Here is a 107497-nt window from a genome sequence, read left to right as displayed (position 1 = left end):
TAAGAACGTGTGTGTACATATGGGAAAACACTCAAATGTGTTTGAACAGCATTAATCCCATTTAGTAAAATAAGATATATTTAAATGAAGTTTTTCTTTGACAGAGTTGGTCCTTCTAAAGGCTCCATCAAAGGATGTCATTTACATACCATTGTAACCTGACCTTGATGTATTCGACATTACAAACGTGAAATGTTGAAGAGAGAACCGATGGGTACTGCTGTAAATGCACAATGAAACCGTTTAGAATGTGTTGGTTTTTTCTCATGATCAACCCGCACGGATTAATTTCACATGTTACTGCTACCTTAACGCATATGGAAGCATTTCTGTCGCATAGATAAAAATAACAGTCGATGCCGGAAATGCTTTTCCGTTTTCAAAATGAAGCTGCGTTTGTTGAATCAAAAATAAAATGATAAAGAAAATGGTATTTGGCATTTCATTTTCAAAAGGTTCTCTGGTAAATACGTAGGACAGTTTAATTAGAAATATCTAATTTGACAATCAAAATGGATTAACAGAAATGCTTTTTCATTTTCAGAATTTAACTTCATCAAACAGACTTAAAAAAAAAAAGTAAATCCGCTAAAATGCTTTTTCATTCTCCACTTCAACACCGCTCATTCTGTGACATAATTGAAGCGATTGACATCAGTGCTCAGCTGTTCAGGGAGGCTGCAGCTGTCTCCAAACAGCTGTTTGGCTGATTGATTTTTCCTTTCATTTGTGAGTCAACAAACGCAGCTTAATTTTGAAAATGAAAAAAAAATCACAATTTTAATCATGAGACAGAAACGCTTCCATACACGCATTGTGTTTGTTGATGTGTTGCTACGTTTACACATACTGAGGAGGTGATGTAGTATCATTTTACTGTCTGCTGAGACATTTGACAAATAAGAAATTAGTACTCACTGCATTGTTGACAATAAAAAACCTTTAAAGAAAAATTGAGTTCCTAGTGCCATCTGGTGGTTGAGCTTAAACCTGCAGACAGCTCAGATTTCTTGTTCAGTATTTTTTTATAGATTTATTGAATAAAACAATTTTTTTTTTAAGTGAAACAAGTTTTATTCAAAGTCTTTTATACTGCAGATCATTTATAAATTGGAGACTAGAACACTTTAATGGTATCATCACTCGTCCAGATTATTTGGCATGATTTTTTCTTCCACTTTTGTGAATTGCTGTAAAGTTTCAGACACAGCTGAGGGGGAATGCATGTCCTCATGAATCCTTGCCATAGTTAAATTGTCTTTCTTTCATTATGAAAACTTTTACAAATAAATGGGTAGACATAATTGGTAAAATGGGACAAAATAAGTTGTAGTCACAATGTGAAATCACAAGGTAAAAAATAAAGAAAATTGCTACACTTTTTCAATAACATTTGGAATGAATTACTCATCTTCAATATTTTCCATATTTTTATTTAAAGATTGTTTATTCTAGGACTAATCTTTATATATATATATATATTTAATACATCAATATTACTTTAGCACTTCATTTTTTGGGGGTTAATTTTATGATAGTAAATTATGCATTGTAAAAACGAGAGACAATATTGTTGCACTGTTGTGTGTACTCAAGAGATGGTAGCATCTGGAAAGATACATTTTAGAAATGCAAGAATACTAAACATTGAATACAGTATGGCTACAAATAAACAAAAAAGAAAGGATACTAAAAGTAGGTTAGAAAAAAATCGATCTGCGTTGTTTACTTAGTCTGTTTATAGCAGCAGCTTCCAAACAGGGGGGTTCCCAGAAAAATCAAACACACAACCCAGAGCTTCGTGTTGCGTTCAATTTGTGGTCATTTATTGGAAAGAATATAGTTATTTTCGACAAAACAAGGTTTTGTATTAATCCTTTACTATAGTGAGTACAGTAACGAATATATAATTTAGTTACATAATCCATGTTACCTGAATAGGCGATAAAACAAATCCGTCTTTTTCTACAGCGATACAAAATGTTTATAAATCGAGTGTATGACATGCAAAATCGTCTAAACCCCAATTTGTTAGGGGGTCATGAACGCACCACAGATCAAGGGGGAAAAAAAAGGAAAAAGACCAACTGGGCGGGCATGCGCATGCGCACTCTCAGTGTTTGCATTCCTCCCTCCCTCCTGGGAAACTGACGTCCCGTTAGTGCCGCGGCTGCTCACCGGCAGTGATACAGCAATACGCGGCCGCGCTTCACCATGGAATTAACGAGCACTCTTTCCCAGCCCAAACACAAACATTATTCGGACGCTACAGTCTTTTCTCCTTAGGTGACGTGTTTTGTTTTTGTCGCCGTGGGTTCTTTGTATCGACAGTACTGTTTCTGGAGGTTCGTCGTTCAGAAGAGGAATTGTTGCGACGGCTGGTTTCCTGCGACATAGACAGAGAGGTCAGCAAAGAGGCTTTAACAGATTTTTTTTAATTGCACCAAAATAATGAAGGAGGTTTGTCATTTATTTTTTGTTTACTGTCAGCTATAACCAAAGAAAGAGCTAAAGTTCTGCGTTATAGTCGCTTCTGCCGACCTAGCTAAAAACCTAGCTACATTTTTGCAGTCTGGTTATTTAATTTCGCGACATTAAACATAGTTGTATCAGCTTTCCGGTCATGAATTAATATTGTCGTCGTGAAGTGGAGTGCCACCTGTAAGCTCGTGTTCAGACTCAAAGCGTTGTCTTTTCTGTTGTTTTTTTTTTTTCGTTTAAAAAGGACATAAATCATATGACTTGCCAGCTGACCCAGCTAACTAGCCTCTAAGTTAGCTGGTTGCAGATAATCGTTTGCAGCTTTGTCATCTTGAAAACCCGACCGAGATGCACCACCAGGACTTATCTGGGGAGTCGTCGGGCTCAGGGAGCCGCAAAACGTCGTTCCACTTCAGAAGGGGAAGCAGCGGCGCGCCCGCCTCTCCTGCGGCAGCCGCTGGAGGTGGAGGGACCCCGGCTGAGGACAGCCCAGCTCAGGCCGGATCGTCCTCTCCGGCTCTCCATCACCAGAGTCAAGGACCTGGGACCCAGATGAAGAAGAAGAGCGGCTTCCAGATTACAAGCGTCACCTCAGCACAGATCAGCGTGAGCGGGAACAACAGTTTGGCCGATGACACCGAAAGCTATGATGACATGGACGAGTCCCACACCGAGGACCTGTCCTCATCTGACTTGCTGGATGTGTCCGTGTCAAAGGCCACAGACAAAGGCGTGCCGGAGAGAAGTTCCTCGGATGAGACCTTGAACAGTCTCCATGGGGTTGACACGCCAGGGCTTGTGTCACCCAACGAGCCTCTTCAGCCTCACAGCATCCTTCAGGGGGCTCAGCATCACTCATCTTTGGTGAACGGTGCGGTGCACCACCCGTATTATCCTCAAACCAGCCACCACCAGCGCTCCGACAGCTTAGGTGGAGCCGAACCATCATTGCCAACTCTGCCAGTTCAACCGCTTGCTAGCTCCAGCCCATCTTTGCTTTCTAAAGCTGGGCCCAGCCCGACCCAGAGGCCGGTGGCATTGGATAACTCCAAAGTCGTGGCAGGTCAACAACTAACCCCTCTCGTTGGGACTTTTGCTGAAACGAACATAAAAGGGGGTGTGTGCATTCCAGGTTCATCTGCCGGCCCTGCTGCCCCCTCGACACTTTCAGGTTTGGAACCCGGGCAACCGGCTTCGTCTGCTGCTGCTGCCGCTCCGGGCCCTGCCCACGGCACTCAGACGCAGCACATCCACACGCAGACGGCCACCGGCTCCCGCTTTCGGGTGGTCAAGCTGGACACAAACTCGGAGCCGATTCGGAAAGGAAGATGGACGTGCACGGAATATTACGAGAAGGAGATTCCTCATGCGGCGCCATCTGAGGGACCAAAAGCGGCAGAGACTGCTGCCGAGCCCGAAGTGGGGAATGCTGGGATAAGCCCGGCGATTCCTGCCGTCCAGCCGCTCCACAATCTGCAGCCCTATCAGCCTCAGGGTCAGGACTTCACCAGCCCACAAGCCATGCAGAGCCCCCCGCAGGCTCCCCAAACGGCTCCTTTGAGTTATATTTCACCCCAGGAGGTTGTTGGGAGCGTTCACCTCCAGAAACCAGTTTCTATTGCTGCTGTTCCTGCAGCTGCACCAAAGACAGATGGGAGTCTGACTCCTTTGCTAATACCCCAGCAGTTCCCCTACGCTGTTGATCCACAGCAGGTTCAACCCCAGGGAGGGTACCCCCCACCTCAGCTGCATGCCGGTGGGGTAGTGGCACCAGGAAATATCAGGCAGCCGGACTTTATCCAGCCAACCGCTCCTTTCCAGACACAAGTGCAGCCTCCACTTCCGCATTCAACGGCGGGAATCCCCGTAACCCCAGGGGTGGCGGTCCCGCCTCAGCAGCCAGTGAGCATCACGCAGCAGCTGTCACTTCACGGTCAACCACCCCAACCGGCTCCGGCGGCATTCGCTGCTGGTCAACTGCAACCACAAATCCGCCCCCCGTCTGCCGGTGCAGTCCCCGTAGCCCCGTCCCACGGGAGCCCCTACATGACTGCCCTGCAAGCTGACCTCAAACCCCTCCTGGCATCAGGGGTGAGCATTCCCCATGTGCCTGCAGGAGGGAGCTCTGTCAAAAGCTCTCAGCTGGAGGATGCCCAGAGGCTGCTCCTCCAGCACCAGGGCCTGCTGGGCCTGCCCAGGCTGGGCGCGGTGGTGGCCGCCGTCGGAGATGGGGCCGCAGAGGGGGTTGGATCTCTGGCCCACATGGGGATGTCGGCGGAGGCCAGCGCCTTCATGGTTGCTGCAGGCCTCCGGAGCCAGCATGCCGAGGGAGAGGATGACAGGTGAGAAGGAATATCCTTTTCGTCCTATAGATAGAAGGAATTGAAGAAAAACATGCAACAAAACTTCATTTTTGTTGTCTGTTATTTGTTCTTGTGTCGATTTCTCTGTCGCGTCAAAAACACTCGATATCTGACTTTGAAACAAACTGCTTAGTCATTGAGAGGGCCTGTGAGTCAGCAGATAGTCTCTTCTTCTGACCTCTAGCCATTGGCGGCGTGTTTTGTTTCTCTCATCCTTATCAGACTTTTTTTTTTTTGTTGGGGGGGGTTAGTTAATAAGCAAACTCAAAATCAGTGTTTTAGAAGTAGGCGAGCTAAAAATGGAACTGGGTCGATTCCTGGTAGACAAAAAAAACCCCAAAACTTTCCATGACTTTGCAAGTTTGTACAGGATCACAAGTTGTGTTGCATAAATCAAAATGGAGCGCGCTCCTTTGTTATTGACGAGGAGAAACGTCGATCTTTATTTAGTTCTTGGCTGCTAATGCAGCTCGCTGCTACAACTGTCAACAGAGACAAAAGTCTTCGTCTTCAGTCGGCAGCGCTGCGTCTGATTGGTGCCATAACTCACGGGGGTCCTCTTGGTGCCGACAGCGCAGGGCTGTGTCTGCAGTGCGTCCCTGTCTGTCGACATCCAGTGTGTCAGCCCGGTTCGCAGCCATGAATCAGCGTCTGTCCTGCAGCGAGCGTCTCCCATGTCACTGTTGCGATCTGTCTGTCATTCCTGCTCTCTTCCGTTGGATTCAGAATGTTCCGCATCATCCCTGAATCTTCTGATAATACCTCTGACCCCCGCGCTCTGCTATTTTATCAATAACTGAAGAAAAAACAAAACAAAAGGTAGTTTAAAAAATAACCGGTGTGTTTGTTATATATGCATTAGATCTAGGGTGCATGGTGGCGCAGTGGTTAGCGCTCTTGCCTCACAGCAAGAAGGCCCCCGGCTGGGGGACCTGAAACAGAACATCAATGGGGGGCCTTTCTGTGTGGAGTTAGCATGTTCTCCCCGTGCATGCGTAGGTTCTCTCTGGGATCTCCGGCTTCCTCCCACCGTCCAAAAACATGCTTCATCGGTCAATTAGCAACTCTAAATTGAGCATAGGTGTGAATGGGTGTGTGATTGTGACCCTGCGACAGACCTGCGACCTGTCCAGGGTGTCCCCCGCCTTCGCCCACGGCAACCCCGTGACGCCGAAAGGGAACAAATGGAAGAAGATGAATGAATGATTAGATCTAGGGCCAAAAAAGATTAGGAACTGATCGTAACTTAGAAAAGCTATTGAGCTAAAAAAAAAAAAATCTGTTTTATAAGGGAATTTTTAAAAGCAATGAAACGGCTTTTTTTTTAGTTTTATTATAAAAATGATAGCAAATATTCTACTTTTCGGTTTAACATTTATTGTGGTCCACTATTTTACTAATAACTGAAACAAAAAGCAGTGAAGTAAAAGTCCATCGTGTTTTATTATAGATTAGATCTGGCTATAACAAAAAGAAATTGGAATTGATTGTTACTCAAAAAACCAATTAAAAAGAAAAACGGCCTTTCTTATCACAAAAGTTGCATCAAAAACTGCACTTTTGTTCAGTTCAAAATAACTGGTTTTGTGGTTTTTTTTCATCCAAACAAAACTAGTTTTAGAATAGAACAGAATCATGACATTTTTTTCACAGCTCCATAAAAAACAGCAGCAAATTGTAAATTAAACGGATTTGTAAACCTATAATCAAAGTCAATGAGGTTTAACATGTTTACATTGATATGGAGCCTAATGAAGGCAATGATTTACAATGATGGAGAACGCTGCAGGTTTTATGTGTGAGAAGTTTTTTCTATATAAAAATAGGTTTTTTGCTTTCTGTTGTTTCGTTTTTGGACGGCAAACGGACTAAAAGTTAATGTCATACAACAATAAAGGACATGTTTATTATACGTAGGTTGAGAATATTCCTAGACACTTTAGTAACTCATTAAATAAATGCAAAAATAATTATGAAATTTACAAAGGGGTTGTCACAGCTGGTTTTATACATAACCAATAAGTTTTAAGAATGAGAATACCAGTAATATCAAATTAAATTTGCCCTTACAGGGGCAATAAATCAAATCCATTTGTGCCAAATTTGGTCAAATTTGAATTTGTTGAATTCTTAATTGGTAGATGAAGTTTTCCATCCTGAATATTTCTAAGACAAAATACCAAATCAATCATCCAAAGTTTTCCTTGCCACCAAGAGCGACTGCGCTTATTTGATCTCAGTCTTACGAGACGTTTTTACGTCCCAGAAGTTATTAAAAAATTGTTTTTGTTTTGTTTTTTCTATTTGACTGCATGCATTTTAAAATATATTTCTTTTTCCTCATTTACAACAAGCACGTTAAGTGGAAGTTAAGGAAGAATCAGTTCTCATAAGCTGCTTCTTTGATTGGAAATACTGAATTGTCGGGAGTCAAACATTTTTCTTGGACTTCTGACAGAAAAGACTTCGATACTTGAATGTATTTTGCCTTTTTTTTTAATAGATCAAAGCAACAAAACAATAAAAAAGAAGGCAATATTCGGATAGTTTTTGCCTATAAAATCCGTAATCAGAACCTCAATTTATGCCTGAACTCTGCGTTTGTTTCAGCCTTTCTGCCTTTTTTTTGCAGCTGCAGACGAAGGAATCTGTCTTAAACAGGTTCTTATACCTTCCAGGCTTATGATCTTAACCTGCAGATTTTCTCAACCCCTCGTTTGATTTTTGGATGAAAGCCACCTTTGACTGTCCTTTCGTTGAGAGAAAAGCGCTGCAGAGAAAAATCACTTTTTCCTTTTTGTTCTGTTTATTTGCAGACAGACAGACGTTTTAGTCATTGAAATGTAGGTTGTATATTCTTAATACCGTGTTAATAGTCTTTCTGTGTGCAAGATAAAACGCTTTAGAAGAGTATTTTGCAACTATAAACCTTCTGGCCCATTAATGGGATCAGTTCTCTCTGACTTCATCCTCTGGAGCTGGAAAACACAGTCGGCTCATTGTTTGCCCATAAACTGCTCTAACAACGTTCCTCCTAAAACCAGACCAGCAGTTGCGCTTTTCTTTCTTTCTTTGGCGTCTTGTGACCTGCTTTTCTTCCTTTTTTTTTTTTTGTGTGTCAAATTGAATCCCAACAGGTTGGCAGCGCTTTAGTCCGTCCACATCGGACAAACGTTGCGGTTTGGACACAAAGCGAAACGTTAATGAATGAGTCAGGCAGGTAGTTTGTAAGGAATCAGGTCGTTTTATTTATTTTTTAATGCCAAACAAAAGCAAGTCTGGATGCACAAACTATTGCAATGTCTTGTGCGTGATCACACAAATGTGCCGTTTACCAGTAATGCTTTGCTGGCGCTGATTGATTTATACATCTATACTTTCTTCTGTTATTAGTGTTACAAAACTTTTGTTTGTTCAGTTGTTTTTTAATCTAGTGCTTTGTCAAACCCTTTTTTTAATTTATTCCTATACTAATCAATAAAAAAACCCAATTTATTTGCTGGGTTGGATCTTTATTTTTCCTAAAAACTAATATGATTTCAAAAGAAATAACTTCTTACTAATCCAGATCCTAAAAGAAATCATAAAAATTAAAAGTAATTTTTCGACCTGATGCAATTTATAATTCTTTAAATGAATATGTATTCGTTTTGTAACATGTTTTGAAATGTAATGAATAATATCTGAGTTTTATGAAGTCTTTTTATTGGTTGACTAAATCCAAATCTAAACCGCCCACGAGTGAAATATTTTCTTTTCAAACTGGTTTCTTGTTTTTTAATCATGCTCTCATTATTAGCTTGTCATTTTTAGGGTGGTGTCTCCTACCTGTCAAGCATAATAAATCACCTCGAACAGATTTCTGCCTCAGCAGACACGCTGCCTCTAGGTCAGGTATTGATTTGTCCACAAGGGGGCAGCAGAGGGCCACGAAACCTCCAAGCTAAAATAACTGTTGTTTATGTAACTCTTAAAAATGCTTTGCAGGCGAGTGTGGAAGTGTCCTTTATGCACGGAATGACTGCATCTATAGATAATAAAAGAGCTTTAAATTTAATTTAGTAATTTGAATGAAATATAGGCTTTTATATGGTATCAATGCATGAATATTTTTTCCTCCTTTTTTTTTAGTTTTGCATTGCAATATGTAACATGATGACACTCTATTCCATGTGCATTTGTAGATTGGTTTAAGAAGCAACATTTGTGGATTATTCTGCTACTAGGGAGTGTGGGTTTGCCCTGTGTCACATTGACTTGCCTTGTGCTCCTTCGCAGCGCTGCAGGATCCTGCAGAGAGGCCGGTGTAATGCATGTGCATGCATTCAGAACATTTATGACTGCAGCTGCCGGGTGGGGGGCGGGCTTTACAGCGTGGGAAATACTTTGTGCTTACAGTCAGGGAGTTGCTTCCATCTTTCAGCCTGAGGGAAGACATTGTTTTTCATGCCTTAAGTGGTTTTGTCCGGTTTACCCTGCTGGCAGCGCTCAGGTTTTTTGAACTACTGAGGAAATCTTGGTTAGGTTCCACTGAGTAATCTGCTCACCAGCGAGTCGTCTGGTCTGATCAGAGGTTGAACACACACAGAAATACAAAAGTCATCCTCCATGGAACAAAAAAGATAGGTGGTCCTGCTGAAAAAAGTGGAAATAGTCCACTTTTCAAAAGTCAAAAGCCACTTTAGATAGGTTACAAGATCAGCCTTAATGTTCACTGTTGAGAGTAAACTCACTCAGATCTTCCTAAAATGTTTTCAAAAAGTTCCCCTTTATTAGCTTGCTTGTGAAAAGACACATTCTTGTTTTTCCCCGCTGTTGTAGCACAGCAGTAAACAGGCATCTCGACAAACCCAACGTGGCGTCCAACTTTGCGTACGCAACAAGCTAGCTTAGCGACTCTAGCCTGTATAACTCATTGTGACGTGGATAAGTGAGGAAGGGCTCCTTCCAGGAAGAGTCCGCGCTGCCAGATCTGCCCCCAGGCTAAACCCTTTCAATTTAAACGCACAGAATGCAAGTCCATCTTTGCCGGATGTTTGTTTGTTTTTGTGGGCGAAACGATGCCGACGTCGACTCTAGGATGATGTCATTAAGTGGGCGGCACCCACAAGGAGGGAAAGGCGGTGGCTTAGAGATCGAGTCGTCTTACCTCCAGGTTGGAAACTGAACCACGAGAAAAACTTATAAAAATCATTTTTAGTGTGCCAAAGGTAGTATATTATCATATATATGGATTTAGTTGATTATAAAAGGGTTAAGAGCATGATATGGGCGGCGGAAAGGCAGATTCCACTTAAGTTGCGCTGTTGTTGTTGCCTTCTTGGCTGGTCATAGATAAACCCCAGTCTCTCTGAAAATCAAGCGATGTAGCCTTTTTCAGGTCCAGTAAGGTCATTCCAGGGCTAAAGATTAGGCACAGTGCCTGTCAATCAAAAGGTCACGCCCCTCTTTAAGAGCAATTTTGATCCTGTAAAAAAGAAAAAAAAGTGATTAGGTTCACTAACAAGTAGAGCTTCCGTGGAACAAACTGGTAAAGTGACCTGACTCCAGTTAGTTGTGCTGTCAAACAGGAAGTGCAGACGTGCCCATTGGTAGCAATGACAGAATCTACTTTACTGGTAATCCTTTGAATAGTTAAGTCAACTGTAAGATAAAAGTGAAAGTATATAGTTGTTGAACTGAGTTTAAAGACCCACTCAAAAGAAAATGATGTTAATGGTGTTTTTAACGCGCTCTTGTGACATTTTTTCCTGATCATAGGGGGCATATTTAAAGAAAATTAAGATTAAGAGTGAATGACGTTTGAAAAAGATCTTAGTTCTTACGTAGAATATACACTGGGCGGGCTACAAGCTTCCTGCTCCGCTCCATTCTGATGCATCCACTTGCAGACGACTAGATCCACAAACGTCTTTGTTTTCCTTGTCTGGACGTCTGGATAGCGCCTATATTGCTCGCCGTCTTTGTTGCACAGGTTGGTGGTGTAAGCAGCTGTCAGCTACCGAGAGTGCGCAAACCGAGAGCTCTCAGTTATGGGTGACGGGAAAGGGGGGGCAGGGTTGCTCTGCACCAACAGTCCTGCCCACAACTCTGAGGCGAATTTTTAATGAACTCCTGCCGCTCTGCAGAAACTTTGTCGTAGAAAGCGACATAGGTTTTTGGATTTTGGCAGAAAAAACGGCATAGTTTTTATTCAAAGAGCACTGGAAAGGCTTTGAAAATGGATCAAAAGTCTTCCTGTGTTTCTTATACTTGCACCCACTCCCCTCTAAGAGAAATCCCAGCCTTCCCAGCAAAGACTAAAGATAAGTGGTCTTTGTACGGCCAGTTGTGCGATTCTTGACCTTCTCCCACTGTTCAAACACAATCGGCGCCCCACGTGAAGCTGCGCTCCGCACACAGCCTCAAGCAGAGTTTCTTCAGCGCCGCTGTGAGGATACTCGCCACGGACGCACTCAGCTTTTCCGCCTGGTATTTTGATCGCCAGAGAGCTTCAAATAAAGCGCCGCAGGCCAACAGTTGTGTCATATTTAGTCACACAAGACGATTGTGGGTGACCTTTGCCGTGGCTTCTCAAAGTCAGAATAATAATGAATGCTGTTCGGCGGGGAATGAGGCGTCCGTCTTTTTTTGACGGAGATGCTGGCGCTCCTTCACTCCGTCTCCTCCGTGTTTCCTGCCTCATATGCCACAGAGGCTGGTTATGTAAGGCGTTGCGTGCATGGCAGAGCCGTCCACTCACGCTCCACAGAGCTTCAGCTATGGGCGTCTGCAATATTCCATGACCTGTTTTGAGTTTTGAGGCGTTCTTCCTCTAAATTTGCTTGTCTGAAAGAAAGAGGGGGGGGATCATCCTCAACTATGCAGAAGGTCATTTCTGCCTATTTTTGGAGATGTGTTTTTTAAATGTCTGCTTGTGTGTCATTTAGAAGATGATGTTTACAGAATCTTGGCAGAGGCCTTATACGTTGAGAAGCAAAAAAAAAAAAAAAAAAAAACTCCTTTCCTTTGCTCGTGTGTTTGTGTGTAATCCGCCTTGATCCTTCGCCGGCCCGAGTCAGAAGCTTCCCAAACCGGATCCCGCCAGTTTTCCCAAGCAGCGCCAGACCCACACAAGTACATCAGCTGACACAAGAACACACAAACGGACTCATTCCAGCACACGGCATGAGAAGAGGCGATGCGTACAGAGATGAACAAATCACAGCCTGCACATGGATGGATGGATGGAGGACAGAAAAAGATGGTTTACGGCGAATTCGACAAAGATTTCTCTAGATCTCACCAATCATATCTTCCATTCTCCAATGAACTCTCATTAGTCAAAGCCAACCAAGGTGTTTAGAGAATAGATCCGACATCAAAGTCTCGTTTTATGACGTCTTTTTGTTTCATACATTCAGCATTTTGGAAAATGAAAAGCTGGCATTACTGAGGTAGAAAGCCTAGAATCCAAACAAAAATAAGTAAGCGGATCAATTTGTCTAATTTTTAAAGGAAAAACATCCTTAAGGTAACTATAGAAATTAGGGTTGGGCGATGTCCCTTAAATTGGCAGTTGACGATGTTTGCTGTCAACCATCGGGATGGACGATGATATCGTCGTGTGTGTGTGCGTGTGAGGGGGGGGACTATTTTTAATTTTTCGGTCTTATATAATTGCTATTGGTTATTTTACTTTATTTATTTTATTTGCCAACTAATAACACATCCGAGAAGATCCAGTATAAACTGAGGGAAGTGACTTTAACAAAAAAAGTATCAAACAAAATAGAAAGTAGTAGTCCGCTCCCGCACTTCACTAGTGAAGTGGACCGGTGGAGCGCGGACTTACAGTTTTGTGTTTGAGGGGGGAGGGGGGGGGTGCTTTGTTACATGAGCGGTATGTGTGGGAGATTTAGGACTGCGATCCGTCCCGCAGCTCTAGGGGAACGAGCTACCGAACTCAGAACGGGGTCTAAAAGTGTGTGTCTGAGCAGAGCTCGGACCGTCAACACACACAGTGACTTTGTGGCGGTGTGTGAGCTTTAAAGCAGAAATGTCGCTCAGTCCTTAGAAACTGTTCAAACAATCACGTGGATTTGTGTTTCGGGTCGTGTCCCGACTAAATAAAGGCTGATGTTATTCTTAACATGTTTACGTGCAGCCAGGATGCAGATTGCAGCGCCACCCAAAGCTAATGTTGTTAGCCCGGGTTAGCATACTGCTAATCCTGGCTTCTTTCCGGCTCCGTTCTTCAACAGACACAAAGCACTGACCACACGGATTAAAATTTAAATGATGAGCGAACAGGCGCTTCATAATAATCGTATCATTAATAAAAGCACATTTAGAAGATCATCTTGTATATTACCGAGCTGACATATCTATGGATGTAGCCGCTCGGCGGAACTCATGATTTATTTTGACCGAAAGTGTGCCCCATCACGATGGACGATGGTATCGTCCATCGGCACAACCCTAGTAGAAATCGTTCTAGAGGTTGCTTAAAGACAGACTCTGAGGAAAATGCTGTTTTTAATATATTTTTGTAGCATTTTTTTTTTGGATGATGGAGGACATACAGTGAGGTCAATAAGTATTTGATCACCCTGTGATTTAGCAAGTTCTCCCACTAAGAAAACATGGAGGGGTCTAGAATTTTCATCATAGGTGCATTTCCACAGGGAGAGACAGAATCTGAAGAAACATTCAGAAATCACGTTGTACGATTTTTTTTAAACAATTTATTTGTATATTACTGTGACAAATAAGTATTTGATCATTTGATTATCAGATAGATTTCCGACCAGCAAAGACCTGCTGTTCTGCTTTTAAATAGTCCAACTCCACTCTGCTCATGATTCTAAATTAGTGGCACCTGTTTGAGGCCGTTAGCTTGCATAAAGCCACCTGTGCACCCCACAATCACTCAGAAGTCCAACTACCAACATGGGCAAAACCAAAGAGCTGTCAAAAGACACAAGAGACAAAATTGTAGACCTTCACAAAGCTGGAAGTGGCTACGGGGGAATTGCCCAGTAGCTTGGTGAGTAAAGAACAACTGTTGGAGCAATTATCAGAAAATGGAAGAGGCTAATGATGACTGTCAATGTCCCTCGGTCTGGGGCCCCTCGCAAGATCTATGATGCTAAGGAAGGTGAAGAATCAGCCCAGGACTACACGGGAGGAGCTGGTCAATGACCTGATAAGAGCTGGGACCACCGTTTCCAAGGCTACTATAAGTAATGCATTAACACGTCATGGTTTAAAATCATGTATCGCACGGATGGTTCCCCAGCTGAAGTCAGCCCATGTCAAGGCCCGTCTGAAGTTTGCCAATGACCATCTTGATGATCCAGAGGAGTCATGGGAGAAAGTCTTGTGGTCAGATGAGACCAAAATAGAACTTTTTGGTCTTAACTCCATTCGGCGTGTTAGGAGGAGGAAGAAGGAGGAGCATCATCCCAAGAACACCATACCTACAGTGAAGCACGGGGGTGGAAGCATCATGCTCTGCACAGGGGACAGGACGACTGCACTGTATTAAGGAGAGGATGAACAGGGCTCTGTATTGTGAGATATTGGGCAAAAACCTCCTAACTTCACTCAGGGCGTTGAGGATGGGTCGTGGCTGGGTCTTTCAGCATGACAATGACCCGAAGCACACAGCCAAGAAAACCAAGGAGTGGCACCGTAAGAAGCATATCAAGGTTCTGGAGTGGCCTAGCCAGTCTCCAGACCTAAATCCAATAGAGAATCTTTGGAGGGAGCTGAAACTCCATGTTGCTCAGCGACAGCCCCGAACCCTGACAGATCTAGAGAAGATCTGTATGGAGGATTGGGCCAAAATCCCTGCTGCAGTGTGTAGAAACCTTGTGAAGAACTACAGGAACCTTTTGACCTCTGTAATGGTTAACAAAGGCTTCTGTACCAAATATTAAAGTTGATTGACTCAAGTGATCAAATACTTATGTCACAGTAATATACAAATAAATTGTGTTTAAAAATCGTACAACGTGATTTCTGAATGTTTCTTCAGATTCTGTCTCTCACTGTGGAAATGCACCTCTGATGAAAATTCTAGACCCCTCCATGTTTTCTAAGTGAGAGAACTTGCTAAATCCCAAAGTGATCAAATACATATTGACCTCACTGTACATACAGAAGATTAAGCTTCAAATGCATTTCTGAGGATTTCTTTGTGCAGATTGTTGTGAATCAGGAGCAGACGAAGAAACGCAGCTGGGAAATTAGGATATTTGTGACATAGAAAAAGTACTGGGCGGAGCCACAAGCTCCCGGCTCCACTATATTTCAGTGTGAGGTTGCGGGTTTGAGGGGCTGTCAGCTAGCGGCAGAGCCTGTAAACCGAGAGCTCTCAGCGATGAAAAGGGGGCGGTCCCACAACTCTGGGAAGAATTTCCGATGAACAACTTCGCTCTGACGAAACTCTGTTCTTGAGAAGGACCCAGGTTTTTGGATTTTGGCAACAACGGCGTAATTGTAATTAAAAGACGACTGAGAACGCTTTAAATAAAGTTTAAAAGATGGTTTAAGTGGGTCTTTAAACAGGTTAGCTTACCGGGATCTACGTTTCAAGTAGCGTTTGGGACCTCTGTGCTATATTTAAGGACTAGAACCCCAAATTTAAGGTTTAAATGCAGCTTTTTACTGTCTCTGTTGTTTTGAGTTGAAACTTTATCGTTTTTAATGCCATCTGGTCTTTTCTTGCCGTTGGCTGCTTCCTCTCTGTTGCTCTTTTGGGTGTGGCGAATACAAACTCTGCCTTCATCCAGACGGCTGCAAGAGTCCACATTTTTTTGAGGGAGGAAGATGATGGATTATAAAGTCCTTCTTTTGTTTTGCTGTAGCGTTATTTTCTCATGTAAAGATTCAGGTCAACCCTTCGTACGGAGAGAAGTTCTAATTGGCAGAACGAAAGCCGCTCGGTGGGAAAAAAAAACAAACTCTCAAACGTCGCAGGGCTGATTCCGTCTGACGACTTTCGAGTCCTTTGTTTTAACGGGGTGGGCCCGCGCAAAACCCGCTAGAGCGAAGTGTTCGGACGTTTCCGATGCTTTTAGGAGATGGTTTGAGCGCGGCGTGGACGAAATTGGTCCCAGCAGTTGCTCATTATCAGCCAACGCTCGAGTGCTCTCATCTATGACCGCCCGCTGTTTTAGAGGCTAATGAAACCCGATTCACCGAGCGTCTTGGTGGGCTCCCTTTTGGAGCAAGTTTTGGCTCGTCGCCCCCCTCCCATTTTTGCTGGCTGCTGGTAATTTTCGCTCCACATGAGCTCTTTATCTAATCTGCCATCCTGTTTGGATCTCCTTTGTTTAGACTGTGGGGTGAGAGGACGTTTTTTTTTTAGTGACGTTCAGAGAACCTTTGGGGTTGTTTCAGAAGAGGAGGTGTTTGCGTATTTATCCTTGAGTGGAGGTGGCAGGAGCACGCCGATGGGGTGTGTGGTCAACCGTGGCTCACCCCATTGGACGAATCCCCTCTAATCCCCGCTCCGAGTTTACATAACAACAGAAGGGAAGGTGACGTGATTCTCCGCGCGGTGACATCACCGCCAGCCCTCCTATGTCTCCTCTCCGCGCGCCCAATCCTCTCACAATCTATATGTGATTCCGGCTTAGGAAGGAGGCAGCCAGGACAGGCTTAACGCACAAGCGCACTCCTTCTGTACACACTCCCCGTCACACTCCGTCCCGGGCTCCTTTGTTGCCCATGAAGCCCCATCATTTTGCAAAGCTGGGGCCAAAGGGCGCCACGGAGTTTGTTTTGGAGAGTTTTTTCTTTTTGGTCTATGGTGGTAGTGATTGTGTGTTTGTAGCCTGAACTGTGTCAATGAGAGACAGAGGGCTGGAAGGGGCAACAGCACGGGCCCAGGACAACATGGCCCTAAAGCTGTTCTTCTGGGAGCTGGAGGAGCATCTGAAGAGGTAACCGTGGTAACTGTGCTGTCGTCACGTTCGGTGGGAGTCAAAGGACTTTGTTGTTGTTTTCGTTTTTAATGTTGTGGCATTATTATGTTGGCAAGAACGGACCTGTTGTTGGAGCAAAAGCGTGCAGAAATACTTCAAAATTCCAGATCGGCACGTCTCCTGCCCACAAGAGAACATGATGTTCTGGGTTTGCACATGTATGCATGTTTCATTGAACAGTTTGAAAGCCTTTAGAACGTTAAAAAAAACTCAATCTCTCCTGCTATTAGCTGCACCCCCCCCCCCTCCCTCAAATTCCACTACCCCTCACAGACCCCAGTGTCATAAAAACCAACAGTTTTCCTATCAATAAAAGCAATCCTTAGCTTGTGCACTGTTTGGAAGCAAGCACAACATTTACCGAAAGAGGCGGTCAAAACAATATTTCAATTCAAGTTGGTCAAAGCTACGCCAACTCAAGTCTGGGATTAAGATGAAGCAGGTTAAATATATAAGTACACCTCTGACGGAAGGGATAAGTCAAGTGTTTACAGTACAATAAGGGGATCAGAGCGGTTCCTGAATGTTCTCCTGTGGGACGTCCCGTCAGAAAACACGTCTGATTGTGTGGATGAAAGTTTGAGTTTCTACCCCCCCCCCCCCCTTTTTTTTATCTCTACGCCAGCTGTGTAAACAAAGCACACTTCCTTTGCTTTTGTGTGTTTGTCCAAACAGTTTCATGGCAACGTCGGTCCACACCTTCACACACTCTGTGGGATTCTGTTTGCACGAGGGATGCATCGATTCCCTTTTTACCACGATTTGGTTCAAACCTCCATTTGAAGATGACGAAAACAACAACAAATGTCGAAAAAGTATTTGTCGAACTTGCTAATAAGTGATTAACAATAAAGAGAAAGCCTTCAGTTGGCTTATTCTAAGGCTGGTGTAATGTAATAAACCAATAAATACTAAATCCTTTTTTAAATGTATTACCATTGTCTGACCCTTTAAATATACTGGCACACAGTCGGAATGTAACAAACCACTTTCCCCACCATTCAGATTAATGGTGGCATCCCTAATTTGTCATTGTTTTTATGATCAACAAGTGTGTCACTAATTAAACCAGATTATTGGAGCTCTAGAAGAAAACCGGGATGAATATATGTAGACTTAGAACATCCAGATAATTGCAAACAAGTGTAATAATTTATTATCAAAACACCTTTTTGCCTTTTATTGCTATTTTCTAAATTAATTGTGGCCTTTAAAACGTCAATCAGATTATTTGACCTTAAAGTTGACTGTTTTTTAATTGTTTGCACTACTAATTATGACCGATAGGGGGAGACATTGTTTTTTCTAAATATTTATGATCACCTGGCTGCTGCATAACAAAACACACTTGATGGATGGACGTTTAGGACAACAAAACACTTTTTATTTTTATTTTAAAAGAAACTAAATTTCGGCTTGAAGAAGTGGAAGTAGCTCCCTCTGTATTTCTAGCAAACACATTTACCCAGAATTACCTTCCAGGTAGTGGGGACACATGCAAATAAACAAGCCCGCTCTCGTCCAATCAGCGTCGCCCCAGAATTAATCCACCCCATAAATTATGCTAATGAGCCCCCCATTTCCAGCCAATCAGAGCGCGGCTCCCTTTGGCACGAGCGAGGCAGCCGATGTGTTGGAGCCGCAGCCCGCCGCTCTCGTCTTTTGTGTGCAGGCGGTCCTCCAGATGAGCGGAGCGGCACCGCGCAGCTCCACAATGCGCCATTTTTCTACTTTTCTACCAGTTTGTACTGCCAGCGAGCCGCCGTCGGGGGTTTTCATGGGCGGGGTAGCATGAATTCCCGGTGTTGCACTGCTGTGGCGATGGACCTTGGCGTTTGTCAACTGAGGAATTTCTCCATATCGTTTCTGTCCTCGGTGCTCGCGAAGGAGTGCGCGTCTGTCAGGGTCGATAATAGGTAACCACGGTTTTTTTCACGCAAATATTGCGGCGCATTTCTTCTGAATTGATGCTTAAAAGTGAAGCATATATATAGCAAAGCCGCAATGTTGCATCAGCCATTCTCCCCCAAAATCCTTTGTAAAAATTGTTTTTTTTTCTCCTCTTCTGTTTTGCAGCTCTTCAGGCATTGGTGTGGTTGCCATTGACAACAAGATTGAACAAGCGATGGTAAGCGCTCGCGCTCGTTTTGGACCTGTTTGTAAATACACGCTCATGTATTTGCTGCTGCCTCCAGTGTTATGTAACCACAACACTGACGAGAGGCGGCCCCCTCCTTTATAGTAAAAAAAAAACCTTTTACTTCCTGTTTTCTTTTTATATTTGAGCCTTTTTTCAAATATTATTTTATATGATTTAACAGGAGCTTCTTGGCGCTGTCCTGTACCTTGATGTGAGACAGGCGAAAGGTTCTCACGCCAGCCTCCTTTTTGGGTTCTCATGCTCCGGTCGATGCGTGTTGCTAGGCAAGCGGCAGCCTCCCCTCGCGCAGTATAAATAACTCGGCCGCTGATTGGCCCCTCCCACTCCGGCGCAGGAACATTTTGTTCCCTGGATGGGCCTGGAGAGAGGAGGAGTTCCCCCCCTCCTCCATCCCCGAATGGGCTGACCCTGCTACTGCATCATCGCGAGAATCATCTGGAAAGCCTGTTTTTATAGAAATAGACATGAGAGTAGGACAAAAGACTGCGTTATATTAGCAATGTTTTTATTTGGATTGATAAAGAATTTTCATTTTTCTCTAGTTTTAATGCTCCAAAGTCTAGATTATGTTTTTCATTTTGTTTGCTCTCCCCTCAATCTATTCTGTTTAATTTACTAGTTTGTCCCCGAAACCACAATAAAAGTATTGGATCAAGATTTATTTCAGAAAGCAATTCTCATCTTCTTTTATGAGGAGATACAACAGTTGCCCCCCAAAAAAATCATACTTAAAGACCCACTCAGATTAAAATGTTTTTTTTTCTTACATGTTCTTGTAGCATTTTTTATGAGAATGGCAGACATATATAAAGAAAATTAAGCTTTAAATAGCATTTCTGCTGATTTCTTTATTCGAATCATTGTGAATCAGGAAAAAACCCAGTTTGAAAAAGATCGTATTTGTGACTTAGAGAACACGCTGGGCGGGACACGAGCTCCAAATCTGATCCATCTTCTTGTTGACGCCTAGATCCGTACCTTTGTTTTCCTCGTCCGAGCTGCGTTGTACGGCTGGATAGTTTCGATATGGCTCACCATTGTTGTTGCACCGCTAGCGTTAAGTTTGGGATCCTGTAAACGGAGATCTCTCAGCAGGAGGAAAATGGAAGGAAGGGGGTTGCTCCACACCAATTCCTAACAAACTGCAGCCGATCTGCAGAAATTGTCCTAGAAGACGACCGATTCGGGCTAAAAACGGAGTAACAGACCTCTGGGAACGCTTTGACGATAGATCGGAGAGGATTTGTAAAGTCTGATTGAGGTTGTGCGGCACTTTTTAACCCCTTGCTGACTGTGTGGTCCTTCTGTCCTCAGGACCTGGTGAAGAGCCATCTGATGTACGCCGTGCGCGAGGAGGTGGAGGTCCTCAAGGAGCAGATCAAGGAGCTGATCGAGCGCAACACTCAGCTGGAGCAGGAGAACAACCTCCTGAAAACCCTGGCCAGCCCGGAGCAGATGGCTCAGTTCCAGGCGCAGGTACAAACCGACGGCTCTCCGAGCAGCGCCGGCCAGCCGCCAGTCCCCCCGGGAAACTCGCAGGTCCTCCCGTCCACACAGAACTCTGGCACATCGGCGTAACGCGAAAGCTGTACACTGGAAAAGCCCACTAAGAGTAGGAGTTGACTCGAACATCAGCAAGACCGACTATGCCGACATCAGGAGGAGCACTAACCAGAAAGAACCTTTTGTTTTGTTGCACATTTAATTTAACTGACGGAAATGGAGTTGCACCTGTGTGAATGTGTACATGAGTGAGTGAGTGTGTGTGTGTCCGTCTTCATTTCGTCTGCAACTTCTGCTACCTGCTTCAGACAATCCTCGTTGTCATGCTGGTTGTAGTCTCTCGGCGAGGGGCAAGACGGAGCGATCAGAGAGGTTCGCCGTTTCCCTTCCCTTGTCCAATGAGTTTCTCGTGGAGAACGCCCCCTCCCCACCTTTCTCTTCTGTTTGTCCCTTTGCACTTCTTTTGCAAGCGACGTCGAAAGACTTTTAACGGACGAATCGGGAGCTCCGCGTCCTCACTGCACACGTCCCCATCACGGCTCCACATCCCCGTCCTTGGATCAGCCACAGCTTCCTAGTTGTTTTCATGGATGGATCATTCGTACAGGGATTTATTGTTATTCTGAAACGCAGTAGCAGCTGGAGCAAAGTTTGCTGTTATTGTTTTAAATAATGTCCAAAATGACCTGATAAAGGAAATGCGAATTTCTCGGACATGACTGTTTGTAGGTAGTATGTTTTGTACAGATGAAAAGTTTTCATTTTTAACTCTGCCAAGTGCCTGGTTTCTAACCATAGATACATATATGAAGCTTCTTTTTTATTTGTGTTATCCGTTTGTGTATATAAAAATATATATATCTATGGTTTTGCCAGGTTTTGACCTACTCGTAGTGTCATAACTCAAGGGGGGGGGCAACAGAAGAGGACCTTTTTACCTCAACACTAAGATGCTGTCTCTCCTGCAGTGACTCACAATTTTGTACTGTATTCCAACAATCCTTTGCCGTCGCTTCAGACTCACTTGCTCAAATGATCTGGACTCTTTATATTTTGGGATGTGTGTAGCTTTTTTTAATTTTTATTTTAAGTATATGACAGTGGAGTTTTATTTTTGTTTTGGTTTTTTGTGTCTGTTTTTGTACAGCCAAGTGTGTGAATTGCTCGTAGTGCAACCGGAGCTCTGAACACAAAAAAAAGAGACTGTTGGTATAAAGAAAGGAAAATGCCCTGCGTCAGGTTTCCTGTGCATGTTCCTTCAGCCCATCACAAATGTGACGTTTCAAATTGCACTAGACAGTTGCACCTCAAATAAAAAAGTGGAGAAAAAAAAAGCAGGTTTCTGTGTTTTAATAAATTTTTATTATATTCCATATTTTCCGAGGTTTTCACGACAACAAATGTTTTTTATTAAAGAAAATGTTTAAATAATGTTCAATATTTAGTATCAATTTGGTAATTAGAAACTTACCACTATTTGTTTAACCCAGTGATAAATATTTATAACAATGATGAAGTTAATAGTGCAGGGTAACATTTTGTCATCAACCTTTTTTTTATTTTTTTGCCAAAACAGGTACTATTTAAATCGATTTAAGAACAGTAAGTGAGCTCTTAGTATGTTCCTGACTTTAAACTTTATTATAAAAGTTAAAGGGAATCCCAAATGTACATGTTTATGCCGACATTCCTTTCCAGTAGCTCAAATGGTATGACGCGCATGCGCTCTCCTCTGTCGATGGTGCTGATATGAGAGCCTCTTATTGGTTTCTGAAGGGCAAGCCTTCCTGTCGCTTTTTGCAGCTCCACCCACAACCATTCCGGTAGTGAAAGCGACAAAGTAAGCCTTTTCTATCGCTCTCTGACACAAGATGGACAAAAAGTTTGTTGTATTTCGTTAAAGCTTCTCAAATTTGTCATATTGATACATTTGAAACGAGGAATAAAGGAGAAAAAAAATACTACTGGCTAGATGGGGAGTCAAACACTGATATCCCGCGTGTGCGCCAGAATCTCTAGCCATCTAGCCATATTGTATACAGCACCAAACAGTTGAAAAATCATATAAAATTAAAAAAACATCTACCTTAGCTCGTAAATGTATGACGTAATCACGCCAGTTTATAGCGACCCGTGTTGCATTCAAGTCCAAATCGGTCAAAATGCATTAGAAAATTAGCTTATAAGGACCGAGCGTAAACATTTTAACACGAACCCCTTTAGGTACAAATTAAAAGAAAAGAAAAAAAAAAAAAAAAAACGCACGTTGCAAAACCACGTGTGGCTTAAGGATGCAAGATTGCATTTTTGAAATATTTCCGACGTTAGCCAGGAAATACACACCAACCTATGAGGTCATCTACACACTAATAGCGCTGCATATTTGTCGTACATTCTTTTTCTTACCTACTACTACAATAGTACAAATCAGGACTGCAAGTTCCCTGTTTAATATCATTATCTGAATTGGATTTTAAATGTATTTTATACAATTTTTTCGTTTATTTTTTGTCTTTGTTTATATTGATTTTCCATCACAGACCAATGAAGCATCTCAAGTTTGTTCCAAAATCTTCAGTTCCGGCACAAAATAAGGCGCAGCAAGTTTTTATTTCTATCATTATTTTTTTCCTGTGTGTGCTCTGGAGATTAAATAATTTGTGTCACATTTTAATGAGATAAACGGAAAAAATGTCACTGTTTTTATCATTGTATAGCTTTATTTGAGAGCTGTAACGCAAAGTGAAACTGGAACGATCTTCCTCCTTGGATCTGATTAGACCCAGAGAGGCGTTTTCTGCCCTCCTCTGTCTTGATCTAAGGTCGTGACCTCGTAGCGTCTGGCTGGCATTTCCTGCTCTCGTGTCCAGATGGCACTTTCGCAAATCCCATTTCATTGACAAAAGGTGTTTTTCTCAAGCGGGCCGGCGTGGGGACGGGATGTCCTGAGAGGCCGAGGGGATCACACATGGATTATCAGGATCTAATTGTGTCGCGGCTGATATTTGGGAGTCCTGTTTATATTAATACCTTTAGGGAGCAAATTTAGTGCCAGAAACATCAGTTCTTATATTTGGAACCAATATTTCCAGACATGAAGTGACTAATCTGCTCTTAAGTCACCTGGAAAAATTCCGTCTACCCCCATAAGCAGACCCCCTGCAGTGCTGTTCCTGCATTCCTTGTTGCTGAGAAAGCAGGTGGCCTGCTGGTTTAAGCCTGAATGCCCAGACTACCCATAAGGATGCCGAGGACCCCAAGCGGGGATGAGCTCATCTAGTGTCCGGGGAATTAAAATGGACTGTTTGTACACAACCAGCGAGCAAAGCTGCACATAAAACCCCAAATAAAGTCAGACTGAACCCAGATTTCGTTCTCAACGCGTGAAAGAAATCCACAACTTTGGCAGATTGATGTGGTAGAGTCAACCTTGGCTGCTGTGCGCCAAACTAAGACATCATTTTAGACTTTTATTTTAATCTAATGTTCTTGATGTTTGGAGAAGCCCCTCTGATTCTCTCTGCACAAATCTAATAAGTCAAAAACGGCCGTGCTCTCAATCACTCACTCACAATCCAAGTCAGACGCGCGGCCAGTTCCACGGCATCACGTGAAACCCCGTGTTCCTGAGCAAGAAGCAGCTTCTGGGGGTTTTTACTGCATGAGAGTCACGTGTTGAAAACAGGAACATCGAGGCTCTAAAGCCCTAAAAATGTCATTTGTGTCCAAACATGTGAAAAAGTCTTAACTTTAGACTAAATTCTATTTTTGATTTTATTTTACTTAACATAAATAAGGTTAAATCCCATCTGTGGTCTACCACACCTGAGGATCTGGGAGTTTCTGCATTTGTGGACTTTTTAAATTGTAAATTACCGACCCGCTCCAATCATCTTTTGATCTATTGTAAACTTGTTGTTTATTATCATTAATATATATATTATATATATTAATATATATTTTTATCTAAAATTTAAAACCCTGTGTTGTTTTATAGAACATGTCTCTTATTTGCCTTTGAGTTGTAGGTGTTGAGGCAGAGCAAGCCCGCCCCCCTTCCCCTCCCATTCCTGAGAGCTCTCTGTTTACACCTTTTGAACTTATTTACTGGCTTTTAAGTATTTTTCGGCTTTCATGGTCGACCATTTGTACATTTATGACACTTTCTAACTATTAGCCACAGCATTTCTGACCATCTTATGTTTGCCTTTTGATTGTTGCCATCAGTGTGTGTGTGTGTGTGTTTGTGTGTGCGTGGGTGTGTGTGTGTGTGTGTGTGTGTGTGTGTGTGTGTGCCATGGGTGAATGGGACTGTGACGGTAAAGCTGTAAGTAGATAGTAAAGTGCTATATAGATAAATGACTTTTACTGTTTACAAATAAAGTGGTTGAGTAATAAAAAGATGGAAAAGAATCTGATTTCCAAAGTAATTTTGCCACACAAATATTTTAAGGCAGGTTTTACATTAAAAAAGTTTTTTTTTTTAAATCCTGTTTAAGTTTTTTCATTTTATTTTTGGTTAAGTTCTGCCCTTTTTTTTAGAAGACTATAATTGTATGTTTTTAGTTTATTTTTTCCCTTCTTTCTTGGCAGCCCTTCCTGTCTCATTATTAACTTTGCCCATTTTTTATTTTAGAATCTTACAAATTTTATTGTTTATTAATTTTTATATTATTAAATATTGACAGGGAGCTTATGGCCCACCCAGTGTATTTTCTATGTCTCAAATACACTCATTTATGTTGCACTGGTAATGTTAGCTTGCGGGTGTGAGGGGCTGTAAACTAGTGGGAGAGCATGTAAACAAAGAGCTCTCAGCAGCAGGGTTGCTGTGCACTAATGGTCTTCTTACAACTCAGAGGTGAATTTCTAATGAAATCTGCAGCAAATATGTCCTAGAAAATGACAGGTTTGGGGGATTTTGGCTAAAAACGCTTTAATCCTAATTAAAAGAGCCTTTTGAAATCAATCAAAACATGATCGAAGAAGTAGGACTTTAAGAAATGTCTTCCTATTTTTTCCACCCTAAAAAGTGGACATTTCCATCCTTCTCCATGTCCTAAATGCTCCTCCCATACTTCCTGTTTGATACTCCAGGTGAAAACGCTCCATCTGCCTCCTGCTGCATCTGAGAAGATGGAAGGTCGCCATCCTTTCAGGGAAAACCTGCAGCTCACATGCTGCCGGTCTTCTGTCTATGAGGTGTTTGAGTAACCACTTCCTGAATTCTGTTGCTGCATGCTGATGTCCAAAAACAAAATAATAATAATAAATTGTTCTGGGTCAATATTGCAACGCACTCCCCCAACAAACCCAGCGCAATCCATCCCCACTTCCTGCCTGCTTTTTTCTGGGATTATTGCTGAGCGTTGTCCCAGTTTATCCTCCGCGCAGAGTCACATTTCTCAGATGCACGTGACCTCCCATCGGTGGGGGAGAGCCTTCTGAAATTTCAAAATAAAGCACAGACAGCTCTCCAAGAGAGAGGAGGATGATGTCCCTCTGTTATCTTCTACTTTTCCTCCCCTCAGCACCTTCCTGAACTCTTTTACTCAAGTCGTTCAAGCTGAAACGCTTCTGGCTGCCCTCTCAACATGTCAGGCAGAGGTTTGCAGCGCCACCTTTGTTTTCCTCACGTTTGTCTGGACGGACGGGTTTTTCTTTGGACATAATCAGACAGCATTCCTGTCTCAGATAGTTGCTAAACACGCATTAGGAGGCATGACTGAGATTGTGAAATGTTCCTTTCCATTTCCATAATAACATTACTGTGAGGTAGAAACATGTCGTTTCTACCTATAGCTTTAAATAGCATTTTGAAACTGACAAACAAAGTCTAATGGCCCATGTCAAAGGAGATTAGCAAAAGAATGACACCAACAGAGACGTGCTGACCACAGGTGACGCATTTAAAGTCCACCACAACACATCGTCTGTGCTGCTGACGTCATTTATGCTGAAAAAAATAAAAACCCGAAAACCTATAAACTAGAATTCACACTTAACTCTGTCAAGCCCCACTGTTTTAAAGTACGACGGAGTTTTAGTGCCAGTTTTTTTTCTAAGTACGACTTTAAAGTCATAGTCTACGAGAAAAACGTGACAACTGTTAAATTACGAGAATAAAGTTGTACGTTTGCAACTTTACAAAACTTACGGTAAATTTATGGGGAAAAAAGTCATAAACTTACGAGAAAAAAGTCGTAAATTAACGAGAAAAAAAACACCAAAGTTGTCTGTTTATCAGAGCCTAGCTTGAAGATGAAAGATGTGGAGCCTTTTGTGAAGCTTTATTTATGGATGGGTTTCAAAAACAAAGTAATTCTGAACCTTTCGGCGACTCAAAATCAGATTATTTTTCAGTGTAGCCGTCTTTCCGGGGTTCGGTGTCGGTGAAGCGGAGTTTCATATGTATAATAAGGAGCTCAGAGACACGTTTGAGTGAAGAGGACTGCTACTTTATTTTGCTTTTCATTCACATACCCAGAAGTACATTTGTATCATTACGCCAAGTAACTGTTGGCACAGAACACCAAAGCAGAAGGAAAACAGTGTTCCATCCGTCCTCTCCTCCAGATGAAACGTCCCGTTTCAAGATAAAAGAATAAAGAGGAATGAAAATAGTCTGTTATATTAGCATTAGATCGTTGAAAATGCCAAAAAGTGCTCCTCCTTAAACAGAAGCATCACACAAACGTAGAGATCTTGTCTTTGGTGGAGGAAGAAAGGATTGAAGTGGACATCTGCAGGGACACCGATGTCTTCATCAACGGCTGCAGAGATCCTGCAAACCAACCATCAATGAATAAAACATTAATAAATCATAAATCAAACAAATGAGCTTCCAAACATTTGGAACGTTATCAATGAACATTCAGCTCACCTGTTCAACTACGTTTAGTCGCTCTTCTCTGCTGCTGGGCGGCGTTCTCCGGCTGCACGTCGACTTTAAATCTTGTACATTTACAACTTTAAATCTCCTAATATTCATTTATTTATTTATTTTATGTGGCCCTAAAACTCCGTCGTATTAAAGAATTGAGAGAAAAGAAAAAAACATTTTTGGAGTTAAGAGGTTTTTTAAACCCTTGGAGAAAATCCACAAAATAAAATTTCCAATACAAATTTTTTATGAGATATAGATATCATGAATGAATTTCTATTGCAAATACTCATTAAAAAAATTAGAATTTCCATTCTAAAAATGTCAAAGCCTTAGAGGACTAAGCAAAACCATATTTCATGTTTTTTTGTATACATTTTCTGTTAATAGAATACATTTACAGTAAACTTGGACTGTGAGAAATCCAGGTTTCCCACCATGCTGAAACCTGTGCTCCTTATAGCAGCTCAGCCTTGATCCCTGTTGGATTTGAAGATGTTTGTACTCCAGGATTTTCATCTCAACGTCACCCGAGATAAAAATAACCTGCAGGACACATCGGGGAGTGTTGATCTTCTGCTCAGCAGTCCTAAAATAATGTTTTTTTTCTTTTTGTTTATACCTTCTACAGGGTTTGATCGCAGCGATGACGCCAAGAAACACATATGTGGAGATTAGATAACAACCACTTTGGTCTGAGTACACACAGTTTATTTATTTGGAACTTTGAATGCAACCATTTTTTTTAAGATTCCAAAATTCTTATGAGAAAGTCCAACTTAAAAATGCTTTATTTGCAGTCAAATGAAAACACACAAATACATTTATTAAGGTACAAAAAAAATGAGACAGAAAACTCTCCAAGAAATAAATATAAAGATAACTAGAAAGAGTTACTTTTCCGGAAGAAAATGCAGAGCTGGATGCTATATTGCTGAATGAAAATTGAACTTAAAGGGTAATAATTGGCACATAAAAAATTTAATTAAAAAATGATCAAAGTTGACCGTAAATAGAGTGAAAACAGCACAATAACAAAACAGATATTTTTGTGAAAAATGCGAGCGGCGGGTATCGAACCAGCGAGCTTCTGGACCACAGAAAGAAGCAAAGGTTTTCAAGGAATCCCCGTTTATTTAAATGGAGGCAAAAAGCCTTGAAATCCTGGAATATCTTGAATTGTTCAAGGATTTGAAGGACCAAAGGTCGTAGCTGGAAAAAGAAGAAAGAGCTGAAGAGTAAGAATAGCTGAAAAATTGTAAATGGAGATACCATACTAAAGAAATAAATAAAGAGAAACAGGACAACAAAGCATTCAACCCATTAAACAAGAAAAACCTAAAATGCATTTAAAAATAAAAGCAAAGCTTCCAAGAATGAACACATACATGCATTTGTGACAAAAAAAATGTTAAAAACATAATCCTTTGAACACAGGCAGTGGATCCTAATATTTAGCCAGATAGAACGATACAAACTGCAAAAAGCACAAGGTTTTTTTTTTTATGGATCAATAAAGATTTAAAACAGTTATAAAATCTTCAGCATTTCATTTCTTCATGCTTTCCCACTCACTGCACTCATCCACATTCGTGCAGATGGTCAGACCTCCTTTCTGCTGAGCAGCAGCCTGGCTGTCGCAACCATTCGGTTTGTCCTTCCGCTGCCTTCACACGGACACATTTACTCAGCACTTAAAAAAAAAACCAGAAGTCTCGACCTTGCGTGACAGAATGAGACCTAAAGCCTCAGCAGAAAATCCCCTCAGCTGGTCGCCGTGGTCTTTGATTCGTCAGATTCCGAGCCAATGGTTCTTATTTATTTGGACAGGTGTGCAGCAAATGCCAGGCGGGGAACACAGATCGGAACGGAACCGAGATGCTGGAGTGTGCTGAAAGCATCATCTGGCTGACATCTGTCCATCGTGAGGTCGCTTTAGCAGGAATGTGTAAAACGTCTGGCAGGAACTCACAAATCCAACTGTCTGTTTGTGAAGCTGCAGCTTGAGTGTGCACATCTCACCCAAAAAAAAAACCAACAACAGCAACCCCACATCTCTGAAGAGATCTGCCGGATAATGAACTGGTGCATCAGCTGATCTGAGTCATTGTTTACTTTCAGCTCCTTTCGTTGACATCCTGCGTGTTTCTTCAAGCCTCCGTTACAAACAAAAGCTCTGAGGTCAGTCTTTATCTCTGTACTGCTTCCTGTTTGCGTTGAGGACAGGAAAACGGCGCTCGCTGTCTCCCACTCTTCCCTGAGCTTATCCCAGAGGACCACTTTCCTTTTTCTTTGCAATCATTTCTCCTAAATTGAGAAAGAGAAAATTCCTCCCTCCTTCAATCTAGGTCACATCTTCAGCCGGCGACACGTGAGGCCGACATCAGTAGGAGGAAACGCCGAGCGGGAGCAGGAAAGGAGGGGACTGGGCATGCTGGATGACATTAAAATTCATATTTATTGCCGTCTTTGCATACCGTCCATCTGCTGTGTCACTCTGCAGGGACGCGTGAAGTGGTTACCCGTCAACTATGTTGGTTTTTGGATGTAGTCAAGTCTTGGCTTCAGTTACTTTTGTTTCTAAAAAGGCTTCGATTTGGAAGTACACTCTTAGTATGAAAACACAAGATTCTATAATAACTATTGAAAAAGTAAAAATAAATAAATCTCATTATTAAATAATTATTCTATGCCTTGCTAAAATATGCATGTTAATGTACAGATCCCCCCAAAAACTCAAAATAGTTATTAGTGTTTTCAAAATATATTTAAAATCATTGAAACTGTTTAAGGAGCCAAAAAAAACAACATTTTCTTTTCCTCTTACCACTTGACTTTAAATCTTTGAATTAGCTGTTTTTTTCTTTATTATGTAATTCTTTTATTAATTTTGGTCTCCCTGATTGTAATTATTCAAAGATGTTTGTTCAAATGTTTATATTGAGCCATGTTTGGCAATATTGCAATTGCTAAATTTAAAAAAGTTTTGTTGAAAAGGAAGCAGACCATTCTTCATGCTGCGATTGGCTTTGAACGTCAGGAAGCTCCGCCCTAATCAGGAAGTGAGTGTTAAACTGACGTAGTAGTAATTTAGAATGTGCTTTAAAATGACAAAATATGTATCAGAGTTTTACGTAGTAACACTTAAAAAAAATCTTTCTAAAAGAACAACATTCTCTTTTGTAGTGCTCTTTTCACCGTGGTTTACTTGTTCGTTCATGTTAAGGTGATTTCGCCTCTCAGCCAATCACGGCACAACAAATTATCTACCTTCTGTTTCAGCTAAACCTTTCCTTACTTATATACTTGTCTTACGTACACGTATACTTATTTTACCGATAGTGAGAATCTATTTATATGAGTGAGTATAGTTATGTGTGTGTGAGGGTGAGAATATATGTATGTGTAGCTCATATTGAAATATTTCTTGTACGGCCCTTCATACACAGTCGCACCTTTTGGAGAAATTCAAAGAACACCTGCAATCTAAAAAAAAAAAAACTAAAATAACCCAGGTGCCACTGCAAAAGACCTTAAACATTGTACTTTTGCGTTATTAGGTTGTAGCGAAAAGCGTGAAACCTCTATCTGGTGTTATCTTGGTTGTTAAGAGCCTTATAACAGGACAGAATCTGTACCAAACCCTGCAAAGACTCACTCCAGTTAAAAACTGTGTGTAAACAAAGAGCTCTCAGTAACAGGGAGGGACAGGGGGCGGGGTTTCTCCGAAGGCAAATTTCTAATCAAGTACTGGCTTTATATCCATCTGCATGCCTCTGAACAGGTGGCTCCCTTGTGTCATCTACACATGGACTCCTGGAGATTGACTACTTTGTCGCCACGTTCTCATCTTTTTGTCCTCAATTTGAATCTGAACGCATCCTGGACTCATAGCCTAGCACATATTTTAACGCATCTTTCTGTTATTGTCTAAGAGTTACGGTAGGTCAAGCAGCGTGTTAAAGGGTTAATCAAGGTAGAATGGTTCCTAAAACTAGCATATAGGGGGAAAAAAATCCATTGTGAAGGACCTTTATTATGGTAGGATGAAAGTTGAGCCTCTAAAAGCAATAGTTCTTTTTTTTTTTTTTTGGCAAAAAAATCTGTTTCTGAGGTTTGATTCAAAATAAAAGTACATTGCTTGACTAAGTCGTAATTTAAACTGTCTCATTTATCAAATCAATCATGAAGACGGGGCTGCAGCTGCGCTTGTCTGCGGCTGAGGAAAGCAGTGGCAGAACACTCAGCTGTCTGCGCAGCTGCAGCCGCAGTCCGATCAACACACGACGGGGGGTGCGGGCGGGAGCAACTGTAGCTGCTGTGTGACACTGGGCTAACAGGAAGCACACAAACACCACCTCTGGATGCAGCCTTGCACTGCTGGAGCATTTCAAAACAAAAGCGCGACAGCTGGATCAGCAGTTTTTTTTCCTCTCGCTTTACAGTCCCGAGGCTCCACTATGAGAATTCAGTGAACACTTTAGCCAATTCACTGATTGTTTATTAAGGTGGTATGTTTTGTTAATCAGGGTTATGCGGCATCTAAACCTGCAAAATCCAATCTTTTCAAACTGGAACTGCCCCATAAAGTCTTATTTTTAACAACAAATTAAGTGTTTTTGTACAAGACGACTAAAGGGAGACATTTAACAATTGAGTTATTGTATAAATGTTTGGACTAAAACTAAGAAAACATGGATTTCTGTTGTTTAGGCGCACAGATTTAAAGGGAACGGACTCAAAGTACAGTGCAGTAATATTTAGGTCATCCCCACTGCGGGGCAGCTCAGCGTGGGGACCCCTACCATCATCATCCCTCCTCCCTTTTTGACTGTTTTTTTGGCTCAGAAAAGCACAGCTTGTTCCAGCACAGTTTGGTTGCAATCTGGCATGTATGCACGCACAAAGTGCATGCGTGAAGAATTTAGGACTCGCAAAGAGCTGACATTTTTAATTTCTGCTGTTGATTCCCACATGTGGGATCCGGTGGACCACTATGCTTTGAAAGAACAGGTGCAGGAGCGCATCAAGTGTGGGTCATCTGAATCTAAGTATTTGTTTGGAATATTTATGACCTTATTCCTTCTTGAAATCCCCCAAATACTTCCAAAATGTAGTAATTTTAAATCTTTTTTAATTTCAGGCTAAAGGGCAATAAAACAACTATTTTTATTACAAAAAACTCTGAAGCACATAATCTGTAATGGCAAAGCAAACCCTCACAACTTGTTTCTAAATGTGTAATGTGTAGTTCCTTAGGGAACCTCTGGGGGCTGGTTTCAAAGTGTAGCAAGTCCCCATTAACTCTCATGTTCAAGAGGCCAACTTTACACCTACAGCCAATAGACTGCACAACTGGTGACTAGGTCATCAAAGATTATTCATTTAAAAACTTTTTTTTGTTTGTTTGTGATTTGTATTCTTTTTTTCCCTTTGAGTTGGTATGATGGATGAATTCCTCTGTGCAAGATGAATAAAGTTCAATTCAATTGAACAAGCAATTTAAAAAAAAAGCTGTTTTGGCATTCTAAAATAAGATTCTAATTACTTCTAGTAGAAAATAAAAAATACTTGATTTTACTAAGTGTAACAAAAACCTGGCAACCCGTCTTGCAATCTAAAAGAGCATCATGTGAGGTATGCTTGAGACAAACCGAAAACCAAAACCAAAACTGATTTTTGATCAGAAGTCACAGATCGTCAACTTTAAAATCTATAGGAAACTAGATAAAGAAATGCCCAGTTTTACTTAAAAAAACCTTTTTGCAAATAAATTCAGTTTTCTTTTCTCTATTAAATAGTTTATTTACATCAAGTTTGCAGACGATACTACAGTGGTGGGTCTCATCAGCAACGGTGATGAGACAAACTACAGACATACACACGTCATCTACCTCATCAGCACTAACTGCACCTTCACCAGTCCTCCAGGAACTAAACTACAGTCACTTAATGTTTTTCTACTATTTATAGTTTATTTATTTGTTTTATTGTGAAATTTGAAGATGTTTCACCGTTTAGACTAGAGTTGAAGAGAAACGGAATTTCAATTTCTATGTATGTGGAAACATTGCAGAGATTGACAATAAAATTTCTTTGACTTTGACTTTATTCCTAAACTGTGAAAAAAAGGACAAAATCTGTATTTGCTCTGCATTCTTCAGATCAGGCCTCACATCAAGACCACACTAAAAGCACGTTCATCATGTGCTGTTCACACTGGACAAGCAGGGAGGGGCTTCTTCTTCTGTCTCTACCGTTTACTAAAGCATGTACCTACAGTTGGAAGAGGCTTGGTGTGAATCTCAAAGCGGTGCTAACCTTGTTCCAGGCTTTTCCTTTCACAGCTCTATTCCGATAAATGAAAGACTTGCTGTCGCATAAATCCATCTGAGCACAAACCGGAATTGGTTATTTGTCCTCCATGATTAATTGTTTGTACCTCCGCGAATAAAAAGAACGCCATCCATATGTGGCTACCAAATCCGAGTCCCTCTATGGTTAAAGTTCGACCTGGTTTACCTTGCATTACGTATTCAATGGTGTTTCAGCTCGAAAACGGTTGTAGAAACCTATATAGCAACACATTTTGAACGCGGAATCCCGAAACGCACGTTTACATTGACTTTCTTTTGGAAGTGGGCTCTTGAAGTCACGTTGCCGAGGGCGATGTGATCGTAGCTTGACTGATATAAGCAGGTAAAACTGATCCCTTTGCATTCAAGAATAAACACTTTTGCTTGGGTACATCTCTTGGCACTTCCCCCAAAAATGCAGTCAAACCACTTCTAAAATGTCGTTTCTCCCTTCAAAATGTTTGCAGAGAAGATCCCATTTCTGAGTTCCATCCAACACATACTTTATGTTTTGTAACTTTAGAAATGTGGGATTTAAAAAGGCGGCGCAGCTCGCTTTCCACTCGGGGCCGATAAACACACAAAGAGGAAGAGAGAGGAGGAAAGAAAAAAGACCGTAAAGAGACGGTGAGTGAAAGCAGAGGACGGGCCCGTTTGCCTTTAAAGTCACGAAACAGCAGAGCGTGGGCAGACAATCTCAGCTGTGGCAAAAAACAAAAAAAAAAGGTGGTGTTTGTAAGTCTTCAGCTGTGTCACTTTACAACAGAATGTGTCAAATTGAGAGTAATTTTATCCGGCAAACAAAGAAGCCCCTGAAGCCTGTAACATCACCACGTTTGAAGGTTTTTCTTCTGTTTCTGCACACCATCTTTCAGAAAAACAAAAATAATGGGACTTAGTGGAAATAAATAGAGCAGATTCTCTAACATAAACACCTGCAATTTTCTTTAAATTGTTAGTTTCCTTAAGTGGCTTATTTTAACAAAATGGATATAAAGTTATCTTTAATGGCACATGTAGCTATTTATGCTGCGTTTTTTCTGAGGGATGAAACAAGGTGAATAAATAATTTAAAATCTTTTTCAAACCTATATAAAATATACTTTTTGTGTCTGGAATTAAAAGTGTTTTTGGTCCTTGGTTTCTTAGAAATAAGAGATTTGTGTTTGAAGAAAACAAAATGTTATTAAAGCAAAATTGAATTTCAACCTCTTTGACAAGACAAAATTCTCTGTTTTTTTTTTTTTTGGAAGTGTGGTCCCATGGACATATGAACTAAAAAAAAAAAATTATATAACATAGCAATAATGTATAACTACATAATATAAGTTTTCGGTTTGGTCTTTGATGCCTAAAATAAAAAATAAAAAACTTTTGCTTTTGGAATTTTGCAACCTGGAATATTGGTTTTGCTTGTTATCGGTTAGTTTATACCAGAAATTAGCAAAATATATCTTATCACGAAAACCTAAGCCATGTTTTCTTATACTAAAGTTTTTTTTAGTATAAGAAAAGTTTTGCAAAACACTATTTTTCTTTAAACAATGTCTTTTTTTTTATCTTCTTAAGATTCAGTTTTTGCAATGAAGGATTTATTTCAGATTGTTTTCATCAAACTATTTAATTTAGCACATATGGGGAAAACAGTTTGTGCAGAAAAGGAGAGTTTCTGCATGAATCTAAGGTAGAAAAGAAGCTGTGGAGCACAAAGACTGCTCCCTTCTTGGTTTCATTCATAATTTACTGCCCCACTGCAGCAATTAAACTGCAGAGACAAGCTAAGGCAGGCCTCCCTTTTCCAGCTTGCAAGCATACTTGCTCTTGTAATGTAATGGACGACCTGGGACTCCCCCCCCTTCCACCACCAAAGCTGTCCTACTTTCTGCCTCCGGAGAGGCAAAAAGCAGCTTCTTTATCTCTTGCTTTGCAGTTTGACTATGGCCGCTCCTGTTTGCATGTCATACGAAGCATCTGCTGTCCACGTTGCTATTTACCGACTGAGCCACATTTAGGTAGCATGCCGAATGTGGACTGATACCTCGTGAGGTATATTTGACTTTACAATGTAGAATGAAAATGCAAACAGCAGACTGATATCATGTCCTCAAATTTAGCTCCGTCAGCATCAGGCCTCTTTGTAGTTTGGTTCACTCTATCTATCTATCTGTCTGTCTGTCTGTCTGTCTCTAACTATCTATCTATCTATCTATCTATCTATCTATCTATCTATCTATCTATCTATCTATCTATCTATCTATCTATCTATCTATCTATCTATCTATCTATCTATCTATCTATCTATCTATCTATCTATCTATCTATCTCTATCTATCTATCTATCTATCTATCTATCTATCTATCTATCTATCTATCTATCTATCTATCTATCTATCTATCTATCTATCTATCTATCTATCTATCTATCTATCTCTATATCTATCTATCTATCTATCTATCTATCTATCTATCTATCTATCTATCTATCTCTATCTATCTCTATCTACTGTTGACTTTTAAAATAATTCTTATAATTCACCTTTATGAAAGATAAATTAAACATTTCACAGGTATGACTCCAGATCTTCATACTGACCTCTCCAGAAAAGATTTGCCCTCTGTCGGCAAGTCTATGTTTAGTCTTTTTGAGTCAAATTCTGAAGTTTCTTTGATTAATAATAACCGAAAACATTTTTAACATTTTGCCATGTGGACATATTGTTAACTGGACCAATCATGTCTAAGTCGTTCATAGGATGCAGAACTGCTAAAAAAAAGGATGGAAGTTACAATTCAATTAAAGATGGATAAAAAAAAGGTTTTGTTGGATCCCCTTATGTGTCCAACCTTGGAAATAAAAAAAAGAGTTACGCAAAAGTTTGAAAAAATAACAAACAAAAGAAGTCCTAAAGGAGAAGTAAAGCAAAAATACCTGGTGTAAAGTTGGATTCAACATGCAAGTCAATGGGGACTTGCTCTCTTTAGAAATTAGCCCCCAGAGGTTCTTTCAAGAACTGCAACATCTGGTACTCCTGGTTGTCAACAGATTCAGAAACACACTGTTGTTTTCCCATTACAGAGTGTGTGCAAGCGCATAATAATGTATGTCAAAGCAATGAAAGTTAAGCTGCGGCAGAGGACAGGGACGTTATTCTATCACATCAACAGTTTTGTTTTCCGAAACTGGAGTCCGTTTTTCAGGCAACTGTCTCAAACAAAACTTTTAATTTTCATGTAAAGCGCTTCAAGACCCACCCCGATTATCTTTTGAACTATTTTCAAAGCATTCCCAGTGGTCTTAATTATTATTATCCAGTTTTTAGCAAAAATCGAAAAAACTGTTTTGTTTTCTCTGACAGTTTCTGCAGAGCGGCAGGAGTTCACCAGAAATTCACCTCAGAGTTGTGGGCGGGACCCTTGGCATGGAGCAACCCCACCCCCTTTCCCTTCCTGCTGCTGAGAGCTCTCCGTTTACATGCTCTCCTGCTAGCTTTCAGCCCCAGCAAAACTTTACCGGTGCAACAAAAATGGTTAGTTTGTGGTCCTCCCAGCGTATTTTCTACATCACGAATAGTTTATTTTTTAAATGGCATTTTTTTCATCTGCTCACAAAGAAGTACTCAGAAAGGCAATTTTAAGCTTACTTTTCTTTTCTCCTTCATTATCAGAAAAATGCCGCAAGAACATGTTATAAACACCCAAAACACAATTTTCATCAGAGTTAATCTTTAAACGACATATAACATGCTTTTCTTAACCCTTTCAGAGTAAACTATTTACATATATATGATAATATATTACCTTTGGCACACTAAAGAACGATTTTTAAAAAATGAAATATGAGTTATTTTCACAGCTTTTCCTACTCGGTAGTAAGACGACTCGATCTCTGATGCACCCACTTTCTCTCCGTGTGGGTGTCGCCCATTTCATGATGTCATCCTACAGTCGGCCTCGGCAGCGTTTCTGCCCACTAAAACAAACAACATCTGAACTTTTTTCAAAGATAGATGTACATATTGTGCATATAAAAGGAAAGTGTTTTTCCTATCCCCGCTAGCTCCGTGGAGAAAGTGGGTATGTGTGTGTTAGTCTGGGGGCGGTGCTGGCAGCGCAGACTCTTCCTGGAAGGGGCAGTTCCTCACATCACATCAAAATGCGGAAACCCACTTGTTTTCCTAGAGAGGGGCTGGTTCAGACCGCAGGTTTTTAGATGAATGCTCAGAAATGCGTGAAAATACCGCTTTGGGGTTGTTGTTTTGCGATGAATGAACATTATAATACATGTAAAGCTCAAAAGTTGTATTAGCATGATACAGGCGCTTTAAGCACTTCAGAGGTCAGAAAACATTATTGAAGAAAGTTCAATCAAGTTAACCATTCAGTTTTCCGCTTCGATAATTATTTGGAATCTGTGTTTTTAGGCAACTTTCTCAAACTAAAAAGCTAATTTTCATGTGAAGTGCTTAAGCTGATTTAAAAGCTGTTCACCTTTGTCAGCGTTTTCATCCTGTATCGATAACACGACGATAAAGGTAAAGTGCCTTAAAAGTAGGGAAATGCTGAGCTTGGTGGGAGTCTTTTGTAAATATTTAAATGGCAAGCTTGAGTGCATTTGTGTGACATTTAAAGGGTAAACCTGTAAATAAGTACCTCTTTCAGTCGCGGTCAAATAACGCTGCGGGACCACAGATGGTGATAATGTGGGGCAGCAAAGCTGACTCACTTGTTAGGTGGGTGTGAAGCACACACCGCATGCCTCCAGATTTACATCTGAAGTGGACACCGGATACACAATATGTCACACCGGCAAAGTATGTTTAACCCATAAGAACCCATGGTGACATCCGTGGAACAGAAAAATATCAGAAGTGGATTCTGTGGTCCAACTGGTTTGTGGTAAAGTACCGAACACATAATTTTATTTGTAAGAAAAATAGGTCCGGCTCCCTATGGGTTAATTCATGGCCCAGCTATATAAATCATCCTCTGAATGTTTAAAACTGTGTTGTCCTTGAGAAAACACCTCATCCAGCTGCGTTTATGATCCAGGCTTGGATTACCGAGGGTGTTGTTTTACCGAAAGTGACGATGAGGAAATGAAAGTCTGAGCGTTTACTCCGAAACAGAACAGGGTGGGGTCACATTGTCTCTTAATTACTTTCACTTTTGGCTTCACCTTTGGAAACCGCTCACCTTGCATTCCCACACAGTCAGTCTGCAGCGGTCTGTAATTGTGCTGTGTCATGATGCAATCCAAACCACAGCACTCAGGGAACACTCACAAAGACTCCAATCAAACACTGTTGAGACTCGTCTAGAGGATTTGTTTAGGATTACCCCTGTCTGAAGGCAGAAAAAATAGTCAAGGCCCTTGAAAAGTGGGTCTAAAAGTCAGCTGTTGTTGGAAAAGTCTTTTGAAAAGTTGTTTAGTCTAACAACGACCAACGGGAACAATTAGAAGCCGCCTTGGCCGCTGAGGTTTTCCCCCTAGAGAGCTCCCTCCTCTTAGGAATTTCCCTTTGCACTCTTTTTAATTTGTTCACCCAGGTACAAGAGCTACACCTTCATCTGTGGCAAAGGCTTGCTCCATCAATCTGGATCACTGCTTTGTGACAATGGCTTTTATAAGACTAAAGAAACAGTAATCATTTAAGCAAACAAAAGAAAGCAAACAAACTCTCTGATCTCTAGTCTTGAAGCCAAACTCAAGGTGTTGCCAAGATGCCTGAACGTCCTCAAAGCTACAGCAAGCAACTCTCTTTAAAGTATGGCACCAGTAATTCCGGGAAGTCATTTAGTCGAAAGCAAGTCATCATACCAAGAAAGAGCCCACAGTCCTGTTGCCACTCCAGAGGATGGATGTGCAGATGAGAGGGAGGATTGTTGTCTGGGTGATTTCTCAAAACTTTGTTTCTGGTTTTAGGAACTAAAAGGCGTTGTGGGGCGAGTTCTTTCTGTCGTGAGTCCCTTTACTTTTTGCAGGTCTGTGTGAGAAGTGTTTTTTTATAGCTGTGTCACACAGCCACTACATACATTTTGCGCATATTGCATGGAGAAAAATTGGTTGTATGTGAATATACGTGGAAAAAGTGAGAAAAGTTGAGGTTTATGTGAAATTTTCACAGATGTATCACAAATGAAACACGTTAAGACCATAGAAGAAGTATGATTAAACCACGCAAAGAACACGTAAATCAACAGAGTGCTGTTTATATGCAGTTCATTAGTGATTTGTGCATCGATTACATAATTTGAACGTGATATGTGCGCCGTATACGCTATATAAAAGTTATACATCTGTGGTACATGCTTGAAAGGTCCGTTTTACATACATGGACATACAGGGAAAGGACGTAAAAAGGCCACAAATTTGCGTAAATCAAACAGTTGTATAAGATTTAAATAATATTTGCACAAAAACTACATAAAATACACGTAAACTGCACAATTCTCAACCGACCGATTTTCAAACAAAATTCACGTAAAGCCCTGTTGGCGAAAAACCTTCGACAGACATCTGCGCACATCGACGACTGACAAACGCATAAACACTGATGAATTACATATTACATGCATGTAACATGGAAGACCGAAATTTAATACGTGGAGAACACGCAAAATATACGTAGTAACACGGCCTTTAGAAAAACAAGCTTTTTTTTGCGCCAAATTCCAAAACTCTACTTTTTTTGTTTTTAAGGAGGAAAAATGTAGGTATATTTTTGTTAGGCCGAGCAGGATTGTAGAAAATTGTTTTAAGGTTTACCCTTTAACAACGGAGATGTCACCAGCGACAACTAAATAACGCTCGCTCTTCAGAATAAAACCGTTTACGCGCAAATCAGCTGATTCTGACGCAGAGAAAAGTATTTGCGCAAACACTTCGCTACTGTAAAGTGATGTGTGTCCACGCAAAGCTTTTTTCCACTTTTCCCCACTTCAGAATTCTGGAATTATATTAATCGCGTAAACAGTTGAAGAGTTACGATGGTCGAAAGAATGTAAACAATGGAGCTAAAAGGTCCGGTGTTAAAGGGTTGAACAGAAAACTGGATATCTTGAAGGTATAATGTTAGGTTTAAGCTTTCGAAATCTTTCGTTAGGTTCAGGAAAGAATCTTAGATTTCTATCTTCTTCCATAACTGTACAACAATACAGTATTAACCTTTAACAAACCGAGCTTTAGCTCCAGCATTGACCTTCTCTTGACTATCGTAACTCTTTAACCGTTTACGCAGATAACGTAATTCCAGCGGATTCTGAAGCAGAGAAAAGCAGTCTTGCTTTGATATGCAACACTTAGTGAAATGTTAACGCAATCAACGTAAATCAGCTGATTCCGTCGCAGAGAAAATCAACTTTTTCTTTCGGTTTTCTTTGTGCCATTATACGTAAAGTGTTTCATATCGTTGCAAAGCCGAATTGAAAAGTCGCTTTTCTTTTCTCTGCGTCAAAATCAGTTGATTCACATTGATTGCGTTAACAGCCAAAGAGTTGTGATGTGTCAATGCGTTATTTCAATGTCGCTGGCGACATCTCCGGTATTAAAGGATGTCTTTTGAGATAAGTTTCTAGAAAAGATTGAAAACAACAAAATTACGCAATTTCTGAGTAAGGCAATCCCTTCGAAGAATAGAGTTACTCGGATTGTTTTCGTTGATTCAATCCAGGAATTTAATGTCAATTTCTTGGAAAACTCATGAGGGACTATGCAGTGCTGTGATGAGCGGTCTGAGCATGTGAGCACGAGTCTTCAATGTTGAAAAGCAGAAGGATAAAAAAAGCTAAACTAGCACATCTGCAGATGAGTGACAGCACCTGAAGAGGGTTTCGTGTTTTTCTCTGAAGGTGATTCTCTGAAGTCTTGACTTGAAGGTCGTTTACTTTCCAGGGAGTGTGCACCTGCAGACTTGGTGTGCTCACAAAAAACTCTTCACTGTAATGACAGGAAGTCACTAAGTCCTAAGGGATGCAGGTCCGCATTTTGGTGGACTTTGATCTTCTATAGGACTGTTTGGAACAAACCTATGGGGTATGTGTTTTACCAGGCGGTTTTCCAGTTTTGCAGCCTGATCACATGACTCAAGCTTTTTGCAACAGTTCTGTTAAAGATATTGACTATTGGTTTAACCAAAATGATAAAGTCCAACCTAAAGGAACAGCAGTTTTAGCCCATTAGATGTGGTTGCAAACGCTCCAACATTTTGGAAAATCCTCATCATTGATCTACCGCATAGCTTTTATTCCAAAATCATTTAATAGAAAAAAAATTTCGCTGTGAGATTTAGGTGTTGGTAATGTATTTTCCAATTTGAAAAACTGCTTTATGTTGCTTCCTTTACAGTCTTTACATTAAACAGTACTTAATAACAGTGATGCTAATCAAAAAATTGAGTTTTAGGATTTTTCTTTTCAACAGGTTGCATTAAAGAGCTCCATAAAAACTAAAAACTCGTTTCAAGCTGTTCAAGAAAAAATACAAAATGTTTTGGTTAAGTTATAAAACTTGAACGGTTTATGGCACATTTAAAGCCGCCGTCCTATCAAAAAAATAAACAAAATGCAAATAGATATTAAAAAACTGCTAAACAAACCCAACCCATATGGTTAAAATCACAGTAAAATATCGAAAAACTGCAAAAAAAAAAAAGGTAAACTGAACTAAAATCTATACCATACTCTGGCGGTTCCTCTTCACCAAACTCTCTGGATGACCGAGCTAACCACTGACCCTGCAGAAGAAAACCCATTTTGGCCACTAGCATTCGGGACTGCATTCTTTCGGAGCTCATGACCAAATGAGGGTATTGGAACAAAGATCAACTGCTAAAAAAGGGTCTTGCCTTCAAGTCTATCTTTACTTACTTAACTTAACAGCCAAGCGACCACATAAAAGCGAACGCCACACCAATCAGCCTGTTGATTTCACACTCCAATCTTCCATCACTCATGAACTAGATTCCAAAATACTTGAACTCCTCTACCTGGGGCAGGAGCACTCCACCCATCCGGTGAGGACAAACCACCTTTCTTGAGGCAAAAACCATTACCTCAGACTTGGAGGTCTTCACCCTCATCCCAGCCGCTTTACACTCAACGCACACAGGAAGTAGTCTGAATAATCCAACAGGATAACATCATCTGCAAAGAGCAGAAAGGGAATCCTGTTGTCCCCAAACTAGACCCCCTCCGGCCTCTGGCTGTGCCCAGAGATTCTGCCCGTAAAAACTTTGAACAGAACTGGTAATGAAGGGCAACCTTGATGGAGTCCAACACGCACTGGGAACAGGTCCGACTTCCTATGCGAACCAAGCTCTTGCTGTGGTCATACGGAGACCGGGCAGCCCTCGGTAAAGACCCCCGGACCCCATACTCACAGAGCACCCTCCACTGGATGCCAGGAAAACACATACAAATCTATAAAACTCGAGTGGACTGGAGAGTGGTCCGCTGTTCGTGACCAGGATGGAAACTGCACTGTTGTTTTTTTATCTGAGCTCAGTCAGGATATCAAAACTAGTTGGTCGGCCTTTTTGGACTTGTTTTAGAATTTGAGCACCTCAAATGGGAAATGGAAGGCTGTACATGTGTGGGGGTCTGCCACCTAGAGGACTCTGCCTTCTTGTTTCAAGTATGGTGTAACAACCCTTGTGCTATCCTAGGCACTTCAACATTGGACGTTGGGTCATCTAGACCCACTACACAGTGCGCTGAACCTTTTTTCTTCAATGATTTGTGAACCTCACTGGTGTCCATGGATTACATGAAATCTTTCCACCTTTATCCACCTTTGTCATGGTAGGGAGAACACATCAATGTAAGGGTGGGGTCAACTAAGATAGCACAAGGGTTAAGGTGCTGTCAGACAGAGCTGGCTAGACATCTAGCCAAAGATACCCAAAACATTCAAACACAAACAAATTAAACCTGAAGCTTAAACCTGAAAAGTGTGCATCTTTCTTTCTCCCTCTGTTTTTCTCCAACTTAACCCTAGAGCACAATCGCTGGGTGATTTTCACCCGAGCAAAACTATTTACATGAATTTCAATATGTGGCATGTGAAATAGTCTGTGCCTTCCCCAGGGAAGTCTCACATGTACCAGAAATGGGTGGACCAAAGACCAAGTTTCTAGTTTAATTTTCTTATTTTTTGTTCTCAAATTCCTAATTCTTCAGTAATTTTTGAGCATGTTTTTAGGAACTTACTATGTTTTCCTTTGTCATTTTGTAACACATACTGCAGTTGAAAATTAAAAGAAAACCACTCTAATTTATCATGTGTTTGATGTTTTGATCTATTTTTTATGACAAGTACTTTTTGTGGGGTATATTATGTCGTAAAAATTACCCGACAAAAGTGATGGTGTAACTTTTTATAGTGAAAGCGTTCTACGGTTAATAACACAGTCGGATTGTCATTTATACAAATGCAACACCAAAGTACCATAGTGTTATCTAAATTTCCAATCGACTACTAGATGTTCGACTGGCTAAAACTGTATTTAATTGAAAGAGAAGAATGCGAACAGTTTCACTCATACAAGCCACTAAATGGGACTAGAAACATGTGGGTGGAACTGTGTGTGCGCCGAGAAAAATGTATCTACTGTACCTCCATCACTATCTGTTTGGACAGTTGTGCTTTATTCCAGAGGAGCGTGCACTTTGCTTAATAACACTGTGGCGCAAAGTGATAAATGAACTCTGCGGTTGACGGGAAAGCTTGTCAGGCGCGTTTTCTAAAGGGCACGGCCATTAATCTAAAAGCCAAAGAAAGGGAAACAGGTCAAGGAGATCTGTTTGTTGGTATTGTAGTAATGGACAAACAATGGTTTCTGACTGTGGTCTTGGTGTCAATGTATGTAAAGTAAAAATAGAAGTCTTTTTTTAGCTTGTATAGACTCTAGGTCTTACAAAACAAAACTCCCATTTAACAGAAATAAAGGAAACATATCTGTCTCTCTTTTTTACTTCAAAAGTTTTCACTATAGGATACTGACAAAGCATTTAAGTTGACCTTATGAGTTATATTTCTATTTAAACAAGCAAAAACTTATCTTTTGTGCATTAGGTGCAGGTATGTACCTGTACTTCAAAGACCCACTCCAATGAAAATGGTGTTTCTGCTGTTTTTCACATGTTTTTCTGGCCTTTTTCTGATGGAGGATCTATTTAAAAAAAAATCTAGCTAAAAATTTCATTTCTGAGTAACTTTTTTAATTTTTTTTTATTTAAATCGTCGTGAATCAGAAGAAGACAAAAAAAATGCCATTTACAAAAAATGTATCAGTATTTGTGATGTAAAAAATGTGTGGGGTTGTTCCATTCCAACGGTCCAACCCACAACTCAGAGGCGATTTTCTCTTTCCTGTCGCTCTGGAGGAACTATGTTCTAAAAATGAGAGGTTTTTTTTGGCACACGTTGATCATCTTTTGATCTGTTGTAAAAGCGTTTCCAGTGGTCTTTTAATTATACTGTTTTTAGCTAAAATAATCGTTTTGTGTCGTTTACGTCATTTTTCTAAGACATAGATTCTGAGAGCAGTTCATTACAAATTCAACTCCGAGTTGTGGGTTGGACCGTTGGCACAGAACAAGCCAGGCCCCCTTACGCTCCACGTTGCTGAGAGCTCTCTGTTTACACGTTCTCCTGCTAGCTTCCAGCCCCCTCACACCCCCAACTTAACTTGAGAGGAGCAACAAAAACGACAAGCAATATTGGAGCCACCCAGCCGTACAGTTTTGAGCCAGATACCAGCTCAGACGTACATGAATCTAGTCCTCTACAAGCAGATGCATCCGCGGTCCACGCAGCCTATTTTCTACGCCACAAATAAGCTCTTTGACAAATTGCATTTATTTTGTTAGGTCCTCATTTGCAACAATTTCAATAAAGAAATACTCAAAATACAATTTTAAGCTTAATTTTCTTTGTACATCATATGAAAAATGCCAACACCAGAAAAAAAACACATTTTCATTGGAGTGGGTCTTTAAAGGTGTCTAGTCAGACACAGACACAGACTGGCTAATTAAACTCCCACAGCTCATTTCAAAGATAAACTTGAAATGAGTTTAAACTTGGCTACTTTCTTGGACACAGCACTCTTATTCTTTCCTAAAAATATAATCTTATTTTGTTGGGTTTTATTTAAAAAAAGATCATGCTATCAGATCATGATCACCAGAATTCATTTGTTTTGGTAAAGAAAATTCCTATTTTTATAACTTTCGTGTGTAAAACAATCACACAATGATCAACTCATGCAGCAGAAATATGTAAATGAAGGGCATGTATTGGTTACAGCTCCTCTCAGTGGCTGCTGGAATCTGATGTGGACTCATTTCTTCACGCGACGTTTCATTGTTCAATTAGTTTGAGGTATGGATGAGCAAGCGCGGTCACGCCCTCGTTAGCCGATGGTGGGACTGCCATCTCCTAACCATCAGAGCGCCCAGTCGAGCAGAAGCTGGAACAAGCTGTTCTGAGTGGAACAGCTTCTCATCGACGGCTACACCACACTTATTTGTTTTGTCTCTGCTGTGCAAGAAGGCGTTCTCTGTCTTCACCTGACCTAAAATCAGATTAGACGTTTTAATCCTTCATTTTCTTAATCTGTTTATGTGCTGAGATTGCAATAAAATGATGAATGCATCATCTTAGTGTGTTGATTATCTTTAAACAAACAACAAACAAGCAATTACCATCTTTTTGTGTGGAAAAAAAGCCACTCGTTTGGTGAACAATGTCGCCCCCAGCTGTTAAACTGTGGCAACAACAACAACAACAACAACAAATCTTTGCTGAATCAAAATAACAGCAAACTATCAAAGATAACATAACAAAACTGATTCAAATCACAAATTTGCGACAACTAAATGACTTCTGAGTCCTGCGAGGATGGCTGCTGTCTCTTCAGCTCGTTTAGATGGCTCTGTAGGTGGTAGATTTCCTCTGACATGTGCCTGAGTAAAGCAGACGGGCTTAACGGCATTTTGTGCAAAGAATTGAACTGTCAAATATAATCTATCCTAGCTACCGCACTCTGAGGGTAAATATTTTTTTTTACCTGTGGATGGCCTGAGCTCTACTTAGTTGGCAGCGGAGGCGCTTGACAATGGCTTCATGCCGCCTGTTTTGGATCTGTAGCAGAAAACACGAAAATACGGTAAAGTTATTATTTGAAAAGAAAAACACAGATGAATGATTTTTGCAGAATTCAAATCTGATAAATAGATTTGGGATCTCATCTATTGATAAAAACGCTTCAAAGTGGGTACCTCTATCTCTTTCTTCAAGTTTTCATGGGTCTCCTGCTCTCGTTTCAGGTGTTCTCTCATCTCAGCTGCAGTGGTCCTCCTCTCAGAGACCTCCCTCCTCAAAGCATCAGTCTCTTTCTGCAAATAATGCCAGAAACTGACAGGGTTTAGCAAAATTCTGGAAACAAACCAGCAACAATAAGGTGCTGACCAAAAATGTTATACCACCTTTGCCATCAGTACTGCATTTCCATTTGGATCCCTCAAATCCTCCCTCAGCTGGTCTCTCTTCTCCCTCATACTCCTGATCCTTTCCTTCTTCCTGTCATACTCCTCTTGGACCTCTGTGCACCTCGCAGCACTAAAAACCGCTTCACGGTGACACTCCATCTTGTTTCGGTAAGTATTAAACCTGGCCAGCGCCAGGTGAGCATTCTCCTCTTCGGTACATATTTGGATCTGTAGCTCTGTGATTTCCCGATTGATGGATTCACTGCGGTCGTACAGAGCGGTCGCCTGCCGGTTCAGGTGCACCACCTCACCTTCTAGCATCAGGATTTCCCTTACTTTAGATCCAAGCTCCTGTTCTGCTGTGTCACATTTGTTCTCAATGTATGAAAGAGTTGCCTGGAAAAGAAAAAAACAACAACTTATAAAGTAAAAGAAGATGGAAAATGTTTTAAGAGCTGTACCTGTAGGGAGCTGAAGGTCCTCTGCTTCTCCCTGAGAGCCTTCTCCTGAGTAAAGCTATGCTGACTGACATCCTCCATAGCTTTGGATAAGGAAAGCTCCAGGTTTCCTTCAAAACCTTACCAAAAAAAGGAAAGAAAAAAAAGAAAGAAAAACATTACAATATAGTAGGAGTTTAATTTGTAATATCTAATAAACATTAAACATTCATAGGTAAAGAAAATTCACAAAGCATTAAGAATCTGCATTTAAAAAAACAACTAATTATTATCCTGAAAACAGACTTTTACTGTAAATATATATTTTGAGTTTGAGGATACTAAAGATTATTAATATTTACATTTTTAGCCAGCTGCGGCCAATTAGCTGCAGCCAATTGTGTGTGTGTGTGTGTGTGTGTGTGTGTGTGTGTGTGTGTGTGTGTATATATATATATATATATATATATATATATATATATATATATATATATATATATATATATATATATATATATATATATATATATATATATATATACATACACACACATTTTTTTCTCTTTCTAAATATAAGTTTCAGGATACTAATAATTATTATTAATGACATTTTTATATAAATATATTTATTATTTTTTTTGTTTTTTTGTTTCAGGATGCTAATATTTAATTACACTAATACTATCCACACGCTTATTAGCTAATTGGCTGCAGTTAGCTAAAAATGTAATTAAATATGAGTATCCTGAAACTCAAAACACAAGTTTATTTATTATTTATCTTTTTTTGTTATTTTTACCTTACCTTCTTCGAGGTCATACATATTTTCGGCTCGTTGGTGTTAAACTTAAGTATTTTAGCAGATAAGTTAGCTAACAGAGGAACACGTCGTAAAATCAAGACTTATAATGTCGGTACATTTTAAAAAAAAACGTGCACAAGCGTTTTGTGAATCCTAAATTTCACGGTTATAATAGATTTATATTTATGTATGCGATTTACTTAGCTAGTAGCTTAGAATTCCTTTTACAATTTTTAATATACTAAAGTTTATTCATTAAAACGTCAAAGAATATTCATTCAAAAAATAAATACAAGTATACGCCATATTAAAATATAAAAACACCAATTTATACCACTGGTCTTGGTGGATAAATGTAAATAAAATTTTGGAAAGGGTTTTCTAAATCGCAAAATATCTATTTATGTCAAATATGATACTTGTCATTTAAAAAAAATAATTGATGATATTTAGCAGAAATGGATCTTGGTTTTGGAACATATTTCTCTGTTTTAGTTCATAAAGTAAAAGTACATGTGATTTAGAAATTGAAATATTATATTATATAACAAATATATCAAACGTTCATAGCTTTAAACTACATTCATTGCTTCGAACTACAACTCCCGACATGATTTCACCTTTTATTCTGATCTGCTTCCGGTCTTTCCGTCAGCGGCTTGTAAACTGTTTAGTAACACATGTTTCTGTAGTTTTGTGGAATTATTTCCCTATTATTTGATTTAAATGCATATCATTCGCAGTTTTCGAGTTTGCTCTTTGTGCAGTACTTTAATTTCTCGTAGCGGAAGATCCAGAGGTGGATGGAGGACACTGTTATTATTGCAGCAGACTAGCATCAGGCACTCCGAGGTGACACCAAAGCGCTTCAGTCACGGCGACTTTTTAGATTTGTACGAGAACGAATCAGTTCAGAAGTACGTCAAGCAGCTCATGGACGAGTACACAGACATAAGTCAGAAGTTACAGCATGCACACTTGAGCGAATCGGATAGAAAAGCGTTCATAAAGAAGCACGCGGAGCTGGTTCCTCTGGCAAATGTGTTTAAGAGAACTGAACAAGCAAAGAAGGATCTCGAAGAGGTTCTGTCAGTCTTGCACAGTAAGTAGACTTTTTTGCAATTAGCATTTTTGTTTGATGGAAGCTTCTAGAAAAGTTGATCAACACTGACTACAGGTACAACTGCCACTGAAGATGAAGATGAACATCTGATCCAGCTGCTGAGAGAGGAAGAGACACAAATGACCAGCAGAATCCTGTCCTTAAAAAAAGATGTGAGTCTCACTGATCAAAAATACAGAAAAATAAAGAGAGGACACAATACAGTTATTGGAAATAGAAGAGGAGGCTTAGTTAAGAAATGAGCACTGTTGCAATATTTGCACATTATTTTGTACCATTGTGACTTTGGAGCGCCATCGTCCTTTTTCTTCTTTTACTATCGAATATAAGCATGATACATTTAGTGCAGACTTACATTTGCTTTATTGATGGACAGACTGGCCGATGAGGTTAGGCTGGAATGTGGATCGTGATGTTTGCAGATGACACTCCGATCTGTAGTGTGAGGCAGGTGGAAGGAGAGGAATGGAGGTCAGTCGCAGCAAGACGGAGGAGAATAAAAAATCAGATGGAATGGTGAGGCTACAGGGGAGCCTGTAGCTAATCTAAGGTGGAGATCTCCGGGTCAACAGGCCAGAGCAACAGAGAGACAGGGGTGAGGAGGTGTATGCAAGCAGGCTGAAGGGAGGCTTCAGGTGTGATGTATGACAAAAGAGTGTCAGCAAAAATGAAAGGAAAGGTGTAGAAAACGGAGAGCAGCCATGTCGTTGCTTTAGAAATGCTGAGAAAGAGTCAGGAGGCAGAGCTCTAGATATGGGGGTTTTCTTTAGAAGTGACTAATGGATAGAATCAGGAAGGAATCCATCAGAGGGACAACTCTTGGTAGATGTTTAGGAGATACGGAGGTTTGAGGAAGACCAAGGAGGAGGTTCATGGATGTAGCAAAGGAGGATGTCTCAAGTCTTTGTGATCTGGACAGAGGACACAAGATATGTCAGGTTCCTCTGCTTCAATTTACAGGTTATGTTTTCTTTTCAGTTAATCAAAGTTCTTGTGCCCACCGAGCCTCTGGATTCAAGTGATGTGGTTCTGGAGGTCGTATCAGGACGGACGACAGGAGGTAGGGGATATTTTCACACCAGTGGATCATTTTTCTTTCCAATTTCCAGTGTGAAATAGCGCTGCACGATACGATTCGGTGATCAATATTGCAAAGACGATATAAATGTGATACATGAACTCATAACAAAGAAACCAAAAACACCATTTACTATTTTGCTGCAACACTTACATTTAAATAAGAGTCAGCATAACTTAAATGATGCTCCAAATGACCCTCGTCCACATGGTGTAAAAGGTGTCCATCCTATTGGTCAAATGCATAAAGGCCATAAGATTGTTTTAGCACATTTAACGTAACCCTTAATTGTAAATTTAGGCATATTTTGCATTATGCATTTTGCACAGCTTGATATTTCGATAACGATCAATTTGTGCTTTATTTTGAAAGGCCTAGTTTGAAATATTTTTCAGGAAAATATAGGAATGGGTTGCTCTAAAAAAGACAATTAATTTAGCTACTCTTATATTAATGCTAAAATATTAATACTTTAAACAATTTCTGGTAGTTTTTCGGTGGAAAACAGCTTTTCTGGTAGTTTTTAGTGTAAATCTATTCCTCAACTTATTGATGAAATTTCCACACTTTTTTTTTAGTTTAAATTAATAGCTACAAGAAAATTGTTTGTGATTACTAGACACAATTGGTTTAGGACAGGGATCTGCAACCTTTATAAGTAAAAGAGCCTTTGTTCCTCTCTGATCAAAACCTAGTGAGAGCTGCAAAGTCTTATTTTACCCTTTTATTCCATTGTTACTTCTATTATAAATATAAATTCATTTTCTTTTTGCCTTGAATCAAAACAGAAATTTAAAGAGAAGCTATTATTTTCTCAAAATATTAAATTGCTTTTTACTTTTAACAGAAGCTTGTTTGACTTCCTTTCAAAATAAGACTTCCTGTTGCCAAACAGGATCTTCCCCAGTACAGCTAATGTACTACCATGAAAGATTTTAGACAACACAAGAACAAAAACTGCATTTTTCTCCCGTTATACCCCTATTTGGTGAGCAGTCAACCTTTTTCTTTTCTTTCTAATGCTGTTAGCATGAATTCATTGGTTTATGATCCAGTAGAAAAAGTATGTAAAGAATATACACAAATGAATTTTTTGGCTACTCCCCTTCAGCATGGCTGCTAACCGTAGTTGTGCAGCATAAGATAATATGTGCTTTATATTTAGAAAAGGTCAGATTCTTTACCAAAGTCTTGTTTAATATCTGAAATCTCTTCATCCTGGAGGAACCGTAGAGCCAACGAGGCCTTGAGGCCTTTCCATATAATTTGTCTTACTTTTTGGTGCACCTTAGCTATAAATGTATATACTTAGCTAATCTAAATCAAATCAATTCTAATTAAGTAACCCCTAATTTTAAAAATATATTTTTCAGGCAGGGAGCCACAATAAGAGATAAGATAATCCTTTATTCGTCCCGCAATCAGGAAATTCCAATGTTGCAGCAAGTAGATCAGGATAAGTATAAATGTGTCACATATTTACAAAAACCGTTGGGGTACAAACAGCCACATGTGGCCTCAGAGCATCAGGTTGCAGAGCTCTAGTTTAGGACCTAAAGTTTTAATTAATCAGTCAGAAACTGAACTAAAGTCGGGTGGATTCAGTAGATCATCAGCTCGATTATTTTCTTTTTATCTCTCGTTTCAGGCGACATCTGTCAGCAGTTCACCAGAGAGATGTTCGACATGTACCAGGGTTTTGCCTGCTATAAAAACTGGGACTTTAAGCTTTTGAACTACACACCTGCTGAGTATGGTGAGTAAGTTATGGACTCAAAATGAGGATTTTTTTACCAATCTATTGATGTTTTGAAGCTACAAATCTTTTCGCTTTTTGTGTGAATTTGTGGTAAAGATTTGAAGGACGCTGCATGATCTGTCTGCCCTCAGGTGGACTGCACCACGCGGCGGTCAGGATAGCGGGCGAGAGCGTGTACAGACACCTGAAGCATGAAGGAGGAACGCACAGGGTGCAAAGGATCCCGGAGGTGGGCCTGTCCTCCAGGATGCAGCGTATCCACACGGGAACCATGACCGTCATCGTTTTGCCACAGCCGAAAGACGTAACCGACGTCTTCTGCTTTATGATCTCCATGTGTTTGTCGGCTCGCGTTAACAAGCTATCTGTCGTTTGTAGCTCAACCTTCATATAGAGCCGAAGGATCTTCGAGTCGACACCTTCAGATCTCGAGGAGCTGGAGGCCAAAGCGTCAACACAACAGACAGCGCGGTGCGAATCGTTCATCTTCCAACGGGTAAAAGTCTGGGTTGAAGCGTTGTTTTAGCCGCTCCGTTTTCATTTTGTGGATTCTTTTAAAAAAAAAAATTGGTTTTGACTATTGCCTAAACAGGGATTACTGCTGAGTGTCAGCAGACGCGCTCTCAGCTGCAAAACAGGGAGACCGCCATGCAGATGTTGAGGGTCAGACTCTACCAAAGCATGATGGGTAAAGAGACAGAGCAGAGGCACACGGCAAGAAAGCAGCAGGTAAGGGATGCTTTATATAGGAATTGCTCACTTAGCTATTTAAGTCCTGTGGTTTTAAATTCCCACGTGTTGAGACAGGTGGGGACACGATCTCAGTCTGAGAGGATTCGAACCTACAACTTCAGCCAGGATCGCGTCACCGATCACCGTACTGGATATTCCACCAGAGACATCAAAGTAAGAATCCTTTAAAACCTGCTTTTTTAAGTATCCTTGCCTTTTTTTTTCTTATTAAAAATGACTTTCTTTTTTTGAACCTCTCTGGGATCAGGAGTTCATGAAAGGAGGGGAGGAGCTTGACGAACTGATTGCCGACCTTCTTGAACATGTAGAGCGAGAGGCTCTCCTGGAGGTGGTGGACAGCAGGACTCTGTCCCAATCTGAGTCGGGACAGTCTGCGGACTGACACCACATCCCTTTATCGACTGGTAAAATCATTTGTCCTGCTGATAAACTTAACTTATTACGAAAACACATCACATTTTCATTTTTCAAAATAAAACTTGTACATATTCTGTGTTTGGGAGTTTTCTCAATAAAACTGCGAGAGAATGAAAGTTCTGCATAAAGAAGACACTTTATTTGTATCATATTTGAAATTTCTGAGACCTTTTTTGGATTACCATGATCCAAACTTTCCTTACTAAACCCATGCTTATAATTGAATCCATGTTTTCTATCCTGCAGTGCATTATCATTCCACTAGGGGCAGTAGAAGGACTTTAAAAAATGGCGGCTTCCGTGAAATCTCCAAAACGCTTTTGGGAAAAATTTAGCTAATTTTTGGTGGGAATAACTCATCTATTATATAATTTTCTGAAAATGTATTTGTTGTATTGAAAGAATGCAAAATTTGTTGATGATTTATTTATTTTACAGTTAAATCTCATTCAAATTTGAGCGAGGGGGGTAAATGAGGTGTATTTGTTCCCTGGACACTCATAAACATTTTTGCAACTAATGTGAGAAAAAGCTTTGATTTTTATCATAAAAATTGAAGTTTGTGGTTTATAAACACCTAAATTATGTACAAAAAGGTGAATTTTCTGCCAAGTTCTTTAATAAAACTACTTTTAATACTTGATATCAGTTTAATAGACCCTTTTACCCAAATTTACATCACGCCCTGCATGCATGTGCCAACCTTTTTCCCCCTTCTCAGACAAAAGCTTTTTTTCATTAACAAACATGATAGAAAGATGTGGCTAAAAAGATACACATCTGTAATTAGGAAAATGTGTTTTTACTGCTCTTTATTGGCAAAGCACTTTATGTAAATAAAACTAAAAGTTAAGAAAATACGAAGCTGTATCTAAATGACAGAAATCTGAAGAAGAAAAAACAATTACAAAAATTCTCTTATTTGTTAAAAAAATGGCCTAATTTCAATGGTTCTGGTTAAGCAGGGTTTAAACTTTAGATTTCACAAATAAATATGTGAATTAAATGGATCAACATATAAAAAAAAACAAGTTTTATTTGTGTATAAAGTCTCAATCTGAAGTTTTCAGTCGTCTTCGTCTCTCTGTCTGAGGCTCCTGGATTTGCCGTTCTGTGATTTGGGTTTCCTAAACGAAGCGGGTCCGCCTTCTTCCCCGAGGGAAGTGATGATGCGCTCCTTGAACTTCGGCTTGGGCTCTGGGGGGAGTTCGGTTGGAGCGCTGGCCGTGCTCGCCTCCACCTGTGGCAGCTGTAGGTCCACATTAGCACTGCAGAGGAAAAAGAGAGACGTCAAGTTCCACTCCGATCATCTCTCGATCCATTGTCAAAGCGTTCCTGGTGGTCTTTTAATCATGATTATGCTGTTTTTAGTCAATATTTAAAAACCTTTATTGTTTTCTAGGACTGTGTTTTTCAACCTTTTTTGAGCCACGGCACACTTTAACCTTGACAAAAATCCCGCGGCACACCAGCATCCAAAAAAACAAAAAAACAAACAGAAATTCATGGTCTGTATTGATCGACAGCCCCCCCCCCAACCGTCCGCCCGCAATCTCACGTGTATTTTTGTGATAATTGTGGCCGGAAAAGCAGGAAGTTGCGGCTGTTTTTTCTAAGAGATGAAATGAAAGTTAAATTAGAATAATTTAGAAACTGTTTGTTTGTTGGGGTTTCAAGGCGTTTCGCAAGGACAACTCATTGTGCGCTGGGACACTGGCTCTTTAAGCCAATGCATCATGGGAGATGTAGTGTGAAAAGTGCCGAAAACTTGCAGAAAGACTGGCGTCTCTGAGATTTATTGTATTGTCCACTTGTTCCACGGTCTGACACCGGACTCTGTGGAAAGCTACACCGCTAAAGAAGAGCTTTAGCTGGTATTTCTGTTAGAACTGAGCGACTTTATCAGCAGAATTAAGAACAAGGAAGTGAAGACTTTAAGCACTTCTGATCGGTCAGACTGATGACATGTGATTAAGCCTTCAAGAATGATTGGTGGAGACAGTTAAAGGGACGGGACTTTTCCGCAAACTGTCATAGCTGCAGGTAAATCGCGGTAACGTAATCCTTATCAAAATGTCTTTAATAGAATTAAATAAACACAAAGAAAAAGTAATTTTAAGATCTTTCATATTCCTAACTACTCAGTGTTTTATCAGGGCCTGTTTGGATGAACAAAGAGCTGATATCCTGGAGATGGAAAATGTTTTTAGATCAGTGAATGATTAATGAGGGCAATTTCTCCACGGCACACTTGACCATCTCCCACGGCACACTGGTTGAAAAACACTGTTCTAGGACATAGTCTCTGCAGAGCGACAGTAGTTCATTAGAAATTTCACTTGTTGGTGCGGAGCGCTTCACATCACCCATCTGTTTGAAGGCGTGCATGGATTTGGTGCGCCTGGTATAATTTCTACGATCTTTTTCTGACGGCATTTTTTCGTCTGCTCCTGATTCACAACGATTTGAATAAAATGCCAGAAGAACGTGTCAAAAACACCATTTTCATCAGAGTGGCACTTCAACTCACGATCTGTCTTCCAAACTGCCCTTATAGAAAAGACACTTACTACGGGTCCTTTTCCTGCTTGACCTTTTCCCAGGCCCCATATGGATTAGCAGCTCTCCGTCTTCTGGGTTGCGTCTGGACTGGCGCCTGTACTGGCGTCGCCTTCTCTTCTATCTTCTCAGCTTCAGCTGTTGTGGCTTTCGCCTCTTCCTCTTGTTTGATCTCTTTTTCTTCCTCCTTAGGACCATCGTCGTCGACTTTATCCTCTTCCTCCTTTTCGGTGGGCTCAGGTTCAGCTTTTCTCTTCTAAAAAACAAACAAAATAAAGCAAAAAAAAAAACAAATTGGGGAAAAAAACCATCTGCCTAGTTTCCCCTTCATCTCACCCTGAAACTGATCTTTGGGACTGTTGACTGCTGGCTGGCTTCTTCTGGGACCCGTGCCTCCTCCTGATTTGCTCCGTTGGAGCTTTCCGCCCCTCCAGAAAGTGGCTCCGGCTGGGGGGCCAAAGGCTCCTCTTTGCTCTCCTCCTCCGTTTTGTTTGCTCCAGACGGATCACCAGAGGAGAAATCTGCAGGCTTTTCCCAGCTGGACTCTGACATGATAAGAAAAATAAAAATAAATCTTCATTCTTATGATCTGACTCTCTGTAAAACAGCTTTATAAAATCAGTCTACCTCCAGTTTCTGGGTTGTAGTAGTACGTGAAGCCTTCGGGACTAACAGCTGGCATCCAAGCAGAACTGAAAGATCTCTAAAAACATATCACAAACGTAAAAAAAACAAACAGAAAAAAAGTCTTCATATGAAACCAAAAACTACAAATAATATGTGAAACCTCAGGCGGGACAAAAGTTGAAGGTTCTCCTGGGGGATCAGCTGGTTTCTCCCACTGAGATTCTGTAAAATAAAATAAAAAACATGAAAAAAACCACAATACAGAACAAACAAGATCTTCCATAATCCAGCGTATCCCACCTCCAGTTATTGTGTTATAATAATACATGTGTCCATTCTCTGCGAATCCCTCCACCCAAACTCGTGCTGTGGGCTGCTCTCTGGGTTTCCTGCTCATTTTTTCTTTTTTCTTTTGCTGTTTTCTGGGCTGATGTTGCGGCGCTGCTTTAGGTGGCATTACCAAAGGCTGCGGCTGCGAAGTGGGTGCTTTGACCGGGTAACTGAATCCTAAAAAAAAACGACAACAAAACCACTTCGATTGGGTCTAGCGGTGTTTTTCAAACAGCTCTTGGATGAAATGACCCACCTTGGGATTCCCTCTCCATCCTCTTCAGATCTTCCTCGTAGGCCTTGACGGCTGCCTCCTCCATGGCTGCAAACTGTTTGGACATGCGCTCCTCTTGCTTTGCCTTTTGGATGCTCTTCTTTTTGATCTGCAGCCAGACAGATAGGGTGAGGCCGAGTGGCAGCAGCGAACCATCCTGGCTCTGTCTGCAGCTTATCTCTACCGCCAGTCCTGAAACGGGTGCCAGAGCTTCTAAGCCCTCTAATGTTCAAGCCACAACTTCCAATGAAAAAATCGACGTAAACGCACGTTCACGCGCGTTTCGGGCTTCCACGTTCAAGAACCCATTTTCTGGCTCTTTGTACAAAAAAAATAAAAAAAAATGCAGCCATTGAAGTGCGCTAAAAGTTCAACCAGTTGAACTTTGACCAATCAGGGACTCGGATTTGGTAGTGACGTGTGGGTAGCGTCCTCTTCAAAACACGGAAAGTGCCAACTGTTTAAAAATTGATCATGGAAGAGAAATCAATGTGAGCGTTTTGTGCCCAACAGGAATAATAAGACAAGTCTTTCATATATTGGAATAAAGCTGTGAAAAAAAAGAATTAGAAAAAAGAAGAAGAAGCTTGGAGCAACATTTGGAAGCATGAAGGTTGTGCGTTTTAGTTTTGATCAGCTTCCGGGTGGCCTGTTTACATGTAAAAAGCCTGAATGATGTTTGGGCTAATCTACAGGTCACAGCAGGCGCAGTTGGTGCACCGCTTGCCAAGTTTTGACCCGCACGTAATCATGAGACGTAGTAAAAGATAAACAGCGGATAATATTTTATTTCTGACATGTATGTTAAAAGGAAAAATGGAATAAAGACGAAAAACAAGAAATATTGCACATATTTGTTATATTTCCTAATGTCTTTGGATGTGAAATTTGAAATTTATTTTTGAAAAAAGTTATTTAAAATGATTTGTTATGTTCTCCTTTCGGTACATTTCTTTTTCTTCTTTGATGAAATATTTTGGATGAGTACTTTCTTTGGTCCACTTCTCAGAATAATAGTATTTAGATGTTCTTTTGGTATCAATTTTCTTTTTTTCTTTAAGGTTTTTGATAATAATCTTTTTTTAGATATTTTTATCATATAAATCACCTTTTTTTGTATTTAATCTCTGCGTCTTGGTTCTATTTTTTGGATAGTTTTTGAGTTTTCATTTTTAATTGCTTTTGTAATCCTTTTGTAATCTATGAGCATCAGACAGTAAAATGTTTTGAATGATTTTTTTAGCTGAACAAAAGAAATTGCGTGCTGATAAACGGGCAGAAGCCATGGCGGCAGCAGAGAACGTTAAATGCTACACAGTGTGTGAACGATTACACAATGACTGCTATATAAATACGTTTAACTACTCTATATAAGAATGTGACAAAGTAGTTTATCATGTTAGAGTCTGAAGGCTACTAGTATATAAAATAGGTTAAAAACATAGAAAAAACGGCTTGATTGCCACCAACCTGGCAACGTTATTGCATTACTGTATGTGGGAGAACATTTTCTTAAATATTTGAAACGCCAATTAATAAAATCTAATTTCAGTTAAAGAATTTATCAAGAAACAAAAATCTTACATGGGTGCTCATTTTTAGCCTAAAAGAAATCCTATCTTATGTAATTAAGAAGTTAAAAGTTTAGGTGACTTTTTAGGTTTAAATGGAAAACTGGCATTTTGGAGTTTCATCTATGGAAAGAAAAATATTTCGTAGTATACTATAATCTACTTAAGTTGACTAGTATACTCTCGTAGTTCTGCAACATTTAACGCTAAAAGAGCCATTTGGTTCAGTTCTTTACTGACCAAAACCCAGCAAGAGCTGCAAAGTCCCACTCTATGTTAAAAAATATATATCCAGTTTTTAAATACAATAGTTGAATAATAACAGGGTTATCTTCTTCTACAAACAACAACTTTACTTTTATTTATTTTTTTTACTTTTACCAGCAGCACATCCAAGTTCCTTTCCAAAAAAAATCCACCTGGTCTCAAATAAGATCCTCCTGTTATGGCAGATTTACTTCAATAAAAAAAAAAGTCAAAGATGACATTTTCTATTATTATAGATGGATAGACAGTAGATAAAACTTTTTCCATCCTTTTGCACAGTTATCTGACATGTTGAAAATTTAATGAAAGGCTCAAACTTAACTTCTCATTATTTAATTAAATTGTGTGCATTTTTTTAAAGCCACACACAATAAAAGATGTTTCTATGGAGCCTCAGGTCTGACCCCTATAGACCTATATGAATTTATATATAAACCCTATACGAATTTATATAGACCTATAGATTTCTGGTCTATAGCTTTGAAAGAGCTTTCCCCCCTCCAAAATAAAGGTCAGATGTTGACTATAATTGACATGAATTTCCTCTCTAGGCCATATAGGCATTTTGCAGTGTATGTTTTAACACGTTAAGAAAATCAGCATTATTTTTCGTACCTCTGATATTTTTGCTGCCACATTTTCTTTGTGATTCTTGCCTCTCTCGTGGAACTCGATGCTCTGCGGAACAAACAATATCGGACTGAAAAATATCAATGGTGTACTGTAATTCTCAGCGTGGACTGTCATACTCACCGGCTTATTGTCGGCAATCCAGCATTTGCAATATTGGCAGAATTTTCTTGGTTGTGACTTCCAGTAGTCAGCCCTGAAAGCAACCCAAAACATCAAAAACGTAATTTAATTACAAAATAACTGCATCAACTTGGTCTTTAAAGTTAAGCTAGCGCGGCTAACTAACAGTCAGAAATCACAATTGGAACGTAGACAATCGTGTACCGTAGTTTACAGATTGTATTACATTCCAAGTAGGTTCTTACTTACATTTTATAATATGTAGTCAAAATGCAGCTATTTTTTTTTTTTTAGAACAACGCTTCAAAAGAAAACAAAAAATCTTCTATAGCACAAGAAAACACTGTCCAATGATGATTACGTCATCAATTGTCGCCACTTCAAAATCGATCAAGTCGGAAAACGTATATAATTACTTGGGATTTTAAATACTTCATAGATACATAATACATGAATTATGTCCAAAAATTGATATTCCCGCTCCCATAATTCTGTTTAAATGTTGCCTGGGAGTTTGATGTGTATATCTGTCAGAAATAAAACGTTTTTATATTTTGCCATAACTATGCATTTCTATTTCGTATTTCTTTTCAAATTAAGCAATACTACGTAGATGGTACACAAAATAATAATTCACATCGTGTTGAAAGGCTGAGATGAAGAAGGAAGAAACGTCAAAGTCTTGCGAAACACCGCACAAAAACAGGGAGCACTACTGCTCCACGAAGCCCTTTGAAAATTGCTAGCCACGGCTTCTTCTCCGCACTTTCCCATATGGTCTAGCGGTTAGGATTCCTGGTTTTCACCCAGGCGGCCCGGGTTCGACTCCCGGTATGGGAACGCACCTTTTTTCTTTTTTGAGATTTAAGGAATCCTTGTGTGTTGGATTAAATTTAAGCGCAACATGTCGTCTGATTTAAATGTCCACTCTAAATATTCTGCTTTTTCAGTTAAATTATATATGTAAAAAACATATCTTTGAAAGGATTTGGTAGACACATTCTGCTTTTTTTCTGAGCTGGAGAGAAACAGAATTTCTATTTCTATGTATCTTAAAACAGTATAGATATTGACAATAAAGTTTGCTTTGACTTTGATGTACTGTATTAGAATTTCAATGGGCTTTTAGCTTCTTGCGTCATCAACAGGGGCCAACACGAACGTTACGTATGTAAGCTGCGTCCAACCACCTGCCCATTTCGGGTCGGGAACCGTGGAACCGGTGCTGAAATTCGGTTTCTGGGCAAACCGAAGCCCCGGGGGCTGTTGTACGAACAGCGCCATGGCTGCGTCTTCCCATCGGATAACGTTTGGCCCGCTGGTCGCTGCTATCGACCAGGGAACCAGCTCCACACGGTTTTTGGTAAGGTCACCAAAATGAAGAACACCACACCTCCAGCCAGCTGACGCTTAGTTAGATTGTTTTTTTTTTGTTTGTTTTTGTTTGGATGGAACAAGCAATTATTTCTTCTTTATGAGACTGCTTATCGCGACAGTTTGATTAATAAATCTCCATTCGTCTCTCAGCTCCCTTCATAAGCTGCTAAGGTAGCAGACTCCTTATTATGGCCTTAAGTTAAGCTGGTAATAATGAAACTATTATTACCTAATTTCTCTGGCTGCACCCTTGTGACTGACTCCTGTGCTATCCTGTGGCATTTATTTATCAATTTAAAACGCACCGAGTTGATCAAACTGTATTTTGGGAGTCCTTTACATAGTATTTTAATAAATGTTCTATCTTTATGTATAATTAAAAGCATTTTGAATGAACAGGTATCATAACATTATGTTTTTTTTAACTTTTTAAATGTATTTGACATTTTAATTAGAAATGTATTTAAATTGCACTTAAATGCATCCATGTTTTAACTTTTAACAACTATTTTAAGAGTACCATTGAAATATTTAATATTTGTAGTTATTTTTTCTCTTGATTGAATTATTATTTTGGAGTTCTGTATTGTATTTCAATAAATATTCTATACATATGTTTTAAAGGAAGTGCAATTAAAAGCATTTTTTGATGAATAGGTATTGTGAAATTAAAGATATTAACATTTTAAATGTATTTATTTGACATATAAATAGGTATTATCGCGAAACTACACTTGAAATCATTAATGTTTTTATTTTTAACGACTATTTTTAGAGGAACTTTTATATGTTTTCTTAACTTATCCTTCCATTACCTTCAGAACTAATATGATTTGCCAAATTATAGCACTTTTAACATTAAATATAGATTTAAATAACATTTAAAATCCTTTTTTAGGTTAGTTTTTGATCAAATGTAGCATTCTGATGACTTTATTTTTATTTACTAGCAAATTTTGAAAGTCATTTTCCCCAATTGTTATTTCTTGCCTTGAGGGATTATTTCTCCATTTTTATTCAAATTTGACTTAAAAAAAACAACAAGAAATTCTAGTAATGCAAAATTGAGATTTTAAAATGTACAGATTGTTGATAAAACACAACATATATACATCAAAAATCTTATTTTGTCACTAAAGCCTCACAGTTTGTCCCCATTTTTTTCCTTTCAAAGGTGTTTAACTCCAAAACGGCCGAGCTTCTCAGCCACCATCAGGTGGAAATCAAGCAGAGCTTCCCCAAAGAAGGGTAAAACCAAGATCCTTCCAACTCATCTATTCTGTTGTCATTCAAAAACAGTGATGTAGTGCAAAGATTCACATTTAATTTCGATCCAGATGGGTGGAGGAGGATCCTAAGGAAATCCTTCAGTCCGTGTACGAGTGCATGGAGCGAACGTGCGAGAAGCTGACGCAGCTCAACATCGACATCTCAAACATCAAAGGTATTTCCATTCGGTCCTTTTGAAGGCAGTGTGTATTTTTTTCTTTTATCTTAAGATTCGTGTGTATTGCTGCAGCTATCGGAGTGACCAACCAAAGAGAGACCACTCTTGTTTGGGACAAAGAGACAGGAGAGCCTCTCTACAACGCAATTGGTGCCGTTTTAAATTTAATTTAAATCTTGGACACAAATCGCTTTTGTAAATGATGAGACGTTTTTTGTTATTATCCTCTAGTTTGGCTCGACCTGCGGACTCAATCGACGGTTGAGTCTCTCATCAATAAGACGCCAGGAAGGAATAAGAACCACCTGAAGGCGAGGCTTCCGTCATGCGGATTTATTCTTGTTTTCTTGAGCATGTGTAACGGCGGCGTGTCATGTTGCAGCATAAAACCGGACTCCCGATCAGCACGTACTTCAGCGCCGTGAAACTCCGCTGGCTGATGGACAACGTGGACGAGGTCCACCAAGCCGTGGTGTCGCACCGCGCCATGTTCGGCACCGTGGACTCCTGGCTCATATGGGTAATGGCATTTTTTAAATGTTGAACTTCGAAGGAATTAAAAAAAAATTGATCTTTGTTTCTGACGGCTTCCTGACAGTGCTTGACTGGCGGTAAGTCTGGAGGAGTTCACTGCACCGATGTGACCAACGCCAGCAGAACCATGCTGTTCAACATTCACACAATGAACTGGGACCCAGAACTGTGCAAGTATGAAAGCTTTTTTGTGTTTGTTTCTCCTGAATACCTACCATATGTATGTCAATGTGCTTCACACTGCATTTTTTACATGTAGGGAATAAAGTTTTCGTAGCTTATCTTGCATGTTAAAGGTCATGATCCAAGTGTAAGCATTCAATCAGGAGAAATTTGCATTTTTAATTGAATTTGTCTACATTTTTTGGGGATTCCGGTCAGCTTTTTGTGAAAGTTTAAAGTAATCTATGCATAATTGTGATGTGATGTTATTGTTGTAACATTCAAATAAAAAGGTGTGTGTGATGCAAAAACATATCATATTTAGTAAGAGCAAGCATATTATGGGCAAAGTAGTTTTAGGTGTAGTACTCCAACTGACCACTAGAGCAGTAGTTTCCAACCTTTTTCAGGCCACGGACCGATTTAATATTTTCACAGACAGGTCTGAAACGGTCTGTGAAGTTGTTGTTGAATATTTTTAAGCTTCTGGTTTCTGAAAAATCTATTTTTCAAATTAAAATACTTCAACAAGAAATGTAGTACAATTATAAAATAAAATAAAATTGAGGTCTCAAAATATCAATTGATGTTTTATAGATGATGAAGATTCAATAAAACAAAGTTGTTGATAGTTTTTTTTAAAGAACAACCTAGCACAAAATTAGCATTAAATGCGATTTGATGTACAATGGATCCCTCCCACAAAGTTAATGTCGACGTTATTTGTATTGCCACAACTTTTTAACTCTTTATGCAACTGACGTAATTCCAACGGATTCTGAAGTGCAGAAAAGCAGCTTCAGGCTGATATGCAGCACTTTACAGTAGGAATGTGTTTAGGAAATTAGCGTTAATAAACTAATTTGGCAGCAAAAGGGTTTTCGGTGCCAAAAATCCTTTTCTTTGCGCCAAAATTAGTTGATTAACTCTAATTTCGTAAACACTTGTTGATTAACGCAAATTTTGTTAACACTTTGTTTACAAAATTACTGTTAATCAGCTAATTTACAGTAGTAAAGTGCTAACGAAATTACAGTTAATCAACTACTTTATAATTGTAAAGTGCTAACGAAATTACAGTTAATCAACTACCTTACAGTGGTAAAGTGCTAACGAAATTACAGTTGATCAACTACCTTACAGTGGTAAAGTGCTAACGAAATTACAGTTAATCAAATACTTTACAGTTGTAAAGTGCTAACGAAATTACAGTTAATCAAATACTTTACAGTTGTAAAGTGCTAACGAAATTACAGTTAATCAATTACTTTACAGTTGTAAAGTGCTTACAAAATTACAGTTATTCAACTCCTTTACAGTAGTAAAGTGCTTGCTAAATTACTGTTTATCAATTACCTTACAGTAGTAAAGTGCTTACAAAGTTACAGTTAATAAACTACTTTTACAATAGTAAAGTGCTTACAAAATTACAGTTAATCAACTACTTCACAGAATAAAAGATCTAAAGATATTACCGTTAATCAACTACTTTACAGTAATAAATTTGGGATGAAATTGGAGAATTGTGAAAACACTCCCAAAAAAATCTTTTGACAAAGTCTTGTAGCTGTTGGTTATGAAGTCAATTCTGCTAAGAGGTTGGTTTATTTCCCAAGCTGGATATTTATCGTGTCCTTTGGCGATATATTTAACCCCATGTTGGCCCTAAACATAAAAATAACCATTTGGATGGTTTTTGATAAAAGTATTAGCCAAATGCGATGTCATGTATAATCGGCCTCTCCCACATCCCATACAGCCAGGAAAAAGATGCTTAATCTGCTTAATTTTCAGATATTTCGGTATTCCAATGGAGATCTTACCCAGTGTGAGAAGTTCCTCAGAAATATACGGCCTCATGGTAAGCTTCCTAACCACATAAAGTCTCACTCTCCTTAGACAAATTATAACAATTTCATTGCTTTGTGTAGTGTTTACTCAAGTGTTTTGTTCAAAGACTGGAATGTCTCTTGTACAGGCAACTATTAAGATAACAGAGGTTTGTTTTTTGTGTGTTTAGTCTCTTGTTTGCTGTGAAAAAGTGCACAGATGTTTGCCTGAGAACTTCCTTTAGGCATTTTTTTTCTTTTGTGTGCCACTGTCTCTTCTCTTTCACTGGTAGAAAATAAGTGCTAGCCGGGTAAGTGACGCTCGTCATCACGGTTTTCCTCACTGTACAGAGTAACCCTCCGTGCTGCTGCTTGGCCAAAACGAGCGCACCATCAAACTGTGCATTTCCAAGCTGAGATGAAGGCTAATGACTACACTATAGGCCATTTTTGTAGTTCTGGTTTGCGGAGAGGAGGTTGTATGCAGTTGTACATCAAAATGAAAAGCTATAAAAAAACTTGTTTGCTAAAAATATTTAGTTGTGCGCATGGAATTTTTCCCTTTTTCCAATTTTAATTTTCTTACATTTCAATTTTATATCAGAATTGTTTCAGGGGCTTTGCTGCCCTCTTGTGGCCATAGCTGGTATATCACTTTGTCTAACCCAAAAATAACAACAGACAAACTAAGTTTTTTTTAAAGTTATAATTGTTAGCATCCGCTTTTCATTGATTTGGACATTTGCAGTCTATTGGAAATGTACTGGATGGTGTTTGACCCTCATTGCTTCTGTTGTGGCATGCTCCCCCTGCTGGTTATCATTGGCCACAGCATCCAACTTGATGGCATCACGCCTTTTAAATCTCTTCACTCTTTTGCCATTTTATTTTTTATTTCTTTATTTTACACATAAGAGTGAAGACATTTTATTCTTCTAGGTTTATGCACCTCACATCCTGTGTTTTCCTCCTTTTACTGTTTAAGACTTGATGGTATCAGTGCAGTATTGTCTGTTATTTGGCTTCACAAGGTCAAATAATGAGCTTTATTCCTGTTGTGACAATATGAAATGTGTTTTTTTTTTGCCAAAATACTATTAAAAGTTTTATTTATCTCCTGTTCTGATATTTTTAAATTGTATGAAGTCACAGAAGTCAAATTAAAGTCCCACTTCAATTATCTTTCGCTGGATTTTTAAAGCGATTAAACCGTTTTAAGCCAAAATCCAAAAACCTGGGTCCAATAAATCCAAAATTCAATAAAGCCAAAATCCAAAAACCTTTTCTAGGACATACCGTATTTTCCGGACTATAAGTCGCACCGGAGTATAAGTCGCACCAGCCCAAAAATGCATTATAAAGTAGAAAAAAACACAGATAAGTCGCACTGGACTATAAGTCGCATTTTAACTTTCACAACCTTATATGACACAATCATAGCAAACTGTTTATCTAATAATTTCACAGTAATTTTTTCTCAAACTTATTTATTTATTCTTTTCATGAAGCATCATTGGCCAACTAATACTCTGTTTTCATCCTGTATTTGTAGAAACAGTTTTCACTTTTATTGCATTTCTGAATCTATGAAATCATTGGAAAATAGAATATTATGTTGTTAGCCTTCAAGATCTTACTGTAAAAAAAAGTTTGCTGATTCTCTGAGTCACTTAACATACTCTTAACACTTAACATACCTCATACATCAAATTGACCCAGAAACATCATCTCTGTTCCTCACAAATGAACATAACAGGAGGGTTAACAATGAATTTATTTCAATTTATTTCTAATATAAGTCGCTGCGGAGTATAAGTCGCACCCCTTGCCAAACTATGAAAAAAAGGGCGACTTATAGTCCGGAAAATACGGTAGTTTCTGCAGTAGTTCATTAGAAGTTCACCTCTGAGTTGTCGGCCGGCATGCCAGCCAGAGTCAGCCCGCCCCCACTTCCCGACACCCATTTGTTTACATTCTCTCCTGCTAGCTCACAGACCCTCACACCCCCAACGTAACAAAAGCGATGCAACAAAAATGGCGAGCAATATTGGAGCGATCCAACCGTACAGTTTTGAGTCAGATGCCAGGTCGGACGAGGGAAAAGGACCAGGATCTAGTCGTTTTTTGTTCCACCCAGTGTATTTTCTGTCACAAATACGATTTTTTTCAAATGGCACCTTTTATTCTCCTTATCACAGCAATTTAAACAAAGAAATACGCAGAAGTGCAATTTGAAGCTTATTTTTCTTAATATATGTCCTCCATCATGAACAAAAATGTCAAAAACACAATTGTCATCATCAGGGTGGGCCTTTAATGTGAAAAAAATAACCAAAGAACGACACACTTTGTTTAGATTTTTCTCCTTTTTTGGCAGAAATCCGGTGCTCTGTCAGGAATCCCCATCTCAGGGGTGAGTTTTTGTTCTTCATTTGAGGACGATGGATGTGTGCCGTCCACTATCAGTAGCTGTTTTTTGTTGTTGTCTCCGTTACAGTGTCTCGGGGATCAGTCGGCAGCTCTTGTCGGGCAGATGTGTTTCCAGGACGGACAAGCTAAGAACACGTGTGTATTTTCACCCCCCCCCCTTTTATATATAATTTTTAGCACAAATTTGAATGAAGGCACCTTTACGTTTCTTAGGTATGGCACGGGCTGTTTTCTTTTGCGAAATACTGGGGCAAAAGTGAGCAAACCTTAAAAACAACAACAGTTTTTTTTATGGTTTTTGTTGAATGTTTCTAAATTAATGAGGTTTTCTTTTAAACGTATTTTGCAGCCAGTGATGTCTGACCATGGTCTACTGACCACTGTGGCCTACAAGCTTGGCAGGGACAAGCCGGCCTGTTATGCCTTGGAGGTAACGGGAGTGCAGACGGTTCAACAGCTTCTCTGCACCAATCGCTGAGCTGTCGGTTTCTGCTCTCATCCAGGGCTCGGTGGCCATCGCCGGAGCCGTGGTCCGCTGGCTGAAGGATAACCTTGGCATCATTGGATCATCTGAAGAGCTCGGTGTGACTTCCATCCGATCAAATAGGATAAATATGTTTTATCTTTTGTAATGTCTCCTCTTTTCTCCCTGCAGAAAAATTGGCGGCATCCGTCGGGACGTCCTACGGTTGTTACTTTGTTCCCGCGTTCTCCGGGCTTTACGCTCCTTACTGGGAGCCGAGCGCTAGAGGGTAGGACCGTCAGCTGTCACTCAGAGCCCCCGTGAATTGCCCCCCCCCCCGAGAGTGAACTTAGTCTGAATGTTTTTGGTGTGACAGAATCATCTGTGGGTTAACACAGTTCACAAACCGGAGCCACCTGGCGTTCGCCGCGTTGGAAGCGGTTTGTTTCCAGACACGAGAGGTGGGAAGAGAAATTGAAACGTTCCTGCTGGTTTTGTTTGTGAAGTAGTTTGAATCTCCTTTTTTTATTTTTTGGTTTGCGCGTAGATTCTTGACGCCATGAATCAGGACAGCGGCATTCCTCTGACTCAGCTGCAGGTGGATGGAGGAATGACCTCCAACAGGTTGCTGATGCAGCTGCAGGCTGACATTCTCTGCATTCCTGTCGGTGAGAGTTTCGCAGCTCTTTTTAAAAATATCTGTTGCTCCTTGTCCTAGCAACATTTATGTTTATTGTTGCTATCTAATAATAGACTTTTCAGCAATATGGGGCATTATTCTGTTTTTTTGCAGCTTCTCTGGTTCCTTTAAAGTTGAGTAGCATAGCAACTTTAGAATATTTTAGTTAATTAATCACAAAAAGTCAATGCTGCTTTAATAATACTTTTGCTTTTCACCACAAATATAGCAGTTAATGCTACTTTTGTGAGCATGAATTATATGTTTTCACTTTTTCAACATTTTTTTTTTAAGCTAGCTACTTTTTCGCACTAAATTGAACCGTTTAGTCAATTATTGTTATCTTTAAAAGACCGTTGTTTTCTTTTATTTCCATCCACTGAAACATTTTGCATTTATCTCTGCTTTAATATGAATTCGCCATCAATATTTAGCATCATTTACTGTAACTTTTTTCTTTTTTTAAACATTTTGGGCTTTTTTTGTAAATACAACAGTTACAGATTTTTAAGCAAATGTTTTAAATCTAAGCAATTAATATGCATTTTATTTGTTGGTTTTATGTTTTTTTTCCCCCTCCACATGCATATTGTCTTATATTATTTAAAAAACTAAACCTTAAATGTGCTGAAGTGTAGCAGAAAACAAGTCCGTTTTGACTGTTTCACTGTCCGCAGTGAAGCCGTCCATGCCTGAGACCACAGCGCTCGGCGCTGCCATGGCTGCCGGCGCTGCGGAGGGCGTGAGCGTGTGGAGCCTGAACCCAGAGGACCTGAGCGAAGTCACGTCAGAGAAGTTTGAGCCTCAGATCAACCCAGAAGGTGCCAACATGGACAGTCTGTTGTTTGTTTGTTATTCCCTTCCAAACTCTCATATGTGAATTTCAAAATGTATTTTATGTTTTTGCTATGTAGAAAGCGAGTTTCGCTACGCGCGGTGGAAGAAGGCGGTGGAGAAATCAAAGAACTGGGAGACAACGCAGCCAGTAGCTAACGGAAATGGTAAATACTCTGATCATCCTTAAAGCACAAAATTCACTTGGTATCTTGGTATCTGTGCTTCCTTGTTGTAGTACCCTATAATGATCACAAGATGGCAGTAATAAGCCATTTTCTTTTTAAACTTTTTTAGAATCTTTGGATTAAATACCGAAGATCTCTTGTAAGCCATCAAAATGTTCCAATTAAAAAGTAAGAAAGAACATATAGATTCAGATTCAACTATTTTAGTGTTTTACGACCATTGTGTTCCAATACATTTACCTTTAATGCTTAGTTTCAAATCTTAAACAAAGATTCACTTCCTGTTTTTTTCTTTTTTAAATCAATTTCTTTTAAATGTATGTGTTTTAAAAGAAATTACAAAACTTACCGAATCTGTTTTAGAATATTCCTTAATTGATCTTGAGGCATCTAAGTCATAATAATTGTCTAATTTTTATGGTTTTGTAAAAGAAAGGAAATAGATTTTTTATTTTATTATTCTTTTATTCAACTTTTTCCTACTGATCCAATAAAGAAGACAAAAGCAGTTCCTAGAAAAGGTTATCTTTTCGCATGTTTGCATATATTGGTGGCTATTTTGGCACTGTATGCAAACATTCAGATGGCAGGTATTTCAAAATAAAAGCACATCAATTTCAAATCTTTCCCAAAGTTGAAATTCCTGTTGCTGACTAAACCCGTCGTTTTCTGAGCCACACCTTAAAGTGAGCTGATGTGCGGTTTGCAGTTTCTCCTTATTTATATCTTTCTACTTCATTTGTAAATCGTTAAAATATTTTTAAATCTTTTTTTTTTTTGGTAGTTTACCAATAAAGTTGAGAAAAATAAGCAACAAAAATTAGAATTGAGCGGGAGAAAAAAACAACAACAAACCCTTAAGAAAACTCCATACCATTATACCCCCACCTCCGTGCCTTCATTTTCCAAAACGTAACTTTTTAATGAAGTTGGCAGAGCTTAAAAAGCATGTGGTGTAAACAAACGTTTGCTTACCCCGACTGTTATTTCTGCGTGGGTGTTGGGTTTCATCTTTTACTGGTTACGTCAGCCACACAAAGGCTCGCTTCTCCCCTCTACCCCCCCCCCCCCCCCTGCGTGCAAAGCTCTTCTCCCACACAGGATCGACCCCACCGCACTCGGGTGACCTTTAACAAAGGAACACCTGCGGGTTCACGTGACGCCGCGTTGTGCGTCCATGGACTCTTGCTTGTGCCTTCTTTTTTTGTTTTGAACTCCGTTAAAGGCGTTCAACCCTCAACCCAACGTTCTCCCCCCCCCCAGTTCATTTGCATCGAATTTGCGAGATGCACACATGACTTTGTGATCTTGTGGCCGTTTTACGCAAAACTGATGGTGACAGCCTCTGATTATGTTCGTAAAAAAACAACTACAAAAAAGAGGTAAAAGCAAACAATATCTAGCGTCTAAACCACCTTTGCACAAATAAGTGTTCTTTTCTTTTCTTTTCTGATTCTTAATAAATACAAAGCTTCACCCTTTGATTACAATTCTTTTCCAAGCTGCTGTTGTCAGTTATTTTCACAATGCCTTCGAGCTCATTTTTTTACCGTCCTCGTCACTTGTTTCCGCATGACGAGCCCTGGAGAGCTAACGAACCACACATTCCACCCGCCACTAATAAACATTTTCGGGTTTTGATTGGAAGTCTTTGATTCTAGAGTTTCAAAAAAGGTAAAAACATTGATCACACCTCCAAATCCAGGCTGGAGACAGTTTCTGCCCCTGGAATTAGTCTGGCCCGCATTAGTTCTGGGCTGCAAATACTATATAGGCTACTTGTTTTGGCAATATTTCTTTCTTGCTGTCCATTCAGGTAAAATGTTGCCTTACCGCACGCTTTATAACTCGTAAAAACCTTGAACCCAACTAGTACTAGTACCCGGGGTAAATGAGTTTTTGCCATAGTGTTGATGGCGGTAATTTCAGATGCTAAAATAATAAAATAATGGGCAAAAATCACTTATGGGGCTCAAAAAAAGTCAAATTAAAATAAAGGAACAATAAACGTCAGGGTTAATCAAAGAAAGTTTTCACATTTTTATGGGATGGCCACAGGATTGATGGCTTAGCGGCTATTTTGTGGCAAACTGTTATATTTGACGATTATCAGACAAATATATGGGAAGGGGAAAATCTTAGTTTGAGGGATCTTCATGAAATTTCACACACACACCACCAGGTTAGGTCCACAACCACCACGTGGGTTTTGTTGACCTTTGACCTCAGGAAGAGGCTGCCATCTTGAATTAAAAGACCTCTTTGGTACCAGCGACATATTTAAACTCCTCCAAGCGACTTTGATTCATTGCCTCCAAATTCCACAAAAGTGGTGCTTCCCTGTTGCTCGCAGATTTTTCCTGAAATGAACAAAACGACACATGATACGACAAAGACATATTAGGAATGTGGGCGTGGTTAACAGAAATCTCTGTTGCCAAGGAAAATGGAAAAATGTACTTTTGCAGATTCTTCTAAAAATGACACAGGTTGTTTCCAAATTCCTTCACTACTCACTACAAAGTGCACCATGTAGTCCGTTCGTCATTTTGTAGCGCTGTCCAAATCTACAATTCTAAAATCGAGGGGCCTAGAAATTTCCCAGAAGTCTCTGCGAAAAACCAGTGGGCATGGATGCTCACTGGATTAGGAAATCGACCACAATGCATTGCGTTTGAACCATTTTTCTGAACAAATTGTATTTTTTTTAATAGACCATCACCGTTTTCATCTTCAGAACACAGTGGATTCATAAATGGGAGTTGCTCATATTATTAGGATTTTTTTCACGTCATGAAATCGATGACATCATATCCGTCATAAAAAAAAGCAGTGAGCATGGTGTCCGAATTGCTTTTAAAATCCAGGGCACTACAAAGTTTTTTTAGTAGTTAGGGCTTAGGGTGGGAATTCGGGCAATTCCTGTTTGTCATTCCTAGACGAGCAAAAAAAATACAATGGTTGCTATGGAGATAAAACCAACAGAAAAGTCGGCATTTTGACCGAGGTGGTCGCTCGCGGCTTTAATTTTTCGAAATATGTCTGCAAAACCTCTTAATAAAACAAAACCAAAAAAAAAAATCCCCAAAAATTTGTATTTACAGACATTTTTCTTTTTGATTTGCTTGCTGGTCAACAGGCGAAATCAGTATCTTCAGCAGTGTCCCTCTGGGCTTTTACATCATGGGCAGCATGCTGATGTTAATTGGTGCTAAATACATTGCAGGTCAGTGTTTCCTCCCTTTCCCTGACCCGCATGACAAAACTCCCTAACTTGTGAGCACAAATGTGTGTCTTTTTAGGATGTTTTTTTGTCTGGAGTGTCAGCTCGTATTTATTTAAAAGTGAAATTTTTTGACGTTTTCATTTAGTACGAACGGTTAGATTTTTTTTTTTTTTTTTTTTACAAGGAAATGGATGCAAATCAGCCCCTTTGTGTTTGGTACATGAGCCGTTGCGTCTATTCTCTTGGTTTTAAGGCAAAATTGTCCTATGTGGAAATTTTTTTTGTCAGTTTGTGACGTTTTTATTGTTTTTTATTTTTTTGTCGACTTTAGGTGACAACTAATCTCCTTGCAGTGGGTGAAGCGAAGTGAAGGTGGGGACCACCACCTGCGATTGAGTTTCTGCAGGCTCCCATTCCAGAAGAATCCAAGCACTAGATCCGCTTCACTAATTTATTTATAGCTGCATTTATCTGTGGAAGATGAGAACTTCTTTCTTTTTTTTTTTTTTAAACAAAAATTAGGTGAATTTGGAAGTAGAAGTCATCAGCTTGTTCATTTGCATCACTCGTCGTCACGCAAAGTCCAGACCGGTTCTCCAACAAACGTCAATTTTATAGAAAAAAAAAAACACAATAAGTTTTGGTCGTTTTTCTTGGCTTTGCTTAAACTTTAGTTTAAACTTAAGTTTAGTTGCGTTTCTGAGGAGATTGTTGACCTGAAAAGGAGAGATAAGTTCAAATGAAGAGCCTATTTTAGGACAACTACACTGTGTTTGTGTTTGGAAAATGTGAATATCAGATTTAAAGTCATGTTTTGAAAAAACAAAAAGTAACCTCATTCTTACATCTTTGGACTAATTGAGCTAGAAACATCAATAATACTTGAACTAATTTCCAATTTCTGAGATCAAATCATTAAAAAACGTTTTTTTTTAAATGTGTACAATGAATTTTCTGGTTCTGTCAAAAGTAAAGGGAGTTTTACTGAATGGGTGTGAGTCAGACGTTGGAGAGAAAACAAATGTCATTTGTTTGCATGTCGCTCTCAAAGTTCAGAACAAACACGTTTGCCTAAAAAAAAAAAAAAGCGCTTTTGCGTAACATTTGTATAGTTGTGGAATTATTTATAAAACTACTAAGACCTAAACTAAAAAATTGAAATAAAGGTAGATCTTTTATTGAAACTTTGACCTTTACTGAGGGTTTGCGTGTGTCTAACAAAAACTGTAAATTTCAGAATAAAAGAATTTGTTGAACAAAAACGAGTGTCACTTTTTTGTGTTTAGTTTGAAAAAAAAAGATAAGATTTTTACTGATAAGTATCTGGTTATTCCAGTTTTGATTTTTGAAAAGGAGTTTCCTGTGGGAGGGGAGTCCTCAGACAACAGGAGCTCTTTGATTTGGGAGGAGTTTTTGCTTCCAAAAAACAAGCTGAGGTCATTTCTTTACTTTAGTCATTTGTTTGCTCTTCGAGCTGCAGGATTTTCACCGCTGTTATATTTTGACAGGTACGTCCCTATTTACTCTTTAAACTAAACCATTAAATAGTTTTCCTTCTGAAGTTTTGTTGACTTTGTATCTTTAGCAAAAAAATGTTTAATAAAAAGTATGACATTTTATTGTGAAAAACTTTCATTACTGTTGTGGATGTGTTTTATTTAATCTCTAAGTGTGATACCGCAGCGCCATTTTTGCAGGTTTTGAAACCATAACGACCTAGTAAATTGATTTTGAAGAATTTTGGACGAGAAACTAAACTAGAAGTTGTATAATTTTTGCGTTTTGTTTATTTTTGCCTTTTGAATTCCGGTGTTTCTGACGGGCAGGTAAGCTTGCTGCACATTTAACAGCCGCAGTTTCGCTTCACTTTTTCAGGTGTGGCGCCCCAGTTTCAGGTGAAGAGGCCGTTTGAAAACGTCACAAACATGCTGGATCAGATCCCGAACGAGTTCCGAGAGTTTATCCCCAGCTTTTACCACAATAACGAAGGTCAGTACCCGGAAATGAACGTTATCCGTGGAAGTAGTTTGTCATAAACTGGGAATGAAGAAGCCAAAAAAAAAAAAGTTTTTTGTGAGTGTGTCATTTTCTTTTCAAGCACGCAGAATTTTGACACTTACAGTTTAAAAACAACTTTTAAAATATTGTTCTAGATTTATTGGGTCTGCAAATGAAATTGCACGTTTCTTTTAACAAACATTTTTATAGGTTTCTTTTTTTGAATAAACTTTATTAACAAAATTGAGGATTGACACAGCACAAAGAAACTTGTACAAACGGGACAAAGGAAGAAGGCAATGAATGCAAATAAAAAATAAAACAAAATTACATTTTCATGCTCCACAACAGCCAGTTTAGAGGGGCGGAGTTCAAAGTTCGCTTTGCCCCACCCTTTTTTGATAGACATCTCTCTTGTCCAATCAATATGCTGCAAATAATTTGTACCCAAATGCCTTTAAAAGTTGAGAATATTCATTCGTGTAAAAGCTTAAATTTTCCCTTTTTTGGTTTTCTCAAAAGTTTGTGTCAATATTTATACTTAATAAGAAGATATTTTACTGTAAAGTAGTTATTCATATGAGGTAATTATAACTTTGCAATGATAGTTCTACCTCCTTTTCAGTTTAAGTCAATACTTATGGCAAAAAAAACATTTTAATTACCAAAAAAATCCAATAGATTCTGTATTTTGACCTTGTTGCACAAACCTGTTATGGATTAATAATGACTCAGCATAAACTGCTGACTTGTTTCCCATTTATCTTTACCTTCCTTGTTACTGATTACCTTGTTCCGCTGTGTTCATTGAGCCACAACCTGATCCAGTTAACTAGCAGGAAGAAGAATAGCTGGAAAACAAGGAAGGTGGAAGATCTTCCAGTTTTACGGCACAAAATCTATATATGTGTGAACACCAGCTGGGAGATTTCTACGTATGTTCAATTTAAATCCACCCCAGGGTCAAAACAAAGGCCTGGGGTTGATGGGGTTAATTTCAAATATGTATAAAAGTTTTTTTCTTTTCTTTTTTCTTCTTTCAAATCCAGATTATTTTCCGATTAGCGAGCCCATATCACCAGAGCCCATCCAGCCCCTTCCAAAGAAGTTCACTGTTAAGGAAATGCTGAAGATCAGACGCCAGGTTGGTCAAAGATGACATCATATTCATGACTACGCCTCACCCTTTCATTTCTTATTTTGATTGATGGGTGAAGGTTTGAGCTCCTCAAGTATGAGGAAGATCTCGAATAATCTGCATTTCATTCCCAATTGTTGTTGTTGTTGTTGTTGTGTTGACACATCTGCATTGCTTTCTAGCAATGGAGCTCCGAGCACAGCGTCGCTCCACAAAGTGAAAATCTTGAGTTTTTTCCCAACCAAGCAAGTCCTCAACTGACATGTCCTACGCCGCCGGCGACCCCCAATCCCGCCGAGCACTATCCCGTTACCCCTCCCGACACTGCCTACAGTCCAGCTCCATGTGCCAAGGTCCAGATGACTTTATTTCACTGGCAAATCCAACAGGAGGCTAAGAAGGTTGAAGGGATGACCACTGAGCAAGTCAACATGCAGGATTCAGACGGAGACACGTATGTATTTAAAAAAAAAAACAAAAAAAAAAATAGTTGCTGTAATTTTTAACACAGAGGTGTCCAAACATTTTTTTACATTCTTTCACTTATTTTACATTTTTAAGATTATTTTCAATGAACTATTAACTGCTACGTCTAAATACAGTATTAGCAAAATAACTGTCAATTTCTCCATTTTTTTTTTGTCCCCTGAACGACTTATCTTGTCTTGAAAACAGCCGCATTCTTGGGATATTCGGCAAACACACCCAAAATAGCCCATTTTCCAGTGTCAACTTTCCTTTTGCTTTTTTAATTTACACTTAACATTTTTTAGAAATAAACTAAAACGCGTCTTAGAATGGCTGTACCACGTTGTTGCCACTGGTTTGCAACAGTTAAAAACATTATTAAAAGCCAACCACCATCACGAAATCGTAGAAAATGCTGCATATTATTGGTTTTCTGAAAGGAGCCAGTGGGAATTTGCCCACTACCGAACTTTGCTTTATTTATTGTGTAGCATAAAATATCAAACTTTGGTTGTTTGAAAGAAAGACTGAATTTAATGTGTTAAATTAGGCATGCAAAGATTTTTCTTTTTTAATTTATGCAATTTAAAATTGCTAGATGCATAAAAACAGATGACGCCAACTGATTGGAAAAAGGCTTTAGGAAAAAACGCAACATTTTTTTCAACCAAACGGAAAAGCGAAACAAATGAAAATGAAAAATAAAGCGGTCATTTGATATGTCTTATTCAATACTGACAAAGCAAGATGACCCACAAAGCACAAGGGAGGTCGATGCCTAAGCGACGGGAGACAAAGAGAAGGACTTTTCACACCATTTATGTCTTTACCGTCACAATCTCTGTTAAAAAAATACTGTAATTCAAAATAATAGAACGTTTAGGCGTGTTAGTATGATATGCAGAGCTGCTTACTGTGTTCGGACCGCAGAAATGAATGATTCATTTAGGTCAGATGTGGTTTCTAGGTAAAAGTCAAAGGGAAACGAAAGGTTCAAGATCCTCTTATTTTGAAAGGAAAAGAATTTGTTCTTACAAGTCTTGTCTTGGCAGCGCTCATTGAAAACTGACAGTTACATAACTGCATTCTGTGTCCAAAAGAAAAGTAACATTTCATTCACGCTTCCGTGGTTGTCATTTGTTCCAATACGTTTCGGGTTGTTTTTTTTTGTTTTTTTTTTAAACCCTGAAGCTTCCTTGTACCTAATGGGTGGAAATACTTTGCATCCTGTTTGTCAAGATGCCTGACAGCTAATCAGAAGGTTACGAAAGCGCAACACAAACGAGCACCTTTTTTATTTTATTTATTTTTTTACTCTGAATCTAAATTGCCTTTAAAAACCACAATCTTACTTGTGTGTTCTCTTGCTGTAGATTTCTTCATATCGCCGTGGCACAGGGCAGACGGGCTCTCGCATATGTGCTCGCGGCAAAAATGGCCGGATTTGGCTCTCTGGACATTAAAGAACACAATGGCCAAGTAGGAAAAATTGCGTTCCCTTCTTCTTTGTGTGCATTTTGCCCCATAAGTCGTATGATGGGTGTGTCTCTTCTGCCTAGACGGCTCTCCAAATAGCAGCTGTCAGCAACCACCACTTGATCCTGCAAGACCTCCTGACCCACGGAGCCCAGATCAGCACCATGGACCTGTGGGGGCGCTCTCCTCTGCACGTGTGCGCACAGAAGGGACACTTTCTCAGTCTTCAGGTGAGAATCCGTCCAAGGGGGCAGATGAACGAATAACTTTAAAATGAAAATGGTGGTTTGGGTGTTTTTTAACATGCTAGTGTGCCTTTTCTTTTTCTAAGGAAATGAAGCTTAAATTTGAATTTCTGAGTATTGCTTTATTCAAATCGTTGTGAAACAAGGAAAAAGCAGTCACATTTGTGGAAAATATGCTGGGCGGGCCACAAGCTCCGCCCTATTCTGATGCATTCATTTGTAGACGACTAGATCCATGTAGGTCTTATGGCTGTAAGCTAGCAGGAGAGCACAAAGAGGCAAATGTTGAATGAACTCCTGCCTCACTGCAGAAACTATGTTCTATAAAAAAACACAGCTTTTTAGATTAAGGCTGAAAACCACAGGGAGCGAAAGATAATTGGAGTTTTCAATGGAAATAATCAAATAGGTTATTTTTAATAGGTAATTTATTTTTTAATGAAATTGTAGACATATCTTTTCCAAAACCCCTGCAAATGTGCCAAGGTTTTTTTGTTGTGCTCTAAAGAGTTGGCTCCTTAGAGCACATAGATATTATATATCTATATCTATATCTATATAGATATATAGATATAGATATATATCTATATATCTATATATATATATATATATATATCTATATATCTATATATCTATATATCTATATATATATATATATATATATATATATATATAGATATATATTCCAAACCAAAAACAGCATTTTGAAAAGGCATTTAGATGAACAAAAATAAAAAAAAATTCTAATAAATGTATAGATTTAGAATGTTTTAAGCTTCAAAATAAGTTCAAAAATGGAAAAAATGATTTTAAATGACACCGTTTTTGACAATAGTACACGTATTACTGTGACTTTTATTTATTTATTTATTTGAACAAATTCAATAAAAGAAAATGCACTCATTTGTTTTTCATTTGAATATTTTGGTCCCACGTTTTTGCCTCTAAAAGTAAACTTTTCTAATAGATACATTGATTTTTTTTTTTTTGTTAGATTTTCAAGAAGTGCAAACGGATGCTGAATCTGTGCGAGTCTTTGCAACAGACTTCTCCCTGCATTAGTCACGAGGAAACCAGGCTTATAAGTCAAAAACAACTGCAGCTTATCTGGCTTGTTAATTTGTAACTCCATATTTGTGAAACTTCTGTTTCCACATCATGAAACTTTGGGTCATGTGAAGGACTTTTAAAAAAACAACCTGGACTTTATAGTCAATTGGGAAAAAAAAGTCTTGTAATATATATATTTTTTTTCCTTCAGAGCATCTATAAGACCTTAAGAGGAATTGGCCAAACATTTAACGTGGAAATATACAATTATGATGGTGAGTAACTGTAAAAAGAAGACCCACCGTGAACCCTCTCTGTGAACCTGATGTGAATGAATTTGTTTTTTACAGGTCTGACCCCTCTGCATGTGGCTGTTCTGTCTCACAACGCTGTAGTTAAAGAGATAAGACAACTGGAAAACCCCTGCTCCTTCATGACATCGGAGCTGGCGCAGAGAAAACACAAGTACCTGGAGTGCATCAAGATGCTGATGCTCATGGGCGCCTCCTATGGGACAAAGGTGAGCATTGCAGCCACACTTTGACCTTAAAAAGCTAGACTTATTATGTATTTGTTTCAGTAAATACCTACCAAAAAATGTTTTTCCCCCCTAGGAACTGAAGAGTGGGCAGACTTGCCTACATATGGCGTGTGAGGAGGCAAATGTGGACCTTCTGCAGCTCTTCCTCAACCAGCCGTCATCACTGTCTGTTGTTAATGCTAAGGTTAGTGTTTTTTTTTTAAATTTTTTAAATTAAGAAAATTCCATCATCATTCCACGGGGAAAACCGTGTTTTCTGAATTAACTTCCAGTGCATGAATAATTGGAGCCTGTTTGTTTTTTTTGAAGACATTCAGCGGAAACACGGCCCTCCACATCGTCAGCTCCCTGCAGAACATCAAACACCAGGCGGAAGCCGCCAAGCTGCTGATGAAGAGAGGCGCCGATCCGGGAACCCGGAACTTTGAGAACGACTTCCCGTCTCAGCTGGTGCCTGGCGGACCCATCGGTGAAAAGGCAAGACTTTGTTGTTGTTGTTGAGGGGAAAAAATATTGCGCAATAGTTTGAGACAGAAATTCTGATGCTCAGGGGAAAAAACATCTGATTTTTTTTTTCTTTCTATAACACCTTCTTCTTTTTTGTTTTTCCAGGTGCGGCAGATCCTGAAAGGAAAGTATATTTGAGCGTGAATGAAGTTTAAGAACACTGTCAGTTAGACAGTCAAGTCTATGTAATATTATTTGCCCCACAAAGGCAGATACTGGTTGTTTCAGTGAAACATCGTCATTTGTTCATTACTATGTAATGCTTACGGTTTTTCTTTGAAGCTCTTCTTTTTAAAATGAAATTACAAGGATCACTGCACCATAAGAAATCATGTTATTGTTAAATCTGTTGTAATTTTTTTGTAGACATTTTAAGTTTTTTTATTTTAAAAATATATGTATTTTGTTTGTGTTTAAAGACCCACTCTGATCATATTTTGATCTTTTATAAATCCCAGTGGTCTATTTTTATAATTATTCTTTTGTTTTTTACCCAAGAAGATAAATAAATATATATAAATGTGTAGGACAGTTTCTGGCAAAGTAGCCATAGTTCATTAGAAATTCAACTCCAAGTTGTGGGCGGGACTGTTGGTATGGAGCAACCCCGCCCCCTCTTCCCCTCTCTGTTTGTAGGAGCTTGGAGCAGCGTTTTTTTTTTGTCTGCTCCTGATTCATCGTATGCATAAAGAAATACTCGGAGATGCAATGTTAAGCTTAATTTCATCTGAAAAATGTCTCAAGAACACAGTTTTAAGCGTTTTGAAATATTAAGTCCATATATTAAGTTTTTTTTTCTGTAATTATGATTAACATGTATAAAAATCATTTTGCGTTAATGTAAAATATGACACTGTTTGAACATATTGTGACCTTTTTGTGTGTGTTTTTATGGTGTAAACATACATTCACTGTTAGGGTGGTTATATGTAACTGGTGTGTTCATTGGATATATACTAAATAAAGTGGGTAAAAGCTAAACGAGTGATTATAACAGTTATTTTCAAACATGCATCAACCTTGATAAAATAATCCACCTTGTTATACTCATTATTTTTGCATCACTTTTGTATAGAAGGAAATAAATGCAACATTTTTCTTTTTTAATGAAATGGCAAACAAAACTCATTGGAATGAATCACAGGTTGGCCAAGGACTGATTTTGAAATCACCACCGTCTATTAGCATAAACAGATGCTAGCAGCATTTAAGTCTCTTCTCCTGAATGGCTTCCACAAGAATTCTCACTGAAGTGTCCAAAATGCTTGGAAATCTGAAGCGACGTCACTACTTCTTCTTCTTGTCCTGCGTGGTGGTGAACCACTGATCCAGCAGCTTCTTGCTGTAGTAGATCTGCCAGGCGTGCACCTGCACGGCGATGACGATCACCAGGTACATGACTGAAACCGCCGAGAAGCCAAAGATGAAGCGGTACGCTTTGCCGTGGCGGAACAGCTGCTGGGCAACGGGGAACATCTCCATTGAGCCGTAGATTAGGGGAGCGACGCAAAAGAGCCCGGCGCTGATCATGGAGATGACCAGGTGGCTGATGTTGTTGCGGGGCAACGCCAAAAAGCTGAAGGCTGTGGGGATGATGCTGAGGAGGTAGGGATACTCCCATTGATAAGGAGAGGCCACCACTTTGTGCGACACCAAGCTCAGCTGGCTAGCTATCACCTGAAATAGGACAATTATAACTGTTAAAGCAGAGCGTAGAGCAAAAACAACTTTTCCTTAAGTTTGCTCTCACCTGGGCGGCCATTAGAACCCAGATCAGGAGATGGACAATGTTGAGCTTGCGGATTTCCGACTTCAAGGAAACGCTGTTAGTGACGAGAACAAAACGGAGTATTTAACTTTGACATTTTTTATACGAGAAAGATCCTTGACGATGATCAAACACCAGATATAAGCGACCTCATCTGGTAATGAGACGCGACCCGCTCCCGGTGCTGAAAGTCACTGCCATCTGTACCCTCCGCTCTTGGACCTGCTCGAGAGGCCATGGTGATGGGATCTAAAAGTAAAAAAAAAAATACATGAAATAAAGCATAGCATCAGTGTAAGAATTTCCACATACCGCAACTTTTATTTAGTTGCTATTTTCCTTTTCCCTTTGTAGCCGGCTTGGCTTTTATTTTGAAAAACTGATATTCTATTCTCCGGACTGTGTATGTGATCTAAAATAAAAGCATGTGAGTAGTGTAAACAGGCTTCAAACCCTGATCTTATATTACACCAAAACCTACAGTTAAATCAAGCGCCAACTTAAAAACATGAAATTAAACTATATTATAATAAAACATGAGTTTGTCCGTGAAACCGTTTCATTCAGGGTTACTAACTTAACTGTGTTAAATTACCTCCCCAGTTTAATTTCCGTTTGCTTTATTATGTCCATACATTTCCAAATAAAATTAATTTAACCTAAAATGACAGGATTTACGCCACAAAACTTTAGATCCAAACTTAAGACAACAATGCAGAAGAAGATAGCTTAGAGTTGTGCTATTTTAGCATTCCATATGCTAACTGTTAGCCGTTACGGGTCATACTGCTGAGGTTTTAAAAAGGTTCCACCAGAATCAATCTTAATACTTTATATATTTTTCATGATCAAATCTTTATTCTTACCGTTTATTACTTGAAAAGCATAAACAACATTTACCGATATGAATGCAGGCTAACAGCAGCTACAACAGAGCTACCTCAAAGAGGGAGGAACCAAAATGTGAAGCAAGCGTGACGTTTTGGTTGCTGATTGGTTGTTTCACAGACTTTTACATTAAAGCTGCTGGCAGTTTGAGAAACCACTGTTTGAAACCAAATTAAAACGTTAAGTTAGTTTTATTATGTGTATGTTAGTATTTATGTTTGTAAAATATAAATTATTTCAAAAAAAGTAAAACGAAAAACCTTCTATTGGTTTGGTCTGCCCACCCCTACAAATGACTATGGATTCCTCCTCTTCCGGTTCATCAGTTCGGCTTTCGGGTTACAAGGCTTGAACTTAAAATACTCCGGTAACTCAGCAGTCATATCAAATGACCTTGAACTCAGACTTGAAATCAGTAGTATTAAATGAAATTGTAATTTTTTATGAGAATTGTGAAAACCCTGTAGTTTAAATAAACAAAAGATAAATAAATACAAAATATGGAAAATTAAAAAAATAAATAGACTATCTGAAAGTTTGTTTACATAATGTACGAATGAAGAAATCTTGAAAAGCAAAATGAAAATAAAACTAGAAGGAGCTGCATTTCCAGAATAAAAAGGCAGGGTTGAATGCTCTATTGCTGAATGAAAATGAAACTTAAAGGGCAATAAATAAATAAATTGACTTATATTGTAAAATGTTCTCCAAAGTCATTTGAATTAGTTTGAAAATATAACATATACATCTTAACGTTTTTTCCCTCCTTTACAGTAAGCAATTACCTACGAGACCAGTTTGTGTCATTTTGGTCCAACATAAAGTCTGACCACTGTCAATAATTTTAAAGAATGCGTCTTAATAGCTTTTGACTTTTCCGCATAGTTATCATCAACAATAGAAATAATATCCAAGTTGCTTATTTTATATATCTATAGAAAACTGTTAGGCAGTTCTTTGAGCCACCTGACTGTGTACTTTAGAGGACTTTTTTATGTATTCTATTCACTTCTTTACAATATCGGTTCTGTTTGTTCGTTATTTGACTCAAAAAATAAGCTGTGCTGACCTTAAAGCCGACATTGAGTTAAATTTCATGGAAGTAACAACAAAAAGCAGGAAAAAAATTAACTGGTACCGCCAATTAATATAGTTAATATTCATTTGAGTTTTATTTAAAAACAAATCACTGTCTTTTCTCCAAAGTTGCAAAAAATGACTTAAAAAGTATTTTTTTGACAATGAAAAGGTCTTTAAATCCTGTGAGTCTATAGTAATGCTGATCCTTTAATGCTTTTGTGATGTTTATTTAAAACGTGGAAAGTAAACAAATGTAATATTTTTGCAACGTTACTCAGTCTCCATCGAAAACCCCAAAATTAACATCCGTCAGGTTATTTGTTAGGTGTAATGTTTTCTGACATGCTTGTGTTCATTTTCACGCAATCAGCAAACTATATCATTTTGGGAAAACTTGTTTTGGTCCATGTTACACCTCTGTCTAGGGGGTTGTAAAAGGATGTAACATTAAGGTAAAAAGGAAAAACTAAATTCACCAACGACTCAAAAAACTCTCACAGGCTGAAATGAAGCTGGGAATTTATTTACAATGAAAAACAGGTAGGCGTCCAGGAGGTATCTGGACCCGAAATGCCGTTTAGAACGCGGCCCTCCTGCTGTGGTGAGCAGAGCGGGAGACAGAGCTCAGACTTCTGACAGCCTCAGGGTCCCACCAAAGGAGCTGGAGGAAAAAGTGGCTGGGGTCTGTTGCCCCCATGACCCCCATGACCCGGTTCCCGACCAGCGGAAGAAGATGGATGGATGGATGGATTTCACAGTCCAGAAACAACTTTCAGTGAAATGAACTCATAATTCAAACATTTTTTATGAAACACAAAGATGGAAAAAAAAAAGTCTAATTTATTTTGAGGCTTTTATAAATATTTGTATGAAGAGTTTTTGAGTCTTCAGCTGCTTCAAAAACACACAAAAGTCCAAAAACTGAAATGTTCGTTTAGTGCAGCAAAGTATTTACAGAAACAAACTCTTCATCCTCTCAACAACGCTCGCCTGTGAGGAAGAGGAGAACTCTTCAGCTCTCTTTCTCTCTCTGGCTGAACAAGCTTTGTGCATGGTTGTGGTGTTTGATGCCGGCTGTGGAGCAGCGTCCCAACTGGAGGTAAGTGCTTCCATCAGAGGCTGGACCCTCTCGGGCCGGACTCCTCCGTTCTGAGGCTCACAGAGCCGTTTCAAAGATGACCAGGTGACCGTCCGCCGTCTCTGCGTGTCCGTTGGTCGGCGCGGCGGGACGTTGGCTGCTGTTGAAAGCCTGCAGGAGGAAAGACCCGGTTTGGTTCTGCCAGAACTTTGCTGGATCCTCTGAGGTGTCTCCTGTGGAACTGACCTGTTTGGCTGCTTCATGTAAAGCTGCAGCTTCCTGTTTGCCCGTCTGCTGAACCATCTTGAAGAGAATGCTGTCTGGATCCTGCAGCAGCACCAAGGGTTCTGCAAAGGCCTGCGCTCTGCTGCAGGGACACACGCTGCTGTTCAGCCACTAAGATGACTGGTGGATGATGTTCATGTCTGAGTTTCCTCCCTTCATCTAAACAGGGATCTGTTGCTGTGATGCAGACAGAGTGGCTCATTGGAAACATGTCTGACACCTAAGGTGGAAGTGTGAGGGTTCAAATCCTGCTAAGCATATATGTTAAACTTAGTAGTTTTTTCAGAGTGTATATCATCTTCACTTAAAAAGAGAGACGAGCAGCTGATCTGCTGCAGACAGAACAGCTCAGTGGTAACGACTTGATCCTTGGAGCAGAAGACTGAGGGTTCAATTCCCACTGAACATCTTTCTAAATAAAATAACAGTTTTTCAGAGTCTGGAACGTCTTCACCTCATAAGAACAACAAGCTGCTGTTCTGGTGCAGACATGAGGGCTCAGTGGAAAAACATCAGACTGTCAAAGCAAAAGACTGAGGGTTCAAATCCTGTTGAGTAGCTTTGTAAATAAACCAACAATTTTTCCACAGTGTGGAATGTCTTCACCTCATAAGAACAACGAGCTGCTGTTCTAGTCTAGGTAGAATAGCACAGTGGTAGAGAGCAGGTTATTCACAAGTATGAGGGTGCAGGTTCAATTCCTACTTTGACAGAGGCAGTAACTTACCTCTGTCTGTTAGAAAGATAAACAATAATTAAACAGAACGTGCAGAAAATGTGATAGGAAGTTAGTGGCACATAGTGCAGTGAGAAAGGATGAGGTCAGTGGCGGGTGGGTGGAGATTGGCCACAAAAAGGAGGTAAAAGAGGTTGAAAAGAAATGTGGCCAGTCTCCAATGCGAGATAAGGGGAGAAGATAGAATGATAAAGACTGTGGAGAAAGAAAGTGGAAAGGAGGAAGAATTCATAACAAAAATCAGAGCATTGTATAGTGGGTCTAGATGACCCAACTCCCAATGTCAAAGTGCCTAGGATAGCACAAGGGTTAAATAGCAAGTTTTATAAATGTTCTTATGACTTTTAATCCCATAAATGTTGCTTCAATAGAAAACTAGTTACGGGCAACAAGAAGAAATTTCGTGGCTTCAGTTAAAGAAACAGTGACATCTGGTGGCCTATTGACGCCATGACATGAGAAAGAAACTTAAACATGCTGGATCAAAATTAAACCCTGAACCTAAAAAAAATCAAAAACAGGGTTTTCTGTGAAGAAGTGTAAATGCAGGAAAAACAGCAAAGAACAATTCAGAAATCAGAAATAATGAAGGGAAACTTTGAAAATAAGCAGAAATTTTGATCTGCAGCTTAACACCAACCCTCTCTCCTGTTGCAGTCACTTCTTCTGCTTTCAGCATCTGTCTTTCATTAAGTGCAAAATGTGAACTTTTTATATAATCAACCTCTTCAAGGTTCTGCATTACAACTTCACCAATTCGTCTTTAGTTAGCTAAGCACGTCTGAGTCACTTATTTGGTTTGTTTCTTTTCTTTAAATTCAAAATCTGTTTTTTGTTTCAGCCTCACAAGTACAGGTTTTGTTCCTGATGCTCCACCTCCTTCCCCTGACGGTGGCATATCTGCTGGGCTAAGCGGCCAAACGGAGACGGTTCTCCCTGTGGCTGGGATTGAGCCACAGCTCCAGTCATTCTCCCTCCACTTTCATCTGCTGGCAATGCTGAGGTGATGCGACAATAGCTGCAGCTTTTTGTGTCTCTGTGGCCCTAACAGCAGTCATGAAGGAAAGCTGCTTCATGTTGTCTCTTCAGCAGCTGCCTGAGTCTGCCTGACATCTCTGTTCAGGTGACAAGGAGCTGGCAGGAGCTACCTTCTTACTCGGCCGCCTGGAATACCAACGTTGGTAACGAGCATGGTCAGGTCCTCGAGTGTCCTTACCTGCTCTGAGGGCTCTGTCCAGGATTGCGACCGGACATATGAGGCGGCATCGACTTGCCAAGGTCCCTTTTCGAGGTGGACCCCAGAGACGCCCACCGTCTGACTCAGGCTAAGCGCTCTGGAGGGGAAGCACGAAATGGTCGGCCTGATGGATGCGGACGTGATCCAGAGAGTTTTCAAGGTGGAGTGGAGGCTCCGCTGTGGCACGTGTAGCTGAGTAGACGGCATTCCTCATCCAAAACTGTCTGCACACCTTCAGGGGCAAGGCAGGACGCAATACCCTGGACATCCCGTTGATGGATGCCCTCTGTTTATAGGAGATCTGGAGCACACAGAGGCGGCACCTTAGGGTGTAGCTCTACACTGAGACTGGTGGGCTGACCAAGGGTGGGGTCAGCCTGCCTGTTTACCGCTGTGCAAGAGGCTCCACCTCTCTGGAGTACTTCCACCTCCAGCAGTTCATCTCAGGCAACTGCAGATGCTGTTCAGTTTAACGGAGTAAATGGTGGAACTTTAGACTTTATTTGGAATTTCCCATCTGTAAACTTAACTGCTGATGATTACATGGTTCCATAGGGGACGTCTGCAAGCCCCAAGTACTTCCAGGCGTTCTTGATAGATGGACTGGTGAGGTGGAACAAAGACCGCGCAGCAAATGCTGCACCTCCGGCTGTAGCTGAGGAACACCTGTGGCCTCTGCACTCCTACAGTGGCCACCTCAAGCACACCCTGAGCCAGAAGAGCCAAAGGGTGCTTGGTCTTTAGATGGTTTAGGATTTCACCAAACCTGCTGCATACACAGGTGTATAATGACAAAAGAGGCCAGAGGTGTAGATCTGACTTCATATCAACCTACAAAAGTGACCTGAGCTCTCTGTCGTCACTGCAGGGGAGCTCATAGGGGTGGAGTACCTGTACCAGCAGACGGGCAGCATGCTTGAGGATGTCAGCCTGGACCCTGAGGCTCCGGACGAGGCTGCTGCTGTCACTGCTCTCCAAGAGGAGGATGAGGGCGTAGAAGAGGATGAAGACCAGGTCAGTCATCATCTCTTCTGACACAGCCGCCCGGCCAGGTGACCCAGCTGGCACCACCAGGTCTGGGAGCCATCCAGTCCCCCCCACCACCACAGAAGAGGATGTCCATCCCGGTACCTTGCAGACTTCTTGTCAGGGTCTACTCGGCAGAGATTGAGCCACAGGACAAAAAACACCTTCAAATCAGGGGTTTTATTTTACCCAACACAAAAACGTCATGGACTTAAATAAAATGGGGTCAACTTAACAAAAATGGAACAGAGAATCCAAAACAAAAGCTCAAACCAACTGAACCTAAACTGACCCACCAACAGGAAACATTAGGGAGATTTTATACTGGCTGATCAGGCCAATGAAACAATAGGAAGGGAATCACAAATACAAAACATTAAATACCTAAATATTAACTAAAGCAGTAAAATTACTAGTAATTTAACGCGTCAACAAAAAAACTGAAGTAATAGCGCATGTGTGTCACGTCTTATGTCACGTGACGGCCAACCCAGTAATATTTATCAATGGCGACAGCTTTTATGCTACTGAGCAGCATCCTGCACCTATAGCAGTGTTAGTTTACGAGGAAGAGGGCAGTTTGGCTAAAGTCCGAATGTATTTAACCAGTTTTAATTTCTTACCTTTTCAACTAATGTAGGACTTTAAAAGTTTTGAGTAATAACTGTGAAAAGAGAGAATCAAGCTCTTAAAGGTGTCGTGGGTGGCTCTCAAAAGAGCCGTTGTGTGTCAGTCCTTGGAGGACAGAAAACAGGATTCTGGAGCTGCCATGGGTCTGCTCCCTCTGCAGGAAAGTGGATCATGAAGGAGTCTCTCAGCTGGAGAGCCTCTCTGTTGGGAGCAACCTGTTTTATCCCGTGCAGCGACTCGTCTTCAGTTACCACAGCATCATCTCTGCAGGTTCCTGTGGTGCTGAGGACCTAATGAAGCTGTGCAGAACACCAGAACTTCACACTATGCTCTGGATTCCTCAGACAGGCACCAATACAGACCCTATTGTGCAGAGAGCATCAAGAAAACATTCTTCACAAGCAGACGGGCTGCGGATAGGTCGTAGTTAAAGATGCACCTCTATAGGGAAAGGTGACAACCAGGGAATGACTGCATGGAGTTTCTCTGCAGGGGGAAGTGGCCTCATCTGCCACAAAGACACGGGGAAGGAGTTATTTGTTTTTTCTCTGGTTACTCATTGGAGACGGATGATTGACTGATCCACTGTGAAGCGTATATTCAAAGGTGGATAAAGCCAGTGTCCCAATGTCGCTAGTCCTGCTCCAACATCTATCACCAACAACCAACCAAAGCCACAAGAAGAATTACAGAAAAAGTGCCTTTGCTTTGGGGGCCTTCAGGACAACATGCCTGCTGTCCACTGTCCACTGTCCTTGAGCAATTAAAAGCCACCAGACAAAAACTGACTAGTCTGGCTCCAGGGTGGGGCACTGGTAACTCTTATTGGGGGGAGTAAGTGGATCTAGTAATAAAAAGGTTTTTGTTTGAATCGCCCTTAGTCTGGCCCGTCTCCCAGGACCAGTTTGAGGAGGAAAACACCACCCGGCTACCGGCTCCTGGGATCATACGGGCACACAAACCCCTCCACCACGATAAGGTGGCGATTCAGGGAGGGGATATTTATCAGTCACTAGTCAATCACTAACAATTACTGTGGGGAAACCGAAGATCTCGGGGAAAACCCACATGACTGCCAAACTTGAAGTAATTTCATTATCTAAACATATTGGTGACTGATATTTATTTTTTAAATTATTGATTTATCTATATATTCATTGATTGATGTATTACTTTTAATTATTAACTGTACTATTATATAACCGATTTGTGTATTTTCTTATTTATTTTTAATTGTTATTATTATCATAGCCCACAGCAGTCACTGACCCTGTTGTTTAGCCTCTAATTCACCTTGAAAAAAAGTCTTTTTTAGAATCTAGGGAAAGCCGGAGCACCCGGAGAGAACCCACTAATGCACAAAGGAACACAAAAACTATTTCTACACATAGAGGCATTTGTACAGAAAAAAAACCCACTTCCAGACAACTATCTATCTATACATCTATCCATCCATCCATCCATCCATCCATCCATCCATCCATCCATCCATCCATCCATCCATCCATCCATCCATCCATCCATCCATCATCTTTTTCCACTCATCTGATAATGTGTCTGGGGGGCAGCAGTCTAAGCAAAGATGCCCAGACTTCCCTCCCCCAGGCCACTTCCTCCAGCTCTTTTGGGGGGTGCCCTGAAACGTTCCCAGGCCAGCTGAGAGACATAGTGTATGTATATTATTATTATGCATGTATGTATTTATCTTTTTATTTATTTATTTATTATTAATGTATTATTATCGATTTGTGTCATTTATTATTAATGTATTATTATCGATTTGTGTCATTTATTAGTTATTGTTAATTGTTGTTATTGTCACGGCCCACAGCAGTCACTGATGATATTGTTTAGCCTGTAATTCACCTTAAAAAAAGTCTTTTTTAGAATCTAGGGAAAGCCGGAGCACCCGGAGAGAACCCACTAATGCACAAAGGAACACAAAAACTATTTATTCACATAGAGGCATGTGACACTTCCATCTTTCCTTTCTTCCATCCTTCCATCCATCCATCCATCCATCCACTTCTACTTGTCTGGGAACAGGTCTGAGGGGCAGCAGTCTAAGCAAAGATGCCCAGACACCCCCCCACCCCCACCCCCGCCCAGCCCCTTCCTCCAGCTCTTCTGGGGGGTGCCCTGAGACGTTCCCAGGCCAGCTGAGAGACATAGTCTCTCCAGTGGGTCCTGGGTCTTCCCTGGGGCTTCCACCCAGTGGGACATGCCTGGAACACCTTGGTGTCCAGGAGAAATTCAGACCAGATGCTCGAGCCTCCTCCACTGGCTCCTCTTGATGAGGAGGAGCGGTGGCTCTACTCCAAGCTCTCTCCCACTGACCGAGCTCCTCCCCCTATCTCTGAGGGAGCGCCCAGCCACCATTGTTCATTCCTCCCCCATACCATCATACTACAGTCATGTGTACGATCTTTGTTCACCCAATAAAACTCAATATTTATTGAAAAGTATTATTAGAATTTGAAAAAAACGTATGTTAATTATATTTTAAACTAAACTAAACAAAAAGATATTTTTAAACTTCAAAGAAATAATCAATATAAACTTAAACTTAAATAAAAAACAAACATTGAAAAATTAAAGGAAATTTACCATTTAAAAAAACACATTTTCACTATTTTGTTATAAAAATTCAACAAAGATACATTTAAAACTTGAATGAAAAAAAAAGAAAACTAAAACTTTTGAACAATGAACAATAAAGTTAACTTGTAACATTTACTTTTTTGTATTTCCAACTTTTTTTTTTGGAGTCCTACAATGTTTTTGAATTTTCTTTTAAATCTTTACCAGAAGTCATTCAGTAAATCATCAAAACTGACATTTCCTGAAATACATTCTCTGAGGAGCTGAGGTAGTGATGGTTCTTCCTGCCATGAAGAGGAAGATTCTTCTGGTTCTTCCTCAACATTTAGTTCCATCTTAAAAATTTCTCTCTTCTCTGTCAGTTCAGATCCAACATTGGTGTTAGCTGCCTCTTCAAAGCCTTGTGGGTAATAATTGTTGTCTGTGCTACTAGAAGTCCAGTTTTCTGGAATCTCTTGTAGAGCCGTGCTCATCTCTTGAGAGATTGAGGGAACTGGTTCAGGTACATGAGATATTTGGTCCTGAATGAAAGGCTGAGGATTGTTTTCTCTTCTCTTTTGCTGCTCGTTTTGCTTTTTGGTTTTAGTTGCCCCTTCAGAAACCCGTGGGGTAGAGGTGTGGCGTCTTTTCCTCGAATAGAACTTTTTCCTGATAGGGTTTGCAGACATCCATGTCTTGAGGGGTTCAGCCTCTTCAGATAGGCTAGGTAATTGGTATTGGTTGTGAGGTTCAGGATTTTGGTTTCCTTTTTGTCTGAGCCGTTTGGGTTGATAATCTGGAACATTTAAAGAATCCTCTCTGCCTCTTTTGAGTGACTTTCCAGTCTGTGCTTGAACATTTTTCTCAAATGCATCAGAAGTTTGGGAGTCCAATGATGCTCCTGGATTGTCATTAATAAAGTTCTCAGTATTTATTTCGAGAATGTCAAATATGTCCTCAGGGGCAGCAGGAGTTACGGACTCCAGTAATTCATCTAAATGTATGTCTGGAGGGACATTCTGTGAAAAAGATTCATGGAAGTGGCGAGCTGGGGGTTGTGGTTTAGCCTGCCATAAGACCGGAGATTCTGTGGGTACCGTTGTCGAATCTGGTCCCATCTCAGAGTGTTTTCTCCTCTTTTTCTGTTTGTTGTCCTCTCTGGTTTTAGTTGCCTCTTCAGAAACCTGTGCAGTAGAGGTGTCACGTCTTCTCCTATAATTTAAGTTTTGTCGGAAAGGGTCTAGAGTCAGCCATGACCCGAGGGGGTTAGGCTCTTCAAATACGCTAGGTAACTGGTAACGACTGATAGGTGCAGGATTTTGGTTAGCTTCTTGTCTGAGTCGTTTGGGTTGACAATTTTGATCATTTAAAGAATCATCTCTGCCTCTTTTGAGCGACTTTCCAGGTTCTGCTTGCACATTTTTTTCCAAAGCTCCAAAAGTTTGGGAGTTTAATGTTGGTCCTGGATTTTTGTTAAAAAGGTTGTCAGTATTTTCAACAAGGGTGTCAGGGATGTTGTCAGGGGCAGGAGCAGTTACAGAGTCCAGGAATTCAGTAATATCTATATCATCAAGAACTTTGAAAAAATCTTGATCCATCTCAGTTTGGTTCATCATAATCCTTTGTTTCAAAATAATAAAACAATATAATAGTATAAACCATACAATCTTGGTTTGTGCTACAATTGCAGCAGTTACATACGATGGGTTATTTGCAGAGAATATTACTGACAAATCATTGATCATTGTGATGTCACCCACTGCATAGATGACATCACATGACATCACATGAGGTCACATGACGTCACATGAGGTCACACGACATCACATGACATGATGTCATGTAATGTCATGTGATGTCAGCCACACAGTGATGTCATCCTCACAGTGATGTCATATCTCTAAAAATTGTCTCTCAATCTTTAAAATCTTTAGCCACACCCACAGGGAAATTAATTATGTAAATATTGAGTAACATCTAACAAATCTTGATTCTTTTTGGTAAAAATATAACTTCATGTTGCTTTGGTGATTTAGGTAGGGGGAGTGATTCTAATCTGGCATTCTATAACATTCTTGCTAGGAAGTCGTATCAGAGGATGAAGAAGGGGTGGCAGGACAGCAAATTGTGACGGCCAACCACTACTGCAAGATGAAACAAAGGAACTAATTGCCTTTATTCTCACTGCAACAAGGACATTGCTCTTTTTTGAGACTGGGAGAAAAGGGGAAAACATGAGCATTTCTGTGGTGGCAACAAAGCATACATCTGCATTCTGCTCTTTTGGGGGCAGAATAAAGGGGAAGAAAATGAAAGCCCCCACAATCCAAAACAGATATGCCTGATTGGGATGGGGGTTAGGTGGAGGGCGGGGGAAATCGGGGCTTCAGTACACCACCTTGCGGGTGACTGCAGCATCGAGAGGCTGCCAGCTCCAGCACTGTACATGGGTTGGAGGTGTAGGAGTACCAGAGGCAAAGAGAGGCAGAGCAGCCAAAGACAGCATATCCCAGCCTTAACATACAAACTACATGTCATTCTCTGTAGCACAGCTCTTTTGAAAAAAAATTAAATAAAATTGAATTGAATTGAATTGAATTGAAAAGCCAAGGGCAAAGCACACTCAGCTCAGGGAAAGTCAGATTAGTTATTCATTTTTGTTTTCCAATAATGAGCTTTGTCCTTGGTCTGAAACACTTTGAGACCCTTTTTGGTACAAAATTCAAAGGAATTTGAGTTTTCTCAGATCTGTGTACAAAGTTTCTTGGAGCTGTCGTCCATTTCCCCAAGTTTAGGAGCCTGAGCTTTTGGACGAGCTGTAACTGTCTCTCAGTTTGAGTCTAAACTGCCCCATTGCTGTTTTCTTTCTTGGAAACTGCTGAATAAATCAGATAAATCCCAGTTGACAGAAAACCAGTCATCAAACACCCACATAGGTTTATGTCTTCAACATTTTTCCAAGACAGTTGGGATAGACTCACCTGCCTCTACTTGCCCCATGAATTGCTGGTGTGATCTCGTTCTTTCGCATGGAAAAAAAAATCAAATTCATAGAGCAGCTCAGTAAATCAGAGTGAAAAAGGCAGAAAGGCTTTCCGAACCTGAACTTGTATGTAAATCTTAGGGGTTCAAACTGTTTCTACACTTTTACTGAAAACGAAACATAGAACTAACCCTGGATGCAGCTGCTCAGCCATGGAAAACCATTGATTCCATGAAGCTCTCTGCGTTCTGTTCTTGGGCTTATCTGAAGGTCACATGACATCTGGAGCTCTGTAGCAATAGACTGTGCAGAAAGTCTGCAACCTCCTTGCAGTCTGTATGAATAAGTACTTGATTTTATACACCTGGGACCAGGACAAGTGATGAGGACACCTGTTTCTGATCATTTGAATAGATGAGCAGATATGTTTGGTATTCTGTGTATGTATATAGGCAGACAGGTGCACACATAGGGCCCCCAGGGTGCTTGAGTACCTACCCTTTTTGCCTCATATTAAGAAGTGCCCTTCTTTTTTTGTATTAACCTGAATGTATTCGTGTAAAAAAATGTGAATGTTTTACAACCCCCCCCTGGTATTCTATCAAACCCATTTTCTTGTATTAGGGGGGTTCTGAGCTGCTGCTTCTGTGTTTGCGGCTCTTCTCGGACTAAGTGTCTCGTACATAGAGTTAGGAACAGTCGGGGACAGAAGTTGCGGTCTCACAGAGAACTGAAGAGACGACATGACAGTGAAGCAACTTGTACCTGTGAGTTCTGGTCTATCTTGTTGCCGTCCACTGATTTAACAAGCTCAAATATGGTTCATATTTTAGAAAAAGTCAGTTTTTACTTTTGCTAGATGTGTGAACGGCGCATCGATTCAACACAGAGCAGATGGTGCAGGGAAAGGAAGCTGGGTACTAAGTTCAAAATAAAACACCGGAAGAATTTTCAAAATAAGTGAACAGAATTTATGGCGAGTTCATAGCTACTGGTCTGACACTAAATTTATCTGTTTAATGTAGTATTTTATAATGACATTGACCTTCTTTAAACTCTGTATCTTTCAGTTTTACCATCTTCATATGTTATATCTTACCAGTGACAACAAAAACAAGTGTTTAGAGCAAGGGGTGTCAAACTCATTTTCACCGAGGGCCACATCAGCGTAGTGGTTGTCCTCAAAGGACCAGATATAACTTATACATGAAACTAAATGTAATGAAAAATAAATGCAACTACTCCTTAATGTTAAATAACTCAATATATATTTACTATAACTTTTGAAAGTTACAATCACAGTTGCATAGAAAACATATGTTTGCTTATTACTCCAGCAGGCTCCACCTGTCTGAAGTCCTTCCACCTCCAGCAGTTCATCCCAGGCAACTGCAGATGCTGTTCAGTTTAACGGAGTAAATGGTGGAACTTTAGACTTTATTTGCAATTTCCCATCCGTAAACTTAACTGCTGATGTTTACACGGTTCCATCTGGGAAAGTCTACAAGCCCCAAGTACTTCCAGGCGTTCTTGATAGATGGACTGGTGAGGTGGAAAAAGGACCGCGTAGCAGATGCTGCAGCTAAGGAACATCTGTGGCCTCTGCACTCCTACAGTGGCCACCTCAAGCACGCCCTGAGCCAGAAGAGCCAAAGGGTGCTTGGTCTTTAGATCGTTTAGGATTTCACCAAACCTGCTGCATACACAGGTGTATAGTGACAAAAGAGGCCAGAGGTGTAGATCTGACTTCATATCAACCTACAAAAGTGACCTGAGCTCTCTGTCGTCACTGCAGGGGAGCTCATCGGGGTGGAGTACCTGTACCAGCTGACGGGCAGCGTGCTTGAGGATGTCAGCCTGGACCCTGAGGCTCCAGACGAGGCTGCTGCTGTCACTGCTCTCCAAGAGGAGGATGAGGGCGTAGAAGAGGATGAAGACCAGGTCAGTCATCATCTCTTCTGACACAGCCGCCCGGCCAGGTGACCCAGCTGGCACCACCAGGTCTGGGAGCCATCCAGTCCCCCCCACCACCACAGAAGAGGATGTCCATCCCGGTACCTTGCAGACTTCTTGTCAGGGTCTACTCGGCAGAGATTGAGCTACAGGACAAAAAACACCTTCAAATCAGGGGTTTTATTTTACCCAACACAAAAACGTCATGGGCTTAAATAAAATGGGGTCAACTTAACAAAAATGGAACAGAGAATCCAAAACATAAGCTCAAACCAACTGAACCTAAACTGACCCACCAACAGGAAACATTAGGGAGATTTTATACTGGCTGATCAGGCCAATGACACAATAGGAAGGGAATCACAAATACAAAACATTAAATACCTAAATATTAACTAAAGCAGTAAAATTACTAGTAATTTAACGCGTCAACAAAAAAACTGAAGTCATACTTCAAAACAAGTTTAATTCAAAAAAAATACCAACAATAGTCCAACATAAGAATAAACTTTGTCTTCTCCCTCCATCTTCTCCAGATGGAAGTGTTGAGGAAGTTGTCCTTGCTCCTCCCTTTGCCCCTTCATCAGGAACTTCTTCAGCTCCTGCCTCTGCCCCAGCATCAGGCCTCAGACAAAACTAAAAAACAATTGAATTACACAAAAAACATGGTATTGTAAGATTTTGCTGTCATAATTTTTTGCCTTTGATGGTAAAACATTGGATCCCCTTTTGTGATTCTTTGTGTACCTGTTTGGACATTGTCAAGACCGACAAGACGGGCAAGACTCAATGCATAGTAATGGCGCATGTGTGTCACGTCTTATGTCACGTGACGGCCAACCCAGTAATATTTATCAATGGCGACGGCTTTTATGCTACTGAGCAGCATCCTGCACCTATAGCAGTGTTAGTTTACGAGGAAGAGGGCAGTTTGGCTAAAGTCCGAATGTATTTAACCAGTTTTAATCTCTTACCTTTTCAACTAATGTAGTACTTTAAAAGTTTTGAGTAATAACTGTGAAAAGAGAGAATCAAGCTCTTAAAGGTGTCGTGGGTGGCTCTCAAAAGAGCCGTTGTGGCTTAGTCCTTGGAGGACAGAAAACAGGATTCTGGAGCTGCCATGGGTCTGCTCCCTCTGCAGGAAAGTGGATCATGAAGGAGTCTCTCAGCTGGAGAGCCTCTCTGTTGGGAGCAACCTATTTTATCCCGTGCAGCGGCTCATCTTCAGTTATCACAGCCTCATCTCTGCAGGTTCCTGTGGTGCTGATGACCTGATGAAGCTGTGCAGAACACCAGAACTTCACACTATGCTTTGGATTCCTCAGACAGGCACCAATACAGACTCTACTGTACAGAGCGCATCAAGAAAACATTCTTCACAAGCAGGCGGGCTGGGGATAGGTCGTAGTTAAAGATGCACCTTTATTGGGAGAGGTGACAACCAGAGAATGACTGCATGGAGTTTCTCTGCAGGGGGAAGTGGCCTCATCTGCCACAAAGACACGGGGAAGGAGTTATTTGTTTTTTCTCTGGTTACTCATTGATTGACTGATCCACTGTGAAGCGTCTATTCAAAGGTGGATAAAGCCAGTGTCCCAATGTCGCTAGTCCTGCTCCAACATCTATCACCAACAACCAACCAAAGCCACAAGAAGAACTACAGAAAAAGTGCCTTTGCTTTGGGGGCCTTCAGGACAACATGCCTGCTGTCCACTGTCCACTGTCCTTGAGCAATTAAAAGCCACCAGACAAACACTGACTAGTCTGGCTCCAGGGTGGGGCACTGGTAACTCTTATTGGGGGGAGTAAGTGGATCTAGTAATGAAAAGGTTTTTGTTTGAATCGCCCTTAGTCTGGCCCGTCTCCCAGGACCAGTTTGAGGTGGAAAACACCACCCGGCGACCGGCTCCTGGGATCATTCGGGCACACAAACCCCTCCACCACGATAAGGTGGCGATTCAGGGAGGGGATATTTATCAGTCACTAGTCAATCACTAACAATTACTGTGGGGAAACCGAAGATCTCGGGGAAAACCCACATGACTGCCAAACTTGAAGTTGTTTCATTATCTAAACATTTTGGTGACTGATATTTATTTTTTGATTTATTGATTTATCTATATATTCATTGATTGATTTATTACTTTTAATTATTAACTGTACTATTATATAACCGATTTGTGTATTTGATTATTTATTTTTAATTGTTATTATTATCATAGCCCACAGCAGTCACTGACCATGTTGTTTAGCCTCTAATTCACCTTAAAAAAAAGTCTTTTTTAGAATCTAGGGAAAGCCGGAGCACCCGGAGAGAACCCACTAATGCACAAAGGAACACAAAAACTATTTCTACACATACAATGATTTGTGCAGAAAAAAACCCACTTCCAGACAACTATCTATCTATCCATCCATCCATCCAATCATCTTTTTCCACTCATCTGGGAATGTGTCTGGGGGGCAGCAGTCTAATTAAAGATGCCCAGACTTCCCTCCCCCCGGCCATTTCCTCGAGGTCTTTTGGGGGGTGCCCTGAAACGTTCCCAGGCCAGCTGAGAGACATAGTGTATGTATGTATTAATACTATGCATGTATGTATTTATCTTTTTATTTATTTATTAATTTAATATTAATGTATTATTATCGATTTGTGTCATTTATTATTTATTGTTAATTGTTATTATTGTCACGGCCCAAAGCAGTCACTGACTATATTGTTTAGCCTCTAATTCACCTTAAAAAAAGTCTTTTTTAGAATCTAGGGAAAGCCGGAGCACCCGGAGAGAACCCACTAATTTACAAATTAACACAAAAACTATTTATACACATAAAGGCATGTGACACTTCCATCTTTCCTTCCCTCCATCCTTCCATCCATCCATCCATCCATCCATTTCTACTTGTCTGGGAACAGGTCTGAGGGGCAGCAGTCTAAGCAAAGATGCCCAGACCCCCCCCCACCCCCAGACCCTTCCCCCAGCTCTTCTGGGGGGTGCCCTGAAACGTTCCCAGGCCAGCTGAGAGACATTGTGTCTCCAGTGGGTCCTGGGTCTTCCCCGGGGCATCCACCCAGTGGGACATGCCTGGAACACCTTGGTGTTTAGGAGGAATCCAGACCAGATGCTCGAGCCTCCTCCACTGGCTCCTCTTGATGAGGAGGAGCGGTGGCTCTACTCCAAGCTCTCTCCCACTGACCGAGCTCCTCCCCCTATCTCTGAGGGAGCGCCCAGCAACCATTGTTCATTCCTCCCCCATACCATCATACTACAGTGATGTGTACGATCTTTGTCCACCCAATATAACTCAATATTTATTCATTATATTTTAAACTAAACAAAATAAAAAGATATTTTTAAACTTCAAAGAAACAATCAATATAAACTTAAACTTAAATAAAAAAACAAACATTGAGAAATTAAAGGAAAATTTAAATAAAAAAAAAATACATTTTCACTAATTTGATATAAAATTCAACTAAGATACATTTAAAACTTGAATGAAACGAAAAGAAAACTAAAACTGTTGAACAATGAACAATAAAGTTAACTTGTAACATCTACTTTTTTGTATTTCCAACTTTTTTTTTTGGAGTCCTACAATTTCTTTGAATTTTCTTTCAAATCTTTAGCAGAAGTCATACAGTAAATCATCAAAACTGACATTTCCTGAAATACATTCTCTGAGGAGCTGAGGTAGTGATGATTCTTCCTGCCATGAAGAGGAAGATTCTTCTGGTACTTCCTCAACATTTAGTTCCATCTGAAAATTTTCTCTCCTCTCTGTCAGTTCAGATCCAACATTGGTGTTAGCTGCCTCTTCAAAGCCTTGTGGGTAATAATTGTTGTCTGTGCTACTAGAAGTCCAGTTTTCTGGAATCTCTTGTGAAGGTGTGCTCATCTCTTGAGAGATTGAGGGAACTGGTTCAGGTACATGAGATATTTGGTCCTGAATGAAAGGCTGAAGATTGTTGTTTTCTCTTCTCTTTTGCTGCTCGTTTTGCTTTTTGGTTTTAGTTGCCCCTTCAGAAACCCGTGGGGTAGAGGTGTGGCGTCTTTTCCTAGAATAGAACTTTTTCCTGATAGGATTTGCAGACATCCATGTCTTGAGGGGTTCAGGCTCTTCAGATAGGCTAGGTAATTGGTAATGGTTGTGAGGCTCAGGATTTTGGTTTGCATCTTGTCTGAGTCGTTTGGGTTGACAATCTTGAACATTTAAAGAATCATCTCTGCCTCTTTTGAGCACCTTTCCAGGTTCTGCTTGAACATTTTTCTCCAAAGCTCCAAAAGTTTGGGAGTTTAATGTTGGTCCTGGATTTTTGTTAAAAAGGTTGTCAGTATTTTCAACAAGGGTGTCAGGGATGTTGTCAGGGGCAGGAGCAGTTACAGAGTCCAGGAATTCAGTAAAATCTATATCATCAAGAACATTGAAAAAATCTTGATCCATCTCAGTTTGGTTCATCATAATCCTTTGTTTCAAAATAATAAAACAATATAATAGTATAAACCATACAATCTTGGTTTGTGCTTCAATTGCAGCAGTTACACACGATGGGTTATTTGCAGAGAATTTTACTGACAAATCATTGATCATTGTGATGTCACCCACTGCATAGATGACATCACATGACATCACATGAGGTCACATGACGTCACATGAGGTCACACGACATCACATGACATGATGTCATGTAATGTCATGTGATGTCAACCACACATTGATGTCATCCTCACAGTGATGTCATGTCTCTAAAAATTGTCTCTCAATCTTTAAAATCTTTAGCCACACCCACAGGGAAATTGATTATGTAAATATTGAGTAACATCTAACAAATCTTTAATCTTTTTGGTAAAAATATAACTTCATGTTGCTTTGGTGATTTAGGTAGGGGGAGTGATTCTAATCTGGCATTCTATAAGATTTTTGCTAGGAAGTCGTATCAGAGGATGAAGAGGGGGTGGCAGGACAGCAAATTGTGACGGCCAACCACTACTGCAAGATGAAACAAAGGAACGAATTGCCTTTATTCTCAATGCAACAAGGACATTGCTCTTTTTTAGATTGGGAGAAAAGGGGAAAACGTGAGCATTTCTGTGGTGGCAACAAAGCATACATCTGCATTCTGCTCTTTTGGGGGCAGAATAAAGGGGAAGAAAATGAAAGCCCCCACAATCCAAAACAGATATGCCTGATTGGGATGGGGGTTAGGTGGAGGGCGGGGGAAATCGGGGCTCCAGTACACCACCTTGCGGGTGACCGCAGCATCGAGAGGCTACCAGCTCCAGCACTGTACATGGGTTGGAGGGGTAGGAGTACCAGAGGCAAAGAGAGGCAGAGCAGCCAAAGACAGCATATCCCAGCCTTAACATACAAACTACATGTCATTCTCTGTAGCACAGCTCTTTTGAAAAAAAATAAAATAAAATTGAATTGAATTTAATTGAATTGAAAAGCCAAGGGCAAAGCACACTCAGCTCAGGGAAAGTCAGATTAGTTATTCATTGTTGTTTTCCAATAATGAGCTTTGTCCTTGGTCTGAAAAACTTTGAGACCCTTTTTGGTCCAAAATTCAAAGGAATTTGAGATTTTTTCAGATCTGTGTACAAAGTTTCTTGGAGCTGTCGTCCATTTTTTCCCAAGTTTAGGAGCCTGAGCTTTTGGACGAGCTGCGACTGTCTCTCAGTCTGAGTCTAAACTGCCCCATAGCTGTTTCCTGCTTGGAAACTGCTGAATAAATCAGATAAATCCCAGTTGACAGAAATCCAGTCATCAAACACCCACATAGGTTTACGTCTTCAACATTTTTCCAAGACAGTTGGGATAGACTCACCTGCCTCTACTTGCCCCATGGATTGCTGGTGTGATCTCGTTCCTTCGCATGGAAAAAAAAAATCAAATTCATAGAGCAGTTCAGTAAATCAGAGTGAAAATGGCAGAAAGGCTTACCGAACCTCAAATTGTATATAAATCTTAGGGGTTCAAATTGTTTCTACACTTTTACTGAAAACAAAACATAGAACTAACCCTGGATGCAGCTGTTCAGCCATGGAAAACCATTCATTCCAAGAAGCTCTCTGCGTTCTGTTCTTGGGCTAATCTGAAGGTCACATGTCATCTGGAGCTCTGTAGCAATAGAGTGTGCAGAAATTCTGCAACCTCCTACAGTCTGTATGAATTAGTACTTGATTTTATACACCTGTGACCAGGACAAGTGATGAGGACACCTGTTTCTGATCATTTGAATAGATGAGCAGATATGTTTGGTATTCTGTGTATGTATATAGGCAGACAGGTGCACACATGGGCCCCCAGGGTGCTTGAGTACCTACCCTTTTTGCCTCATATTAAGAAGTGCCCTTCTATTTTTGTATTAACCTGAATGTATTCGTGTAAAAAAATGTGAATGTTTTACAACCCCCCCCCCCCCCCCCGGTATTCTATCAAACCCATTTTCTTGTATTAGGGGGGTTCTGAGCTGCTGCTTCTGTGTTTGCGGCTCTTCTCGGACTAAGTGTCTCGTACACAGAGAGTTAGTAACAGTCGGGGAGAGAAGTTGCGGTCTCACAGAGAACTGAAGAGACGACATGACAGTGAAGCAACTTGTACCTGTGAGTTCTGGTCTATCTTGTGGCCGTCCACTGATTTAACAAGCCTAAATATGGTTCATATTTTAGAAAAAGTCCGTTTTTACTTTTGCTAGACGTGTGAGCGGCGCATCGATTCAACACTGAGCAGATGGTGCAGGGAAAGGAAGCTGGGTACTAAGTTCAAAATAAAACACCGGAAGAATTTTCAAAATAAATGAACAGAATTTATGGAGAGTTCATAGCTACTGGTCTGACACTAAATTTATCTGTTTAATGTAGTATTTTATAATGACATTGACCTTCTTTAAACTCTGTATCTTTCAGTTTTACCATCTTCATGTGTTAAATCTTACCAGTGACAACAAAAACAAGTGTTTAGAGCAAGGGGTGTCAAACTCATTTTGACCAAAGGGCCACATCAGCGTAGTGGTTGTCCTCAAAGGACCAGATATAACTTATACATGAAACTAAAAGTAATGAAAAATAACTAATGCAACTACTCCTTAATGTTAAATAACTCAATATATATTTATTATAACTTTTGAAAGTTACAATCACAGTTGCATACAAAACATATGTTTGCTTATTACTCCAGCAGGCTCCACCTTTCTGGAGTCCTTCCACCTCCAGCAGTTCATCTCAGGCAACTGCAGATTTTGTTATGTTTAACGGAGTAAATGGTGGAACTTTAGACTTTATGTGCAATTTCCCATCCGTAAACTTAACTGCTGATGTTTACACGGTTCCATTTGGGAAAGTCTACAAGCCCCAAGTACTTCCAGGCGTTCTTGATAGATGGACTGGTGAGGTGGAAAAAGGACCGCGTAGCAGATGCTGCAGCTCAGGAACATCTGTGGCCTCTGCACTCCTACAGTGGCCACCTCAAGCACGCCCTGAGCCAGAAGAGCCAAAGGGTGCTTGGTCTTTAGATGGTTTAGGATTTCACCAAACCTGCTGCATACACAGGTGTATAATGACAAAAGAGGCCAGAGGTGTAGATCTGACTTCATATCAACCTACAAAAGTGACCTGAGCTCTCTGTCGTCACTGCAGGGGAGCTCATAGGGGTGGAGTACCTGTACCAGCAGACGGGCAGCGTGCTTGAGGATGTCAGCCTGGACCCTGAGGCTCCAGACGAGGCTGCTGCTGTCACTGCTCTCCAAGAGGAGGATGAGGGCATTGAGGAGGATGAAGACCAGGTCAGTCATCATCTCTTCTGACACAGCCGCCTGGCCAGGTGACCCAGCTGGCACCACCAGGTCTGGGAGCCATCCAGTCCCCCCCACCACCACAGATGAGAATGTCCATCCCGGTACCTTGCAGACTTCTTGTCAGGGTCTACTCGGCAGAGATTGAGCCACAGGACAAAAAACACCTTCAAATCAGGGGTTTTATTTTACCCAACACAAAAACGTCATGGACTTAAATAAAATGGGGTCAACTTAACAAAAATGTAACTGAGAGAATCAATAACAAAAGCTCAAACCAACTGAACCTAAACTGACCCACCAACAGGAAACATTAGGGAGATTTTATACTGGCTGATCAAGCCAATGACACAATAGGAAGGGAATCACAAATACAAAACATTCAAAACCTAAATATTAACTAAAACAGTAAAATTACTAGTAATTTAACGCGTCAACAAAAAAATTGAAGTCATTCTTCAAAACAAGTTTAATTCAAAAAAAATACCAACAATAGTCCAACATAAGAATAAACTTTGTCTTCTCCCTCCATCTTCTCCAGATGGAAGTGTTCAGAAAGTTGTCCTTGCTCCTCCCTTTGCCCCTTCATCAGGAACTTCTTCAGCTCCTGCCTCTCCCCCAGCATCAGGCCTTAAACAAAACTAAAAAACAATTGAATTACACAAAAAACATGGTATTGTAAAATTTTGCTGTCATAATCTTTTGCCTTTGATGGTAAAACATTGGATCCCCTTTTGTGATTCTTTGTGTACCTTTTTGGACATTGTCAAGACTGACAAGACGGGCAAGACTCAATGCATAGTAATGGCGCATGTGTGTCACGTCTTATGTCACGTGACGGCCAACCCAGTAATATTTATCAATGGCGACAGCTTTTATGCTACTGAGCAGCATCCTGCACCTATAGCAGTGTTAGTTTACGAGGAAGAGGGCAGTTTGGCTAAAGTCCGAATGTATTTAACCAGTTTTAATCTCTTACCTTTTCAACTAATGTAGGACTTTAAAAGTTTTGAGTAATAACTGTGAAAAGAGAGAATCAAGCTCTTAAAGGTTCTGTGGGGGGCTCTCAAAAGAGCCGTTGTGTGTCAGTCCTTGGAGGACAGAAAACAGGATTCTGGAGCTGCCATGGGTCTGCTCCCTCTGCAGGAAAGTGAATCATGAAAGAGTCTCTCAGCTGGAGAGCCTCTCTGTTGGGAGCAACCTGTTTTATCCCGTGCAGCGACTCGTCTTCAGTTACCACAGCATCATCTCTGCAGGTTCCTGTGGTGCTGAGGACCTAATGAAGCTGTGCAGAACACCAGAACATCACAGTATGCTCTGGATTCCTCAGACAGGCACCAATACAGACTCTACTGTACAGAGCGCATCAAGAAAACATTCTTCACAAGCAGGCGGGCTGGGGATAGGTCGTAGTTAAAGATGCACCTTTATTGGGAGAGGTGACAACCAGGGAATGACTGCATGGAGTTTCTCTGCAGGGAGAAGTGGCCTCATCTGCCACAAAGACACGGGGAAGGAGTTATTTGTTTTTTCTCTGGTTACTCATTGATTGACTGATCCACTGTGAAGCGTCTATTCAAAGGTGGATAAAGCCAGTGTCCCAATGTCGCTAGTCCTGCTCCAACATCTATCACCAACAACCAACCAAAGCCACAAGAAGAACTACAGAAAAAGTGCCTTTGCTTTGGGGGCCTTCAGGACAACATGCCTGCTGTCCACTGTCCACTGTCCTTGAGCAATTAAAAGCCACCAGACAAAAACTGACTAGTCTGGCTCCAGGGTGGGGCACTGGTAACTCTTATTGGGGGGAGTAAGTGGATCTAGTAATGAAAAGGTTTTTGTTTGAATCGCCCTTAGTCTGGCCCGTCTCCCAGGACCAGTTTGAGGTGGAAAACACCACCCGGCGACCGGCTCCTGGGATCATTCGGGCACACAAACCCCTCCACCACGATAAGGTGGCGATTCAGGGAGGGGATATTTATCAGTCACTAGTCAATCACTAACAATTACTGTGGGGAAACCGAAGATCTCGGGGAAAACCCACATGACTGCCAAACTTGAAGTTGTTTCATTATCTAAACATTTTGGTGACTGATATTTATTTTTTGATTTATTGATTTATCTATGTATTCATTGATTGATTTATTACTTTTAATTATTAACTGTACTATTATATAACCGATTTGTGTATTTGATTATTTATTTTTAATTGTTATTATTATCATAGCCCACAGCAGTCACTGACCATGTTGTTTAGCCTCTAATTCACCTTAAAAAAAAGTCTTTTTTAGAATCTAGGGAAAGCCGGAGCACCCGGAGAGAACCCACTAATGCACAAAGGAACACAAAAACTATTTCTACACATACAATGATTTGTGCAGAAAAAAACCCACTTCCAGACAACTATCTATCTATCCATCCATCCATCCAATCATCTTTTTCCACTCATCTGGGAATGTGTCTGGGGGGCAGCAGTCTAATTAAAGATGCCCAGACTTCCCTCCCCCCGGCCATTTCCTCGAGGTCTTTTGGGGGGTGCCCTGAAACGTTCCCAGGCCAGCTGAGAGACATAGTGTATGTATGTATTAATACTATGCATGTATGTATTTATCTTTTTATTTATTTATTAATTTAATATTAATGTATTATTATCGATTTGTGTCATTTATTATTTATTGTTAATTGTTATTATTGTCACGGCCCAAAGCAGTCACTGACTATATGGTTTAGCCTCTAATTCACCTTAAAAAAAGTCTTTTTTAGAATCTAGGGAAAGCCGGAGCACCCGGAGAGAACCCACTAATTTACAAATTAACACAAAAACTATTTATACACATAAAGGCATGTGACACTTCCATCTTTCCTTCCCTCCATCCTTCCATCCATCCATCCATCCATCCATC

General features: G+C 40.1%; 7 protein-coding genes, 2 long non-coding RNA genes and 1 other non-coding gene across 15 annotated transcripts; 5 read left to right on the top strand and 5 right to left on the bottom strand.

The window, feature by feature from the left end:
• Window positions 1–2093: 2093 nt before the first annotated feature.
• Window positions 2094–21817, top strand: LOC101161038 (TSC22 domain family protein 1). Its single transcript, XM_011484089.4, has 3 exons — window positions 2094–4823; window positions 18896–18947; window positions 20295–21817. Exons 1-3 carry the CDS (start codon window positions 2830–2832, stop codon window positions 20556–20558), a joined length of 2310 nt encoding a protein of 769 aa, XP_011482391.1. The 5' UTR covers window positions 2094–2829; the 3' UTR covers window positions 20559–21817.
• LOC110016333 (uncharacterized) lies at window positions 10215–19304 on the bottom strand. The gene is made up of 2 exons (XR_002291604.3): window positions 19165–19304; window positions 10215–10311 (listed from the first exon to the last, which is right to left on the bottom strand). It is a non-coding gene; the product is annotated as an uncharacterized LOC110016333 (long non-coding RNA).
• A 24224-nt stretch (window positions 21818–46041) lies between the features above and the next one.
• ccdc122 (coiled-coil domain containing 122) lies at window positions 46042–48866 on the bottom strand. 2 transcript variants are annotated; one of them, XM_004066546.5, is made up of 6 exons: window positions 48455–48866; window positions 47675–47790; window positions 47211–47609; window positions 47004–47120; window positions 46793–46866; window positions 46042–46688 (listed from the first exon to the last, which is right to left on the bottom strand). In XM_004066546.5, the coding sequence occupies exons 1-6, from the start codon at window positions 48471–48473 to the stop codon at window positions 46598–46600; spliced, it is 816 nt and encodes a 271-aa protein (XP_004066594.2). In that variant the 5' UTR covers window positions 48474–48866; the 3' UTR covers window positions 46042–46597. The 2 variants fall into 2 exon arrangements, with proteins under 2 accessions (XP_004066594.2, XP_078788950.1); XM_078932824.1 differs by having other exon boundaries at window positions 46459–46706.
• A 202-nt stretch (window positions 48867–49068) lies between these two features.
• Window positions 49069–53654, top strand: mtrf1 (mitochondrial translational release factor 1). Its single transcript, XM_004066547.5, has 9 exons — window positions 49069–49554; window positions 49630–49727; window positions 50554–50635; window positions 52302–52409; window positions 52544–52716; window positions 52791–52908; window positions 53005–53141; window positions 53220–53318; window positions 53413–53654. Exons 1-9 carry the CDS (start codon window positions 49179–49181, stop codon window positions 53545–53547), a joined length of 1326 nt encoding a protein of 441 aa, XP_004066595.1. The 5' UTR covers window positions 49069–49178; the 3' UTR covers window positions 53548–53654.
• A 723-nt stretch (window positions 53655–54377) lies between these two features.
• On the bottom strand, window positions 54378–60353 carry wbp4 (WW domain binding protein 4). Its single transcript, XM_004066548.4, has 10 exons — window positions 60213–60353; window positions 59964–60036; window positions 59826–59888; window positions 57355–57481; window positions 57069–57275; window positions 56929–56990; window positions 56769–56844; window positions 56478–56686; window positions 56153–56397; window positions 54378–54850 (listed from the first exon to the last, which is right to left on the bottom strand). Coding segments are annotated over exons 1-10 (1266 nt in total). The 5' UTR covers window positions 60215–60353; the 3' UTR covers window positions 54378–54648.
• Window positions 60354–60731: 378 nt separating this feature from the next.
• Window positions 60732–60803, top strand: trnae-uuc (transfer RNA glutamic acid (anticodon UUC)). The gene has a single exon. It is a non-coding gene; the product is annotated as a tRNA-Glu (tRNA).
• A 308-nt stretch (window positions 60804–61111) lies between these two features.
• LOC101169344 (glycerol kinase) lies at window positions 61112–74394 on the top strand. Of its 3 annotated transcripts, XM_023965225.2 has the most exons (21): window positions 61112–61326; window positions 62515–62588; window positions 62678–62784; window positions 62860–62937; window positions 63019–63098; window positions 63170–63307; window positions 63386–63495; window positions 65278–65344; window positions 65606–65623; window positions 67690–67725; window positions 67810–67877; window positions 67956–67998; window positions 68092–68172; window positions 68246–68324; window positions 68398–68494; window positions 68582–68666; window positions 68753–68873; window positions 69562–69705; window positions 69799–69885; window positions 73046–73132; window positions 73464–74394. In XM_023965225.2, the coding sequence occupies exons 1-21, from the start codon at window positions 61246–61248 to the stop codon at window positions 73472–73474; spliced, it is 1692 nt and encodes a 563-aa protein (XP_023820993.1). In that variant the 5' UTR covers window positions 61112–61245; the 3' UTR covers window positions 73475–74394. The 3 variants fall into 3 exon arrangements, with proteins under 3 accessions (XP_023820993.1, XP_023820995.1, XP_078788924.1); XM_023965227.2 differs by lacking the exon at window positions 65606–65623; XM_078932798.1 differs by lacking the exons at window positions 65606–65623; window positions 73046–73132.
• A 107-nt stretch (window positions 74395–74501) lies between these two features.
• On the top strand, window positions 74502–81536 carry nfkbiz (nuclear factor of kappa light polypeptide gene enhancer in B-cells inhibitor, zeta). 2 transcript variants are annotated; one of them, XM_023965241.2, is made up of 11 exons: window positions 74502–74640; window positions 75008–75121; window positions 76180–76274; window positions 76451–76722; window positions 78110–78215; window positions 78296–78442; window positions 79719–79782; window positions 79858–80027; window positions 80122–80232; window positions 80358–80525; window positions 80661–81536. In XM_023965241.2, the coding sequence occupies exons 2-11, from the start codon at window positions 75058–75060 to the stop codon at window positions 80691–80693; spliced, it is 1230 nt and encodes a 409-aa protein (XP_023821009.1). In that variant the 5' UTR covers window positions 74502–74640; window positions 75008–75057; the 3' UTR covers window positions 80694–81536. The 2 variants fall into 2 exon arrangements, with proteins under 2 accessions (XP_023821009.1, XP_078788942.1); XM_078932816.1 differs by lacking the exon at window positions 74502–74640 and having other exon boundaries at window positions 74710–75121.
• A 107-nt stretch (window positions 81537–81643) lies between these two features.
• On the bottom strand, window positions 81644–83338 carry LOC101162195 (protein jagunal homolog 1-B). Of its 2 annotated transcripts, none has more exons than XM_004066550.5 (4): window positions 83224–83338; window positions 82473–82572; window positions 82306–82378; window positions 81644–82232 (listed from the first exon to the last, which is right to left on the bottom strand). In XM_004066550.5, the coding sequence occupies exons 2-4, from the start codon at window positions 82559–82561 to the stop codon at window positions 81843–81845; spliced, it is 552 nt and encodes a 183-aa protein (XP_004066598.1). In that variant the 5' UTR covers window positions 82562–82572; window positions 83224–83338; the 3' UTR covers window positions 81644–81842. The 2 variants fall into 2 exon arrangements, with proteins under 2 accessions (XP_004066598.1, XP_004066597.1); XM_004066549.4 differs by having other exon boundaries at window positions 83190–83325.
• A 20551-nt stretch (window positions 83339–103889) lies between these two features.
• On the bottom strand, window positions 103890–107282 carry LOC110016349 (uncharacterized). The gene is made up of 2 exons (XR_002874829.2): window positions 104463–107282; window positions 103890–104340 (listed from the first exon to the last, which is right to left on the bottom strand). It is a non-coding gene; the product is annotated as an uncharacterized LOC110016349 (long non-coding RNA).
• Window positions 107283–107497: the final 215 nt, after the last annotated feature.

Source organism: Oryzias latipes, chromosome 2, assembly GCF_053564925.1.
Source record: "Oryzias latipes strain Hd-rR chromosome 2, Olatipes_Hd-rR_3.1".
Classification (NCBI taxonomy): domain Eukaryota; kingdom Metazoa; phylum Chordata; class Actinopteri; order Beloniformes; family Adrianichthyidae; genus Oryzias; species Oryzias latipes.
Note: the sequence above shows the minus strand (reverse complement) of the source record. Positions and strands in the feature narration are given on the sequence as shown.

Bases quoted from the DNA above. Each gene is read 5' to 3' on its own strand.
- LOC101161038 (XM_011484089.4), top strand. From the start codon at position 2,830: ATGCACCACCAGGACTTATCTGGGGAGTCGTCGGGCTCAGGGAGCCGC. The intron at 4,824-18,895 runs GTGAGAAGGAAT...TCTGTTTTGCAG, and splicing joins GCCGAGGGAGAGGATGACAG to CTCTTCAGGCATTGGTGTGG. The intron at 18,948-20,294 runs GTAAGCGCTCGC...TTCTGTCCTCAG, and splicing joins ACAAGATTGAACAAGCGATG to GACCTGGTGAAGAGCCATCT.
- LOC101162195 (XM_004066550.5), bottom strand. From the start codon at position 82,561: ATGGCCTCTCGAGCAGGTCCAAGAGCGGAGGGTACAGATGGCAGTGAC. The intron at 82,379-82,472 runs GTCGCTTATATC...CGTCACTAACAG, and splicing joins GCGTCTCATTACCAGATGAG to CGTTTCCTTGAAGTCGGAAA. The intron at 82,233-82,305 runs GTGAGAGCAAAC...GTCCTATTTCAG, and splicing joins GGGTTCTAATGGCCGCCCAG to GTGATAGCTAGCCAGCTGAG.
- wbp4 (XM_004066548.4), bottom strand. The intron at 56,991-57,068 runs GTGGGATACGCT...TTTATTTTACAG, and splicing joins TTATAACACAATAACTGGAG to AATCTCAGTGGGAGAAACCA. The intron at 54,851-56,152 runs GTAAGTGTCTTT...TTTCCTCTGCAG, and splicing joins AAGCAGGAAAAGGACCCGTA to TGCTAATGTGGACCTACAGC.
- mtrf1 (XM_004066547.5), top strand. From the start codon at position 49,179: ATGCATATCATTCGCAGTTTTCGAGTTTGCTCTTTGTGCAGTACTTTA. The intron at 52,410-52,543 runs GTGAGTAAGTTA...GTCTGCCCTCAG, and splicing joins CTACACACCTGCTGAGTATG to GTGGACTGCACCACGCGGCG. The intron at 52,909-53,004 runs GTAAAAGTCTGG...TTGCCTAAACAG, and splicing joins AATCGTTCATCTTCCAACGG to GGATTACTGCTGAGTGTCAG.
- nfkbiz (XM_023965241.2), top strand. From the start codon at position 75,058: ATGCTGGATCAGATCCCGAACGAGTTCCGAGAGTTTATCCCCAGCTTT. The intron at 78,216-78,295 runs GTAGGAAAAATT...TCTTCTGCCTAG, and splicing joins TTAAAGAACACAATGGCCAA to ACGGCTCTCCAAATAGCAGC. The intron at 80,233-80,357 runs GTTAGTGTTTTT...TTTTTTTTGAAG, and splicing joins TGTCTGTTGTTAATGCTAAG to ACATTCAGCGGAAACACGGC.
- ccdc122 (XM_078932824.1), bottom strand. The intron at 47,610-47,674 runs GTACAGCTCTTA...TTTCTTTTCCAG, and splicing joins GGACCTTCAGCTCCCTACAG to GCAACTCTTTCATACATTGA. The intron at 46,867-47,003 runs GTACCCACTTTG...TTTCTGCTACAG, and splicing joins ACTTGAAGAAAGAGATAGAG to ATCCAAAACAGGCGGCATGA.
- LOC101169344 (XM_023965225.2), top strand. From the start codon at position 61,246: ATGGCTGCGTCTTCCCATCGGATAACGTTTGGCCCGCTGGTCGCTGCT. The intron at 63,308-63,385 runs GTAATGGCATTT...GCTTCCTGACAG, and splicing joins TGGACTCCTGGCTCATATGG to TGCTTGACTGGCGGTAAGTC. The intron at 68,325-68,397 runs GTGTGACTTCCA...TTCTCCCTGCAG, and splicing joins TGGATCATCTGAAGAGCTCG to AAAAATTGGCGGCATCCGTC.